This window comes from Sciurus vulgaris (genome assembly GCF_902686455.1).
Source record: "Sciurus vulgaris genome assembly, chromosome: 6".
In the NCBI taxonomy this organism is placed as follows: domain Eukaryota; kingdom Metazoa; phylum Chordata; class Mammalia; order Rodentia; family Sciuridae; genus Sciurus; species Sciurus vulgaris.
In genome coordinates, this window is record NC_136466.1 from 19,964,553 (window position 1) to 20,108,731 (window position 144,179).

Below are 144,179 nucleotides of genomic sequence, written 5' to 3' on the forward strand. Positions count from 1 at the left end.
TTCAAATAAAAAAGTAAAGCTATAAAAAGGGTCTTTCAGATTTACTTCATTCACCTTGAAATGTCTTCTGTGCAAACATTCTTTTCCTGGTTGACTAAGGAAGACCTTAGGGCCTGGGTGGGTCTGGCAGTGGGATGCAAATTTTCTCTTTTTCCTTTGAGTCATTCTAGCAGAAAACTATTTTCAAATCTAATAATAAAAGAAAACACTAAAATAAAATAAAAAAAAAATATGTTATCATGTCAGTGAGACAAACTGCACTGTGCTGTGATGGGGAATAACCTTGCTGTGACAGCAACCTACTACGAATAAAGGTGCTATTTGTTCTGGTTAAAAAAAAAAAAAAAGAAAAAAGAAAACACTAATTAAGCACAATACTATGTGATTTACATTTTCTTACTTAATCTTCCCAATGATTCTATGAACAAGGTTCCATTATTATATTGTTTTCATAGATGGAGAAAGGGAGGCTCAGAGAAGTTAAGTAATTTGTCCAAAGTCACACAGCAAGGAAATAGTAGGACCTGATATCCATGAGTCTGAAACCAGTGCCTAAACCAACGAGCTATTACTATTAATAGTCAACATTACAGTTAAGGCTCACATTCATTTCTGACTCCAAGTTGATCCACTCAGTCACTCTCCAAAGTCCCAGGTTTCTCACTTTAAAAGGGAATTAGAGTGTGGCATGCTGCCCCAGCCTGTAGTCCCAGGGACTCAGGGCTGAGGCAGATGAGTCCATATTCAAAGCCAGTTGGGCAATTTGGCAAAATCCTGTCCCAAAATAAAACAGCGCGCTGGGGTTGGAGTTCGAAGGTAGACTGCTTGCCTAGTGTGGTGAGGGCCCAGGGAGGCATTCCCAGAATGGGGGACGATAATAATGTGGCCTTTGGGGTTACGTTTAGGACTAAATGAGCTAATTTACTTGCGAATCTGTGACCAAAATGGAAGTGGTTGCCTACAGGACTTCCAGTTCAGGAGTTTCAGGGAGGAGCTCACGATTGGACTGCCACACACTTTGGTGACTTTTAGGGACAATCGAGGAAGTGTGAGCCCGGGGCTTATATGACAGCGTCAGGGGGTGAGCCGGGAGCAGCGGTGCACACCTGTAATCCCAGCAGTGCGAAGGATGGGGAGTGCGGAGCCAGCCTCAGCAACTTAGAGGCCCCGTGACTCAGCGAGACCCTGTGTCTAATAATAAAATGTCAAAAAGGACTGGGGACGTGGCTCAGGGGTCAAGCACCCCTGGGTTCAATCCCTGGTACCAAAAAAAAAGTGAGAACACCTGGGCTCAGAGCAGGCCTCGCACACCCACGATCAGCGAGGTCGGTGAGCTCCACGCCAGGAGTAAAGGGGGCTCCTGCTCCCGTCTTGGTCTTGGCTGTCTCTTGACAGGGCTTAGATGCCTTAGCAAATCCCTTCTCCTTTGCAAACTGAGGGGAGAGGACCAGCGCGCGCGCGAGTTCCTGCCCAGCCGTCCACCTGCCCTCTGCCCAGCAGCAGACCACCCCACCCTGGGGACACACACTGTGCCGAGGCTGCAGAGCACGGGCCTGGTGACATCCAGGGCATGCGGCGCTCAGTTCCCCAGTGGGTGGAAAACGCAGGGGTGGCCTTATTATGAATGAATGTCAAGCAATAACCGCAGGGTTGAAGCTTCAGAAAGAAGTCACTATGGTGACCAAAGCGGAACGAAAGCGTGCCGGCTCCAGGGGCCTCCGAGTTCTCTGCCTTTCATTCCAGAACTCTGCCCGGCTCTCTGCACCATGAGCTCTGCTGTTAATGCTTCAAGGTCGAGGGAACAAAGAAAGGACAACTAAATTTTCTTGTCTGTTCCCTTCTTCATCAGACCTGGTGGGAGTGGGCTGAATCTGGAAGGAATAAGGATTTGCATGGAAGAGCCAAATACTGCAGAAAGCGGGGCTGCCTCTGAAGGTTCAGGGGGGCTGCAGCAGGGCCGCCTCCATCACTGGGCCAAGACCCAGGACTTGCTCTGCTGGATGAAAATGCACCTTAGGAATAATTTAGAGTCCTTGAACAACTATCCAGGAACTTGCTTCTCACCTTTACCCACAAACATCCCCCAGCAGAAAATGATGTGCTGTGAACCAAAGAGCACACGGTGGAGCTGGGGGGGAGGGGGTCCCAGCAGCTCAGGATGCTGAGAGAGGAGGATCACAAGTTCCAGGCCAGACTGGGAAATCTAGAAAGATCCAGTCACAAAATAAAATTCACAAATAAAGAAAGGGCAGGGTGCGGTAGTTTATATCCTCTTAACTCAGCTATTTGGGAGGCTGAGGCAGGAGGATTGCAAGTTCGAGGCCAGCCTCAGTAATTGAGCAAGACTTTTATCAAAATAAAAAAATAAGAAGGGCTAGGGATGTAGTTCGGTGGTAGAACACCTCCCTAGCATGCGTGAGGCCCTGTGTACTGCAAGAAAAAACAAAACCCAACAGACAGCCCACCCCCAAACTGAACAGAAACGACAGGCTGTGGAGCCCCTGGCTTCTCAGTTGAGGACTCTTGTCCCCGCTCCATCTCCCTGCCCATTACATCCCCGGGGCAGCCTACCTAGTCACCCCCCTGTGGCTCTGCATCTACCCATCTTCCAAGGAACCCTGGTTTGGGATCCTCCAATTACAAGATGACCACCCTGTTTTATTCACTTTTTATTTTTATCTATTTATTTATTTATTTATTTATTTATTTATTTATTTATTTATTTTGCGGTGCTGGGGCACACCCCTTCTGCTGCTTTTAAAACAAATATAAATAAAACAGAGAATAAAAATTCAGGGGCTGGGGAGATAGCTCAGTTGGTAGAGTGCTTGCCTTGCAAGCACAAAGCCCTGGGTTCGATCCCCAGCACAGAAAAAAAAAAAAAAAAAAAAAAAAAAAAATCAGAAAGAAAATGAACCAAACTAAGTTAGAGCTGAATATTCAAGCCGTCTTAATGTTTGCCCTTGGACGAGCAAGGGCACAGTCAGAGGGACAGCTGGGAGTGAACACTGACTTAGGAGGAAGGGCTGGGAAGTACAGGGCCCATATAAATGAAGTGCCTGGGCCGCTGCTTCTGGCTCACAGTTTGTTTGTTTGTTTATTTATTTATTTATTTATTTTGGTACCAGGGATTGAACTCAGGGTGCTTTACCACTGAGTCACATCCTGAGTCCTTTTTATTTTTTTATTTTGAGAAGGGTCTCACTAAATTGCTTAGGTCCCTCACTAAGTTGCTGAGGCTGGTCTTGAACTTGCTATCCTCCTGCCTCAGCCTCCCTCGTAGCTGGGATTATAGGTGTGTGCCACCGCACCAGGCAATGTATCAGTGTCCACGTATTGGGGGTGCACTTCAGTGGCAGAGCATGTATTTCACACTGGGTTCAATCTCTGGCATCAGAAAGTTTAAATAAAAAACAAAGAGGACTGGAGTTGGGGCTCAGTCTGGAGCACTAGCCCAGCACGTGTGAGGCACTGGGTTCGATCCTCAGCACCACATAAAAATAAATAAATAAAATAAAGGTACTGTGCTCATCTACAACTAAAACACATATTTTTAAAAAACCATAATAAAAAACAAAAAGAAATATTCTGCTGGGCGAGATGGCACATGCCTGTAATCCCAGCTACTCAGGAGACTGAGGCAGGAGGATCGCAGGTTCAAGGCCAGCCTCAGCAATTTGGAGAGACCCTATCTCAAAGTAAAAAGGAGGGGCTAGGGAGATAGCTCAGTCGGTAGAGTGCTTGCCTTGTAAGCACAAGGCCCTGGGTTTGATCCCCAGCACCGCAAAAAAAATAAATAAAAAAATAAAAAGGAAAAAGTGCTGGGGATGTAGCTCCGTGGTAAAGAGCCTACACGGGTTCAATCCCCAGTACTGCAAAACAAACAATAACAACAAATACCATTATGTGTTTATTTGTTTGTATTTTCAGAGATTGAGCATAATCAAAGGTGTTTAGAATCTAAGGTCAGGTTTACACTGTGGGCTTGGAACTAGAAAATTTGACAAACGCACACCCATAAGCCATTAATCCAAGAATCCTGTCCCAAGGCATGGCTATGGAAATTTTAAAAAGTCAAAAATCAAAGTTGCCAAGAGTACATTCTTTGAAGACTGACAGTCCCAGTTTCCCTCCTAATCCCTGTCTACACCTTTGGAAGTTTCCTTTGACCTCTCTGAGGCTCCCTTTACCTGCTGGGTTATTGAGGGATTAGTGTTCATCTTGGCAAAACACACAGCATGAAGCCTGGCTGACTATCTTGGTTTACCCACTTTTGTCCCACTTTTTGGGATAGGACCCGGAGCCTTGGGCATGCTAGGCAAGCACTCTACACTGAGCCCTGTCGCAGTTCCCAAGACGGTTCCACTTCTAATACTGCATCTCAGTCAGACCCTCAGTCCCAGCAAATCAAGATGATCAGCTGAAAATCATTCCTTTTAAGATATTTCCTTTGGGGGTCAATATTTAAGGAATTATGTTAACATGACAATTAGTGTTATTGTTATTATTTGGTACTGGGGTTTGAATCTAGGGGTGCTTAACCACTGAGTCACATCCTCAGCCCTTTTTGCTTTTTATTTTTAGACAGGGTCTTACTAAGTTGACTACAGCCTTGCCAAATTGCTGAAGCTGGTCTTGACCTTCTGATCATCCTGTCTCATTGCTGGGATTACAGGTGTGCACCACAGCACCTGACTGTTGATATGAGAATTATTTTTATTTATTTATTTTTTCGGTACTGGGGATCAAACTCAGGGCCTTGTGCTTGCAAGGCAAGCACTTCACCAGCTGAGCTATCTCCCCAGCCCCATGAGGATTATTAAGAACATACAAAGAAGGAACAGCCAGGTACCATGGTGCACATCTGTAATCTCAGGGACTTGGGAGACTGAGGTAGGAGGAGGATTGCAAGTTTGAGTCCAGTCATGGCAATTTAGCAAGGCCCTGTTTCAAAAATAAATAAATAAATAAATAAACAAACAAATAAACAAACGATGTAGCTCAGTGCTCAGTGGTAGAGCGTCCCTTGGTTCAATCCCCAATATTGGGAGAAAATTATATATGGGAATCAGTGTGAAAACAACACCCCAAGATTGCCAAGGAAGATGTCTCAGAATAGTGCCTACATTTTAGGTGCTTGATTCCTCAAAGTTCACCTCCTTGCTGTCTCCGTCAGGTACCCAGCAGGTACTCAGTGAATTGTTAGATTAGTAACTCTCGATATGAGGCGTGTCCTCAACATTAGGATTTACCCTGTACTGTAGTGTGATGGGCTTTTTTTTTTTTTTTTTTTTTTTTGGTACCAGAGTTTGAACCCAGGGGCCCTTAACTACTGAGCCACATTCCAGCCCTTTTAATATTTTATTTAGAGGGTCTTGCTAAGTTGCTTAGGGCCTTCCTAAATTGCTGACCGACTTTGAACTTGAGATCCTCCTGCCTCAGCCTCCTGAGCTACTGGGATTATAGGCATGGACCGCTGGGCCAGGAAGTAATGGCCTCTTCTACCTGCCAGACTGAGGTGAGGATCTGCTAAAAGAGGGCAGGGGTGGACATCCACATAGAGCAGGAATTTTTAACAGCCCTCAGATGAGGGCGTAGAGCAGGCAACCCCGGGTGAGATTCAGGGAATCACTTGAAATATTTTCCCTTGTCATTTGTTTAAACATTGAAGTTGCGTGGGGATTGAAGTCCACCCACTCTACTACTGAGCTACACCCCAGTGCTGGGTGGAACACAGCAGAAGAGACGGGCTGCCTCTGCTGAGATTCACTATAGAAGAAGGTGGCTTCTCTCTTGCTCACAGCTCTCTCTGGCTCTTACGTGCTTGCCGTGGTGACAGGAGCTGGCCTGTGAAGCAGATCTATGTGGCAATAAGCTGAGGGAAGCTTCTGGCCAGTGGCCACTGGGATCTGAACCCTGTCAGTAATCATGTGAGCGTGCTTAGGAGTGGACTGTATGAGTCAGGGTTCTCAAGAGAAACAGAACTGAAAGGGATTTAACACGAGGGATTGGCTCCTTTAAACATGGAGGCTGAGAAGGGGCACAAGCTGTCTTCTGCAGACTGGAGCCCCAGCAAAGCAGGGCTGTTATTCTAGACTCAGTCCAAAGGCCCAAGAACCAAAGGAGCTGCTGGGGTAAATCCCAGTCTCAGAGCAGAAGACTTATGTCCTAGCTCAGGCAGGTAGACAAGAGGCAAGCGGGGTGAATGCTTCTTTCCTCTGCAGTTTATTTCATTCAGGCCTCCAAAGGACTGAATGATGCCCCACCCCACCGGGGAGGACCATTCACTTTACTGGGTACACCAATTCCCATGCCAATCTCATCTAGAAACATCCTTAGAGATGCATCAGAAATAAGGTTTAATCGGGGTTCCCTGTGGCTCAAACTGACACATCAAATCACTTGGGCCCTTCTCTGGTTAAGCTTTTAGCTGGGACCATGTCTAGATCACAGCCCTGTGAGAGATTCTGAAACAGAGGACCCAGGTAAGCTATGCTGGTTTTCTGGTTCACAAACACTGTCATAAAATATATGCTTGTTGTTTAAGAAAGGAAACACTAGAGTTATAGATAACAAATAAAGATTTACTTACAGAAAAGTACACATAAGCATGCTGCTTGATGTATTTTTTTAAAAATATTTTTTAAATATATGCTTGTTGTAGATGGACACAATGCCTTTATTTTATTTATTTATTTATATGTGGTGCTGAGGATCAAACCCAGTGCCTCACACATGCTAGGCAAGTGCATTACCACTGAGCCACAGTGCCAAACCCTAAAAATGTGTGTTAGTCACACTGTAGATGGACCTTATTTTTTTATTATTTATTTATATGTGGTGCTGAGAATCAAAGCCAGTGCCTCACAAATAGTAAGCAAGTGCTCTACCACTAAGCCACAACCCAACCCCTGATGTATTTTTTTAAACTTTAAATTTTTTGCTGTTCTTGGGACCAAATGCAGGGATTCCCACATACTAGGTAAGCACTCTGCTACTGAGCTACACTCCCCACTCCTTAACTTATTTTATATTTTGGGAGCAGGGATTGAATCCAAGTGTGCTTTTACCACTGAGGTATATCCCCAGTCTTTTTTATTTTTATTTTTAAATTTTTTTTTATTTTTGTGGGTATTGGGGATTGAACTCAGGAGCACTCAACCATGGAGCCACTTCCCAGCCCTAGTTTGTATTTTATTTACAGACAGGATCTCACTGCGTTGCTTAGCGTCTCGCTTTTGCTGATGCTGGCTTTGAACTCTTGATCCTCCTGCCTCAGCTTCCAGAGCTGCTGGGATTACAGGCGTGCACAACCACGCTGGCTATTTTTATTTTTTGAGACACTGGGGATTGATCCCAGGGATGCTTTACCACTGACCTGCAACACTAGGCTTTTCTAATTTTTCCTTTAAGACAGGCTTTCACTAAGTTGCTCAGGCTGGCTTTGAATTTGCAATCCTCTTGTGTCAGTCTCCAGAGTTGCTGGGATTACAGGTGTGTGCCACCATGTCTACCTTCCTTGATGCATATTTAAAAGTTGGACATACCTGTGTAACCAGTACCCAGACCAAGAAACAGAAATTATCAGAATTCAGCAAATCCCATTCATAATGTCTGTTAGTCACTAGCTGCACTGCTCTTCCTCACCCCCTGCCAGGATCCTGATTTCCAACAGCATCAATTTGAAGTCAGGTATGCTTGTGCATGCCTGCAATCCCAGCTGCTCTGGAGGTTGGGGCAGGAGGACTGCAAGTTTGAGGCCAGCCTGGGTGAATTTGCAAGACCCTGTTTCAAAATAAATAAAACCCAAAGGCCTGGGGATGATGTAGCTCAGTGGCAGAGCACTTGCCTAGTAAGCATAAGGTCCTGGGTTCAATTCTCAGTACTATAAAAAAAAAAAAAAAAAAAAAAACCCAAACCCAGCATCGTTTTTTTTTTTTTTTTTTTTGCTTGTTTTTATGAGATCACACCATATGTACAAAATAGCTTTTAAGCTGTTTCTCAGAGAGATCCCCTGATAGATTGAGAACTACTGAGACACAGTGACAGAGCCAATGATTGACACATTTGTCAGCAGTTATCCATCTCCATGTCAGTCTTGGAGCAGAAGAACTGACTCTACAAGAGAAATATTGGTTACCTACATGGAAACAGGCACAGAATTGGAGGAACAACTCATTCAGTCCCTATGGTTTGGCAGTTATGTCCTATGAGAAAATCCATTCCCTTGGTCCTGAATGAGTCTCTGCTCCCCATATTTTCTTCTTTGTATAATTGGATTTCCCACAAAATCCAGGCCCACAAAAATAACCACTAAGCCATATTTAAACATATTTATCCTTCTTTGTGTACCAACATCCTAGTGTTTCAGTTTTTACTTAGTGAAAACAAGTTTGATTATTGGGGGTCAACACCCCTCATGTACAATGAACCCCAGATGCAGTAATAAGACAAAGCTTCTATCCCTTGTTGCTAACAGATATTGAGCTCCTTTTACTCTGATTGAGGGCCTACATTATACCCTTTTTACTTTATATCATTAAAAACAAACCCTTTTGGTAGGTAGTTATTATTAAAATATAAATTTAAAAAATATATATAAATGAGATCACACAATATGTACAAGATAGCTTATAAATGAGCAAACAGGCTAAGCAACTCGCCTAAGATCATCCTCAGATCACGCGGCAAGCCAGAGTCTGACCTGGGAGTCAGACACAGGTGTATTCACTTCCACTCGTGAGTTTTTAGTCACTTAATTGTAGGACCCTGCAGAGCTTGAAATCAAAGTCTGTTTGTGACAGAGAGGATCTGCTGAAGCGACCAGCTGGATTGCTTATCCCTGCCAATCATCTATTCATCCAACCATCCATCCATCTATTCAACCATCTGTCCAATCCTCCAACTATCCACCCAGCCCACTCTCTAGCTAGCCACACACCATGTGGACTCCATGACATAGACATCAAGGGTCTCCTCTGTGCCCATTCTATGCCAGGAGGATGCTGACTGCAGAGTGACTAGGACACCTCAGCAAGTGTAGAAGCCAGGTTCCCCACTAGATCTGGAGTTCCCTGAGGGCAGAATCCCTTCCTTTTGTATCTTTAGTATCTGATGTATGATTTGGGCCTTGTTTTCCTTTCCAACCTCATCTCTTCCACTCATCTTCTTGCTCATTCCTCTTCAACCACGCTGGAACAAATCAAGCTCTCTTTGCTCAGAACTTTAAGCAACTGCTGTTCTTTTTGACCTAAATGTACACCTGGTGATGTCAATAGCTGACTCTTTCTTTTCCTTTGCATCTTAATGAAAATGTCCTGTCCTTAAAGAGACATTTTCTGCCTACCTTCTCTGCCCTCCTCTAGAGGGGACACCGTTTTGCCCCTCCTCAACTGCTGTCCCCTTACCCTGTTTATATCTCTTATAGCATTGCTCACAACTCATCATCATCTTGTTTATTCATTTTTTAAAAAATTTCTTAGCTTTCCAACTACAGAAAAAAGATCCAGGAAGGCAGTTACTAAATCTTTCGTATCTTTTCTGGCATGACTTCTTCCTGCCTAGCCCAGTATGCAACTAATGCACAGTTGGCCTTCAATACTGATTTGCTGAATGAATGAATGAATGAATGGATGGATGGATGAAGGATGCATGGCCAGATATTCCCAGCATTAGAAGGCCTGAGGACTACTGGAGAATAGACCTCGAAAGCTAGGGTGAGAACAGAGAGAGGGCCCTGAAAGTAAAGCAGCAGATGGTTCACTGGAGGTGAACATAGGAGGCCAATGGACTTGTGAGTCACAGAATGAAAATGGCAGTTTAGGAGGGTGACTTACTATGTCACAATATAAATCTGAAATGTAAACTAGACCCAAGTTTTATTTTTCTCCTTGTGGGAGATTATACAATTGGAAACTCAGGCTCTCAGAATTTCATAGCCTATATGTTATGGTTAACACATTATGGAGAACTCTAGACAAGGTGTCATGGAGGAAAGCATCTTGCCTGCAACAGATGATTTCCCCCTGACCCCTGGTGCTGGGCCTGAAAAGCAGGGCTTTATTCATGCTAGGCAAGTGCCAATTCCTTAAACTGACTAAGACTCTGCTTCCTCATTTGTAAGAGAGAGAAGACGTAACATAGGACTTTGAAATGAAAGGTTATGGGAAGATCCCTGATACAGAACGAACACTAAGTACATTCATTTCCTTCTATTATTTTGAAGTAAGATTCTGAAATTTCCCTGTTTGACATCTCCTACTGAACTTTTCCCAAGAGCCACCTAATGTGAAATAAACAGGACACACAATATTTGCTTATTGCCATTTTTGGACTTTTCTATGCAAAATTGGAATTCTGACTGTGCAGTTTACCAGTTGAGTGATCTTGGCAGTCTTTTTATTGTATTTTTAAAATAAAATGAGTATAATAATAGTACTCGTAAGAATCAAATGAGATGGTATATTACAGTATACTAGTACCTGATGTATGGTACTCAAAAAATGTTAGCTGCAATTATTTTTTAGAAATCCATCTTTATTTCCCTCAACACGGGAAACTTTTCTTCCCTCTGTCTTGTAGGCGTACTTACTGTCTATAATGTCTGATCTTCTACAGAAAAGGACTGATTGAGGGCAGTCCGAGAGAAACATGTTCAGATTTATCCAGAGTAACAAAACCAAAAGGTTTAAAATGGAAGTAGAGAAGTAGGTGCATCAGGACACTGAAGAGACACTTTTTATATCCATTAACATAGGACAAGTCAGGAAATAAAAAAAAGCTTGAGCAGGGACCAGGAGTGTCCCATTTTTTGGAGAGAACGAGCAATGTCTCAGGATTGCTCTCACTTTGTCTAGTGTGTAAGGTGTCTACTCTTTCGTTAGCATTTTACTTCTTTGAAATCAGTAAGTTCCTGGAAAGTGGAGATTAGTTCTTTGTTCCTAAAAAGTGAAGGAGACTCCAGTCTCCTTGGTGACAGCCATGAGGTTATGGAGAATGCAGTGTACATCATACTATACCCAGCACCTAGTAAAGTGACTAGCAGAGTAGGCGCTCAAAAAGTGCTTGCAGAATTATTCTCAAACTTTAGTTGTCCTTACCAAAGGCGCCTGTCGTGCCCACACTCAGCCTCAAGCAGGTCCGCCCCTAGAAATAACATTTATTCTAAGGATCTCCGCGCAGAGATTCCTGGGAAGTGGTTCCCCTCCCGCATCCTCCCGTTACTCCCCCTTCTCCGTCACCTTTGAAAGAACAAGCGCACCACGTGATCGCCTCCTTTCGCTGATAATGGGCAGGAGCGTAAGCCAACCGCAAAGCTACATTTTTCCTTCCGACCAATAGAAAGAGGAGATAAATACGGAGCTCGGCTATTGTGATTTCCCCCGCCCCCTTTGAGCCCACCCCGACTCCTCCTCTCAGATGCGACATCTGACAACTCATCTGGCCAATGAGAAGTTCTTATTCTGCGTGGGCGGGAGGGCCTGAGTAGATGACCGACGTCCCAGCCAGGCCAATGGCATAGTACAAGTGCGGGAGGGGTGTAGGATGGAGCCAATGGCGCGGTGCCAATGGCGAGCGTGAGGGAAAGGGCGGGACGAAACTGTTCGCGGGAGGGAGGGGAAGGCCTAGGGAACCAAGCAGCGGTGCCGCCGCCGCCGCAGCCCGAGTTGGAGGAGGGAGAAGCCAGGAAGAAAATGGCGGCCGTGGCTGCAGAGGCGGCAGCGACTGCAGCGTCCCCCGGGGAGGGGGGCGCCGGCGAGGCCGAGCCGGAGATGGAGCCCATACCCGGCAGCGAGGCCGGCACTGACCCCCTCCCGGTCACGGCCACTGAAGCGTCTGTGCCGGACGGCGAGGCCGACGGGCAGCAGTCCGCTCCTCAGGCCGATGAGCCGCCGCTCCCGCCGCCGCCGCCGCCGCCAGGGGAGCTCGCCCGCAGCCCGGAGGCGGCGGGGCCGGAGCTGGAGGCTGAGGAGCAGCTGCCCGACCGGGTGGCGGAGCCTGCGGTCGCCGCGTCTCAAGAAGGGCCGGACCTTCCACCTTCCCCAGCGCCGCTTCGCGAGCAGCCCACGGCTCCCGAGGAGCGCGAGGACACGCCGCTGCCCCAGCCCGCAGCCCCGGCGCTGGTGCCGCCGGCGGGCGGGGACTCCGCGGTGTCGCAATTGATTCCCGGCTCCGAGGTGCGAGTCACTCTGGACCACATCATTGAGGACGCGCTCGTCGTATCGTTCCGCCTCGGAGAGAAGCTCTTCTCCGGGGTCCTCATGGATCTGTCCAAAAGGTACCGCGCCCGTGCCCAGCCCGCTGCCGCCGGCTCGGTCCCCAGGGAGAGAGCGAGCCCCGGCGGCCCCTTCGCCCCCGGCTCCTGCCTCCGGGCGCGCGGGGCCCCGCCGCCTGCACCGCCCTCCAGTTCTGAGCTGCGCGGGGCGCGCGCTCCGCGTGGGGCAGCGCGCGAGGCTGGGAGAGCGCGGTGCCTGCCCCAGGTGGACGCCTGCGCGGGCAGGTGTGCCACGGGTCGCGGGGCACGGGTGCAGATGGGCTCGTGGATCTCGCCTCCCACTCCCAGCCTCCTGCCTCTTGGCTCTGGCTTACCCACCCAGGGGCGGGTGGGTTAATGCAAAATGCAGATGGAGTTTTTCGGGAAACCGGGTACTGGGAGGAGGAGATGCACAGGAGGCACTTGTCTGTCCTCAAATAAACCTTTAACTTTAGCGGGGTTGGAGAAGAGGGTGTGTGCATTGGGGTTCTCAGAAGGTTACCTGTCACTCCTTACTGGGGAAAGAGCGTTTGTTAAGTTAAACCTTTTAACTGTTATTCTTACTACTACTGGCAGTAATTCCCCATAGGTAACTATTAAATAGGGAAGCGCAGTTTGCTAATTTTAATGATAGTTTTTAGCAATATCTAAAGAAGAGATAGGATATATATACTTTCTGATCTTTGTTTACATAACTTCTAATACTATAGTATAGATGCAGTTTAAATTTATGTCGCTTCGTGTCCGCACCCCGGCCCCTCCCTCTCCCGCCCCCACGACCTGGGAATTGCACTCTGGGGCACTTTGTCACTGAGCTACATCGTCGGGCCTTTTCATTTTTTGTTTTGAGACAGGGTCTCACTTAAGTTGCTTATAGCCTCTCTGAATTGCTGAGGGAACTTCAAACCTGCCACCCTCCTGTCTCAGCCTCCCAAGCGGCTGGGATTACCCGCCCCCCATGTTTCTCTTTTGATTTAAAATGTTTATGGGCACTGCTTTAAACAGGTAAAATAGATAATTTGCTTTAAGTTAGAGTTAAGTTAACCTTTTTATTCTCTTCTTTTGCAGATATGAAGTGCAGAGACTCCCATTCACGGCTCTCCATTCTGTTTCCTGCAACAGCACACACTGATGGTGTCTCACCTGTTTGGAAATGACTTATTAGTGTGTTTTACTTTTAATTCCTTGCCCTCCCATCAAGTTTCAGAAATCCTTTTCCATATGGGAAAAAAGAAACATTTAAAATTCTTATGGAAGTATGATGTTCTGGGGAAAAGATGGGAGCAGTTACACTTGCTCCATATGTTATTTAATCTTAATTTTTTAATTTTTTTGGCAGTGCTGGCAAAATGAACCCAGGCTTTATGCATGCTAGGCAAGCACTCTACCACAGTTAGTTACAGTTACACCCATCCCTTTTCTTTTCTTTTTTTCTTTTTGTAGTGGGAATTGAACCTAGGGCTGTTCTACCAACAAGCTACATCCCCAATCCTTTTTATTTTTACTTATTTATTTTTGTGGTGCTAGGGATTGAACCCAGGGCCTTGTGCATGCAAGGCATGCACTCTTAACAACTGAGCTATATGCCCAGCCCTATTTTTATTTTGAGACAAAGTCTTGCTAAGTTGCCCAGGATGGCCTTGAACTTGCTATCCTTTTGCTTCAGCCTTCCAAGTAACTTGGATTACAGGTGTGCACCACCCTGCCCTACAATTAAAAAAATTGGGGCTAGGACTTTTGTTTTCATAGTTAGAAAGCAGAATAAGACAAGTGTCTTCTATTGATGTATTTATTAGTGACAGACACTCTAGTGTGTATGCTATTGAATCAAACAGAAGAGGCCAGTGATTGTGAGAGAATCTGAATTTCAAATCTGCAAAAGAAAGGTGCAACAAGGTAAGTAGTTTTTAGAAATGGAATGGATAGTGCTTTTCTTTCCTATTTTTTGGTGCTCATTCTGTCAGTGTTTTGATTTTTTAAAAATTTTTCTTTGGTAGAGAATTGCAATTTTGAGTTTTGGTCTAGTTTGGTAACAGTGTTTCTTATAAATAGTGATTTCTTCAGTTGGAGGAGCTTTCTTTTTTTTTTTTTTCCTCCTCCTTCTTCTTTTTTTTTTTTTTTTTTTTTTTTTTTAAATGAGACAGGGTCTTGCTATGTTGCCCAGGCTGTCCTCCAACTCTTGGGCTGAAGCAATACTCCTGCGTCAGCTCCTTGAGTAGCAGACTGTAGTAGCTAGAATTGCAGGTGACACATGCCACTGTGTCTGTCCATCTGTCTTCAAAGAGCTGTTCTTAATATGAACCTTTTGCATTTGAATGTTTTAAAGTAAAAAGATCTTATCATTACAGTTTTTAAAAAAGCCATTAAGGGGACCATCTCAATTTGTTTTTCAGTGTGAGGTGGAACCTAGGTCCTTGCATGTATGATAAGCAAATTCTCTGCCATTGAGCTCCAGCTCCAACCCCATATCAAATTTTTTAATGCATGAAAATATTCATTGAACACTGAGGTATGTAATGTGATGTGGTACCCCCCTAGGCATTTTGAGTATAGTATGTGTGATACATACACAGTCCCTTGCCTTCTAAAACCTTTGTGGGAGAGGCCAGTCATGGAAGTGGTGAGGAAATAAAGCACAGTAACTTTACAGTTTAGCTATTCAAGGAGTTATTGTAGGACCAATGATTGACTGGTTTGGAGTTCCTTTTTCATTATAAAGTGGAAGATGGACTTGCCAGTATTATTTAAATCTGCACTTGGCATCCCCCCCCCACACTTTTTTTTGGTTTTTGTTGTTTTTTTCCCCAGTGCTGGGGACCGAATCAAGGTCTTCACCCTTGCTAGGCAAGTGCTCTACTCTGAGCCATGCCCTCAGCCCTGTACTTACCCTCATTGTCCTGGGGTTAACTGATGGATCCAGAAAATTTTCTTCTTTTTCTTTCTTTTTTTAAAAATAAATTCTACCAGGGCCATGACTATACTATATTCATTAGTCACTTTAAAAATAATTTGTATCCTATTTGAATTGGCCATTGAATTGTACCTCTAGGTAAAAATAACAGGAGTTTCCTATTGAGAACCGTTTTTGTAGCAGGCATTGGACCACATGCTTTAGTTTTTATAACTCTGGTGGTATTTTTCATTTATCTAGCAGGAAATTGAGGTTCATTTAATTTGGCCAGTTGGCTTGTAAGTAAAATTAGGATTCAAGCTTAAGTTGAACCAATTCTAAAACCTCCATTTTTTTTTTTTTCTACTTTCATATTAAAGAGTTAGTTGGGCTAGCAACTTTTCTTTCAAGCAGAAAGTAAAAAAAAATATGTATTTCTGAAATTTAGTGCTTGATTTTTCGTGACCGTGTGGGATAAAATAAAGGATGTGGATCTTGGTGCCAAGCAGTTTCTTTAGTCAGTTAGGAGCCATGCTTTTGCTCTGGACACTGTTTCCTTAGCTTGAATATTGGAGTACACAGAGCTCTGAAACTTTGATTCCTGTCTGTCTGAGATAACTGGGAAAAAATTAACGTTTGGGAGACCATATCAATGTACGTGTGCCTTTCTTCAGTCTTCAAAAAGACTAGTTACTGCTTTTTTTTTTTTTTTGGTGCTAGGTATTAAACCCAGGGCTCCACGCATGCTAAGCATGTCCTCTACCACAGCACTTGCCCCTCCAGTCTCTCTCTAGTTCTTCTAAGGCTAATTTATTTGGCTTTGGCCAGTTCCCTTAAGCATAAACAAGCAGGCTTAAGCTTTAGTTTATATACATAATGACATTTTAGAAGGAACAGATGATGTTCTTGAACCATATTTTAGATGGTAGTCCCATAAGATTATATTTACCCAGTAAAGTTATAACTGTCTTTGTTTGTGTAAATACACTGACGTTCTCAACCATGACACATTCTCAGAACATATCCCCACAATTAAGCAACACATGACTGCACATGTAAAGTGAATAGCATGAACAAGTGGCCTGTACCATCCTGGTTTGAGTGTTATTTCTCCTTTCGTCTAGGTATCTTGTTTTGGCTGTAAGTAACATGGTTACCCTAAAAGGAGGGTACTTGAGTATCTGGTTAAAAACATTTCATTTAGTATAGTACTTATTTGAAACTGAATGCCTTAGGTAAAACATACATTCTCTAGTTTACCCTAGGCTCTTTGCCTCTTCCTTTCTTTTTTCTCCCCTTTGGTGCTGGGAATTGAAACCATGGGCACTTTACCACTGTACTACATTCCCAGTGGGCCCTCCCTACCCCCTTATTTTATTTTTAAGGCTGCTAAGACTGGCTTTGAATTTGTGATCCTCCTGCTTCAGCCTCCCAAGACACTAGGATTATACGCATGCACACATAGACCATGCCAGACCTCCCCCGCTTTTTTTTTTTTTTTCCCCCTCTTTGGTTGCATTGCTAGTGATGGTACCCAAGTAGTTCTGGTGCTTGCTCTACCACTGAGCTACATGCCCAGCCCTCTTAATTTCAATTTCCTGCATATTGTCCAAGGTGACAGTGTATAATGAAAACAGTTAGGTGAGACTAATCAACAGTATAAATTCAGTTTGAGTTTTCCTTTTCCCTTTTTCCTTTAATCTTATGTTTTTGTCATTTTCATATGTAACAAGCATTCCTTCAGATTAATGATTGATTAATTATTTAGATAGCATAAGAAATCAGTGATGAGGTGCTTTTTGTTGAACTTTTTTATTATGGGAAGTGAACCTTCATACATACATTGCCCAGCTTCAGCATACATCACCCTTCATCCTTGTTACAGTTGCCTTCAGGGGATTATTTTGAAGCAGATCCCAGGCATAACCATAAATATTTCAGTATAGATCTCTAAAAAGATAAATACTTAAACTACCATTATCACATTTAAAATAATAGCAACAGTTCCTTTATATCATTAAACTTCAGTTAGTGCTAAAATGTTCCAGAGTGTCTCAAAATTAACATGTCAGGATTGTTTAAGTTTTGCTCAAGTTAGGATCCCAAAAAAGTTCTTACTTGGAAGTGGTTGATTTTAATTCCCTTGCAGTTCATTTGTTAAACTGTGGACTTCTCTAAGGCTCTGTGTTATAGAATTTTCTACATTTTGGATTTTTTTTTCCTGATTGCATCCCTTTGGATGCAAATATTGGTACTGGGGATTGAACCCCAGTGCTTTACCACTGAGTTATATCCCCAACCTTTTTTAAATTTTAATTTCGAGACAGGGTCTCACTGAAGTGCTAGGCTGGCCTTCAACTTGTGATCCTCCTGTCTCAGCCTCCTGAATTGCTGGGATTACAAGTGTGCACTGTTGTCTGTGGCCTGGCAATGTAAATGTTCTTGTACCACGTCAGCAAACTGAAGAGGCAGCAATTTCAGTCCTTCTAGCGCCTCTTTTGAAAGACTCTGTTCCCTTGTTTTAGGTCAGTAGAAATGATTATGGATATCTTTTATTTGCCTGAAAAGTTTTAGACTTGTCCCTTATACACAACTGTAACTTTAGTAATTCCAAGCATAGAAATATTTAACCAGTCAAGATTATCTGCAAAAGGCAAAAACCTTCAGGTCTGGTTCTGAAAAGGTAGTATCTCCCCTGCTCAATCCATACCTGAAGCAACATTATTACTGAGATAAATAGCTTCATTCTACACAGATTATTCTGTTTATTAGTCCCTTCTTAGTTAAAAAGTCAATGTGAAACCCTGAAAAATCTAACTGAAACTAATTTTTTTTACCTGACACGAATTAAGGAATCACAAAGTACATGTTTGTGTTTAAAAATGCTTGTGCATTTTAATTTTTTGGCACATGCATATTAAAGGTTGTGTTTCAGAACTGATCATTCTACAAATACCATATTGATTTTGTGTGTGTATGTGTGGGTAATGTTTGCATTAAAAAGAACTGAGAAACTGCAGATTTCACTGTCTAGGTTCTTAAAACAATTTGTAGAAAAATTTCTTTTTAAAGGAAATATAAACCAAGACAATGATTTCTTTTCTTTGCAGAGATCATGAACGTATGGTGCAATAGCTCTACTTTTGGTGGGAAAAATATACAGCCATTCTGGTGAAGCAGTGAGTAGTGGTATCAGTAGTTCATACTAAAGTGTCCAGGTTGAGAATTTAGGACCTCAGGTAGTATGCTTGAATGATTGTGTTGTACATATTTAAAACACTTAAGTATTTTTGCGTGTGATTATTCTGCTTATATCCCAAGATGTCAATAAAGGGCTTCTTCAATAAAATAGTAGAGTCAAGTGTTAGTCACTTTCTGATCCAGACAATTTAGGGTGTCCACTGTGCTTTTTTGAGAGTTCTTCCATTGCATGTTGCACTAATCTGATTTCTTTTGTTTTGGAAGTGATTAGTTGTTGGGCATTAAAAATCTAGCTTAAATCTAAGAAAAAAGAATTCTGGTATCAACAAATAGTTTTTTAAGTACATTTTATATGCCAGTTAACTAAATATATCATATACAAATGATGCCAGACATGTTCTATTGGATTTGATGTTTCTAATGAGGTTAATTTTCTGCCTTTTATGTGTAAATAAGACCATACTTTCCATGTACTGTTTTAAAGTAAAATTGCATGTGATCTTCCTAAGATTGACTTTTCTTTGGGTGCTATTAAAGAATTCATATTATATGCTTATGTTTACTGTTACAGCTAGTTTCCTATTGATAAAAAATATGAAAGATAATATTAGTTATTTGTGCCTGTGAAGTGCATCATTATTTCTTGTTGGCACTGTTTTCCCTAAATTCCCAAATTAATTCAGACTCATGTTACCAGTAGAACAGAAGCTGGCTGGACATATCTTAGAAGAGCATGAGTGTAGGTTAAGTGATATTTGGTGAATTTAATATAAAATGATTTTGCCAAACATGTTTGGGCAGTGGTCCTCAAAACAAATGCGCATAGATTTCTGAGCTCCATTCTACCAATTTGCTTTTTTTTTGGTACTAGGGATTGAACCCAGGGCACTCAATCTCTGAACCACATCCCCAGCTCTTTTTAGTTTTTATTCTGAGATAAATAGGGTCTTGTTAAATTGCCCATGCTGACCTGGAACGTGTGATCCTCCTGAGTAGCTGGAATTAATAGATAAGCGCCACCACACTTGGTGAAAGAGAAACTCTTTGTACCTGTTTTAAGAAGTTACTGGTTAATTTAGAATGGGACATAATTATAAGCCAAGGAATGCATGTGGAGCTGCGCAGACTGGTGGCAGATCCAGGCTCTTACTGTAGAACTGGTTAGTAAGCTTGCAAATGGTTTCTCAAATTTGATTGCCCACTGCAAGTTTAAGTAGTCTATAATTTTTATCTTTTTCCCTGAACTAATTTATAAAATTGCCTTACTATGAAACAGTATTTTTCAACCTGTAAAACTCATACTCTTTATATTCCTACCAGCTAAGAAGTTTACCAAGCTTTACTTTCCATATTTAATAGTAGCTACTGCGTATTTCTCATTTCTATGTCAGACTCTGTGCCCAGTGCTTTGTATACCTTGTTTCCTTTAATCCAAGAAATTTGAATCAGTAAATTTTTTAAATACCTATATTAATATCCATTTCACAGATAAGACAGGTTCAGATTAAGTAAACTTCCTAAAACTGTAAATGGCAGATATTAATAGGAATATCCAGAATTCTCCCCTCTCCCCCTGTTTTGAGGTACTAGGCATTGAACCCAGGGATACTCTTTGAACTATATCCCCATCGCCTCTATTTTTTTTTTTTTTTTTTTTTTTTTATTTCTTGTTTTGAGACAGGTTCTTGTTAAGTTGCCCAGGATGACCTCAAATTTGCAATCTTCCTGCCTCAAACTCCCACCCCAGCCTTCAGGGTTGTTGGGGTTACAGGTGTGTGCCACTGTGCCTGGCCTCATTTCTGTCAAGTTTATCTGCAATTCCATAATACAAAAAGCTTTGAAAACTGAACTTTTTGTTACTTTTTTTTGTGCCAAGGATTGGACACAGAGGCACTTGACCACTGAGTCACATCCCCAGACCTTTTTATTTTTCACTTTGAGATAGGCTCTCACTAGATTGTTTATAGCCTCACTAAGTTGTTGAGACTGGCATCAAACTTGTGATCCTCCTGTCTTAGTCTCTCAAACCACTGGGATTACAGGCTTGTGCCACCATGCCTGGCTTTTTGTTACTTTTTGATGACAAAACCTAACCTGACCTAAGAAGATGTAAGGCTATTTTATCCATTTAGTATGGATAATCATTCCATTTAGTATTTAGTTCTTTTATTTCATTTCACTGCTGAAACATTAAATACTTGTGATGGTGCTTATTATTTTAAAACCTGGCATAGTCTTGAGCTCTGAAGCTTGTTTGCCTCCATTGCATTCAGAAGGGAGCAGCAGACCTGTTAGTGCCTCCACTTCCTTAGTGGAAGAGTGGAGGAGAGAGCCTAAATAACTTGATGCGATGAGAAGCTGACCTTGGGCCTGCTGCCAGAATTCATAACCTAGCTCCAGGGTTCACCAGTGGTGTGATCTTGAGAAGAGTGCTTACTCTCTCTGCTTTGGTTTCCTCAACTATAAAATGGGGGGGGAGGGGGGCAGGGAGCTGGGTATGGTGGGGACACCAGCAGTTCCAGATACTCATGAGGCTGAGGTAGGAGGGTTTCTTGAGCCCAGGAGTTTGAGGCCAATGTGGGCAACATAGCAAGACCCCATCTCTTTAAAAAAAAAAAAAAAAAAAAAAAAAAATGGAAAAGGGAAAAAGAAAAGCTGGGGCATTGCTCTGTAGTAAGACTCATGCTTAGTGTGCTCTGGATTCAATCGTCACCAGCACTTTGCACACATGAATAAAGAAGGGATAGTAATACTTTACTAATGGGGTTGCTGTGAGGATTTAAATCAATTAATGTAAATTAGTATTTATTTAGAATAGTGCCGGACAGTAAGTGCTATACAATTATTAACATTGTTACTTTATGAAGTAGGTACTAAGTAGCAGAACTAGGGTGAACGTGACAAGTCACTTAATAAGGGTTGGCTTGAATGTCTACTCAGCCCAAACCCAGTGATACTGTGGCCTACAGTATAATCTGCATCTTTCAAATGCTTTGAAAGGACTTGAAGCAACTTTGGATAGTATTGGGGAAGCACAGCTTTCCTCTTTTAATAAGGAAAGATATCACTGTGATATGTGAATGCAACACACAATAAGGGGGGTAGGGAAGAATAGAAGTTCATTGGATTAGATGGGGGAAATGAAGGGAAGGGAGGGGGCATGGAAATAGGAAAAACAATAGAATGAATTGGACATCACTTTCCTGCGCTCATATCTGAATACTCGCCCAGTGTAACTCCACATCATGTACAGCCACAAGAATGGGATCCTAATTAGGATTAGTAATACTGCATGTATGTATAGAATGTCATAATATACTCTACTGTCATGTATATCTAAAAAGAACAAATAAAAATAAATTATTGCCACTATAAAAAAATAAGGAGGGATGATGTGTGTTTTATTAGGGATGAGATAACAGTGGCCTTCACAACGGAGGGGGAGGTGTTTCCCAATTTTTTTCCTTCCACTAGCACTTTTGGGCAGATGGTTTATGAGGAAATTACAGGCTTGGTCATGAAGAGAAGGTTACAGCCTCATTAGGGAAATTTAGTCCTTCCTATATACTCTTTAAATATAATTGAAAAAGGCTCACCTTTGAGAAGAATCTATTTCAAAGTAAGGGAAAGCAAGATAGTTTTGAGCACGTCTTTGTACTCAGTAAATAATGGGATCAGATGAGTGTAGATGAGTTTAAAGTTTTTAACAAAGTGATTTTGACAACTTATGGTCATATTACTGTAGAATAGTCAGAAGCCTTCAGTGGCTTCATTTTGTTAAGAAACTAGTTATTTTATTTTTTGGTACTGGGAACTGAACCTGAGAGGTGCTTTACCACTGAGCTACATCCCCAGTCCTTTATTTCATTTTTTTTTTTGAGGTAGGGTCTTGCTGAGTTGCTTAGGGTCCTGTTGAATTACTGAGGCTGGGCTAGAACTTGTGATCCTCCTGCCTCAGCCTCCTGAGTTGCTGGGATTATAGTCACGACTCCCTGTGCATTGCAAGAGACTAGTCATTAATTATTCATCCGCCAGGTACCTAGACCCCTTCCTTGGACACACTCTCACTAGCACCCTCCCCCTTCCTCCAGGAATTCCCTTTATTGCGTGTTTAAGTCTCTGAATCTTTAGCGACATTAAAAAATGGGTAAATAGACTTTACCATTTACCATTCCTTGTTTTACTTTTTTTTTTCCTTGTTTCTCTTTGGTACTAGGAGTTTAACCCAAGGGGTGCTTAACCATTGAGCCACATCCCCAACTCTTTCTTTTTTTATTTTGAGACAGGATCTCACCAAGTTGCCTAGGACGTCACCAAGTTACTGAGACTGGCCTCAAGTTTTCAATCCTTCTGCTTTAGCCTCCTGAATTGCTGGGATTATACACATGTGCTATGGTGCACAGGATGTTTTAATCTGCTTGGGCTTTTCTAGGTCCTGTTGCCTTTAAAACCCATTTCCTGATCATCAATGCACAGTGATTTCTTTCTGTAACTTCATTTGGTAATGACTGTTGCCTCTGGTTTCACCTATAAAGCTGGGTCCTAGGGTTAGGACTGTTTATACTATCAGACTAATTCACATGCAGGTATTTATTTACTTAGCAGGGTGGTGGATTCAACCCAGGTTCTGCAAGCACTCATACATGCTAGGCAAGCGCACTCCCACTACAACTTCAGCCCCAGCAAACCTCTTTTTTTTGAGTGTATATGTGCATTAGTGGTCCATAAGATGAATTTCTGGCATCTACACTTACGTAGGACAAATTGTTTTTTATAGATTTTCTTTGCTTAAAAGTTGGTGGAACTGGCTGACTGTGGGGTTCTTAAAGTACTGTACCCAAAAGGGGGTGCTGAGGATTGAACCCAAGGTCTCATATGCTAGGCATTTGCTCTCATCACTGAGCAGCGCACTTGGGCCCCTCTAATTAAGCCATTCTCATAAACATTTCAATACCAATGATCTATTTTACAGTAAATCTGCCTAAAAATGGTTTCCAAAATCTTGGCAGCTTGCCAAGATTTATACTAAGGTAATAGATATTCAGTATCTGCTTCACCTACACAAAAGATGAATTACTTTTAATGAACTTAAGTTCAAGTCTACATATGACTGACCTCTTATTTTTTTATAGAAGACCAAAGAAACTAGGGCCTGTTAAAAATCCTTTTCTTTCTGCCACATAGAGAATTGTCCTATGAGAAAACACATGCCCAGAGAAACCATGTCTATTTGTCTATTCATTTGCCAGTGGACACTTGGGCTGCTTCTACTTTTGGCTATGGTGAATAATGCTATGACTGTGGATGTGTAAATATCCTTCTTTCAGTTGTTTGGATATATACAGCCAGAAAAGATTGCTGGATTATATATTTATTCTATTTTTAATTTTTAAAGGAATAGGTGTACATTTTTTGGTAAAATTTTGTATTGCATCTAACTGAATATTAATTTCATTTGTTCTGGATTAAGTTTTGGCATGATAGTTTGTCATCACAAGAACAGGAACTAAACCAAGTAAGCTTACTTCATAATTTTTCCTTTTTAATCATTTAACCTATTGCTAATGGTAAGGACAGGTAGTTTCTAAAAACACCTGCTTGAGGCTGGGCACAGCAGCACTCCTGTAATCTCAGCATCTTGGGAGGCTGAGGCAGGAGGATTGCGAGTCCAAAGCCAGCCTCAGCAACTTAGTGAGCTGCTGTCTCTAAATAAAATATGAAAAGGGCTGGGGGTGTGGCTGGGTGATTGAGTGCCCCTGGGTTCAATCCCCAGTACCAAAAAAATACAATAAAAAAAAAATCTGCTTGAAATAAATCTGCATATTATTTTTCAGGTGGTTAATTGCATATAATATTTTCCTACAGCAGAAAGGATTTCATTTTGTCTTCTACTAATCTGCTGGAAGGGAAGTCTCGTCTAGCCAGAGCACTGGGGCCTATCTCAACTAACCCTCCTGAATTTTTTCCTGAGCCTTTAATTCCTTGGGATTTCTCTTCCTTAGTTTTTAATGCCTTTGCCTTTTATTTCTTTATTTTTAGTGTAAAATATTTTTTGAAAATCCCCTCTTACAGTTGGAGCTTGGCAAAAAGGATTGGAGGGAAGAGAATGAGAATGAGTTGTGCACTGTTAAAACTGGTGTAAACAGGAAGGAAAAGAATATAATCCTAGGTCAGAGATGAGTTGATTTGAGTTTGCTGTGAAGTTCATGCTGATGAATCCTGATCAGCTTTAAAAAAAAAAATTTTTTTTTTTTCAAAATAAGGTAAGAATTATAAATATGTCTGACTTAAAATGGGGTAGTTGTTGGTAAACATTTTAGTTATGTTAAAGTACTCCTTTGAAAAAGGAATTTGGATAATGGTTATGAGCATATCCCAAGAAGCATGCAGAATTTAAGTATAGGATTGATTGTTAATCCTAGAAATCTTTTTTTTTTCTTTTTAATTTTTTTTATTAAAAATCATAAATTTACATAGGGCAATGTTGTTTGATTCATTCTGTTATTTTTTCCCTTCCCCCCCACCCCTCCCACCCCAATCCTAGAAATCTTGAGCAAATACAACTATATAAAGTTTATTAGTAGAAGAATAAAGACTTGGAGGGGGGCAAGTATGGAGGAAGGAACTACTGTATAGAGGGTAAAGAGGGGTGGGAGGGGTGGGGGGAAGGGAAAAAATAACAGAATGAATCAAACAACATTACTCTATGTAAATTTATGATTACACAAATGGTATGCCTTTATGCCATGTACAAACAGAGAAACAACATGTATCCCATTTGTTTACAATAAAAAAAAAAAAATGTGCTTTCTATGTTCATCAGTAAAAGCAGCTATTTTAATATTAAGTCATTGTTTCTCAGTAAAAAAAAAAAAGAATAAAGACTTAATTCATTTGATCAAGGCTAAAATAATCAAAACATCCAGACATCTTAACTGGAATCCAAATACTAGAAAATATTTTCATATTTTCTATAATAGTCACATTTTTGGATTTTGACTTACTTAGATCTTCCACATTTACATCATTGATTTTATCATTGCATTAGGCTGAAATTTTTTTTTTTTTTTTTGTACTGAGGATTGAACTCAGGGGTAATTGACCACTGACCTAGGTCCCAGTTTTTTTTTTTTTGTTTTTTTTTTAATGTTAAGGTAAGAGTCTCCCCAGGTTGCCCAGGCTGGCCTCTTGTGATCCTCCTGGCTCGGTCTCCCAGGTTGCTGGGATTATTGGTGAGTACTACCTCACCACACCTAATCTTTTTTTTTTTTTGACTGAGTATTGAACCTGGGGGTGATTACTACTGAGCTATATCTCTAGCCCTTTTTATTTTTTGTTTTGAGACAGGGTCTTACTAAGTTGCTGAGGCTGGCCTCAGATTTTCGATCCTCTTGTCTCAGCCTCCCAAATTGCTGAGATTATAGACATGCGCCGCTGTGCCTGGCACAGCTGAGAATTCTTTGTTTTTGGTACCTGGTATTAAACTCAGGGGTGCTTAACCACTGAGCCATATCCCCAGCCCTTTTTTTTATTATTTATTTTGAGACAGGGTCTTGCTAAGTGTCTTAGGACCTCACCTTGCTAACATGCTGAGGCTGGCCTTGAACTTGTGATCTTCCTGCCCCAGTCTCCTGTGTTGCTGGGATTAGTGTGCCACTATGCCAAGCTCTGAAAATACTTTTTTATAGTGATATCTCTTGCCCTGACACAGAGTAACTATTAAACCCCAGCATTCTCCTCCCTCAAAATTTTGGCACTCATTATTCTTAACTTCTTTGGAAGATAGTTATTTTAAAATTTTTTTTCTAGAATGGGGTCTTCCTTTGTTGCCCAAGATGGTATTGGCCTCCTGGGCTTGAGAAATTCTCCTACCCAGTCTCTTGAGCAGCTGAGACTACAGGCTTGGTAGACCTTTGTACATGTTGGCAAGTGCATTATCTCTCAGCTATGCCCCAGTCCTTTTTTGTTTTCTTTTTGTTATACTGAGAATTGAAACCAGGGCCTTATATAATGCTAGGCAAGTGCTCAGCTACTAATTTTTTTGTTTTGGGGCAGGGTGGGTGGTGCTGGGATTGAATCCATGGCCCTGGGCATGCTAGGGAAGTGCTTTACCAACTGAGCTGCATCCCCAGCCCAGTGCTACACTTGAGATGCGTTCCCAGCCCACTGGGAACATTTTTTATTTTGAGACAGGGTCTCCCTCACTAAGTTGTCCAGGCTGGCTTCAAACTTGTCATCTTCCTGCTGCGGTCTACTGAGTACCCGGAATTACAGATGTGTACCACCACACCTGGCTAGAAGACAACTATTTTTAAAAACTGTATTTTAGCTGGGCTTGATTGCCCATGCCTGTAATCCCAGTGACTTGGGAGGCTGAGACAGGAGGATTGCAAGTTTGAGGCTAGCCTCAGCAACTTAATGGGACTGTGTCTCAAAATGAAAAATGAAAAGCGCTGGGGATGGGCAGGTAGCTTAGTAGTAAAGCACTCCTAGGTTAGATCCCAAGTACCCAAAAACAAAATCAAAAGGAAAAACAACAATGTTATTTTAATTAATTACAGATTCAAAGAAGTTGTGACTGTAGGGTAGAGAGGTCTCTTGCACCTTCACCTAGTCTTCCCCATAAATCATTTTAATTTTTTTTGCAGTGCGTAGGATCAGACCCAGGGCCTTACTCCCATTATGCAAGTGCTCTATCACTGAATGCATCCCTAACCCTTTTTAAAATTTGGGACAAGGTCTTGCTAAGTTGCCCAGGCTGCTCTTGAATTTTTGATCCTCCCAACTTCAGCCCTGCCCACAGAAGCTGGGATTACCAGCTAGAATTATTATTATTATTTTTGGTTCTGGGGATTGTGCGAACCTAGGAGCTTTCATGAGCTAAGTGCACTTTACCACTGAACTTTACCTCCAGCCCAGAATTTTTGGGTAGTAGTTAAAGAAGACTGAGAATGGGTAAGGAATATAATAAGTCACTACTCCATTAGTATGCTGCACTGGGGATTGAACTCGGCGGTTTAGCCACTGAGCCATATTCCAGCCCTTTCTTATATTTTATTTAGAGACAGGGTCTCGCTGAGTTGCTTAGTGCCTCACTAAGTTGCTGAGGCTGGCTTTGAATTTGTGATCCTCCTGCCTCAGCCTCCCAAGCTGCTTGGATTATAGGCCTGCACCACCATGCTGACTGGTTAGTGGTTTTTAAACTTTGTTTAGTGGTAGCAGGCATTAAATCCAGGGCCTCATGCGTGCTTGGCAAGTACTCTTGTCACTAAGCTGCGTCCCCAGCCTTTTCCATTTCTTTTCATTTTTATTTGTGAGACAGGGTCTTGCTAAACTATCCAAGCTGGCCTCAAACGTTCAATCCTTCTGCCTCAGTCTCCAGAGTAGCTGAATCATAGGCCCTCTGACTTTCAAACTTTGGAGCACAGTGACTGATAAAATTTATGTCTGTGTGTGTGTGTATGCACACGAAAACATTCACTGCAGTTAACAGACTTTACTCTTGCTGTTCTTAAATGCTGATTTTATTTTTATTATAGCATGACCCTTGAATTGATATCACAGCCAGTGTCTCCATCCTCACTTTGGTAACACTGCTCTGGCAGTGCTATCCACAGAGGTTGGCAGCCTGATTGCTCATGATCACTGAGATGCAGTGATGATATGTGATTCTACCTTTTTCTCTTTTCTGGTCTTTTTGGGACCTTTTATTATTATTTAAAAATACTTTCCTGCTTTGCTAGTTATTCACTATCCAGAGTTACTGGTAAGTTTGGGTCCTTCTTTTTTCTTTTTAGTGGCCTCTTATTTCCATTCATAATTACATAATTAAGTGCTTCCCTCTATTATTAGAAACACTATGAGGCCTGAGGGTTTAGCTCAGTGGTACAATGCTCATGTGTGAGTACCTGGGTTCAGTCTCTAGCCCTGCATACAAAACCAAACCTAAAACAAAACCCTTAATGTTTGAGTATTATATATGCTTATGGAGGAATGGCAAAGAGAAAACTAACCCAGGTGAGAACTATTAATGTTCCTGTTGAATTCCATAGAATAAATAAATCAGATTCCATGACTTTCTTTTCTTTTCTTTTTTTGTACCTGGGATTGAACCCAGGGGTGCTTAACCACTGAGCCCTTTTTATTTTTTTTTATTTTTTATTTTTTTTCACTTTCAGTGTCTAGGCATTTTATTTATTTATTTATTTTTTCTGATTTGCAAATTTATTTTTTTTGTCTTTTTTTATTGTAAACAAATGGGATACATGTTGTTTCTCTGTTTGTACATGGCGTAAAGGCATACCATTTGTGTAATCATAAATTTACATAGAGTAATGTTGTTTGATTCATTCTGTTATTTTTTTCCCTTCCCCCCACCCCTCCCACCCCCCTTTTTATTTTTTGAGACAGAGTCTCGCTAAGTTGCTTAGAGCCTTGCTAAGTTGCTGAGGCTGACTTTGAATTTGTGATCCTCCTACCTCATCCTCGAGTTGCTGGAATTACAAGTGTGCACCACCATGCCCAGCTTTTGGCTTTCTTGATGTAACCAACTTTAAAGTAATTGGTTGGAGTCATGCTCACATTGAGTGTGTATATATTTCTTTACAAATTTTTACTTATTCTTTTGTAGTGCTGAGGATTAAACTCAGGGCCTTGTACGTGCTAGACAAGAGCTGTACCACCGAAGCTTCACCTTCATCCCCCACGTTGAGAGTATAACTTCAAGACATGAGGAAGGGGCATATTTTTATAATCCTGCTAGGGACACTAAGGCAGGAGGATCAGAAGCTTGAGGCAAGCCTGGGCAACTTGAAATTGTGATCACAAATAAGTAAATCAATTGATTTTTAAAAGGGCTGGGGATAAATCCTGGTGGCACAGTGCCACTAGGTTCAATCCTCAGTATGGGTGGGTGGGGGGCATATGAGGAGGGTCCTAAACTCTACTGTTATAATATAAAATTAAATGAAGTAAATTTTGGCTAAGAAAAATGGCTAACATTTATTGACCTTGAATCCATTTTTTTTTGATCCTGGAAATTGAACCAAGAGGTACTATTACCACTGAGCTACATCCTCACTCCTTTGTTATTTTGAAATAGGGTCTTGCTGAATTGTCCAGGCTAGCTTTTAACTTTCGTTCCTCCTGTCTCAGCCTCCTGAGTCCCTGGGATTACAGGTGTGCACAGCACGCCTATTATCTGTACTGTCATTTAAAAAAAATATATAAGCACATCTGTATATAGAAAAGGTGAACTACTCAATAAGTCAGGAAGCAAGCAGTTTTCAGATGTTATTGCTGGAATAAAAAGCAACTTTCTACAGAATCAAATACAGTGAGGAGAGTGCCTTTCCTTTGGAACTAGCGCGGACCCACACTTGTCATACTATAGGGGAAAAAAATGCTTTCCTTTTTCTTTATGGTTTGTAAGTACTTGCTGTTAATTTGTTGGTTTGTGGTAGCCAAGTGTCTTCTGAAGACTTTAAGAAGAAAAGTATTTAGGTATTAAAATCGGATACCTGCTCTGTGTTGGCTCTTTTTAAATCTCTGCCCTAGTTGTGTTACCCAATCTCAGGAATTTGTTCTCAGCAAAGATTTTCAGAACCTTTCTGGGAGCATGAGAACATTTTTTTAAGATTCTGAGTGCCAGACTTCAGAAAAACAGACATGTACAACATTTGCGTCTAGTTTGAGGGGTTCTAACTCACTACCTGAAGCCAATCTAAGCACCTTTGCCTTATAGGACTGGCATTAGAATTGTATTGTTAGATACTGTTGGATTCAATCAGTGCTCAAATTAACATGTTAACATATATGCTAAAATTCTTGAAGGTGTGATGTGACTTTTAGGTGAAGGCAACTAAAGTATATAACAAGTTTAAAGGTCAGGTTCTTGACATTGAGCCTAGGCAAATTAAACCAGCTACTTCTCGGTCTATGTGAGAAGCAAAGTTATTGACCCCTGTTTTATCTGAAGCTGATCATTTTGAAGATTTTGTATTCTGGACTACTGCTTTGAAAATTGAGTGTCTGGGGGCTGGGGTTGTAGCTCAGTGGTAGAGCACTTGGCTAGCACATGTGAGGCACTGGGTTCGATCTTCAGCACCACAGAAAAATAATTAAATAAAATAAAGGTATTGTGTCTATCTACAGCTAAAAAAAAAAATAAAAAATAAAATTTTTTTTAAAAAAAGAAAACTGGGTGTCTGGATTCATAAGAGTTTTAAAATGAATTTAATGGGTCTAACTCGTGCTAATACAAATGAAATAGACCAGAGCGGAAAAAAAAAAACAAACCCATCGTTATGTATCACATAAGTGTCAGTATTTGCTGAAACTTTTCCCTAAATATGTATATTTATGCATGTATACATACATAAATGATCTTATATTAGGTTACAACTCGAAAATATCTGCCAGAATATGATTTTAAAAACTCGAAAGCCACACAGCTCTGTACCTATCTGCTTTGGAATTCCTTTGAGTATTTGAGTTCTTGGTAGTTTTGTGTTTTGGGGGGTTGGAATGGGAGGCTTAAGAGTTAGGATACAAGAATAAAGGAGCAACTTTTTTTTTTTTTTTTTTTTTTTTTTTTGGACTTTTCGGTGATTTGCCAATAAAGGTGAAACTGGATTTTAATTCTTAAATATTTTTGGGTAGTTAAGAATGAATTTACTGTGTAAAGCTTTCGAAAACTGTTAACCAGAGGAAGATACATGTATGTTGCAAAGTCCTGGTTGTTCACTGAAGATGTCGTACATAGTTCAGTGAATATATCCTGTGATTTTGGATATTGAGTTGTCTGATAGAACATCCTTTTTAATTTGACACTGGAAAGGTCCATTTTAAGTGAAGTCAGCTATTCTGGTGTTGCTTAGGGCAACCATCTGGAGTATTTCTGTTTTTACCTAAAATGTAGGACCAAAGAAATTGAGGCTTTTAGGGTGGGAGGGGAGTAGTCAGTAGATTTTTCGTTTTGTTTTGTTTCAATTTGAAATAGTTATAAGGGATAGTCATGAATAAACATGAAATGCTGTTTACATTTAAGATCTTGAATTATAAGTATCAACTTACTGGCTCGTTTTTTTCTTTCTTTCTTTCAAAGGTTTGGGCCCCATGGGATCCCTGTGACAGTATTTCCTAAAAGGGAATATAAGGACAAACCGGAAGCCAGGCAGCTCCAAAGTAATACATTCCAAGAAGGGACAGAAGTCAAGGGTGAAGTGAATGGTGCTGTTCCCAGTGACCCTTCCGTCCCGCCTCCTGAGCTGGGCTTGGCTGAAAGCCTGTGGACTTCCAAACCTCCACCTCTCTTCCATGAAGGAGCACCTTATCCTCCCCCTTTGTTCATCAGGGACACATATAACCAATCAATACCTCAGCCACCTCCTCGGAAAATTAAGCGACCCAAACGAAAAATGTACCGGGAAGAACCCACTTCAATAATGAATGCTATTAAGCTGCGACCCAGACAAGTCCTCTGCGACAAGTGTAAAAACAGTGTTGTTGCTGAAAAAAAGGAAATTAGAAAAGGTAGTAGTGCAAGTGACTCTTCTAAATATGAAGATAAAAAACGGAGAAATGAAAGTGTAGCTACTGTGAACAAAAAACTGAAAACTGACCATAAAGTGGATGGGAAAAGCCAAAACGAAAGCCAGAGGAGAAATGCCGTGGTGAAGGTCCCGAGCATGGCGCACAGCAGAGGCCGCGTGGTCCGAGTCTCCGCGCAGGCGAACGCGTCCAAGGCTCAGCTGGGTACGAAGAAGGTGCTCCAGAGCAAGAACATGGACCACGCGAAAGCCCGGGAGGTCCTGAAAATCGCCAAAGAGAAGGCACAGAAGAAGCAAAGCGAGACCTCGACTTCCAAAAACGCACATTCGAAAGTCCACTTCACCCGGCGCTACCAGAATCCTAGCTCAGGGTCCCTCCCGCCCCGGGTGCGGTTAAAACCGCAGCGGTACAGGAACGAAGAGAATGACTCTTCCCTGAAGACGGGACTCGAGAAAATGCGGAGTGGCAAGATGGCACCCAAGCCCCAGTCCCGCTGCACCTCCACCCGCTCAGCAGGTGAGGCCCCTTCAGAAAATCAGAGTCCCTCAAAAGGCCCCGAAGAGGCCAGCAGTGGGGTTCAGGACACAAGTGAAGTGCCTGTACCTGGTGAGCAGGATGAACCACAGACATTGGGCAAAAAGGGCAGCAAAAGCAATATCTCTGTTTACATGACCCTAAATCAAAAGAAATCTGACTCTTCCAGTGCTTCAGTGTGTAGCATTGAGAGCACAGATGATTTGAAATCCTCCAACTCTGAGTGTAGCTCTTCTGAAAGCTTTGATTTTCCTCCAGGCAGTATGCATGCACCTTCCACCTCCTCCACTTCCTCCTCTTCAAAGGAAGAGAAAAAGCTCAGTAATTCCTTGAAAATGAAAATCTTTTCCAAAAACGTCTCTAAATGCGTCACACCAGATGGCAGGACCATATGCGTAGGGGACATTGTTTGGGCCAAGATATATGGCTTCCCTTGGTGGCCAGCCCGTATTCTTACTATAACTGTGAGCCGGAAAGATAACGGCCTTTTAGTCCGACAGGAGGCCCGTATTTCATGGTTCGGGTCTCCAACAACATCTTTCCTTGCTCTTTCGCAACTCTCCCCCTTTTTAGAAAACTTCCAGACACGCTTTAATAAGAAGAGAAAGGGCCTGTATCGCAAGGCTATCACAGAGGCGGCCAAGGCTGCCAAGCAGCTGACCCCTGAAGTGCGGGCTCTGTTGACACAGTTTGAAACGTGAACATGGACAGTAAGGTAGGCAAGAACCCTTGGAAGGCACCACAGATTTTCTAGTCTAATTAGGAATAATTTCTACAAAATAGCTTGGCCAAATTGGAGAGAAAAATTGCACTCAGTTGGCTGACTTTTTATACTACCTTATAGCCATTTTTAAACTGAGAAGCTTAAACTGAACATGCAATCAAATTTTGTCTTCAGGAAGTGAGATTTTAGCAGTATTTTCCAATTTTGAAATCTAAAACCATCCCAAGGCATAGAAGCCATAGCCTCAACTGAAACTGAATTTTTGCAGGGACTGTTAATTGCTGTTTGTACTATTACTGTATATATATATCCTCACATATATATAATATTGCCTGTCACTATGTGACATAGGTTGCGTATTTGGGATTTTAGTAAGGGCTGGTGAGCTGGGGGAACATTGTGGATATTTAATGACTACTTTTTTTTTTTTTTTTTTAAACTAAGAAACAGTTAGCCTTTCTATGCTCGTAATGGTGTAAAAGTTTGGGTGTTTGACAAACTGAATGCTTGCTATTCAGTGACATGCTGGGGAAATAGCCCAGCGTTTGGGATTAAAACTGTCAAGACTGGACAGGTTTGAATCGTCATTCTTTGTGCAGCGGGGATGTAACAGACTTCAAGCTTCTGGTTCGGGAGCTTAGATAGGTTTGGTTTTGGATATGTAAATAGTTGATTGCTAAATTTGGTCAGATTTCTTCTGACTGGCTGTTCCTAAATTCTTAGGATACAACCCAGTAAATTACACTTTGTGAATTAATTGTCAAATGTGTAATTGTTGCATTTTGGATGTATCTAATTTGATAATGAAAAAAAATTTTCCATTTAAGGTATCTGTTTGCAGGTCAGAAAATGAGAAAATGTAATTGTGTAATGCTCTGAAATGTAAAAAAAAAAAAAAAGAAAAAAAAGAAAAAAAGAAAAACGAACAAAACAAAAAAAGCTGTAAATAAAATCGACTAAATCCAAATTATTTGTGTGTGTTTCTCAAAAAGCTTTGAAATATTTCAAAATGGTAGAAAATTATTCTTTGTGTTAGTGTTTAGCAAAGATGAAAATCCAACGTTTAGTTTGCTGTTTGCCCTACCAGGGAATACATTGTCTGAGAATAGGTGAAATTCAGATAAGAGGTGAAGCAGTATACTCTTAAAGTGAGGTTTTGTAGTCTGGAGGTCTGATGTGCTTCTAGACTTAGACTCCCCTCCCACCAAGTCTCATAAATGTGTAGGTTTTAATTTTTTCCTTTTTAGCCTTAATGTTTCACCACGTGTTTCATTTTCCTTACATTTGGGGAATTAGACCCAGTTTCTTTTCTGTTTGATCTTCTGCCTCAGGTGTCACTGCTTTTTGGTAACTTAATTAGCTTGCTGTTTTTCTAAATGGTCCATCTGTCCCTGAGATTTGATTTCTTATTTTCCAGTTTTACCTTTGTACTGTTAGTGAAAAATATACCTGATTGCCTGTGACGGCAAGTTTATCCCAACATTTTAAAAGTTGCTTCCAAACTTTTTGTGTATAAATTTTATATTTGATATAATTTCAATTCAACATTTTTGTAAACTTGAACCTTTAAAAGGGCATTTTTTTGGTGTATTTTAAATAATCCAGTTTGAAATGTATTAGTTACTATGAAATTAATAATGAAGATTAATGGAGATTGGAAATCCATAGTCTTCTGTCAGCTTCCTTAAGGTTATGAACATCTTTGATTAAGTACCAATTTCTGCAAAAGCAAGTAGAATTTCTTTTGGGGACTTAGTCAATGCTTTTTGATTATAATAAACACACAATTAAAAAAAAGATGTTTCACTTTAAAAACCATATTCTTTCCTGCAAACAGAAACAAGTTCTATAGGAATTTTTTTTATCATAACAGGTTGAAGGAAGTTCACAGTGTGACGGAAAGGTCATAAGAAGTATCTTTAAATATTTTCTGAGTATCTGTTTCAGATTATTGAACTTGTTCGTTCAGGTATTTTTAAACGTTTGAATATAAAGACATTTAAGCAAGTCACCTAAAATATGTATCTTAAGGCTTTGTATGATGAGCTGGGTGAGTTTTATCATAATAGCGATTTGGAAAGTGGATATTGCTAATACAATCACGTGCTTTGACAAATATGCTTTTGTGGTATAAACCATATTTGGTTTGTTTCAGAAGCCATAGGGAAAGAGATGAAAAAATCATGATTGTAGAGTACAAAACTAACATTCACTTTTGTAGTTAATATCCTTGAGGCATAATCACAAATTTACATGATCTAATTATGTCAAATAATCCCTCCATTTACATTTGCAGTCTGGTTTATTTCACTTGAAGTTTCAGTAGGAAGGGGCGAGTTTTAGAGAATTCCTGTAATCTTAAAATGCACACTCTAAACACTAATAATCCAATAGCCATCTATTAAAAAGTGTTCCATTCAAATAGAAATTTCTCAGATGAATCCAACCAGTATCTATTGCAGAGATAGAGTTGAATCGAATAATTGGAGCCATTTTTACATTTCTCTTAGAAGTGCTAAAAGGTGCTTTTTTTTTAATGGAGATAATTCAACTGGGTATTTTTCCCCTTTGAATAGAGAAAAAACTAGGGTTACACCAAGTTTCTGGTGTCTAAGAGAAGTGGCCAAAACAAAGGATAAGCAAGGGCTGAAACAGTGAAATTAGATCTGTGAAAACTAAGAAATCATCATCAGAAATTGGAAGCATTGGAGTATTTTTTTTTCTTTTTCTTTTTCTGGAACTTATAGACCAGAAAACTTCCTGGTCATTTTGAAGGGACATCTACTCAACTCTCATTTACAGATGTGGAACCAGAGACCTAAAAGATGGCAGGTAGCTGGGGCCACTAGGATTCACTAGTCTGTAGTGTCCTTAGGTGATTTTGATGGGAAAAATTTCTAAGTAGATAGTAATTATAGATCAGTACTAAGTAGAATGGACAGGAATGTAGGAATGAAGACACTGTAGGCAAAGAACATGGGGCCATATTAAAATCAACTAAATATATATTTGTCGGTTTGAGTTTCTAAATTACAAACTCAAATTGAATTTCAGCTGGGTGTGGTGCTGCATGCTGTTATTCCAGCCGCTTGGAAGGGTGAAGTAGGATTACAAGTTTTGAGGCCAGCCTAGGCAATTTAGTGAGACCCTGTTGTGAAAAGGGCTAGAGATGTCACGCATTGGTAAAGCACTTACGCAGCATTTGAAGAAACATGTAGCATCCTGGACCCAGTACCACAAGGAAAAAGAGAAACTGAACCCCTATACACAGAGGGTATACCATTCTGAAATTGAGTATGTTGAAACATACACACTTGAAGATTGCAAGATGGCCAGTTTGCCTTCCTATTGAATAACTGAGTTGGAAATTGGAAATAAAGAAATCTGTAATTTGGTTTAAAATTAGATTTTCCCATTTAAGTTGTGAACATTCTATGATTTGTGCTGTGTTGGTTCACATTTGTTCTTACTTGTAGCTGATTGGCAAATGTCTAGAAAAGTTAGTAATATTTTAACTCAAGGATTTATGTCCAGTGATGGCCCCCAATAGGGAATATGACTGAATGAAGACCCATTTTCTAAGTTGGGAGAAATTCAGTTTTTGCTTTTTGCTTTGGGATTGTACTGATATTATAGCTATTAAGACAATCTCTAATAAAAATGCCTGCTACAGGAACTCAAAGCTAGGCGGAGGCCATGCCAGCTACCAGGAGAAAGGAAAACAACTAGACTGCATTGATTTTACCTGGTTCTAAGTTACGAGGCTCTTCATAGTCTGTTTTTATGTACTTTTAACTGTGTTCCTTCTTTAAGCTTGCATGGAATTGAAAAGTGGAAGCATTTGCAGTTTGCATTTCTGTTGTGTTATTCTGAATAAGAAATAGGAAGTTTAAAGTCAGAGTGATGTAGATGATTTATATTTTAGTTTTGCAAGGTGTCTTGGTATCTTTAGACCATGAATAACTGACACTAAGATCAGAAGAGAAATGATTCTTTGTTTAATTTTCACTCAAGTAAGAAACAATATTATTATTTTACGTTTTGCAGTGCTGGGTATGGAACCCATGGTCTTATCCTGGGCTACACCCCCAGCCAAGACTTAACATTTATAGATCCAAACAGGATTTTCCTTGTGGGATCAAGTAGAAATAATCTTTTCTTTCAATAAAGCATTGCAGTTTTTGTGGTATTTAAAAAATTGTGCTTAAATAGGCATAACCTGAACTTTACCATCTTAAAATCAAGTTTATTTGTACAGTGTCATGGTATTACATATATTCACCTGTGCCACCATCACAGTGTCCATCAGTAATCTGTTGGCTTTTTGTCGTTCTTGTTTTTCTTTTGGTACTGGGGATTGAACCCAGGGGGCACTCTACAACTGAGGTACATCCTTAGCCCTTTTTATTTTTTTATTTTGTGACAGGGTTTCACTGTTGCCCAGGCTGGCCTTGAACTTAATGATCCTTCTGCTTCATCCTCCCAAGTAGCTGGGATCACAGGCATGTGCCACCATGTGTAAGCTTTTGATAGAATCTTTAAATTTGCAGTGGTATTGTTCTAGAAGGCGTTGGAAATTATGTCATAGGACCCACCCCTTTTTTGGGGGGGTGGTCAGCGCTGTAACTGGATTATGCTACTGGTAGTGCCAGCTTTCCAGGATTCGTTCCTAACCCACTTGCAGCCCTATACAGGAAATGCTGCCCACAGTGCTAATGGTGCCCCGTTTTCAAGAACGAGAAGTGCCTGTTGGTAAAATTTCTAGGTGAATTAAATGTGACTGCATCTGCCTATCGAGAGTAGGTTTTAGTTAAAACTATCCCCTTCAAGTAATAAGGACAGTTTTTGAACAATATTTATGAACATGGAAACAAGTTATTATTTTAGTAATAAAATTAGATTATTAGCCCACACTTAAGTTATTTACATACCATCATGCTTTTTGTCATATTTTCATCATCTATGTACTATTTTCTTTGATTCATTCACTCTCCCCCTTTGTATGTGAGTAGTTAATAGAAAACAAATATGCTTTGACATACCTAACATGTATAACTTTAATAAAGTTCTACGATCATCTTTTGTACCACACTTTGGTAGGAAATACTGAATTAATTTTTACATTGCATTTTGAAAACGAGTTTGGGATGGACTAAGTCAAATTTTAATGCTTTTAATTCCTGAAAAACTAATTTCTGCATTTTAATTTTTCATATAGATTGCAGCATTCCTCTGTGGGGAGGTGAAAAGAAGAGATGTTGTAGGCTCATAAGTCAATCAATCATCAAAATACTGAATTTCTGAGTCAGTTTCAGCTGAAAAATTTAGGTGGCTGAAATGGATGTTGTCTAACTTAATGGGTCTTTAACTGAGTTCAAGTTTTCTTTGTAAAACAGTTTCATAAAGCTTTGGTGTTGAAAACACGATTCTTAAAACTTAGTTTAAACATGAATTAAATATTTTTCTTCAAATTCCCAATTGTTTGGTAAGTTCTCGTTTAAATAAAAAGTTGAAAACAGTTGTCATTTAAATGTAGGATTTTCCTCGTATCATAAGAATGTGACAGTTGCCTCTCTATGGCTTAGAAATCTGAGTTTTAACCAGAAACCAAGTCATTGTCATTATATATTGGTATCAGTATCAAAAAGCAAAACCAAGCACTTCATAGCTGAAGTGATCACACTTTTCCCCTTTTTTCTTGAAAATAAAAAACCTTGTAATTTTTAATAATTCATAGCAAGTTTTAGCAAAGATGTCTTTTTTTTATCTATTTAACATAATTTTGTTACACTCGATGTCTCATGCTCAGTTCTCTCAGCACAGAGACTCACTTAAAAATTTGAAAACCCAAGAAGTATAGTTTTTCCCACAGGTAAAATATAACGGAAGTTTTTGGTTGCCTGAGGAGAGTGTTTCTGTAGAAATATGAGAGTGTCATCCAGTTGACTATAATAGATAAAAGTGGGTACTTATGAGTATCCACCTGGCCATCGATGCAGGTGGGCTGGAGCATTATCAGTTGTGCATCACCAGCATGTGGTAGCAGGTTTTTATTGCGCGAAGAAGCATCTCTTTTACTTTTTAGGCACGTGGTTGAAAGTACAAGCTCCTGAGCCTGATAGCCTAGGTTCAGGGCTTGACAAGTTAGGCAGGTTACTTCAGTGTCATCATCTGTGAAGTGGGAGAATAATAGTAGTACCTCTTCATAAGGCAATGGTGAGAATTTAGATATTTAAAGCACTAGAAAAGTGCCCGGCATAAGACCTGTATAAATACTTGGTATCGTTACCACCACCTTTGTGTTTGTGGCAGAGAAATTCATTCTGATGGGTTTTGATAACTGTCTTGTGACATTCATTTTAAATGAAAAAATGTTAGGTTTCAGTAATCAGTATGATTATTCCAGTCATCATAGTAAGATTATTCCCAGCTTTCTAGAAGTAGCATGAACTCACTTATTTTAACTGGCATTTGAGGAGGGTAGCTGGGTTGGAGGTCAGGGAACGACCATGACGGAAACTCATATTCAGCTCACATGGGCATATTTCCACTCCTGACTCATCGTGTGTGTAACACACGTACTCTCTCCCTTTTGCACTCTCAGTGGCAAACACCGGGCCTGGCATGAGTAGGAACGATCATCTACTTAAGAATGAATAAGACATGTACTGACAACTAGTCACCAACTCCCATGACCATACCTCCCAAGTTCTTCCCATGGCAGTGAGAAAACTGAGCTGCAAGCGCGAAGGTCTTGTCAAGGGAGCTTGGCAGTGACAAAGGTGTGAGAACCACAAAGCTGTGCCTGTCAGCTTTCAAATAAACCTGCTGATTTGCACAGATGCCGTGTTCCCTTGGGACCTTGGCATTTTGTTATTTTAATGTTTTGGTGAGCAATAAGCAGTAGACATTAATTCAAAAAAATCTGCATTACTATTGGTAGGACTGAATAGGAAACTTTTCTAAGAGGGACAGACTTGACATTTCAAGGCCTCTATCTGTGTGTCATGGCCCTGTTTTCTAAAGGATGGTCATTTTTACCCCTGGTTCATTTTTGAGATGCTGTTGATTACAAACCGAGGACTTTGCCCAGTTTAGTTTTTAGCGAGGAATTTGGCTGGGAGTGGCACATCTTGGTGTGAGTCCTGGTATGCTGGGGAGAACTATGTGCAGTTTGTCTAAATCTAGAAAAATAACTGGTTAGAAAACCAGCACTAAGGCTAGAAAACCAGAATGTCTTGTAAAACGAGATACTGTAGGCATTTCCGGCTTTTCCATGTTGCATCACATTCTATCAAGAAAATCCACATCCAGCGTTTAGTGAAATAGTAGGTAGATACATGGGTACAGTCTTAATCCTTGAGTTTTAAATTCTGGACTTTGCACTGAGAGCATGGCCTCTTCTACTTCCTTCTTTCACTCCACAAGGGGGACCAACTGTTGATACCCGATTCTGACTTGTGCCTTTAGATCTCTGCTGCCTCCCAGGAGTAGTGCCTTTGTGGTACTAAGGCTTTCTCTTAAAGGACCAAATAAGGAACTTCAAGGAAATGGCCGCCTTTCGTGGGGGTGTCCCTCCTTTCACTGCGTCACAGCTGGGGCTCCCTGGCTCTTCCTAACGCATGTCCTGAATGGTGATGAATGTCTAGAGAGAACATTGAGACCCTGGAAGCCCTGAAGGGGAACCGTGTTAAATGTCAGCACGAGGCTCACAGGCCAGCTCTGTGGGGGGGGCTGGTGTGTTGATATTTCATGTGGCATTCCAGGGGCGTGCCAGAGAGGAACTGTACAGGAAAAGATGAGCTTGCTCATCCTTCGATGTATCTCCGTAGCTCCCTGCTGTAGAATCGAAAAGCAGGTTCTTTCGAATGACTGTTGGAACCTAACAAGTTTTACTTAGGGAGAGTTTCCAAAGATAAGTCCTGTAGTGCCTTCAGATTCCTTTTTTCTTGTGTGATTGTTGCTGGGTTATAGTTATAGTATATTTAAGTTTTCCCACGTAAAATAACCTCATTATTAAACCTCATTTAAAATTTGTCTTCATCTGGATTAGAACTCAGAAGTAATTATGTTTAAAAGAATTTCTCCTTTTCAATGTCAGAGAGCCCTTCTAAAGTTTTTTTTAATATGCGATTGCTTCTGATTTAGATTCTTAAAAGATAATGTTATAAGAACTGAATACTATCTAAATCAGTGACTCCCCATTGAGTACACTGAAGTGACAGGTTTGATTCTTATTTGTACTTAAGCTAGGGAAGAGGAGGTAAGCAAACAAGCAAATATGTTTAAAACCAAGCTTGAAATACCAGTCCTTCATTTGAATTTTTCTTAGTATTTTTAACTCATTATAACTACAATTTCAACCAGTTATCACCGCGTAGATATTAGGTCCTGAATAGTATGCAAGGGTGGTCATCCTGGTGGAAAGAAAAGGGCTTACGGTGGCAGTCGGTCTTCTGGAACCAGGGCCATTGAGTTTGTGAATGACGTGATACTAGAGAGGGCACTGCAGACCTCATTTATGGTCAAGAAGATCAGAACTGCCCCCACAATAGGCTAGTGTTAGATAGCAATTTTGGGGGGGGGGGCCAGGAACATTAAATGTGAGTTAATCCTCCCGTTTTGTTTGTAAGTTTGCTTGGAGGCAGCACAGTGGTGACCCCTGGCATCTTGCTGCTGCTTGGACTTGGGCTGGAGAGTGCCCTCTCCTGGCCGAGGCTGGTGTGTCTGCACAGCTGGCATTCTGTGAAGCCAGCAATTTGTCCAGAATAAATTCATTATGAAAATTCAACTGAATTTTGGTCTTATTTTTAAATTTTTTTTGGTAAAGTAGATTAAAAAGAACTCAAATGACTGCTCTATTTTTGTTAACTTGGTTTTTTCTACCATAGGTCTCAACAAATGGCAGCTATTACATCAGACAGTGACGAGTCCTGCTGCTCCCTTGCAGTGTCTGACAGACCACTGTGGATTCAGACTGGGAGCATTGAAGTTAACAGTGAGACGGGCAGGTCTGTCTGTTCGAAGCCCTGCCACGAAGTGAAGAGGGCATCATGTCATCACTTAATCATTCCTGGAGGAGATTAGGCTAGACTTCAAAGAATTCACTAGTCCCTTCTCTTTAGTTCTCATTGACCTCGATAGCTGGATGTACTTCATGTAGACGATAGCTTTAATGAGTGAAAATAACATTCAATTGATTCTGCCTACTGTGATAAAGAAGTAGAGCTTCCTGTGAGTTTCCGTAATTGAGAGCAGTTTCTTGTAGGACGGTAGAAGTTGGGAGTTGTTTTGTAGAATTATATCAAATAACTGCGTATCCATGAAAATCAAATACTGCGTTTCTTTATTGTTTCCCTATTTCAATCTTTGTCACTTTTGTATTCATTAACTTCCTAGTAGTCATTATGTCTTCCTGTATACATAAGTATAAATATGTATACACACACACACAATCTCAGTGATTTAATCTCAGAACTGTTGTTGTTTATAAGGCAGGAATTCCAGGGGTGGAAAAAGATAATACTGAAATGTAGTTATATTTCTTTAAGCTCATTTTTTATTGATTCCCTGGATGACGCCTGTGGCTTATTTTGAACTCTCATTTGGTAGGAAAAGTTCAGGGATTTTTGTGTTGTTGCTGTGTTCCTTTTGAATTTATGATCTTTCATTATTTTCTTAATAAAAGGAGGAAATATTTAAGCTTTCTTTCTGGGGTAGGGGGCAGGGCTATTACCCTGGTATTTTTGCAGCTACTGAAGAGCTAAATAGTTACAAATGAGCTATAATTTGCAAGCTGGTTCAGAAGGGCACCTTTTAGATCAGAGACTGGCTGAACTTTGGACTCGCCTGTATATGGTGGTAAGCTACCTTATGGTGATCTCGAGGGAACAGTGGTATTGGTTTTCCGCCCCTCTCATAGGAATCCTTGGCTTTCCTGCTCTGATCTTAACTGAACTCGAGGAGGCCTCACTAAGATCAGTCAGGTTTTAAGACTCATAAAAAGAAGGAAATGGAATCATAAGTGGCATTGGCTCTTTTTTTTTCCCTCAGAAGTTCTATGTGAGTCTAAATCTGTTAGGATTATGATCCAATTAGCTGGATATCTTACTTTTAGAAAGTAAAAACAATATGGAATTTAAAAATAGTGTTAATCATTCTTTTTCTTTAGAAGGACTACATCCACCTTTCATATTGATGTGTGCATTATTTACGGCTACAAGTCATTTTTCATTTTTATAAAGAAATATGATAGGATGTCCTGTGGAATTTTTCTTATAGGCCTTGATCCACTAAGCAGATGAAGCATGGCAGCACTGGGAAGTTAACAGGAAACCAAGAGTTGTGTTAAACCACAGGAAGTCCCCTACTTTGAACTGTTCAGAAGTTAAACATTGGGAAGAATGGGGTAGTTCTTCATTTTTCCTTTTTTGCATTCTGTTTGTTTTGTCTATTATTATTCCACCAAAATACCATATCTCTGGTTTAAAAATGCATTTGACACAAGCAAACAAACAAAAACCCTCATGTGTCTTTCCATGGATCACTTCTTCTGTAGTTCAAACTTTTATTGGTGCTCCCAAATTGAGAGACATACCCAGGGATTGTAGAGGGTTTCAGTGGAATTCTTACTGTGTGATATTAGGAGGTTGGCAATGTTGGGCATTGGTCATGCTACTTGGCAGTGATTTTTATAAGCCTTGCTCTCTGTAAACATATGCTTGGAGTCCTGCTTTTTGTTGGAGCTATTGTGAAGTGTGGCTTTGTTGGTAATCAGGTTTGCTGGTGTAATAAGGGACACTGTGTTCTAACCAGTGTACCTGAATTGTCTTCTAGTATCAAAATGGTACTCTTGATGCCTTCTGATGTGCTGTGTCTACCTCTGGGGAGGCACCTTCCACTCCCCTATTATTTGCCGTGTGCACATGTACAAACAGGGTGATCTTCTGCTGATTTTTAGTAGCCTGGTACTGTATATAAATTTGCTTCTTAAGACTGTAGTCTCTCTTGTCTAGAGAAGGCTGGTGTTTCCTTGCAGTACACCAGCTACCTTGACTTCTTATTACCTTGAAATGTCAACATAAAGAACAAAGTTAAAATTTTCCTGTTATTAGGCAAATATTCATAAACATGTATTTAAAAAAAAAAAGACTCAAGTGCAGAATAACTATGTGAAGATGACAACATTTAACTTGTGTTGGAATTTGGCCAGATATACTTCAGAAATAACAACAAATGCTTCTGCTGGTTTAGAATGGCAGTAAGTTGTTTTCTCAAAAAAAAAAAAAAATTTGGTCAAGTTTAATTGATTTAAAAGAAAAAAATCCCATAAATCTATGTAGGGCTTAATTTAAACAAGGACTTCTTTTTTTCTCATATTTTTACCTGTGCTTAACTACATTTTCTTCCTTCTCTTTACTATATTTCAGCACAAAGACATTAGCAGGCTGCTGGTTTCATGGACCTGTACCACAATGACAGAGAACACCAGAGCATCAGGACTGAATGAAATTGGAGATTTTTAAAGCTGCACTAAGAAGTAAATGTTAAGGCAGTGGTTAAACCAACAGTCTATAAAGGGGCACTTACATTATATTAAACTGAAGAAAAGGTATTAGGGAATATTTTCTAAAACTACTGCAATAAATTATGCATGAGATGAGGAGAAAGTGATGTGAATACACATAAGAACTCTCTTGAATTTTACGTATGAAGAATCACTTCCTTAGAATGTGAAGTTCTTAGTAAAATCTGGACAGCCCAAAAGGCATGGGATGATGCAGAAATGCTGAATGATTTTTCATTCTTAAACTTTGTGCTTGCTTCAAGGCGTGTGTTAATCAGTTCAGATATGAGCAAAGGCATTTCTAGAATGGTTCTTATGAAACAGCAATAGTCTCGTGCTAAGGTTAATGTCTCCTTCAGGGTGCCAGTGGAAACAAGAGGAAAGATTATCTAACATCCCGCTGGAGGGATGGCAAAGTGCCCCACTCCACAAACAAATTTGGATCATTTCTTTCTTTAATAAAGCAGGGCTGTATTATCTTTAATACATGTTTGCTTGTTAGAACATATTAAGGTGTATTTATTTGCCACTAGTATTTAACATTTTGTGCACATTTTCATAACTACATGCTTATCTTTCATATTTGACTCCAAGTGGATAGTCTAGTGTTGACCTTGGAGTAAAAATGTATACTCCAAGAGCTAGTTCTTAATTTACTGAGCTGGAAAAATTTTATTCTTGTATCTATCCTTACTGATTTTGTCTTGTTCAGAAGAGGTAACAACATCTGAATTTTGATGTGGACCTCTTCACAGAGAGCCCCTCCATCTAAATGCAAGAAATCCTCACAGGTGCCAGGTAGGACGTGGCCCTGGGGGATGAGTGGAAGGAACAGATCCATAAAGATAGCTGAACTTTCTGTGCATGGAACATGAATTCTTAATAGAGACCATAATTTTTTTTTCTTTGCTAAGTACATATTATGAAAAATCTTAATTTTTCTTTTTTAATGAATGGAGAAAACATGAGAAAACCAGATGGACCTGTTAGTACATTTTTAAGGCATTTTATATTTGATGGTGCCGTACTTTTAATAAAAAAAAAAAAAAACAAGTTTTTTAGTGGCAATACTGAGTTATTTTTTAAACCAGAAAGATAATCCCATATTGATTACTTATTAAAAAAAAAAAAGAAAAAAATGCCAAAAAAAAAAAAACAAAAAAAAAAACCAGCAACTCACAGATTCATTTGAAGCAACGTAACAGGTAACCGAGCACTTGGCTCAGGTATTCACTTTCCATGATCTTTATAGATTTGGAGTTCCTAATAACCACATGCTCAGGATTGATAAAATGTTCTAGGTGAGAGTTTTAGAATATTTAATTTACCTGACTGATTTGTTTTTACAACTCAAGAAGAAAAGACAGGCAGTCTTGAGCCTTGTCAGCTTGATACAAATCCTAATGACATTGCAAGTAATTAAAAGTTTTGACTGCATCCTAAAATTATCTTTTTGGAAGATTCCGTATTATGAAGTCATTATATATCTCATCAAATTGGAAAAAGTCAGCTCAGGAACTATAGCAGCAGGAAATTCTAAAGATGACAGAACCTGTCAGGTACCCTGCACTAGATGGCCTAGGGCGATGGCAGGGTCATCTTGTTCCTTCAGACACCTAACACCAGCAGTGACTTTCAGGCTCACTTCAAGAACCAGGTAACTCCCAAGGCTTCGTGGGATTACGTGTGGATTGTATAATGAGGACTTTAAGCTTTAGGATTCTTTGTGTAGAGTAATGGAAATGACCAAGAAGTAATAATATAAAGCAAAAGAATTGGGAGAGATCGAGTTTTAAGTATCTAAATATTTTTTTCTCATGAAGAATTCTCAAAGATGTTTTGTTACAAACTAGATTTTCATTTTTTAAAAAATGAAACTTGGTGGTATTTAAAATCTAGACCATGTTGTGACATCACTTATATTGCTTTAGTTGCTTAATATTTAAGCTTTGCTTCATGCTACCTTTTGTCTGTATTTCAAATCTTCACAAGCCTATTTCGTTTTGTAGACTTGAATGACAAAAATTGTTTCTCATCTTAAGTATGCTCAGAGTTAAATGTTGAAGAATGTTGTGTAACACTTATCCAATAAAATCTTTGATTTTTTTAAATTTAGTTATTTAAAAACTTTTACTTTGTAGGGTTTTTTTTTTAAAGAATTAGTTTTAAAGGATTATCATTTTTTTTATTGTAAACAAATGGGATACATGTTGTTTGGATTATCATTTTTAACACTGAAATTCAACCACTCTTTGTACTTCAGGAAGCTAGTTAGCAATATTTCTTTTCTTCTTGTTCCTTTTTTTTTTTTTTTTTTTTTGGTACCTGGGGATTGAACCCAGGGGTGCTTTACCACTGACTACCTTCCCAGACCTTTTTGTTTTGAGACAGGCCTCACTGAATTGCTGAGGGACTCGTTAAGTTGCCGAGGCTGGCCTTGAACTTTTGATCCCCCTGCCTCAGTCTCCAAGCCACTGGGAGCACAGGCATGCACCACAGTGCCCAGCATGTAGAGTAGCAATTTCTTAAGAACAGCTTAAGGTTTCTGATCACTAGGAGACTTCATGGAGCTCTATATGACAAAGGATAAGGAAGGGGATAGTTTAATTAGGACCCTGTGTACAACTTAACTAATTTTCTGATGGAAACAACATATCCTTCTGAGTTGGATGTAATTAAACAGCTACTGATAGGTTTGGTTTTGTCATGACATTAAGGTGCCCCACCCCCATGATAAAGGGTTGCTTCTTTGAAAGCTCACCATATCTGGCAGGAGGTCAAGCATTTGACCTGAGAACTTGAAACACTTGGTTGCCAGGGAAGAAGCAGCCTTTTCAAATCTACCAGACAAGTGATATTTTTTCAGGACTGACCCAGAATCTTAGTCAGTGTGCCCTGCCCATCCTTTTCCATTTCTGTAAAACAATCCTTTAGAAGGCTTTTATTCCAGAGTACACATTGCAGACTTGCCTCTCAAACATTCTCCCATTTCAGTTTATCTAAATGAGTTTAAAAAGGAGGCCACTGGAATCTGGCTCTGCTAATACCCTTTTTCTCAAGTTTCTCACTAAAAAATGGAACTGGAGACAACCAGGGAAAGTAAACCAACCAGGTGCTGCTTACCTGGGAAGGCCTGCCTGAGACCATCCCTGACATGGGTACATGTGTGGACGTACAGACAGCTCCTACACGGTACAGGGACAAGTGGGGAGAAACATGGCACAACCTGAAGTATTGATGTTGGTCTTCAGATAAAGAAGTGTAACTTCTGAGCCATATCTTGGAATCACGCGGGCCACACAAGTTCCTCAGCATGCAAATATTTGAGATAAAACTAAGCTGTTTTCTTGTATTTAAACCCACTACCTCATCTTTTCCTGTTCCATTTAAGTGTGTGTTAAGCGTATGTTTATCTCGTGATGAGTGTTCTGCCATTTCTCTGCCTATTCAGAGTGACAGTTCAGGGCCTTAATAACTCCTCCTTTGCTTTGGTATCCAGAAGGTAATGAATCAGGTGTGAAAGAGAGTCTGATTCTGGGACGCTGTGCCGGAGGAAGAACTGGCCAGGTCAGTGGCTAGGTCATTAAGAGTTGAGAGTACTTCTAGGATTAGCCCTTCATTTCCTTGTGAGGCAAGTTTGTAAAAGCAATTTTCTAAGGCAAAGGAGGGGTGGTTCTTCTATCAGTGACCTCCTTGGTCCCAAAGTCACATGACCTCACTGGCCAAAACTGGATGTGGAAATTCAGTCTCACCAAGCAAGCTCTTCAGTTCCTATTCAGCCAAGGCTCAAGATGCTGGGGAGACATCAGGGAATTTTGTCATTATTTGAAATAGCCATGAGCCTTTGTTTCTGGGTTCTAAGCTCAGTACTTAACTCCTAGATCCTGAGTAGACAGCTCAAATCTTCCAAGTAAGGTACATTAACATCAGAGTGAAGTGCCACCAGGAAAAAGGGACATCTGACATGTTATTGCCCCAGAAAAAGGCATATGTGGGCCTTCAGTTAGACGGCGGTGGGCGTGACTCTTCACATGCTTGAACGTTAGACCTGCAGAAACAAGGCGGGCTGAAAAGTTTGGAGGGACTCTGTCTTCTCTGCTGCCAACTTCACCAGGGTAGAAGCCAACTGAAGTGTCCCCACTGCCCAAGGAAACTGTCAGACCTTTTCTTCCAATTAAGTTCATGAGGCAAAGCTGCAAATGGCATATTTTGGGGCAGTCAAACCACCCCTACAAAACAGCTTATGTGCCACAAAATGGCCTCCCACACCTCCAACCTCCAATGTTCACTGCTTTCCTTGCCTTGCCCTGCACCCTCCCTGAGGGCTCCTGTAGCTCCTTTGAACAGTTTCTGGCTTGGGATTTCTGACTGACTGGAAGCTGCATGCTTGTGTGCTGGGGTGACTTGTGGCAGCTGCTGTGTGACCAGGTGGGTGTCTGGTGTGCATATCACTCTGGTACTTCACCCCACAGAGGAACAAAAAGGGTCTAGTATCTTCAGATCCAGCTCTTCACATTTGGAACCCAAAGAGACATGTTCCCTTTGCATCCTTCATATTGACAGGTCACTAAGCCCCAGTGCCTGGTGACAGTTCCGATTTTGTCAGGTCATATTCTTTAGTGAGAACGAGCAGCCGGGACTAATAGGAATGAAGACTAGCTGATGTTGAGTCACCACCACAAATGAGTTCCTGTGGGCCGCCATGGTTGTGAGGCAGCGGGTCCTGCTGTCCCATAAAGGGGAAATGTGAGCTGCTTATTTCCCCAAGAGTGAAAGGAAAAAGAGAGGAAGCCTCGTCTGGCTGGTATAACCTTGTATGATGGATCTTACTCCCAGCTTACAGATTTCAGGGGGTTGGAAAATGGAACATTTTATTTTTTAATTACAGAAAATCTCTGACTGTATTTTAAAAAACCCTGTGTTCCCGAGCTTTGACAATTACCAACGTGTGGCTAAGAAGACTGAATTTTTGTTGTGGCACTGGGGATTGAACCCAGGGGCACTCGCCCACTGAGCTACACCCCCAGCCCTTTTGGAAGCAGATTCTTGCTAAACTTGCAGTCCTCCTGCCTGCCTTCTGAGTTGAAGATTGAAATTTTTGCTGCTTTGAAATATAAAAATATGGGATGTTCTCACTAGTTGTCATATGATAGCTTTCTCTCTAGTTCCTTTGCCCCTTGAAGTTTTTAAGCTGCTTTTCAGCTGCACTAGGCTTAGTTTGGCCCTGCCTCTTGGGCTGGCTGATCCCAGGTAATCCATCTTTTATTATCAGGAGCGTTAACAGACCCATTGTGGTGTGGGCTCACACCAGCTCTACACCCAACGGAAGGAAGTGAGGGGAAGCGCTCGCCTCCTTTCCCTGGGTACCTTGCAACTGTACAGTCCACTAAGGACAGAGCTTCTGGCCACTTCTGCTGGACTGTGCACAAACTTCCCTTTTCAAGGAAAGCCAAGTGGTGGAAGGATTAAGCTTGTCAGGCTGAGCACAGCGGCTGAAAAGGATTGCAGACACCAACTGCAATGACTTCAGATCCTCCGAGGGTCCTGAGGGTGTATATCAAGTGTTGAGTTCACAGCCTTAATACGGGAGGGAAGAGAGGAGGCGGGAATCTGGCTGGCGGTGCCACCAGGCTGCAGACTCAGGGCCGCATCTGAATTGGGACAGCTCCTCTGAGCTCCAGCAGCTTCAAGGGCAGGTTTAAGAGAAAGCCCAGTTAACAAGAAATGGAAAGGGCTGGTCACTGACTTTTCTCTTTCTGTGTGGGGTCTCAGACTGCAGTCTGGCCTCAGGGTTATTGGACTCTTCCTCTTATCTTTCTGAAGGAAGTTAAAGTCACCACTGACTTGCGCAGCTGCCTCAGCAGCCTCCTATCATGGTCTTCCCCTTTAACATTCCGAGTCCTGCTAAGCTGGTTGCAGGGACAAGATTTGCAGGCCTGAGTAGCTCTTAGGACCAGACAACCACAAAAATATCTTTCCATCGGGTTTACATTCAATACCTATTGTCAGCTTTCCATGCCACTGTCTATTCAGACAGTAAGATGCTCTAAAAAGCCTGTCTGGTCGTCTTCAAATCACCCCATATTCCAGCTTGCAAGTGTGTGACATGCTGCTCACCCATGGTTTTGGAGGCCAGCTGAGACCCAGGAGCAGCAGAAACCACCACCAAGCCAGGCAACATTTCCTGAAGCAGTCCCCCACTTCACTGATACCAAATGTAGTAAGGGCCACTTAGCTTTGTGCTTATTGACTATCTGAGCAACTCGGCAGGGTCAGCGTGTGAAATTTGTGTTTTGCAGAATCTCAGATACAGGCCCAATGCTGTGATGTAGCTAAGGTCATTAGCCAAGGAGGCTCAGCCACTCCCCAGCCTCTGCATCTGAATAGGTTCACTTAAAAGCAGAGTTACCTGTAAAGTGAAATGATGTGGCATTGTAGGGAGAGTGGGATAAGGAGCAAAGAGCTAGAAACAACAGACACAACCAATCAAGCCAGCTGTGCTTGTGATGGAAGGGAAGCACATGTGACATGTTACAGAAAAGAGACTGGGATTTTTTTGTTTGTTTGTTCTGGGAATCAAACCCCGGGGTGCATTACCACTGAGGCTGGGCTTGAACTTGAGATCTTCATGCCTCAGCCTTCCCAGTTGCTGGGATTGTAGGTGTGTGCCACTGCGCCCAGTGCAAACAAGGCATTTTAAAGAACAAGCACTAAAGTGCGCAGAATCCAAAGAACTCAGCATAGTGACGGTTGCTTGCACTGAGACCACGTCTCGTTCCAGTTTCAATTGACTAAGCCTCTGGTAGAATGGTAGGTGCTGGAGCCGAGTATGACCATTCCCTTCTAGGAACTCACTGTCTCCTTAGCATGGCAGCAGGCAGGGAAACAACAGGTCACAGTATTTTAAAGAATGTTTTATAGAGTCCTCAAAGCAATTCTAAAAGGATCCAAAATTTGGTTTATTACAACACTGTCTGGTTAAGAATATATACCATGTCGCAGTGTGATTACCTTAGAAGTAAACTCCGGAGGCTGGGGGTGTAGCTCTGTGATAGAGCATATGCTTAGCATGCGAGAGGCCCGGGGTTCAACCCCCAGCTCCAAAGAAGGAAAGGGTTCCATCTGTTTTGGTTGGGCATCAGAATGATAAAATCAGGCAAACAGGCACCTTCCCCCTGACACGTCCTACTTCTGTACCCTTTCACAGCTTTTTTATGGTCAAGCATTTTCTCTTTTCTTCTAGGTTTGGAAGCAGGGAAGTAATAGTGCTAGACAAAGACCGCTTGGGCTTGAGCAAACTCACGTCCCGAGCTCCCTTTTCTCTCCACAGGCACTGCCCGGCCCACTCCCTGGAAGCCTGCAAGGCTGGCTTCGCAGGCACTGGGTTAGGACTTCAGCGTGGTGGTGGAGGGAGCAGGCCTGAGAGCAAAGCCTGCACACCCTCAGGCAATGGAGGCTCTGGCATCTCTTAAGCAAACAATCCACTTCCTGTTCCTGGAGCAGGGATGGTCCTTGACGAGTCTCCACCATCCCGCTCCAAAGCAGTTCTTAAAATGCAGCCCAAGTTTCCCGGGCATTCCCGAGATGCTCTCCATGCCCATGAGGTCAAAATGTCTTGGCAGTGTTAGGGGGTTTCGTGCTGTCTTCACTGCCATTCTGTCCTGACACGAGGTAGACTTCCAGATGTGACAAGTGATAGCTTGACACACTGAGCACAGAAGCAGCCACCAGGCAAGAGGCTCGCACCAATGCAGGAGGTCATCACTTCTTACTAAAACATGTTTTGAAAGATATTTTTAATATTTTTCACTTTAACACGGATTGTTATTTTTAGAGAAATTAAATATCTTTAAATCATTTTAATTTGTGATTGTAGAATTCAGAACACATATCTATAGATAGAACCCACAGATGGGAAGTGCTGTTTGTTTTCCTTTCTTTTGCTGTCCTGGGGGTTGACCTAGTGCATGCTAGAAACACCCTCTACCACTGAGCTAGACCTTAGCCCTTCAGAGTTTCAAGAGTGTGAAGGAGTCCTAAGGTTAAAAAGTGTGAGAAGCATTGCTCTAGCCTGAGAATGGCCACACAGGACGCACCGAATGACACCGAGCTTTCAGCCCAGGTTTCTGTATGACTTGTGCGACTTCACACATACCTTCTTGAGAAAACTGGATGCCATATTTACATAAAGATAGCAAAACAAAATTAACCAGACTTTCCCTGTCCCCTTCCCCTGGTAAATGCCACCAGGAATGCCCTTTCGGTATGGGAGACAGGTGTGGCAAATCAGAGTGAGTACGACCTCATCTCCTGCCCTGTCCACCAACAGCTGGGACCACAGAGTCCTTGCTGCATGCCACTTACAGATTCCCCAAGTGGACCTGCATATCACTGCCTGTGCACTCAAACAAGAACAAGTGAAAACTTTTACCCAGCACCAACAGATGACTAGGAAAATCATCTCTCCTGAAAACCTTTGGCTTCACATGTCTGAAAGAATATGGTTTTGTTCTGGGATCTGCACACACCATTCCTGAACGAAGCTACTTTAAATTGAAATTACAATTAAGGCTTGGTCAAAACCACTGATTTCATAATCATCTGCACAAACCTGGAGGGGCCCAAGACAGTTCCTGAGGTGGAATTTCTGAATTCTAGTACATAGAATGGTCATCTAAACTACAACTAAAACTTCAGGCTGCCAGGTGTGGTGGCACACACCTGTAACCCCAGCGGCTCAGGAGGCTGAGACAGGAGGATCGCAAGTTCAAAGTTAGCCTCAGCAAAAGCGAGGCGCTAAGTAACTCAGTGAGACCCTGTCTCTAAATAAAATACAAAAAAGGGCTGAGGATGTGGTTCAGTGGTCGAGTGTCTGAGTTCAATTCCCAGTACGGTGCCCCACCCCACAAAGAAGCAAATTTCAGGCAGATTTGTGAAATTTGGAATCAGCATCCTGCCTGAAACCAACACTACCACCCAAAGCCACTTGGCTTTAGCTGTTGAGAAGGGGACAAATTCACAATCCAGCCCAGACCATCAAAGAAAGCTTTTATTACCACAGAGGAAACCAGGAAATTCTGGAGACCCTGCACAGCAGCAAAGAGCTGCGCGATCAGGGAGGGGCTGCAGACTTCAGGGATCCTGGGGAGCAGGGGGCTGTCAATCACATCCAGGCAGTTTCCCAGACCATAGGTCTGCTAGGCTAGTGGGTTTGTGTGGCTCAGGGAAGTCAGCCTTGCCAGGCAGACTTCCTCCTGGACAAAGGACAGCGAGAACCAGGGCCAACAGCTGCACAGACACCATCTTAAAATGGAAATCAAATGAGGCTCATTGCATTAGAAGTACCTTCCACTCTGACCATAAAACAGGAGTGTAAAGGTGACACTAGGCTCTACTGGGTAGCCTTTTAGATTAGCTTGGATTAAGATGCTTTTGAAATTTAAACATTGGCAGGGCCTTGCCCCTTGCAAACAGCAAGCAGCACACAATTTCCAAGTCAGGGTTCAAAGCTATTGTTATCTTTGTTATCTATTATTATTTGGATTCTGAACAAAATTGATGGAGTAGGAGCCAGTAGAGGAATCTTGTTTGATCTGGAAATTTTCTGTGGAGAGCCCAAAGGGTCGGAGAACCAAGTTCCCGAGATCTTTTAGTTTACCTGCAATGTAAAAGCAAAAACTCAAATAAATACAGGAACCAAGAGAAGTGGGAAGATATCAACTGACCTTGCCTTCCTGTCCTGTCCGATTACAAAATATAAATAAATAGTATCCCTAAGCAGTTAAAGAAATGCCTGCTTTTAAATAACATGAAAACCTCTAGGACAGTTCTACTCCGAGGGTTATGGCACACATCTGAGCTGAGGGAGTCCCGCTGGTTTCCTCCTGGGAGATCAGAGCTTCATGTCATGCTGGCCAGGACTTCCAAAGGACACAGGCTTCCAGGATGCATGCTGGGAAATCAGCTGCTGCTCCCAGGGGGTGAAAGCACCCCGAGCCTCGCTTGCTTGGCACTGAGGCCAGAGACGCCCCCGCAGGTGTCCTCTCCGAGTGGCGGCAGCCCCTACATTCCGTTCAGCTCGGCACATTTCACTGAGCCTGCATTGGAGCTCAAAGCCCCGCTTTCTAAGTCTATCTGTAGCCTCTGCGAGATCTTGTTCATCTGCACAATGCTCCATGTCCTCTTCCCACCTGGGTGATCTTGTGTCATGAAACCAAAACTGAGACCCATGATTCAACAAATGATTCCTATGCTTTTTTTTTAATGATATAAAAAAAGGACCACGAGGGGCTGGGGGTATAGCTCAGTTGGTAGAGTGCCTGCCTCGCAAGCACAAGGCCCTGGGTTCAATCCCCAGCACCCAAAAAAAAAAAAAAAAAAAAAGAATAGAAGAAGAAAAAAAGGGGGGGGGGGCCTATGTTGCCTGTATGTCAGAAATCAGAATTTTCAGGACACTGAAGAGATTTGTAGGGATTTGTGGAGCAGTGGGATGAGATATTTAAAACTAGGAGTGTTCTTAGAAAATCTTGGCTGGGATGGTGAATAAAAAGTTACAAGGGCTGGAGAGATAGCTCAGTTGGTAGAGTGCTCGCCTCGCAAGCACAAGACCCTGGGTTCAATCCCCAGCACCGAAAAAAAAAAAAAAAAAAAAAAAAAGTTACAACTCTTCCTGAGCTGCTGTGAATTTCCTTGCAGATCTGCTTTTGAAGGTGGTTAGGATGGAGGCAGATGGAAAGAGATGCCCTGCCCTTCAGAGGTACAGGTTCCGCCCCACTCTCCTGTTAGCAGCTTTTGTCAGTCTTTGCACCCACTTCCACCTTAGATTAAAGCCCAGGAAAGGAATTTAAGGATGCATAACCTTTACATTTTATTTATTTTCACGTTTTTCCCCCCACACTGGGGGTTGAACCCAGAGCCTTGTGCATACAGGCTCCACTGAAATAAATCTCATTTCTGGTCTTTAAATTTGAAAGGTCTTCTAGTAACTCATGGTGAGAATTTCTGCTCTCAGTCTTAGGACCTAGTTCACAGAAGCTCGCTCACCAAGTTCAGAGATCAGTCCAATCCTGGAGAAAACTCCTGGAGGCCAGGGTGACCATTTTTAAGCAGGCTTCCCAAACTTAACCCTGTGGCACATGCTCAGTGCTGGTGTTTAGAAGAATCCCAAGGAAAAGCCTGGGGTGGTCTGCAGACAGTAGCGGCAGAGGCCAGGAGCACAGCCTCAGTGGATGGGCAAACAACAAAGATCCTGAGGGAAACCTGTTAGCAACGCAGCCCCAGAACTTGCCAGTCTGGCCAGGCATGGTGGCACACATGGTAATCCTGGCGGTTTAGGAGGCTGAAGCAGGAGGATTGCAAGTTCAAAGCCAGCCTCAGCAACTTAGTGAGGCTCTAAGCAACTTGGCAAGAGGCTAGGGATGTGGCTCTTTGGTAGGCACCCGTGGGCCTAGTTAGGAAAAAAAAAAAAAAAAAATATCCACCCCAAAACCATTTAGAGAAATCTAGTAACCTGGGTGTGATGGCACACATTTTTATTTCCAGCTACTCGGGAGGCTGAGGCAGGAGGATCAAATGTTTGAGGCCAGCATGGGCAATGTGGTGAGACCCTGTCTGAAAGCTGGGATATAACTCAGTTTGAGCATTTGCCTGGCATGTGTGAGGCCCTGGGTTCAGTCCCCAGTGCCACAAAACACAAAACAAAAACCCAACAACAGTAAAATGCCTCCACTGGAACAACCACACTTGGCTCTTTATGACATGGAATGAATGATGCGAGAATAAGTCTCAAAAGTCATTCACAACACACTTCCAAGGAGGGGAGGCTCCATCTTGGAGAAGGCTGTTCGAAGCCCACCTTGGACTGTCTGGGCCATGGGCCATGCCCCCGATGGAGGGGCCACTGCAAGCCCATCTCCCATTCCAGAACAATGACTTAAACCCCACGCCGTCTCACTCGGCACCTTCACTCGGCACCTACTACGTGGGGCAGAGGTACCTAAAGAATAAAAGTAACTGCTGGCTTTCGAGATGCGCCAAGTGCAGTGGGGAGACGGACGAAAACCTGGGGGCGCCCAGAGGAGGCACCCACACAGCCTGCTGCAAAGTGAGGGAGCCCTTCAGGAGAGGCCATGAGCCACATGCCCTGAAGGCTGGTGACCAATCCAGGATGAGGGATCTGCTGGTGCCACCGCAGCGTCCTCTGGCATCAACGGCTTAGCTTAGGCTGGCCTGCACCGAAGGAAGCGTCTTCTTGGAGTATGTGAAGACGTTCCTAGCCAAGAGCACAAGTGTTCAGAGCAGGTGAAGGGAAGATCCTCCTTCCTAGTTCCTCACTCTGCCCAGCTGGCTGAAGGACCTGTCTGCACAAGGAACCTTGCAACTTTCAGTGTGGCTGGCGCTATGGCCTTGCAATCATGGAAACACGGTCTCCAAATGCAGGGGACACAGCGGCTACACTCCCCAATCCATCAGCACCGCATGCAAGGTGGCCTCCCATAGGCTGCCCAGGCATCGTAGGGAGGACCAGGGACTCCTCTGTTGGGCACAATGCCTTCCCTGATGGCTTTGCTGGAAGTGCAGTGGAGACTCTGCCCTTCCTCCTGCGGGGGGCCTGGCAGCTCCCCCAGCGCCTCCCATTGGAGCCTGTCTCCCCTCACCGGTGTGTGGCCAGCAAGGCCCTGGTCTGGAATTCTAACTGACTGGCTTCTGGTTTTCAGAGGATGAAACCTAACACACGCGGTCTCACTCTTTTGCCTTCTAGTCCAGAATTGCTGCCTTTATACTTTCCACAGCAGCTTCACCAACTCTCACCCCCAGAACAGCACATGAAATAGGAAGCTCTGCTCGCTTAATGAGACAAGGTATACGAAGCGCCTGGCCGACAGAGCCACGTACGAGACACATGGGGAAACAGTGTCCACAGGAGAGAAGACCCGAGATCACCTGACTTGGTCTAATCCACCCACCGATAACCAAGTCTGTGTGTGGCTCTGTGCCACGTGTGGTGGGGATGCAAAGATGCCTGCCCTGGCCAACTCACCCCTGAGTTTAGTTTGATGGGGACAAGACTCAGGCACACACGTAAAGTGAGTTCATCCACGGTTCAACTACTAAGTGCTAAGCGAGTTGATAAGAAGACGCCTTCCGGCTTAGGTAGGGAAAGGAGGAGACACAGGAACCTTGTGTAAGAGTTTGGACGGAACCAGGTGCCAAAGGGCAGGTGGGAGGGAAGCCCGACCTGCAGGGCTCTCCCGAGCCAGGCCGAGTGCCTATTGTTCTCACACCAAGGAGGCCATGATGGCTTGAAAACTGAGCTTTCCAAGTTAATAATTCTGAGGTGACAGAATGGGCCAGAAGCGGGGAGCGTGGGGTGGTTCTAGCTGTCACGAAGTTAGGGAAGCATCACGGAAAAGAAGGCATTTATGCACAGAAACAAACATTTCTACCACGCTGGCTGGCAAGGTTCTGAAACCAGAGTACGGCCAAGGGGAACATAAAAGGACAGGACAAAACTATATAGTAGGATTGACAAAGTGTTGATGTCTGAAAAACTCGTGGATCGCCATGACGAAGGGAGGAAGCAGCAGGTATCATGGAGTCCTCGCTCACAGTGATGCACAAAATTTCCTGCCTGCAGTTCAGAGAAGGCAAGTGCTCAGAGACAACAGCAGTTTCCAGGTACCCCAAATAGGGTCATTTACCAAAGCAGCCTATCTGCATGATTCTCACGGGCTGTCGAATTCTGTGCCTCCCCTCTGGACAACCATGAGTGGGTGTCTTTGTTTCTACTTGTAGCAGATCTGGCACATTTACCCAGACTCACCACGTCAGCACGTGCCTATTAGGGTCATCCCTAGCAGACCACAGCTCACGGCAGAGCGAAGGGTCCATAACTATTTGTGCTCAGAAGACTGTTTAGGACCGAGAGCAAAGCTTGCCACTGGATCTGGTTCTGATTAGTACTAATTTCTCTGCCTCCAAACACCATTACACTACAACTGATTCATGGTGTGTCATTTCTTAATGGAGACAGTGACTGTGCACGAGGCAGTTTGCCCAACTGCTTCCATCTCCTTAAGACGATTGGGTTTGGGGACAATGGGACAGTTCCTGTGCAACTTTCTCCTTTTTAAAGAACATACCTGCATTCAAATGAATGCTAACACTGCACTTCCTTTTATAAGGCAGGAAACCATGTCATGCAGCTAACTCCTGCTTTCCTGAGAGCCAAAGGCAAATCAAGAGAACACAGCACAAAGATAGAACTCCCACCCAATTCGAATTCTTTTATTAGCTTAGCTCTAGGGTGTAAGTGGAGGCTGACATAAGCCTTTCCAAGAACTGTCAAAGAAGCAGGAGCTTCTCTTTTGAGAAGAGAAACCTACCAGCAACTAGGGGAAAAAAAAAAAACAAAAAACAGGGCACTGAAAATCTTCCTATTGGGGGAACAAGGACAGCAACCATGAGAAACTGGGAGAGATTCATGTGGCCACAGTGCAAAATACTTCAAGTGTATATATAGTCCATAATGAAGAACACGAGGCTGAGCCCCACGTGGAGAAACAGAAAGGGAAAAAAGCCTGGACTTCCATCCTCACAGGCATGGTTTCAGCAGCTTCAAGAGAGACAGTAACACTTCAGTTTGTCTTGTGATCCTCAGAAAGGGAGCTGATTCTAGGGCCTTCTACTACTCGAGGAGAGGTAGATAAAGCACTGGCACACCCAGAAGGTCTTGTATTCTTGCAATGACAATGAACACGTTATTTCAATCTCTACACGTATTTCTCAAATGTGGCACTCGTACAAGACAATATTTTTTTCCTCCAGTGCTGGGGACTGAGCCCAGTGGTAGACAGGAGCTCTACCACTGAGCCACATCCCAGCTCAAGAGGGTATTTTTTTTTTTTTTTGGTACTGGGGATTGAACTCAGGGGCACTCAACTGCTGAGCCACATCTCCAGCCCTATTTTGTATTTTATTTACAGACAGGGTCTCACTGAGTGGCCTAGCACCTCCCTTTTGCTGAGGCTGGCTTTGAATTCCCAATCCTCCTGCCTCAGTTTCCCAAGCTGTTGGGATTATAGCCATGCGTCACACCCAGCCTCAAGAGGGTATTCTTAATTCAGTTTGTAATATGCCCTCATTAGTTTGCTAGACCAAACAACTGGGCGACTTCAGCAATCAGGAGACCAGAAATATGATCCAAGAAGGTGGAAGGAGGTCACGGCATGAGGGAAAACATGGGCTGGATCATGAACAAGGCCCACATGTATGCCAGCTTAGACAGGGCTGGGAAGCAGTGACATGTGCTAATGAAAGGACAGTGGGATTACCAGCAATGTCCTCCTCGCCTTTGTGTCTTGGAGGGGATAAATGAGTTTCACGTAGCTGCTCTAGGTCTTCAAGGCGGGGACAGGTACCTAGTGGCCCTTAGTTAAGGAAGAAAGGGCAGTATCATGAATTGGCTGAACACAGGTTGTCCATGCTGTTGGGACAGATCACTATGTCAGGCCCTATATCAAGGGAAGCTTAGCACCCTCTACACACTTAGCAAATGGCAATGACCTTCACTGACTTGGCTCTTTTCCTTCAGTGGTGACTGGTCCAAATATACACCAAAACTGAGACCTGGCAGGCAATGGCCTGCAGAGAAAGTCGTCTGAGATGTGAAGTCCAGACAACCAGAAGAACACACCCTCTCTAAAACGTATGCGTTCTGGTTTTCCTCTTCTGCAGTTGTACCACAAAGAAGGGAAGATAAAACGCAGTGACTAACCTGCTTCTACTCAGGGGGTGTCTCTGAGCTGAGCTAGGTGGCCTCCTGGCCTTGTCACTGCTGTGACCACGGCCTACTCCGGCCTTTTATCCCTCACAGGAGCTGCCTCCACAGCATCCCCTCTTACTCATCAGTTACACCCTTAAACAGGGGTCACTAAACTGAGTGTACATTAGAACCCGTGAAGGGTGCCAAAGCAGACTGCTAGGCCCCATCCCCGATTTCTGATTCAGTAGGTCTATGGCAGGCCCCAAATTGTGCTTATCATTATTCTTTTTGTCTCTAAAAGATACTGGGGATTGAACCCAGAGGCCCTCTACCACTGAGCCACATGCCGGTCTTTTTAATTTTGACTCTTTTTTTTTTGGATGTTTTTCCACCCCATGTGCTGGGGATTCGAACCCCAGTCCTTCCACGTGCTAGGCAAGCACCCTACAAGGTAGGCTATATCGTCAGCACGTCTTTTTTATTTTGAGACAGGGTCTTGCTAATTTGTCGAGGCTGCCTCAAACTTTTGATTTTTCTGCCTCAGGCTTCCAAGTAGCTGGAATTACAGGTGTGTCCTCTGCACCTGACAAAATCGTGCATTTTTGACCACTCGGGTGATAATGATCTGGGTACATTCTGGGAACCAGCTTCAAAAGATAACCTGCTTTTGTATTTAGTGACTGGAATCTTGGTGAGAAGTCTGATTGATCTACCTACCTACCTACCTAATTGTAACACCTATTTCTAGTGATTAGATGGATAATTACCTTAGCAGAGCTTCCTTCTTACACTATGTAAAAAGTAAGCCCATGTAGCCTATGTGACTTTTGAGAGAAGGCAGATGATTTACCTTCTATCTTTTTATTTATTTTTTATTTTCTTAGTTGTAGATGGACTTAATACGTTTATTTTATTTATTCATTTTTATGTGGAGGACAGGATGGAACCCAGTGCTTCACACATGCCAGGCAAGCTCTCTACCACTGAGCCACAACCTCAGCCCTTGATGTTCTATCTGTATAAACTCAGGATACAGGAAATCAAGAACCACGAACACATACATATAAATTCTTCACAGTTCTACTTGCTTAAGAGATTTCTTGGTTAGGTCAGCGTAAGGACAAAATCTGCACATGACGATGGCAGTGTCTCTGCCCCACGTACCCAGAGACCTGTGCTGGCTTCATCGCCTGGTCTCCAAGCACGCCACCTACACTGCCAGTGCAGCTGCCAACAAGCATGGCTCCTGCTGCCAGTCCTGTGTGTGGAAATGGCCCCGAGGGGCTCCCCCTCCGGGTTACCCAGGTGTGCTGAGGACACTCTCCAATGTACAGCAGCAGCGCCAGCAGCTCAGCTTCTGTGTCTACAGCTGAACTGATCTGATCAGCTGAAGTATCTGATCGCTTACATTTGACAGTGTTTACTATTTATATATCCATGTGAGTGAGCAACATTTTTCACATTGTAAAATTAACAAATAAATTAGATATAGATACTTTAAAAGGTTGTGCCTGTCATCCCAAACCCTCTGACTTCAAATCTTCAAATCTTTTTGCTTTTCAAACTCACCTAATTGTAAAGGCTACAAAGTATCCCCTCTTATCTGCAGGGGATACCTTTCAAGACCCCCAGTGGATGCCTGAAACCTCAGATATTATATAGTCCTACATAAACTATGTTTTTACTTATATGTATATACCTGTGATAAAGTTTAACTTACAGATTATGCAAAGAAATTAATAGCATAAAACAGTCCTAATAATGTACTGTAATAAAGGTTATATGAAAATAGTCTCTATTTCTGAAATTACCAATTAATATTTTTAGACCTGGGAAACAAAAACTGAGGAGAGCAAAACCTTAGATAAGGGAGGACTACTGTACATTTGAATTTATATGTTCATGCAAATAAAATACCACCTTTTTTTCTATATTGTACTTTCACATAAGCTTTCCTCCCTCCCTCCCTCCCTTCCTTTTTTGAACCCAGGGGCACTCTACCATTGAACCACATTCCCGCCCCCGCTTTTTTTATTTTGAGACAGGGTCTTGCTCAATTGCCCAGCACAGCTTTGAACTTGGGATCCTCCTGCCTCAGCCTCCACAGCAGCTGGGATTGCATGTAAGCACCACTGAGCCTGGCCTTGCTCAGAATGTCTAAGCAAGTGATATTAATTTGTGCTCAGACTGTCTAACCTCCAGGGATTTCACAGCACATGAATCAGTCATCTCTTCTATCACAAGTAGAAAGAACACCAAAAAGATTCTGTAGGTTGAAATTCCACAAATGAGAGTGATTTCTGTCTTCCAGGTTACCTATGGTGGGTTAACAAGTGGAAGCAACATTTTATCCACAATCCTTACTAACAAGGGAGTCTAGTCATTCAAACTATTGATGAGTAACAACGTATTATCAACCAAGTTATGTTGCTTAAGTCTTCATTATAGAAGAAACTGAGTACTGAATTAAATTTGAATATTTGTTTTGTTTGCAGAACTGGGGATTGAACCCAGGGCTTCACACATGCCAGGCAAGCAGTGTTCTATCACTGAACTACAGCCCTAGCCCAATCTGAGTATTTCAAACAGAGGTAATGATATAAGTAAAAGCCTAAGTCATAGGGATAGGAAACTTCTGCTCATTAGAATTTAGAGTGACAATGACAGGTGGGAGTTTTGATTCCATCTGGGATGGACAATAGGTAGAAAAAATGCAGTTTGCATAGTCCCTTTATGGTTTTGGATTGGCTCAGAAAGCTGGACCTAGGGACAAATGCCTAACAGAAATGTCTATTCCAAGTCCACTATAGCCATTTAAAAAGTCGTCTCTTTCAGAAGAGATTCGGTGCGTTCAGGGTGGTGTGGCTAAAAAGTCATCTCTTTCAGCATGAGATTCAGTTCAGTTAAACACATTTTTTTCTAGTTGAAATACAGCATCGTTGTTAAGTTGACTAAGTGAGAAAATATTCTTTTCCTCCTTTGAAAAGAGTACCTCTAAAATATTTTTTTCTGTTTAAACATCGTGTCAAGTTAAAAAAATACATAAATTAGGTAAATAGTCTTATTTGGGGAAACATGGAGAAGGCTCCAGAAATACCCCGAATCTGAAGTAGCTCTCCCTGGGGTCTTGAGTCTACCTGGGAGGGGCCAGAAGGCTCTGGATAGACTAGGTTAACAGCTTCCTCTAATCAATTCTCCTGTTAGAGTGATCCTGTGGGATATCTGTACTTATTCTGGGGATACTGATGCCAACTCATAAATGTCCAGGCTCAGTGTGTTTTAAATTATTTTTCATTTAGGCCCATGTGACAGCAATTCATTAATTATAATTCATGTAAGAGATTTAGAACATATTTATATAAGAACATACAACAGGTCTCACACAGGAAAACATCAGGTAGGCTTAACAGAATGTAAGGTCTCAGTTCGGGAAGTCCCACTCCTCTCAGTCAGGCCAACTGCTCAGGAGAGGTTCTCTGGTTCCAACTATAAATGCTTTGACAAATAGGAGAAGTAACCAAGTAATAGGTCAAATGAGTCCATCTGCCCCTACTCCCTCCTCCGCCCTTTTCCCCTTTACTATTTACGTGTAATTCCTGCCCTCTCATGCCTTCTCAAATGTTAAAGGAACTCTTCACTGCTGTTATTCTGACATCATGGACTGTATTCCAACAAAGGCGTGATTACTCAGTGAAGAAACTTAACTGTTTTTATGAAAGAAATATGGGAAACAGGTTGGTGGTATTCCATGTTGGGAATTAGATTATGTTTGCATTCTTGGATCAAGAAAAACAAAATGGAAACTTTGCTTCTGAAAATGCTGGTATCCCCTCTAAACCATGAAAGCCTTTTTGGAGTCAAAAAAAATGGATAAGAATTCAAAAGAGAGTAAGAGAAGCAAACTTACCTAACATCTCTTCTTTTAGTCTTTCATTACGTTCTTCAATTTGCTTAGGTAATCTCTGAGGGAAAAAAATAAACAAGGGCTTTATTTTGAATTTGGAAAACACTTAAAATCCTAATATGAAAGTGAGATCAGGTTAACTACATATATATGATCCTATACTATATAAAGGAAAAAAACCCAAGTGTTTATGTTTGTGGGTGAGTTACACACAGACAATTTGGTCTGTTTCACGGTTATATTCCTTCTTAGAGTGCCTAGACTAAAGGACTGCAATAAAAATTAGGTGTATATGAATATATATATGTATATATGGCAAAAAACTTCCTAAACCACATTAGATGTCTAATGGAATATAGTCAGTGAAGGGATTGGCATTATAGGTGACAGCTGTATTCCCCCACTCAGTACTGGGGACTGCTTTATCATTAAGCTGTGTTGTGATAGGGTCTTGCTAAGTTGCCCAGGACACCTTGGCACTTGTAATCCTCCTGCCTCAGCCTCCCAAATGGCTAGGATTTATAGGTATGTACTATCACCAGGCTTGCAACTTTCAAAAAAAATTTTTTTCTGATTGTATCTTCTAACTTAAAGTTCCTTCTTTATACAATCACAATCTAATTTGTTAAAAATGTTTGAATCAATCGTAAATGTCCTTAAATCATCACCTACTTCAGGGTTTCTCAATCCTGGCACTATTAACATTTTGGACTGAACAATTCTTCATTATGGAGGGACATTCTGATATTTGTGGGATGTTCAGCAGCATTCCTGGCCACTACCCACCAGATGCCTCCAAGTCATGACAATCAGAATGTCTCCGGATATTGCCAAATGTCCCTTGAAACCCAAAGTGCCTAGCTGAGGACCACTGATCTAGATTAGAACCTCTCTCTCTCTCTCTCTCTCTTTTTTTTTTGTACTGGGGACTGAACCCAGGGCCATTTTACCACTGAGTCACATTCCCAATTCTTTTTACTTTTTTATTTTGAGACAGGGTCTCCCTAAGTTGTTTAGGGCCTCACTAAGTTGCTGAAGCTGGCCTTGAACTTGAGATCCTCTTGCCTCCTGAGCTGCTGGGATTACAGGCATGTGCCACCATGCCTGGCTAGATGAGAATCTTTCATGTCCACTTTTAGTCCTGTAATTGGTCCCAAGTATTCTGGGGTCCAATAACTCATTTACAAAAAATTCAAAATAAATTCCTTCCACATATAACAACTACCATAAAAGGCTTATTGTCACTAAAGGCTTAAAACTAAATTGACAAAGAAAAAGGCTACCATGAACTTGGCTAAATTTTAAGAACTTTATGCCTTTCATTTCACATTTAAATCACTCTTATCATCATCCAGAGATCTGTTAATGAGTCTGAGAAAGTTAGATTAAAATTAGTTCCAAACTGCTTATGTATCCAAACCAGTCTATCTCCTGACAGCCACCTTTACATAAATATTTATTACTCAAAGAATTTACCTCAAATGTTAAACAAAAATATCACCTAAGATATCAATGCATGGATATTCCTGAACGTTTCTTGGGTTTGCTCTGTGGAAGTAAGAGGGGAATTCTGTGCAGCAGTTCAAATGCCCTTGGGGGAGGGGGACAGAGAGGAAATGTAAATGAGAAAGAGGAGGTGCACAGGAGGAAGAGAGGGAAGGCCAGCAGTGGAAAAGGAGAGCAGCTGAGTGTCAACATGTGGGAGGTAAGGGAGAACCAGATGTCCACATCGTCCAATTTAAAAAAAAATTATTTTTAAAATTTGTTCTAAGTGGTTATATATGACAGTAGAATGTATTTTGCACATCTTCCAATTTTTAAAGTCACACCTAGATTTTCTTTTTTTTAAGTTGTTGATGGACCTTTATTTTATTCATCTGTTTATATGCAGTGCTGAGAATTGTACCCAGTGCATCACACATGCTAGGCAAGTGCTTTATCACTAAGCCACAACCCCAGCCATAGATTTTTATACAGTAAAATCTCTCCAAGTTCACAAGTTGGCAAGTGGCTTCAATCCAAAAAATTTCGTGGGTTGTTTTAAATAAAACATGCCTTGCCCACCCCCACAACCCCACCACCACCTGCCTGCTGTCTGCAATTTCTACTGCACAGTGGTGCCCAGGATTCATCCTAATGGCTCTCTGAAAAGCCTGGCACTGAAGATACTATTCAATTTCTCAAAGCCAGTGTTTCTCAAACTTATTTGAACATCCATTATTTCTTGGGTATAACACAAACATCTAACTCTGTAGCACATATTTGATATGGTGCTCTATGAATAAGAGAAAATTCAAAGGCTGGTAATAAAAAATAAAAGCACAAATCTGGAGTTATTTTTAAAGGGGGGGTGCAAATTGATACCATTTAGCTAACATATGACTGAGATAAAAAGAAATATGAACTTTAGAAGCACAAATTGTCAGTGCCAATGACAAGAATAACAGCCATTACAAGAAAGATTAGGAGGTCTGTTTAGGATATATTCACCTGGAAATGTCCTGGGCACATGACAGAATAGAATCTTGGTGACTGAATAAGGAAAAGGCTGGACAGAAAACCAGAAGTTTATCACTTCCAGTACCAAGAATCACTTTGTCCCAATCTGTATAAATACAGTGGACAAGAGTCCCCTAGTGCAACAATGAAATGCATTTCTGGTCAACCCTAGAGATTAACGGTTTACATATGCCACTGTTATAATAGAGATTAAATGGTACATGTTTGCAATGGGTATGTGGCCACCACTTCAAAGATCTAAGTCTCACATACTTTGATCAGCACAGAAATGGAATATAGTCATGTCAGAAAGGATTATTTAGGACTTGTTGAGTGCCAAACAAAAGGAATAGAAGAAAAAGTATTTTAAAATTTTAGGTCTTACCATACAAGCTTCTCTTGCTTGATGTATTGATGGATCTTTTTCCAGTATAGATTTATAGTCTTCCAAGGCTTCATCTAGCTTGTCTGTCTTCTCATACAACTCCGCTCTTCTCAAAAGTGCCCTGATATAGCTGGGGTTTAGCTGAATTGCTGTAAAAAGAGAATGAACTGTTATCACAAAGGAAAAAGGGCCTGGCCCCCTTCTCCCTCCCAGGAGAAGTCTGTATTATTACCTTTAAATAAAATCTGCTTAATATGCTAAAAAGAAAAAAGGACCTAGATGTGTTTGGCTATACGAAACTCATTTGTCAGTCATCCTCTAAGGAATGAAAGAAGTCATTTTGTCAACGCCTATACCTAAAGTGTGCAAATATATTCTGCACAGGACAAAGTTATACAGATTTTAGGTTTTGTGGGCCAAACAGATGATTCTTGTTGCAACTACTTAACTCTGCTACTGTGACACAAAAGCAAGTATAGACAATACGTAAACAGATAAGGGTGGCTGTGTTCCAATACAACTTTACTTACACAGAAATCTGAGTTTTGCATAATTTTCACATATGAAATAATATTTTTCTTTTGATTTAATTAACAATTATTTTAAAATATAGAAGTATGCTTCTATATTTTTAAAATATAGAAATCACTTATATCCAAACCAGGTGACAGGCTGGATTGGCTTATGGCTTTAGTTTGTCAAACCTAGGTCTATACTCCAAGTCCTGTTATTTGCTTATGTCTTTCACATAGTCCAGAACAGGCCAGAACACAGAGCTTAAGTACACAGTGAATGAGTAAGAGATCCAAAGGGGAGCTGAAGGAAAGCAGTCTGGTGGCAGACTATCATTTTATTTTCTTCGAGGCCTTGACTATTTCAGGCTAAACCCTCACTGTTCTTTCAAACTACTTCTCTAGTGTCTTTAGGTCACTGGTGTACAATCTTTCCTCTATGTAGCAACAACTCCCTAACAACCTTTTCCTATTCTGGTTTAAGTATACTGCATTTCTCCTATTCCCTTCTGAGTTGTTTCTTCTTCTTTAGAAAGCAATGTCTTGTCTCTAAAACTTTTCCTCTTCATAAAATGTACCCTTCTCTTTCATTCACTTATGCTCTTAGCAAACATGTACGTAGTATCTAATCTTTGAGACTAATTTAGTGTAACTTGGGGCTATCACAGTAAATAAGACCTTGTTCTTGTGAGGTTTTATGCTGTCCTTGTACAGTAAGAGCAGGCAGCCACACAGGGGAATGATTTCTTGCAGTCACAGTGCTATAATGAAGGATGAAACAGGTAATGGAGACACAAGTGAAGAGGTAACCTCAGAGAGTGGGCAGAGAATATGAAGAGGGAGTTTCTGAGGAAGGTCAACCATTTGAAAGAAGAGCAGGAATGTACCAGTTAGAGGGAGTAACATGAATAAGATTCCTTAAACAAGAATAATACTGGCATGTTAGTGAACAGCGTGGAGGCTGGAGGAGAGAGGAGGTTGAAGACACAGGCAAGGTCCAGACTATGGAGGGCCTTCTGGGCCAGGGAAGAGTTTGGACTTTTTCCTAAGTGTGATAAGAAGTCACTGGAAGGGTTTCTAGTAAGCATAAGACATAATCTAATTTACTTTTTTTGGGGGGCAGGGGGTGGGGTGGGGGTGGGAGGATGATACTGGAAATTGAACCAAGAGGCTCTTTACCACTGAGCCATATCCCCAGTCCTTTTTAATTTATTTATTTTTGAGACAGGGTCTCATCTCAGTAAGTTGCTCAGGCTGGCTTCAAATTTGTGATCCTACTGCCTCAGCCTCCAGAGTGGCTTGAATTTCAGGTGTGCACCTCCAAACCTAGCCTGATATACATTTTTTCAAGGACTGCTTCGCCTATAGAGTGGGGGACAGGAGTGAACGCAGTGTGACCAGCTGGGAGGCTACTGTAGTGACCCAGATGAGGCATGGTGTTGGCGTGTCTGAGTGGACAAGTGGAGCTTGAAGGAAGTAGCCAGGTTAAGTATGTGCTTTTGAATTTGAGCCCACAGGACTCATGGAAGGGAATGAAAGAGAACAATCAGGGCTGATTCCACAAACACTTCAGCTGAAGTAAATGAATGTATGGCAAAGTCATTTATTAGAATGGAAAAGAACTAACTGAAAGTCTTGAAGGATGGGGGGGGGGGGGGGGGGGATGGGCACCTTAAAACTGAAATGCCTACCAGACATCCAAGAAGAGACAAGAGCTTTGCAATGGGATACCGGTCTACAGACTACAAAGAGGTCAGTGCTGAAGGTAGCATACAGATGGTAGATATTTGTTAGTTTCACAGTTTTAATTTATCAATTCTGTTTTTATTTTTATTGACATTTCTTTTGTTTCCCTTAATTCTACTTTTTTGCTCTAATTTGAGTTGAATAATTCATATATTTTAACCATTTTAATTTCATTTTTTAAATTGACAAAATTATATACATTTATGGTGTACATGATGTTTTAAAGTATGCATATACTGTGGAATGGCTATATTGAGTTAATTTACATAGACTAAAGTTTCAGAACTGAATAAGATCAAATAAGGAAAAAATACAGAGAAAAAAAAGGAGGCCTTATCCTGGGTTAAAATTAAGGGTTTCCAAAATGTTGAGGTTAGCAGAGAAGGTAGCAGAGAATAAGCATGAAGAAAAAAAGAAGCAGGAGGAAAAACAAAAAGAACAGAGAATGACTAGATCGCGGTGTCATTGAATTTAGGGATAAAAACTCCCTTAAAAGGCAGGATGCTATGAAGAATGGTACTAAATGCTTCTGGGATGCAGTAATAACTGGTGAGGACAGAGAACTGACTACCAGAATGAGTGACATGAGACTGCTGATGACCTTAAAGGAGCCATGCCTTCAGCGGCATGGATAAAACAGAAGCCTGGTGGCAGTGAGAGAAGGACAGAACAAACAGGAGTCAGGTCGAGATAGCAGGTACAGAGAAGAGTACAGAAGGTAGAGAGGATGCGGGGTCGGCAAGAGGCTTTCAGGAAGAACCCGAATCTCTTAACATGTCAACTCTCCAGGCTGCTGGTCAGCCTCCTCTTATTCTGGTACGCCACAGCCTTTTCTAATACTCCCAGTCACGATGTCATGCTACCCACAGGAAGAACACTCCGACCGACCTATACTGCATCTTCTGTAGAACGGAATCCCGTAATTTACGTTAGGTCAGATACCACAAGCTATGAGACTGGTAGACAGTTTCCAAGTACATACATATGTACTGCAGAGAAGGAATTTTCCCTATTACTACTCTATACCTCTAAAACTAATATTAATCTGATGTGATTTTCCTTGTTAATCTACATAGAGAATAACCTTAAACCTCATTTATGCCAACACTGAAAACCCTAGGGTGACTATTATTAGATACTGTTCCTTATGTAGTAAAGAGATCTAAAAATAAGCTGTTGAATTCTTGCCAAAGTGTATGAATGAGAACGAGGGTGTATACGTATTTGAGGTAAGGGAGGGAATTGAACCCAGAAACCACTCACCCACTTTGCCCACGAATATAATGCATCCATGTCTAGGCACACAAATAAGAATGTACGCAAATCTAAAAGGAAATTTGGAAAACACTTTCCTCCCTTTCCCTCATTTTCTTGGCAAGAGTCCTACATACAGGGATACAGCTGGAAATTAACTGTTTCCCATGGTAAACCTGCTAGTCAAGCTTACAAAGGCATTTTTTTTTTCCCCGCTACCTGGTTTCAGAGAAAGGAGCTCTGGAGATCAACAGCTTGTTGTTATCTTTTTGAATCCAAATATCTCACATAGAGGAAATAGATTAAATACCTTCTTTCAAACAAAATAGTACATTCATAATTAGTTTCAGCTCAAGACAGATCATATGTAGCTTGCTAGATTTTACTGTAGTAATAATTTCATTTAGATACCACAAAACAATCAAAAATTTAAAAAGTGAATAGAGACTGTTGAATTAAAAACAAACAAATAAAAACCAGACAAGGGAATTTATGCTTAGTGTGAAGGGGAAATAGATAATATACAAGTTTCTTTCTGACTGTGATTCCCTCAGAAAATGTTAAAAAAAATTAGTAGAAAAACTGAAAAATACACTATAAGGAAAATTTTGGAAAAACAAAAACCAAATAAACCAACCAAACAACCAAACCCCATACACACAAACAAAACACCCTCAAAATAGCAGTGATCCTATATTTAGAGGTTTTTCTAAAAAAGTTGGGAGAAGTAAAGCCCTTAATGGAACTCAGATATATAGCAAAGGCTTGATTCATTATATAGAAATCTAAAAGAGTAATTGGCAAGTTCTCCTGATTTGTGATGCTTGTGGGGTTTTTAAGACCCCACACGTTCTAGGTAAGTGCTCTAACACTGAGTTACATCCCCAGCCCTGGGGAAGTAGGTTTGGACGAGTGATTACAATAGAAGTCTCTGCCTGCTACTATTAGAAAATGCCCCCTGCAGGGGGCGCACACCTGTAATCCCAGTGACTCCAGAAGCTGAGATAAGAGAATCCCAAATTCAAGGCTAGCTGCAGCAACTTAGCGAGACCTGTCTCAGTTCTCAAAACTAAAAATAAAAAGGACTGGGGATGTAGCTTGGTGATTAATCCTTGGTGCTAGGGTGGGGGTAGGGGGAGAAAGCACCTCACCATAGTTGCATTTCCTCCCTAAACACCCAGATTCATATGTCCTAAGATCTTCAATTTGAACCTCAAAGGAAAGCAATTCAGAGATTACACAAAGTAAAGTGTTTCACAGTTTCACTCTTTCGCCAAGGTACCTTTTAATTTTTCTTCACGTAGTTACTAACATAGAAGAAAGGGAATGAACTACCTATTTGAAAGCATGCTTACTCTATGATGACTACTACTATATAGCACCTCTGAAAATGCTAAACTATGCTGCTTCTTTAAAAGCCCCAGAAGCAGGGTACACAGGCACTAGTACAAACCTGACCAAAAGCCCCGTATCTGTGGGTCTAGCTGAGGTAACGCTCTTGTATACTAACGGGTAGTAAGACAAAAGATGTACCTTTGCTGCAGTCACTGAGGGCCATCTCCTTCTTGTCCTAAAAGGAAATACAATATTAATATGCATTACTCTAGTTTTATCTTAATGGCTCAAAGTCCGTTGGTATGATCTGATCATTACACCTGCTATGGAGATACAGAATGTTTTTCAAAGCAATCTCATGAAAACATGATAAAATTTCAAGATAAAATTCAAAATTAATGTGGGGATGGCTCTGACCTGAAAGCCTCCTGGTAACAAGTGGCCAGGCAGTGTCTTTGCTGACGGATCCTCACAGACTGTCCCAGCTGATCGTCACACTTGTGGAACGCATTATGTATGACAGAGTGGCGACACTGAGAGAACTGTGATCCATTAACTGGGCAATGACCGGTTTATGGATCCTGAATGAGCTACTCTTTTTTGGCTAGCAGTTATACTATCACATTTAAGGAGTATCTTCTAGAGAGTATTCAGATGGTTCATGGTCTGTTATAAAACTTAGATCATCCGTTGATCAAACAAAAACATGAACAATTCATCAAATAAAATATCTACGTGATTTAACTTACTGAAACTAGAAGCAAGGCATAATGGAAGAAACACTGGATGTCAGAAGAACGGGACTCTGGTCCCAGATCCGACACTAACCTACTACTTGACACTGGCCATGCTACCTAGCCTTCCTCCTCTAGGGCTCAGTTTCTCATCTTAAATATGAGCAGGTTGGACTGATTTCTATATAAGATGCCTTCAGCTCTAAAATGTTTATTTTTGCTAATCAGAAGTTTCCAACAATATTACAGAAATGTTAGTTCAAATAAATATTCAACACCCCCAATAATACCTATAGAAATGCTAAATATTTTAGAGCAACATCTACTAAATTGTTTAAGCATTCAATAACAAGCAATTCCAGGATGGTGACTGCTTATCAAGCACAAGGTTTCCCTTTAGGGTCATGGAATTAGATGGCAGTGATGATTGCATGGCCTTGTGAAGGTATTTCATGCAACTGAATCACATACCTCAAAATGGTTACAAGGTCCAATTTTATGTTGTGTGTATTTTACCACGATAAAAACAAAAAGGACCCAGGATTATCTGGGAAACACTATGTCTCTTCCAATGTTCACCATTCACATATTAAATACTGTAAGAAGTTCAGTAGCAAAGAAATCTATAACTTTATGCAAGTTAGTATTTCTCCAAATTATCAGATATCCACAAATCAAAGATATACAACGTCATAAAGTTTCTTTTCATTTTGTTTGGTTTGGTGGTGCTGGAGACTGAACTCAGGGGCACTCTGCTACTGAGCTTCATCTCCAGTTCTTTTTAAGACAGGGTCTCACTAAATTTCTCATGGCTTTGCTAAGTAATTGAGGCTGGCCTTGAACTTAAACTTGTGATCCTCCTATCTTAGCCTCTGAGTAGCTGTGATTAGAGGTATGTGCCACTATGCCCAGGCTCTATTTCATAAAAAAATTTTTAAACAGGAATAAGTAAAACTTTACAATTTAAGTGGACCCCTACTGTGATGGCTTTGTGCCCCCAGAAGTTCTTATGAAGTCATGATGTATCTTCATGGTAAGTTGGCCTCTTAAAATTGAGGAATCATGGCATTTTACTTCAGAATCCTTTGTTTGAGGTGCAGAGCATACTAACAACTCAGGGGTTCCAGGTCCTATCTACTGTTTAAAACGGTAGAGTACAGGGCTGACGGTGTAGCTTAGTGGTAGAACACTTGCCTAGTATGTATGAGGCCCTGGGTTCAAACCTCAGCACACTAAAAAACCCTCATACTTAAAAGTGGTAGTCTATAAAGTGAATGTGTGAAAAAAAAAAATCAGAAACTATCTTTTCATAAATTTCATACACAGATAGAGATATATACCAATCTATATGTAAAATGTACATTAAAACTGAACCAACGACAGTTTGTTTTTTCCCCCCTTCAGATACGCAATATGAAGTTTGGCCAATGGCACACAGACAGGGATGCTAAGACTGCAAACTTGGCTTTCTGAAATTCTTCTTCTTAAAGCAGTTAACCTATCAATGTCTTGAAAAATTCAGAATATGGTTTTTAAATTGTATCAAGGAGCCAGGCATGGAGGTGTACACCTGTAATCCCAGAGACTTGGGAGGCTAAAGTAGGAGGATCACCAGTTTCAGGCCAGCACTGGCAACTTAGTGACACTGTCTTAAAAATAAAAAGGACTGGAGACACTATTTTAGGAGGCATCCTGGGAGCCTGTTTGCCTTTGACTTGAAAGATAAACACTTCTGGATTTCCTTGACTTCTACACTGCTGTCCAGCCCTACAAAAATTTCATGACCACAGAGTGAGCTAATATATATATTATCTTTTTTTTTTTTTTTTTTGTATCTGGAATTGAACCCAGGGGCATTTAACCACTCAGCCATATCTCCAGTCCTTTATTATTTTGAGGTAGGGTCTCACTAAGTTGCCCAGGCTGGCCTTGAACTTGCAACCGTCCTCCTCCCTTAGTCTCCTGAGTCCTGGGGTTACAGGCTTGCACCACCACACCCTACCTGCATAAATTAATTCTTAAATTCAAAACAAGATCACATATGTTAAATGAGAAAGGACAGGGGTCAGGGTAGAGAAAATTCTGGTCTCATGGACCCTACTCTTCTGTGTACCCCTAAATAGGACAGAGGCTGGGGGCACAGAAAGGAAATCTGGTTTCCCCTAGAGGGTGTTTTTATTGGGTACCCTGCTGTGAAACCTAACTCCTACCCTATTCTTTCCATATTCCTAATTTCTAATGGCCAATGTTTTTGACATTAATGTTCCAATTTGGGAAATTTCCAATCCTAGTCCTTTGGCTACAAAGGGAATTCCAGTTTTGTTTTAGTTTAACAAACTTTAGATGTTCTCTAGGTTTCCATGTGACCTCAATTCCTGTTATGACTGGGCCCCCAAAGGGGACTGGGAATGTGGGGACCTGCAGGGGCTTAGCCATTGCCAAGATCTGCATCTGAAAATGGCTCAGTGCATGAGGGGGGTCTCCAGAAGAAGAACGCTGTTAACTCAACCAAGCTGTACAGCTGTCAGGTGTCAGGTCTGGGCTGACGCACGAGTCAATTTCGCCTCCCTTCAGTGGCAGTTAAGTTTTTTATCCTCTTGGAACTGAACCTTGAGAGTTGCCAGAGGTCTGCTTGGTTTTTATTTTTTTGGTACTGGGGATTGAACCCTGGGGTGCTCTACCACTGAGCCACACCCCCAGTCCTTTTTATTTTGGGACAGGGTCTCCCTAAGTTGCTGAGACTGGCCTTGGGATGGCCCTGCCTCAGCCTCCCAAGTCCATGTGATTACAGGGTGTTACCAGCCTGGACATATCTCTCTAGATGAACTTTTCTGTGTGGTGCTTGGAATGAAACCAGCGCCTCATGCATGCAAGGCAAGACCTCTGCTACCAAGTCACACCCCCAGTCTGAACATTTTGTGCAGCACTGCTAGATCAAATCTAAGGGCACTTTACCACTCTCTTATGTCCCCAGCTACTCTTATTTTTCTTTTTTTTTGAAATTGCAGGTGTTGGGGATTGAAGCCAGGACCTCACACATGCTAGGTAAGTGCACTCCATCTGAGCTACACCCCTGGTCCTTTTTATTTTCGATTCAGGGTCATGCCAGGTTGTCCAGGATCTTTGCATTTGCTATCCCATAGCCTCAGTCAAGCAGTTGGTATTACACGTATGCACCACCATCCAGATGAACATTATCTTTAATAAAATGTTTTCTTGAAAAAAAAAAAAAAAAAGAAAAGACCAGGGGTGTAGCTCAGTGATACAGCACCCCTGGGGTCAATCCCCAAGTACCTTCCCCTTGAAAACAAAATTTCATCAAGCTACTAATGCTGGAAGCTCTCAAGTATTCTTAAAATATTAAACGTACAACTTAAAAGAACAAACCCAAAAACTCAGCACTAAAAAAGGCATCTTTTTTGTATAGGAATTGGTCATAGAGTGGATCTTCTGAGTTCTTCTCAGATGCAGACAAAGTCCACAAGACCATACATTTTCCAAACTTACGAACAAATCTATTATGCAAACTCAAACTCAGCACTATTACTAACACAGGAGATTTAACAGCAAAGAACCCCAAGTCCCAGGAGCCAAACAAACGTGTATTTCCTCTGACATTACAGGTATCCTTGATCCCATTTCAAAATGACAATGTCCAGCCTAACAATGTGGCAAGGTGGAAAAGCAAATATAAAAGGTCAGATTGTTTATTTATTTATCTGTTTTTGGTATTGGGAATTGAACCCAGAGGCACTTAACCACTGAGCCACATCCACAGTCCTTTCTATTATTTATTTTGAGAACTGAGGCAGGGTTTTGCTAGGTTGCTTAGGGCCTCACTAAGTTGCTGAGGCTAGGCTCAAACTTGTAATTTTCTGGTCTCAGTCTCCTGAGTCACTGGGATTACAGGTGTTTGCCACTGCACCCAGTTTCTAGCTATGTTTAAAAACTGTTAGATGTGGGTTTTGATCAGTGCAGTGTACCTTAATGAATACTGTTTTAAACTTTAAACAATTGTTTTAGCTAAGGGGATGTAGTTTTGTAGTAGAGCACTTGCCTAACATTTATGAGGCCCTCGTTTAATCCCCAATACTGCCAAAAAAAAGGTCTAATTTTTAATTTTTCTTAATTCAAACTGGTGGTTTGTATATTCTATAAAACAACTTCTCCCATGCCACATATGCCACATGAGACACTTCAAAAGTACTTCACCCTGGAGATGGAATTCATCTATATACATGTTCAGGTTTAAAAAAAAAAAGGTCTTTCTGCAAGTCTAAGCATTTAAGCACATATCCTCTTCCCTACCCTGAGGCCTTTTAAAACAAAATACCAAAAAACCTGGTTACTCAAATTGACTTTGGTGGAGACATTAGAAAATTTCAGGACACATCAAAGAGAAAGTAACAGTAGATACCAGATCTACAGGAAGAAACAAACAAAAAACTACTTTATCCAATCTTGAGTCAGCTTCATGAGTTGTATAAAGGTATGGTAAATAACCTATCAAATGCACTTTGAATATAAGTAGCCATAGTTAAATAAGCAGAATTTTTAAAAAAATTTTCATAATTTTCAATCTAGCTATATTAATTATGTTGACTAAATAAGAAAACCAGACAAAATCAGCACTAAATCTCATTATTAGTACCAACACAGTATAAAACAAATATATTTTTTCTTACGCCACACTAACCCTATTATACCAGGTTCTCAATCCTTTTGAAATACAAAAGCTTTTGAACTTTCTCTGACACATACTTTGGGCATCTGGGTAACTTTCATCCCAACAATCGGACACTTCTCCCAGTGTCCATTCTCTGAACAGAAAAATCAGAGTCTTAGGAATAAGCATCTTTATACCTAGAGGTTTAACCAGTGTTCCCCTGTGCCTTTAAGTTTTTATCTAGAATTCCAGAGGCCAAAAATAAGTAGCCATAGCTATTCTGGGACATGCACTAGTTGGCTCTTTGCTTCATTAACCTGCCCTAGTTTAGTGGAAACTTTGTCAGCCTTTCTTCCATGAAAGTATTCACTTAGCTACTTTAATGAGGAATGTTAATGGTAGTGTGACTCAAGTCCTCTCAAAATATTTTCCGATCTTCCCTGAGCCCTTTACACAAGGGAAATACGTGACAGGAAAAAAGAAATAGCAACTTTAAACCCTTATGTTGCTTTTTTGAGATAAACTACCTTACAAAACACTGCACAACCATGTGCTTCTTAAAAAGAAGAGGTCAAAGATACATACCTGTTTCATCCTTGCAGCAGCTCTATTTGAAAACAGAATAGATCTGTCTTTCTGGAAGCAGGATGGGCACATCTGAAGGGCTCGACTATAAGAACTTTCAGCTTCTATATAATCTGAGGATGATAAGAAAGGGCATTATGATTTTACTCCTAATACTACTGTATTCCATCAGACTTCAAAATGCATAGTTTTCCACTTATAAAAGACAAAGGTTTCAAATAAAAAGATGGTCCAAGTCTATTAAGTTTTGGGGACTAAATTTCATTGCCCCCTTTCCTCTCTCTTTAAAGAAACAGTGCTTCTTTGTGCCAATCTCACAAGGCATGTGCTTGGTGAACTGACAGCTGAATATGCTGTCAGTGAAGAGTGCTCAATGCTCAAGAGTGGTAGCATACCTTGGATGTTCACTTTCATTTGGTTCAGCAACTTAGAAGGGAAAGTTCAAAGGGGGTTAAGGAACTGGACAGACCAAAGAGATTAAAGTCTGGGATCCATGATTTGGGATGAAGAAGAGTTTTATGGCTAGGGTATAGCTCAGTGGTAGAGAGCTTGCCTGGCATGTACAAGGGCCTGAGTTTCATCCCCAGCACCACACCCACACCCACACTCACATCCACATTCCCCCATACACACCATATATATTTTCACTAAAGCTATTGAGCTTCCATAAAGGTAACTTGGCTAAAACTGTTTTTTGTTTTTTTTTTTCATTACTAGGGATTGAACCTGGGGTGCTTAACCACTGAGCCAGTTCCCCAGACTTTTTAAATTGTGAGACATGGCCTCACTAGAGTTTCTGCTCCACCATGCTCAGCTTCATGTGTGGAGAGACTTTTTTTTTTTTTTTTCCCCCCAGTGCTGGGGATCCAACTCAGCCTTGCACGTGCTAGACAAGCACTCTACCACTGCGCTATACCCCAGCCCCTGGAGAGACAGTTTATAAAAGACCTGAAAACAAAAGTATAAAAATCATCATTTAACTCAAAGACTTTAAAAGAGAAATGCTGATTAAATGTATATGTTCACTGTTAAATGCAGAATTAAGAACAAATTATCTATTCATTCCTTTCTCAGGTTTGAAATATTTAATACTAGCAAACAACCTAGGTGTGGTGGTACACGACTATAATCCCAGCTACCTGGCAAGGTGAGGCAGGGGATCACAGGTTTGAGGTCATTCTGGACAAGGTAGCAAGATCCTGTCTCAAGATAAAATTTAAAAAAGGGCCAGGGATAGCTCAGTGGTAGAGAAGCTACCTGCCTGTTTTGCACTAGGCCCTGAGCTCAAGCCCCAGAACTGTCTCCCTGCCACACACAAAAGAAACCATATAAAAATCTATGCTTTCAAAATTAGAACTATTAGTTCTACTAGAAAAAAGTCACAATTGCTAAACCAAGATATAAGAAAATAAATTTAAAATAACTAGGGGAAATTTGTTAACACCCCTAGATTTCTTTTTTTTTTAATTTTAATTAAAAATCATAAATTTACATAGGGCAATGTTGTTTGATTTTGTTATTTTTTTTCCCTTTCCCCCTCCCCTCCCACCCCTCTTTTCCCTCTATACATTCCTTTCTTCCTCCATTCTTACCACCCTCCTTATCCCTAACCCTAAACCTAACCCTAACCCTAACACTAACCCCTCCTACCCCCCCCCCCACCATATGTCCTCATCTGCTTATCGGCGAGATCATTTGTCCTTTAATTTTTTGAGATTGGCTTATCTCACTTAGCATGATATCCTCCGATTTCATCCATTTGCCTGCGAATGCCATAATTTTGTCATTCCTCATGGCGGAGTAATATTCTGTTGTATATATATGCCACAGTTTCTTTATCCATTCATCAACTGAAGGGCATCTGGGTTGGTTCCACAATCTGGCTATGGTGAATTGAGCAGCTATGAACATTGATGTGGCTGTATCTCTGTAGTATGCTGATTTTAAGTCATTTGGGTATAGGCCAAGGAGTGGGATAGCTGGGTCAAATGGTGGTTCCATTCCAAGCTTTCTGAGGAATCTCCATACTGCTTTCCAGAGTGGATGCACTAGTTTGCAACCCCACCAGCAATGTATGAGTGTACCTTTTTCCCCACATCCTCGCCAACACCTATTGTTGCTTATGTTCTTGATAATCGCCATTCTAATTGGGGTGAGATGAAATCTTAGGGTAGTTTTGATTTGCACTTCTCTTATTACTAGAGATGTTGAACATTTTTTCATATATCAGTTGATTGCTTGTACATCTTTTTCTGTGAAGTGTCTGTTCATTTCCTTAGCGCATTTGTTGATTGGATTATTTGTATTCTTGATGTAGAATTTTTTGAGTTCTTTATAGATTCGGGATATTAGTGCTCTATCTGAAGTATAAGTGGCAAAGATATTCTCCCACTCTGTAGGCTCTCTCTTCACATTACTGACAGTTTCCTTTGCTGAGAGAAAGCTTTTTAGTTTGAATCTATACCAGTTGTTGATTCTTGCTTTTATTTCTTGGGCTATGGGAGTCCTGTTAAGGAAGTCTGCTCCTAAGCCAACAAGTTGAAGGTTTGGACCTACTTTTTCTTCTATAAGATGCAGGTCTCTGGTCTGATTCCGAGGTCCTTGATCCATTGTGAGTTGAGTTTTGTGCAGGATGAGAGATAGGGGTTTAATTTCATTCTGTTGCATTTGGTTTTCCAGTTTTCCCAGCACCATTTGTTGAAGAGGCTATCTTTTCTCCATTGCATATTTTTGGCACCTTTGTCTAGTATGAGAAAATTGTATTTATTTGGGTTTGTGTCTGTGTCCTCTATTCTGTACCATTGATCTACCTGTCTATTTTGGTACCAATACCATGCCGTTTTTGTTACTATTGCTTTGTAATAAAGTTGAAGATCTGGTATTGCGATACCCCCTGCTTCGCTCTTTCTACTGAGGATTGCTTTAGCTATTCTGGGTTTCTTATTCTTCCAGATGAATTTCATGATTGCTTGCTCTATTTCTGTAAGGTACATCATTGGGATTTTAATTGGAATTGCATTGAATCTATATAGCACTTTTGGTAGTATGGCCATTTTGACAATATCAATTCTTCCTATCCATGAACATGGGAGATCTTTCCATCTTCTAAGGTTTTCTTTAATTTCTTTCTTTAGTGTTCTGTAGTTCTCATTGTAGAGGTCTTTCACCTCTTTTGTGAGATTGATTCCCAAGTATTTTATTTTTTTTGATGCTATTGTGAATGGGGTAGTTTTCCTAATTTCTCTTTCTGAAGATTCATCACTTATGTATAAAAATGCATTGGATTTATGAGCATTGATCTTGTAACCTGCTACTTTACTGAATTCACTTATGAGTTCTAAGAGTTTTCTGGTGGAATTTCCAGGTTCCTCTAAATATATAATCATGTCCTCAGTGAACAGGGATAGTTTGAGTTCTTCTTTTCCAATTCGTATCCTTTTAATTTCTTTAGTTTGTCTAATTGCTCTGGCTAGAGTCTCAAGAACAATGTTGAATAGAAGTGGTGAAAGAGGGCATCCCTGCCTTGTTCCAGTTTTTAGGGGGAATGCTTTCAGTTTTTCACCATTTAGAATGAAATTGGCCATGGGCTTAGCATAATTGGCCTTCACAATGTTAAGGAATGTTCCCACTATCCCTATTTTTTCTAGTGTTTTGAGAATGAAGGGATGCTGTATTTTATCAAATGCTTTTTCTGCATCTATTGAAATAATCAAGTGATTCTTAACTTTTAGTCTGTTGATATGGTGAATGACATTTATTGATTTCCGGATGTTGAACCAATCTTGCATCCCTGGGATAAAACCCACTTGATCGTGGTGCACTATCTTTTTAATATATTTTTGTATGCGATTTGCTAAAATTTTGTTGAGAATTTTGCGCCAATGTTCATTAAGGATATTGGTCTAAAATTTTCTTTCCTCGATGTATCTCTGTCTGGTTTAGGTATCAGTGTGATATTGGCTTCATAGAATGAGTTTGGGAGGGTTCCCTCCTCTTCTATTTTATGGAATACTTTGAGAAGTATTGGAATGAGCTCTTCTTTAAAGGTTTTGTAGAACTCGGCTGAGAACCCATCTGGCCCCGGACTTTTCTTTGTTGGTAGGCTTTTGATGACCTCTTCTGTTTCATTGCTTGAAATTGATTTATTTAAGTTGTGTAAGTCTTCCTCGTTCAGTTTAGGTAATTCATATGTCTCTAGAAACTTGTTGATGTCTTCGAGGTTTTCTGTTTTGTTGGAGTATAGATTTTCAAAATAGCTTCTAATTATGTTTTGTATTTCACTTGTGTCTGTTGTGATATTTTCTTGTTCATTCCGAATTTTAGTAATTTGAGTTTTCTCCCTCTTTGTCTTTGTTAGCGTGGCTAAGGGTTTATCAATTTTGTTTATTTTTTCAAAGAACCAACTGTTTATTTTGTTAATTTTTCCAATTGTTTCTTTTGTTTCAATTTCGTTGATTTCGGCTCTGATTTTAAATATTTCCTGTCTTCTACTACTTTTGGTGTTGGTCTGCTCTTCTTTTTCTAGGGCTTTGAGCTGTAGTGTTAAGTTGTTTATTTGTTGATTTCTACTTCTTTTGTTGAATGCGCCCCATGAAATAAATCTTCCTCTCAGTACTGCTTTCATAGTGTCCCAGAGATTTTGATATGATGTGTCTTTGTTCTCATTTACTTCTAAAAATTTTTTAATTTCCCTCCTGATGTCTTCTGTTATCCATTCATCGTATAATAGTGTATTATTTAATCTCCAAGTATTGGAGAAGTTTCTGTTTTTTATTCTGTCATTTATTTCTCATTTCAGTCCATTATGATCTGATAGAGTACAAGGTAGTATCTCTATCTTCTTGTATTTGCCAACAGTTGCTTTGTGGCACAAAACATGGTCTATTTTAGAGAAGGATCCATGTGCTGCTGAGAAGAAAGTGTATTCGTTCTTTGTTGGATGGTATATTCTATATAAGTCGGTTAAGTCTAAATTGTTGATTGTGTTATTGAGATCTATGGTTTCTTTATTCAATTTTTGTTTGGACGATCCATCCAGCGGTGAGAGAGGTGTGTTAAAATCACCTAGTATTATTGTGTTGTGGTCTGTTTGATTTCTGGAATTGAGAAGGATTTGTTTGACGTACATGAATGAGCCAATGTTTGGGGCATAGATATTTATGATTGTTATGTCTTGCTGATTTATGCTTCCCTTAAGCAGTATGTAATGTCCTTCTTTATCCCTTCTGACTAGTTTTGGCTTGAAGTCCACATTATCTGAAATGAGGATGGATACTCCAGCTTTTTTGCTGAGTCCATATGCATGGTATGTTTTTTCCCATCCTTTCACCTTTAGTCTATGGGTATCTCTTTCTATGAGATGGGTCTCTTGCAGGCAGCATATTGTTGGATTTTTCTTTTTAATCCAATCTGCCAGTCTATGTCTTTTGATTGATGAGTTCAGGCCATTAACATTCACAGTTATTATTGTGATATGATTTGTATTCCTAGTCATTGGACTCATTTTTGTTTTTTGACATGATTTGGTTTCTCCTTTATTTGGCTATTCCTTTAGGCTAGTTCCTCCCGTTGCTGATTTACATTATTGTTTTTCATCTCTTCCTCATGGAATATTTTGCTGAGAATGTTCTGTAATGCCGGCTTTCTTTTAGTAAATTCCTTTAGCTTTTGTTTATCATGGAAGGATTTTATCTCATCGTCAAATCTGAAAGTAAGTTTTGCTGGGTATAAAATTCTTGGTTGGCATCCATTTTCTTTCAGGGCTTGGTAAATGTTGTTCCAGGCCCTTCTAGCTTTTAGGGTCTAGACTGAAAAATCTGCTGATATTCTTATTGGTTTCCCCCTGAATGTAATCTGATTCTTTTCTCTTGCGGTCTTTAAAATTCTGTCTTTATTTTGAATGTTAGGTATTTTCATAATAATGTGCCTTGGTGTAGGTCTGTTGTAATTTTGCATATCTGGAGTCCTATAAGCCTCTTGTACTTGGTTTTCCATTTCTTTCTTGAGATTTGGGAAATTTTGTGATATTATTTCATTGAATAGATTGTTCATTCCTTTGGTCTGTTTCTCTAAGCCTTCCTCAATCCCAATAATGCTTAAGTTTGGCCTCTTCATGATATCCCATAATTCTTGTAGATTCTGTCATGATTTCTTACCATCTTCTCTGTTTGGTCAACCTTGTTTTCAAGATTAAATATTTTGTCTTCAATATCAGAGGTTCTGTCTTCCAGGTGATCTATCCTATTGTTTATGCTTTCTATGGCGTTTTTAACTTGGTTTATTGTTTCCTTCATTTCAAGGATTTCTGTTTGTTTTTTTTTCAGTATCTCTAACTCTTTATTGAAATGCTCTTTTGCTTCCGTTATTTGCTCTTTTAACTGTTGATTAGTGCGTTCATTTAATGCCTGCATTTGTTCTTTCATCTCCTCGTTTGCTTCCCTGATTGTTTTAATTATGTACATTCTGAACTCCCTTTCGGACATTTCTTCTGCTGTGCTGTCATTGGGTTTTATTGATATAGTATCTAGGTTTGTTTCGGACATTTTCTTCCCTTGTTTTCTCATATTGGTCAGATGTCAATGGGACTCTGTGACATTGAAGATTTACTTTATTGGCTTATAGTGACCCTGCAGATTTCCAGTGTATCACCTACCAGCCTTCAGTAGCCAGAAGTCTTGGATTAATTTGATAATGCAGTGCTTCCGAAGAATGCTGCCCCTAGCCTGCTACTGGTTCCAGGGAGAGAGACCTGGAGAGGTCTCTTATTGCCCAGCCCTGGTCCCAGAGGCTGGTTGTAGGTCAGAGGTCTCCACTGGCTTGGGGACTTGTGGCTGGCTCTGTGTAGACAGGCTCTCACTGGGCGGTTTGCCCCGAGAAGCTAGCCTAGAGAGGCGCTTCCTGCCGGAGGGGGGCTGGGCTGCTTGGGGAAGTCCCTGGCGCCCTGTGCTGGTCACTGAAGCAACCTGTGGGCGGGCCGGAGCTGGCAGTGGGGCGGGTCGGAGCTGGCCGCGCTGCTTCTGTGCAGAAGGGCTCTCACTGGGGGGCCTGATCCAAGAGGCTGGAGGATCTATCCCTGTGGGAGGAGCCCACCGCCAGACTGCACAGAGCTGCCTGGGGGAGACGCTATCTGCCCTGTCCTACTCTAATAAGCCGCTCAAATCCTGGCCTACCACCCAGCTGAGCTTCGCTGGGTGGGGGAGACTCACCCCGTGGTTCTATCTTAGTCCGAGTCTCTCAATGCCTCCCCTTCTTGAATCCTGGGTTCTGGGGCAACTGGAGATGCAGTCACCCTCTAGTCCGCCATCTTGGATCACCCCGTGGAAAAAGCCCGCAGTTGGAGGGGGACAATGCTGCCTGGAGAGGTCTCTGGCTGCCCAGCCCTGGTCCCAGAGGCCACTTGCGTGTCGAATGTCTCCGCTGGCTTGGGGACTTGTGGCTGGCTCTGCTTCGAGAGGCTCTCACTGGGCGGTCTGCCCCGGGAAGCTAGCCTAGAGAGGTGCTTCTCTAGCCGGAGGGGGCTGAGCTGCTTGGGGGAGTCCCTGGCGCCCTGTGCTGGTCTCTGAAGCAACCTGCGGGCGGGCCCCCTAGATTTCTAAAGTATATACACTTTGAGATGGCACAGAAAGTTATTACAAGATCAAATTCACCAAACTATCAGAATGAACCCCAACTTTATTTCTAAGCAAATGGAGACAATGGAAAAGGACATGAAGAACATCTCTCTACTTAAGGCATCTGTTAAGGTTTTAATGCAGTTTGTTCTTTGTGTTGGGAGCTCAGTTTTCAATGTGGTTGAGAACCTTTAAGAGATAGGGTTTACTGCAAGGTCCTCAGGGCACTGGAGGTACCGCCCTGGGAGGGGAATACTGGTCACTTGGACAGAGTTCTTAGGAAAGCAAATCGTTATAAAGGCCCAAGACTTTCCTGAGTCTCTCTCTGGCTTCCTGTTTTGAGATGTAATTCTTTCCTCTTTATATGTTCCTGCCATTTGCAATAGGGTCCTTAACCAAGCAGGCACTATGTTTGTTGGGCTTTCAACTTCCAAAACTGTGAGCTAAATAACCTCTTGTCTTTGTAAAGTGTGCCTGCCTCAGGCATTTTGTTATAGTAACTAAAAACTAACACAGTATCCAAAGAAAAGGGCACATGAAAGAGTAACGAAATACAAGTAAACTAATTTCCTGGGCTAGGCTGGAATGGCCAGACCTCTTTCCCAGCACTGTGGTGAGTAAGAAATGGGGACTCTGCTTTTACAGTAACGCATCAAGTTTAGTGTTCTCCAAAGCAGCAGCTAAGTTTCACCCTTGATTTTAGAATTAACAGATTATTAGACTACAAAAAAGAAAAACTATGCTCATGCCAAAAGATACAGGGTAACTGGGTCATTGTCAAATGAGAGTGACATGGAGCTGTTTGAAAAAAAAAAAAAAAAATTCCAGGTGCTGAGAAGCAACACCACATCGTGAGCAACTCAGACTTGCTAGTTGTTTCCAGATGTTTTTTGGTGTATCTTCATGAACTCTGAAACAGAATGAGTCAAGATGGTCCGACAACACTATTAAAACAGTTATCTTACCTCCTTTCTTAAACTGCTCATTTCCCTCTTCCTTTAGTCTAGTGCTCTCCTCTCTCCTTTTCTGAAAAAGATCAGAGAATTACACAATTTCTCACAATATTATAATGAATAAAAGGTAGGGTTTCTATACATGTAAGTGTATTTAATGGACAGCAAGTTAACTTTTGAGAACTGGGTCAGTTTTACCCAAATCCCAAACAGTGCAAGAGGAAAACACATGACCATCTGGCTAATCATCAATTGCATTTTCATGTTAGAAACAAAACGTAGGTGTTCTTGGCCTGTCTTTTGCTTGGAATGGCAATTCAAGAATCAGTTAATTTTTATTCACTCAAAAATGAAACTAAACCTCCACCCTGGTTTGCGTAGCAGTATAAATTCAAATTCTGGCTCTATACGTAAGTTGCACAACCAGTTTCAGAATCTTTCTGAGGCTTAAGTTTCTTCTTCTAAAACAATAAAGCTTTAATAGTGTTGACTTACTGCTTACTGGGTTAAAGTGACTACGTATGAAAAGCTTCCAAACAGTGGCAATAAGTATAAATTACTATTTTTCTGTAAAATAAGCAATTTACTACCCACTTAGGAACAATCATGGGTTGTGTCATGAAGGCAACAGTATGCAGGAAGAGTACATTATGGACAAATTACGTCTACAGGGTTAGGGCATTAGGCTGTTAGCAGCTGACACAGGAAAATTCAAAGAAACCTAGATAAGTAAATCTCTCTTTTCTTAGCTTGTTTTAACAACTCAGAAACTCATATAGATGGTCCAATACACATCAAATGTAATGCAGAGTCAATGTTACCCTATGGGGCCAGTGTACACTTTTTATCAGGAACATCTTAATGTGGCTGGCACAAGTCAAACTGGCAGAAGCACCTGTAGAACTGCTATCACCTTGGACAATGCTTTTTCTTTTTAAATAAAAAGTCCCCCAAAATCTCTTCCTTCATTCCTAAAACTTCGGACTAAATAAAAAGTCCAAAGGGAAGAAATATAGTTAGCAGGCTATTTTATACATAGAAGCCAAAAATCTGAATAACTGGTATTCAAGATTAGAAGCCAAATCAAAAATATTTTTTTTTCTGGAGATCTGTTAATATGTTTTTTTTGTGTGTGTTTTGGAATTGGCAATTAAGCCCAGGGGCACCTTACCACTGAGCTACATTGCCCATCCCATTTTATGTTGAGACAGGGTATTGCTAAATTGCTGAGGCTGGCCTTGAACTTGTGATCCTCTTGCTTCAGTCTCCTGAGTCACTGGAATTATAGGCCTGTGCTACCACACCTGGTTTGTTAATAGGCTATTGATGAGACCAGGTGCTTCCCAGATTTCTTATTATAATCTGGAGAAAACAGAGGACTTCATGAATCTCAGAAAAGAAACTAAAAAAGGTAGGTATAAACTGAATCAACTTTTTTTGGTATCTACTATATGTCTGACACACAGCAGATATAAAAATCATCTACTTTAAGATATACCTGAAGGGGTTATTTTAAGAGAATATAGAAAAAATAAAATGGGTACTAGTGGTGATAAAAAGTACAACACTATGGCCATATTTACCTAGTACCTGGACTAGAGAGGAACCTGGACTAAAATGTTCTCTATTGCATTGGTTAGTACTTTTGCATGCATGTAAAAGACTATTTTAAGCCGAAAAACTTAGGGGAAAATTTATTGGAAAGTTATATGGGGCTCACAGAACCACTGGGAAGCTTAAAGAACAGGTTCAAGAAGGCAGGTAGAACTTGAGGTAGCTCTGTGAAGTCAAGAAGCAGAAAGCATGTCTTTTCGTGAGTCTAGACAAGATAGTGCTGCCATGTAGCAAATAAATTCTGACCATTCCTTTTGCTTTGCTTCACTTGATCCAGATTCAAGGTTTCAGTCAGAGCGTCCGATAAACCTTATTCAGGTCACATGGCTTGGCTGTTAGGGAATGGATCAAGGGCCCTGGGCTTCTACCACCAACAAGATTACAACTCAGAAGAATTCCTCCAGGTAGGAAGGAGGGGTTGAATGCTGAAGACCCAAGAAAACCTCATAAGAAATGCAATTAAAAGTTATTTTAGGGGAATCCAAGATGGCAGAATAGAGGGAGGCTGCATTCCTTGTTGCTCCGTAACTCCAGTTTCAAGCAGAGGATATCTGTTTCCTGGTGAGGCAGTTTTTGCTGCTTCTTGATCCCCTGCTGTTTACCCCATTTTTCTGCTGTGATCACCTGCAGTCTGCCAGCATATCAACACCTTTTTTGAGTGCAGACTGCTCACTGTCAGGCGCCTATCATCCGCCATTTGCCTGTTTCTCGTCTGTCCATTGCCTGCCTCACACCTATCCATCACCCAACACACGAGGTTCACCTCTCGATTGTCCGACAACAGTCGGAAAACTGATCGCCAACCGCGAGTGGAGTACCAGCTGCCTGCTGTTGCCTGGAAGTTCTCTGTTACATTACCTACAGGTTTGATTACACGTGGCTGCTGCCATTTTCAGACAACAGCCAGACTGACTGAGCCCCGTTTCCAGGATCCCTCAGCCAGACCGATCACTCCCTGCCTCTGGGGCCCTCACATCAACTGACTGCTCCCTGCCACCAGGACCCCCAGACCGACTGATTGCAACTGGCCTCCAGGATCCCACAACCACACCAAACACAACGGACCTCCAGGACCCCTGCCTGACCAACCGCATCCCACCTCCAGGACCTCCAGATGACCACATCCACATCGAGCTGCAGCTCCCCATTTGCCAACACATTTCGAAGCCAGAGCGGCCATCTTGGATTATCCTGGAAGCCAGAGCTCCAATCTTTAGGTGGGACAAATCTCATCCTGAGACCCTGCTGGAGGCTTGAAGCTCATTGTCAGGTACCTCTCATGCATCAGGCTACTGAACAGTGGGAGGTTTCATTACTATATGACTGTTATACTGTAGATTTTCTTTTTTCTCCTTATAGAAAAAATTTAAGTTTTATTTCTTTATTTTTCTTGCTCTCTTTTTCTTTTGTTTACCTGTTCCCTCAGAGTCTCTTTCTCCCTTTTTTGCATACTAACATCCAATTTCTTTTGATTACACTCTCACCTTTTCTATTATCTAGAACTTCTGTATAATCTTTTCTTATCCCATTAACAGCCACATTCTACATCCCTCTGCATCCTCTTTGTCCTCCATTAGAAACTGCAGACATTATTGCAAATCTGTTTGTTTTATTGAAGATAATATTTTAAACCATTCTGTTTATTATGACAATTTTGTTATTGTTCTCATAGGGGCTATTTGGTCTAGGATTCCATAGTGTCTGAATTGGGCACTGCTAACATTGATCTCCCCTTAAAGAAAGAGTTTTGGAAACCTATAGGGCCACTATAAGCCTACAGGGGGAAATCTGCAATACCCCAGATCTGCATTGCTGGAGAGGAAGATACATGAACAACATGAAAAAACAAGGGAAGAAAATGATCCAAACAAATCTAGATTCTATATTAATAGAATGCAATGACAGTATGTTAGAAGAAATGTCAGAAAAGGACTTCAGAATACACATGATTAAGATGATTTGCGAAGCAAAGGATGAGATAAGAGAGCAAACAGAGGCAATGAATGATAATACCAATAAGCTGAAAGAGAACCTGCAGGAAGCAAAAGATCATTTCAACAAAGAGACAGAGATTCTCAAAAAAAACCAAATGGAAATCCTTGAAATGAAGGAGACAATAAACCAAATAAAAAACTCAATGGAAAGCATCACCAAAAGACTAGACTACCCGGAAGACAGAACCTCAGACAATGAAGACAAAATATTTAATCTAGAAAATAAAGTTGCCCAAACAGAGAAGATGGTGAGAAATCATGAACAGAATCTCCAAGAACTATGGGACATCATGAAAAGACCAAATTTAAGAATTACTGGGATTGAGGAAGGCACAGAGATACAAACCAAAGGAATGAACAACCTATTCAATGAAATAATATCAGAAAATTTCCCAAGCCTGAAGAATGAAATGGAAAATCAAATACAAGAGGCTTACAGAACACCAAATGCACAAAATCACAATAGGACCACCCCAAGGCACATTATAATGAAAATGCCTAACATTCAAAATAAAGATAGGATTTTGAAGGCCGCGAGAGAAAAGCATCAGATTACATATAAGGGGAGACCAATATGGATAGCAGCAGACTTCTCAACCCAGACTCTAAAAGCTAGAAGGGCCTGGACCAACATATTTCAACTCTGAAAGAACATGGTTGCCAACCAAGAATCCTATACCCAGCAAAAATAACCTTCAGATTTGAAGATGAAATAAAATCCTCCCATGATAAACAAAAGTTAAAAGAATTTACAAATAGAAAGCCTGCACTACAGAATGTTCTCAACAAAATATTCCATGAGGAGGAAATGAAAAACAACAATGGAGGTGAGCAAAGGGAGGAACTACCTTAGAGAAAAACGACTCAAAGGAGAAACCAAGCCAACTTAAAAACCAAAAATAAGCCAAATGACTGGGAATACAAATCACATCTCAATAATAACCCTGAACGTTAATGGCCTAAACTCATTAATCAAAAGACACAGACTGGCAGAATGGATTAAAAAGAAAGACCCAACAATATGCTGCCTGCAAGAGACTCATCTCATAGAAAAAGACAGCCACAGACTAAAGGTGAAAGGATGTGAAAAAAACCTACCACGCACATGGACTCAGTAAAAAAGCGAGGGTTTCCATCCTTATATCAGATAAAGTGGACTTCAAGCCAAAGTTAGTCAGATAGGATAAAGAAGGACATTTCATACTGCTTAAGAGAACCATAAATCAGGAAGACATAACAATAGTAAACATTTATGCCCCAAACAATGGTGCATCCCTGTACATCAAACAAATCCTTCTCAATTTCAGGAATCACATAGACCACAACACAATAATTCTTCGTGACTTTAATGCACCACTGTCACCACTAGATAGACCTTCCAAACAAAATCCAACCAAAGAAACCACAGAACTCAATAATACAATCAATAACCTAGACTTAATAGACATATATAGAATATTCCATCCATCAAAGAGTGGATTCACTTTCTTCTCAGCAGCACATGGAACCTTCTCAAAAATAGACCATATGTTATGCCATAAAGCAGACCTTAGGAAATGCAAAAAACAGAGATACTGCCTTGTGTTTTACCAGATCATAATGGACTGGATCATAAAGAGTAGAAATCAACGACAAAATAAAAAACAGAAATTACTCCAACACCTGGAGACTAAATAATATGCTATTAAATGAAACATGGATAACAGAAAATATCAGGGAGGAGATGAATGACAATACAACATATCAAAATCTCTGGGGCACTATGAAAGTGGTACTAAGAGGAAAATTCATTGCATGGAGCGCATTCCAGAAAAGAATGAAAAGTCAACAACTAAATGACCTAACATTACAGCTCAAAGCCCTAGAAAAAGAAGAGAATAACAGCAAAAGTAGTAGAAAACAGGAAAGAATTAAAATCAGAGCTGAAATCAAATGAAGTTGAAACAAAAGAAACAATTCAAAAAATTGACAAAACAAAAAGTTGGTTGAGAAAGTAAACAAAATAGACAAAGCCTTAGCCACACTAACAAAGAGTAGGAGAAAGAAAACTCAAATTACTAAAATGCGTGATGAAAAAGGAAATATCACGACAGACACCACTGAGATACATAACATAATGAGAAGCTACTTTGAAAATCTGTATTCCAACAAAATAGAATCTACTGAAGACATTGACAAATTTCTAGAGACATATGCTCCTCCCAAACTGAACCAGGAAGACATACACAATTTAAACAGATCAATATCAAGCAATGAAATAGAAGAAGCCATTAAAAAACTACCATCCAAGAAAAGCCCAGGACCAGACGGATTCTCAGCCGAGTTCTACAAGACCTTCAAAGAAGATCTCATTTCAATCCTTCTCAAAGTATTCCAGGATATAGAAAAAGAGGGTACCCTACCAAACTCATTCTATGAAGCTAATATCACCCTCATATCCAAACCAGGCAAAGACACATCAAGGAAAGAAAATTTTAGACCAATATCCTTGATGAATATAGATGCAAAGATCCTTAACAAAATATTGGCAAACCGTATCCAAAAGCATATTAAGAAAATCGTGCACCACGATCAAGTGGGGTTCATCCCTGGAATGCAAGGATGGTTTAACATCTGTAAGTCAATAAATGTAATCCATCATGTCAATAGACTTAAGGATAAGAATCATATGGTTATTTCAATTGACGCAGAAAAAGCGTTTGACAAAATACAACACCCCCTCATGCTCAAAACACTAGAAAAAATAGGGATAGCAGGAACATACCTGAACATTGTAAAGGCTATTTATGATAAGCCCATGGCCAACATCATTCTCAATGGAGAAAAACTGAAACCACTCCCTTTAAAAATGGGAACAAGACAGGGATGTCCTCTTTCACCACTTCTATTCAACATTGGCCTCAAAACTCTAGCCAGAGCAATTAGGCAGACTAAAGAAATTAAAGGGATACGAATAGGAAAAGAGGAACTTAAGCTGTCACTATTTGCTGATGACATGATTCTATATTTAGAGGATCCAAAAAACTCCTCCAGAAAACTTCTAGACCTCATCAATGAATTCAGCAAAATAGCAGGCTATAAAATCAACACGCATAAATCTAAAGCATTTTTATATGCAAGCGACGGAACAGCTGAAAGGGAAATGAGGAAAACAACTCCATTTGCAATAGCCTCAAAGAAAATAAAATACTTGGACATCAATCTAATCAAAGAGGTAAAAAGATCTCTACAATGAAAACTACAAAACATTGAAGAAAGAAATTGAGGAAGACCTTAGAAGATGGAAAGATCTCCCATGCTCTTAGATAGGAAGAATTAATATTGTCAAAATGGCCATACTACCAAAGTGCTATACAGATTCAATGCAATTCCAATTAAAATCCCAATGATATACCTTACAGAAATAGAGCAAGCAATCATGAAATTCATCTGGAAGAATAAGAAACCCAGAAAAGCTAAAACAATCCTTAGCAGGAAGAATGAAGCAGGGGGTATCGCAATACCAGAGCTTCAACTATACTACAAAGCAATAGTAGTAAAAACGGCATGGTATTGGCACCAAAATAGACAGGCAGATCAATGGTACAAAATAGAGGACATGGACACAAACCCAAATAAATACAATTTTCTCATACTAGACAAAGGTGCCTAAAATATGCAATGGAGAAATGATAGCCTCTTCAACAAATGGTGCTGGGAAAACTGGAAATCCATATGCAACAGAATGAAACTAAACCCCTATCTCTCACCCTGCACAAAACTCAACTCACAGTGGATCAAGGACCTTGAAATCAGACCAGAGACTTTGCATCTTATAGAAGAAAAAGTAGGTCCAAATCTTCACCTTGTTGGCTTAGATCAGACTTCCTTAACAGGACTCCCATAGCACAAGAAATAAAAGCAAGAATCAACAACTGGGATAAAAAAAAAAAAAAACAAAAAAAACAAAAAACAAAACTGGTATAGATTCAAACTAAATAGCTTTCTCTCAGCAAAGGAAACTATCAGCAATGCGAAGAGAGAGCCTACAGAGTGGAAGAATATCTTTGCCACTCATACTTCAGATAGAGCACTAATTTCCAGAATCTATAAAGAACTCAAAAAACTCTACACCAAGAATACAAATAACCCAATCAACAAATGGGCTAAGGATATGAACAGACACTTCACAGAAGAAGATCTACAAGCAATCAACAGATATATGAAAAAATGCTCACCATCTTTAGTAATAAGAGAAATGCAAATCAAAACTACACTAAGATTCCATCTCACCCCAATTAGAATGGATACAAGAATACAAGCAACAACAGGTGTTGGAGAGGATGTGGGGAAAAAGGTGCACTCATACATTGCTGGTGGGGTTGCAAATTAGTGCAGCTACTCTGGAAAGCAGTGTGGAGATTCCTTAGAAAACTTGGAATGGACCTACCATTTGACCCAGCTATCCCACTCCTCGGCCTATACCCAAAGGACTTAAAATCAGCATACTACAGAGATACAGCCACATCAATGTTCATAGCTGCTCAATTCACAATAGCCAGATATATACACACACACACACACACACACACACACACACACACACACACACACACGATGGAATAATACAATTATGGCATTTGCAGGCAAATGGATGAAATTGGAGAATATTATGCTAAGAGAGATAAGCCAGTCTCAAAAATCCAAAAGGTGAATGATCTCACTGATAAGCGGATGATGACACATAATGGGGGGTGGGAGGAGGGCAAGAATGGAGGAAGGAGGGACTGTACAGAGGGAAAAGAGGGGTGGGAGGGGTGGGGGGGAAGGAAAAAATAAGAGAAGGAATCAAACATCATTATCCTATGTAAATGTACGATTACGCAAATGGTATGCTGTTACTCCACATACAGACAGAAACAACATGTATCCCATTTGTTTACAATAAAAATAAATGAAATTTTTTAAAAAAGTTATTTTAAAGCAGGAATTTTTTAGAGAAGGGTAATTCATCAAGTTACTACAGTTTAATGTCCATTGTTAAAAACTTTCAATTTCCTATAAAACTGAATTCTAATCTCAAACTCCTTTCTGTTCTATAATCTGTACTTTAGAGTTAACTCATCAGGAAATGTTTTAAGAGGTAAGATGAATCCTCAGACTGCTAGGTCAGGTTCTTGTGAAGAGAGAAGAGCAAAAGGAGAGCGAGAGGAGGGAGAGAGTATGTTTTAAGAGACCTATCAGCTGGTGTCGTAGCACAGGCCTGTAATCCCAGCTACTCCGATGCAGGAGGGGGACTGAAAGTTCAAGGCCAGCCTGGGAAACTTAGTGAGATCCTGTCTTTCAATAACAAAAGGGCTGGGGGTGTAGCTCAGTGATACAGCACTTGCCTAGCACATGTGAGGCCCTGAGTTTATCCCTGGTAACACACACAAACACAAAGAAAGACACAGACCAATTATTCTTTGATAAATTTACAACATTGAGTTCCCAATTAGCAATGATGAAACCAACGTATACTGAGAAAGGGCTAGCCTGAGCAAAGCTCACATTTCCTTATAATGAGAGCTAAAAGTTGGAAGACGCAAGAGAAGGGCTTTAGAACACAATTTTGAGGTCAATTATTCAAAGGAAGGCATCTTATTGTTTTGGCTGATAAATCACAACCAACGACCTAGTAGGCAGTACACAATAGAAAAGAGCTTCTGCTTCCCTCTCCACAGACTGTGTAAACTGAGGATTAATGCAATTATCAATAACATGCTGCGTATCTCCTTGGAAACAGCTAAAAATAGCACCTTGGAGGAGAAAGCGAACTATCTCCCAGCTGTGCCAAGAGACTGACTTGATCCTAATACAAAGAACGAAGTTTACTCTGCTGCCTGAACGCACATGCTCCAAAGGATAGCATGCACATTGTGTAATGTTACTGAGATCCAGTGACAGATTTTATAAGTGTACACAGGTCTTAGGAGGCTAAGTGCCAGAACCTCACTCACACATTAGCTGGTAGTGCTGATATTCTGCAGCACTATGAGGTACAAATCTTTCTAGATTCTGTTCAATGAACAGAAGCTTCTAATGTGGTTAGGAGCCCTCTCAGATGCTTCCATAATGCCTTTTAACGCACCCCAGAGGGGCCTCATGGGAAAACATCTGCTCTTGAATTATATTTCCATAGAAATTGGAACCAAAGAAATTTTACAAGGCTCTTTACTCAGTATTCCTCCCCTTCCCTGAAAATCTGGGGGGAAACACTGACATTATTCTACATTGTAAAATTATCACAAGAACTGCCAAGGAAAACCCCACACAGACAATGCCCTCACAATGGAGTTTACTTCAACAGTTCAAACTACAGACTTTTCACCTTGGTAGTAGAAATCCAGCACAATCTACACCACTAGATGCTTAACCACTTATAATCTGCTGTCACAAACTTTAGCTCTTTTTTTTTTTTTTTTTTTTTTTTTTGTTGTTGTTGTTTTTCTTTTGCGGTACTGGGGATCGAACTCAGGGCCTTGTGCTTGCGAGGCAAGCACTCTACCAGCTGAGCTATCTCCCCAGCCCGCTCATTTGTTTTTTCAAGACAATTCTACGAGGTGAACACTGAGGTTCTTCTACAATGAGAAAAATCAAGATTCAAAAATCTCTTGTTCTTCCTAGTACATCAAACTTCTATTCCAACTCAACTTTTTTCCCCACTGTGACTCAACAAGCCCCCTCTTCTATACAGTCTGACCTCATCTTATCGCCTCTCAAAACTTAGGCTTTTCCTTTGTAACGTTTGCTTATGCATCTTTTTGGCATGCCCGTCCATGGAACAACTCTTCCATGTTCTTCCACATGCCTGAACCAAACTTTACCAGTTTTCAAAGTCTAGCACAAATCACATCTGCTTCTCAGGGCTACTTTCCCCACATGATCTTTCTTTAAATGAAGAATGTACATATGAACTCTAAATTTGGAATTTAACTCTGCTTAACAGATTATTATTATTATTATTATTGTTTTTAATTTCAGGTGTCGATAGGCCTTTATTTTATTGGTGTATTTATGTGTGGTGCTGAGTCTCGAACCCAGGGTCCCACACATGCCAGGCAAGTGCTCTACTGCTGAGCCACCGCCCCAGCCCTTAACAGTTTATTTTTAAAGAATTATAAAGACAAAGCATTTCAATGCTTTTTCCCCCCAAAGTCTCAAATGTTAACTTGAATGCAAAAACTGTAGGATGTTGTACAGGCACTGGACCTGGGTAAAATGGGCTTTTGTGATGGTCCTCTTTCTGCCCCACCCATTTCCCATGGGCCCTTTTAGATAGCACTCCAGGTACTCAATTCTCCATGGTTTCCTGCCCAAGCTTCCCCCAACCCACTTCTAGGCTCTCCAAGGGCTTTTTACCTGGTCTGTCCTCCTGAAAGTGCATTTTGCTGCAAGTGTACGTTCTACCCCAGGTGTCACATTCTCTATGATACCTGTCTTAGACCAGGAACTGGTCATTCACTCCAAGGAATACTGGATTCTTTTAGTGTGAAATGGTATTTAGAAACAAGAATGTGGGTATAAGGGTGCTGTTACTAGCATGTCACTACTTTTAGGTCCTACAAGAGAATAAACCCAGGAAATATGTCTTTTTTTAAAAATTTAGTTGTAGATGGACACAATAGCTTTATTTTATTTACTTATTTTTATGCAGTGATATGGATTGAACCCAGTGCCTCACACATGTGAGGCAAGTGCTCTACCACTGAGCCACAACCCCAGCCCAGGAAATAGATCATAAAAAAAGAAAACAAACAAAAAAACCATGAATTCAAAGAATATATATAAAAGTGAAATTCAATAACAAAGTATTTTTCTTCATCTTCCCCAACAGTGAAAATTCTGGTATCTAGAATAGCAATACACATGCTCCCCAACTTATAAAGTGGTTGTATCTGCATAAATCCATCGTAAACTGAAAATATCCTACTTGAAAATGCATTTAATACACCTAACCTACCAGACATCACAGCTTAGTGACACACTGCCCTGTACTATTGGTTTACTCCTGTAACTGTGGCGCCTCACTGGGAGCTGCAGTTTGCAGCCACGGTCCAGCATCAAGAGCCTCATACTGCATACTGCTAGCCCAGGAAAAGGTCAAAATTCAAAATTTGAAGTAATATATGTCTCTACTGAATGCATATTACTTTTACACCACTGCAAACTATAAAAACAGTAGACAGACCATTGTAAGTTGGAGAATGTACATTTACTCATTTGCTCTGTCCTACAATAAACAAAGTCTTAAAGTTACTATACAAATATCACTATTAACAATGAACCCACAATGAAGAGTGCAAGATTTCTCTGCATCTTTCTCTAACTAGGGGTGCATGGTCAAAAGAGTGCACTATGTCCAGAGTTACTCTGTTATAGCTGTGCTAATTTGCTTACGTTTGTGACTGATTTTGTGTGTGTGTGTGTCGGGGGAATGTTGGGGTTTGAACCCAGGGACTTGTGCGTGTCAGGCAAGTGCTCTACAGCTGAGCTACATCCTCAGCCCTGGAACTGAATTTAAGACTTCATTTTTTTTCTCATCCTTTCCGATTTTTTGAATATGTAAGATATTTCACATTTCAAAAAAATTCAATGTAAGGGGAACTTCAGATGTAGCTAAACTGAGGAGGTTGCCAAATCCTCTTCCCTAAAAGTAACTAAAAAAAAAAAAAAAAAAAAAAAATTCAATCCTTTTGGTCCCCTGGATATTATTAGCAAAGTAACAGTCATAGAAAATGAGTGATTTCCAGGAAAGCACCATGGAAACCTGTGGTGTATTTGCCTCATCATTCCACAAGGCACCTCTAACAGTAGGGTTGACTACGAATAACCATCAGTGTACCGGCGAAAGGAAGTTGATTCAGAGCAGAAGAAGAAATAATCCATGCCCGAGGGTAAAGTCGGTCTTCAACAGCAATGTGAGTGGCAAGCAAATGGGGAGCTCTAGAGCTTTTACTAGTGTGAGGTTGCTGTCCTGGCTGCAGCAAGCAATGGACCCCCAGGTCCTGGTTAGCAATTTAACAGGGAGATATAGAAGAGATAGTCAGAGGCACTTGACAAATTCTCCAAATATGCCTGACTGACTGGAGATGGAGTGTGTACTTGGGAAGACTAGAGAGTGTCAAATCTACTCACACATTCTTATCCTCTCAGAGAAAGAGCACAGTAGTGACACAAGAGGGTCCACCTAGGACAGCTAAGCAGAAGCTAGGGCACACTTGAAGACTGCCTGAACATACAGATTTGCTGATGGTGGGTGCAACCCTTACCTTAGTGGTTTGGGGTGTTGAACATGATCTCTGAGCAATAATTGGCTGACCACTGGAATAACCCCAAGAAAGTAGGGCATAAAATCAAACTAACAAAAACAAAACCAAAATCCAACTGAGCAAAGTCATCAGTGGGGCCACACAACACAGGGGAAAAGGATTGCAGTTTATTATTAAACACATAAAATAGTAATGAAAATAACTGGGGGCAAGAGGGAAAAGTCAATCCAGACTTGCTGAAATATTACCTAAAATGTTGAGCCTCAACAAAAAATTATAAAACATACAAAGAGGCAAGAAAGCTTAACCCCAAATTAGGAAAAAAACAATCAGTCAATAAAAACTATGTAGGCTCTCTGCATGATGTCGGGTGGCCTCCTGAAGACACTGTACAGCGACTCCCACATGGAGGTGAGCCAGTACTGGGGCTAGTACTTCTGGGTTGACAATTAAGAACAAGAAGAATTACTGAAGAAAAGCTGTACATTGTACATTGTAAATCTTTCCTTTTACTCAACTGAAAAACAAATTTATGAACTCTTCTGCAAAAGTGGTGACATAACGAAGATCATTACGGGTCTGTATAAAGTAAAAAAAACAGCATGTGGATTCTGTTTTGTGGAACACTATTCAAGAGCAGACACAGGAAATGCCATGCAAGAGATAAACAGAACACGTCTGGATGACCGGATCATTCGCACAGACTGGGAAGCAGGTTTTAAAGACGGCAGGTAGTATGAACCAGGGCGATCGGGGGCCAGGTTCTAGACAAGTATCGACAAGCTATGATGCTGGGAAAGGGGGGTATGGAAAACTGGCACAAAAGCAGTGAGTAGTGAGAGCCCCATCAGTGCAAACTGGCCAGCTGATTGAAGTCGCTACTGAGCTGGAAGTGTTTATTTGGTTTCCTCTGAAAATTATTACAGGACAGAATACAAAAGAATGCCTTTAATTCTAGTGTTAGAATATTGGCCATGTGTCAAGTTACCAAATGATTTTCTGTTATCAGGTCTAAAACTGTGTTCTCTGGGGCTGGGGATGTGGCTCAGTGGTACAGCGCCTACTTCACATGTGCAAGGCCCTGGTTCAGAAACACACCCCCTAACCACACAAAGTGTTCCTTAGCAACAGATTTGATCTATAATGTTGATTATTTCCTCAGCAAAAAAGATCACACTTTTAAAAGGAAGATGGAAAAATGTAAAAATTTGTTTAACCAGGTTTGTGTCTTAAGTAGACTCATGATCTACATTGGGGCCTGGAATGATTACTTTTTAAAATTTAAGTTTGCATGTGATGAAGTTTAATAAATGGAATTTTGCTATGTGATATATAGCTTTGTTCTAAATTCCCAACAGGTGTTGGACAACTGAATTTGTTTTCATGTTAAATTCTAATCTCTAAAGGGTCAAAGGACCTTCCTAAATAGCTGGCACAGAAGTAAGTAAACCCGAGATGGTCCTAGGGACATGTCCCATTTCCATTCCTTACATAACAGGAAACTAGGTACGGGGTTTGAAGAATTATACGCATTTTTCAAAAGCTGTTTTACCTAAAGCTAATTACAACAACAAAAAGCAAGGGTCTTTAATACAGAGAACCTTACATATTCTAGAAGGTGGGGAAGACATCATTAATAGGAAATGAAATGAAATCAGGAGGCATGAGTTATGGGACTGCCTTGACATGATGAAGTCGGCTATAAGGCCCATCAGATTTATTCTTTCCATTTTAATTGTCTAATTCTTTCCAGTTCATTTTTAGTCTTGGGAACAGAATGTTTTTTTTTGTTTTTTTTTTTTTTTTTTTTTTAAAGAGCTTGATGATTAAAAGACTGCTTCACAAAAACATAGGAAGGCTTCCTAAAGAAAGTGTCTATTTCAGTTACTTCTCACACTGAAGTCTGTTTTATTTTTCCTAAATTGTGTTTACTATGGTTCCAGCCAGGGGAGTCTAGGGAATTTGTTTTGCATTTGTAAGGCAAGAAGTGATTTCTAATATTATATGTGAGGGTAATTTTCCCTGCTTTGAAAAAAATGTGAATTATTTTTAAAAGTATCTTCCAGTAGTTTGTGAAAGTTGGGGCTGAACATGAACAGCTTTTATGTTACAATAAATGTGGGTTTTCTCGTTAAATTCCAAACTGTTTGAATTTTTAAAAGAGCTCTAACAGTTGTTAAATGCTTAGGAAAAAAACCATCTGCAAACATTTAATAAGGATACATTATTCATTTTTAGAATCTGTTTTATACTGTGGTTTGAACTAATATATTTTGTATTCTTGTGTGGTGAAAAAACTCAGATTCTACAGGTCTTAAAAACAAAGACTGATTCTTTGTTTTTTTTTTTTTTTTTTTTTTTTTTGTGGTGCTGAGGATCAAACCCAGGGCCCTGTATTTGAAGCACTTTACCAACTGAGCTATCTCCCCAGCCCCCAAGACTGTAATTCTTATTTAAAGTGTGTCTTCTATACAGATTTTAATAAAGCTGGTCCAATTTACAAAAAACAAAAACAAAAAAAAAAAAAAAACAACAAAAAAACTCTACCCCAGAATGGGGATATAGTTCAGTGGTAGAGGGCTTGCCTAGTGTGTGTGAGGCCCTGGGTTTGATTGCCAGTACAGCCAAAAAAAGGCCAAGCCAACCCATTCCTCAGGGGCTGGCAGAGTGGTCCTATGACAGAATGCATGCTTATCATGCACAATGCCCCACCTAGGTTTCAGCCCAGTACTAACCAACACAAAAACAGGACTCAGTACCCTCAGATGTTAGATCTAGCAAAGATTTGAAAATAGCTATAATAAAAATGTTCAAAGAATGAAAGAAAATCATTTAAGACTTAAAGTCTTAAAGACTTAGTTAACATGATAATGGCTAATAAAGATAAATTATTATCTTTAATTTTAATTTTTATGGTGCTGGGGATCAAACCTGGGGCCTCGCACACGCTATACATGCACTCTACCACTCCAGCTTGACAATTATTTAAAAAGAAAAAGAAAACAAGTTTTAAAAAAGTTCAATAACTAAAATGGAAAATTCACAGAGGGAATTAATGGAGATCTGAACTTGTATATGGAAGAAAAAGTAAACTTGAATTTAGATCAATAGAAATTTTACAATTTCAAGAACAGAAACAAGAAAAAAAAATTGAGGAAAAGTGAGCAGAGCCCTCACAATATGTGATGGAAGTCGTGAAGCAGAGAAATTCCAGAATATTTAAAGAAATAAAGGCTGAGGGGCTGGGATTGTGGCTCAGTGGTAGAGCACGTGCCGAGCACATGTGAGACACTGCGTTCAAGCCTCAGCAGCACATAAAAAAATAAAATAAAGATATTGTGTCCATCTACAACTAAAAAAATAAAAAATACAAAAAATAAAGGCTTAAACTTCAAAATTCTAATGAAAAACTCTAAAGATCCAGGAAACTCAATGAACCCCAAGTAGGAAAAAGATCCACATTTAGAGACACTAGAGCCAAACTACTGAAAGATAAAAGAAAATGTGAAAGCAAGATGAAAAAAATGGTATAAGGAAACCATAACATGATTAGTTTCTGATTTATTATCAGAAACAATGAAGGCTAAGGCAGTGCAACCAAATATTTAAAATGGTAAAAGAAAAACTTACCAAACCCAAATTTTATTTTGGCAAAACTATACCTCAAAATAAAGGCAAAATAAATATATTCACATATAAACCAAGTCTGAGAGAATTAACGCTACCAAGCCTGCCTCATAAGGCATACTAAATGAGGTCCTTCAAGCTGAATGGAAATGACACCACAGAGTAACTCAAAAATCACAGGAAGGGAGGAAGAGTACCAGAAATGGTAAGGGTTTTCTTTTTCCTTAATTGTCTAAAGGGCAAAGGATAATAAATAATATATGCAAGTAGTAATTGGGTTCATACCATACATTACTATAATGCATATAACAATGGTAGTATAAGGCAGGGAGAAGGAAATGAAGCTATATAGTAAAGCAAAGTTTCTATATTTCACTGTAATCAGGTAGCAGTAAACTAAATTATGCTGTAATAAGATACATTTGAGGGGGTACTGAAGATTGAAAGCAGAGTGCTATACCACTGAGCTACATCCCCAGCCCTTACTATTTTTTATCTTGAGATAGTCTTGCTAAGTTGCTGAGGTAGGCCTTGAACTTGTGATCCTCCTGCCTCAGCCTCCAGAGTTGCTGGCATTACAGGCATACACACCATGTTATCCTCTAAGATACATATCATAATTACTACTGTAAGATACATATTACAATTGCTACAGCAACCCCTGCAAAAATAAGAAGTGGGGCTGGGATTGTAGCTCTGTGGTAGAGCACTTGCCTAGCATGTGTGAGGCACTGGGTTGGATTCTCAGCACCACATAAAAACAAACAAATAAATAAAATAAAGGTATTGTGTTCATCTATAGCTAAAAAAATATCTTAAAAAATAGCTAAGAAGTAAAGTTAGGGTTGGGGTTGTGGCTAGGTGGTGAATGGAAATGCCTCCCATGTGGAAGTCCATAGGTTCAATCAATGGCATGAAACCAAAAACAGATCTAATTATATACTGTCAGTAATAAATATGCTTTAATATATGCTTTTGGCACCTTTGTTTAGGATCAGATGACTGTATCTGTATAGGTTTACCTCTATCTTCTATTCCATTGGTCTTCATATCTGTTTTTATGCCAATATCATGCCATTTTTGTTACTATAGCTTTGTAGTAAAATTTGAGATTGGGTATTAAAATTTCATTTCACCTCAGAGTGGCAAGTAACAGAAATAAAAGTAACAATAAATGTTGGTAAGGTGTGGGAGAAAGGTACACTTAGATGCTGTTGGTGAGACTACAATGCAAATCAGTATAACCACTATAGAAACTGGCATGGAGATTCCATAAAAGACTAGGGATGGAACCACCACACGACTCAGTTATTCCACTTCTTGGTATTTATCCAAAACAACTAAATTCAGCATACTATAACAATTAATGCATTCCAACATATATAGCAGCACAATTCACAACAGCCATGCTATGGAACCAGGTTAGGTGTCCATCAACAGATGAGTGGATAAATAAAACGTAGCATATATACACAATGGGGTTCTACTCAGCTATAAAGAAAAATAAAATTGTCATTTGCTGATAAACAGATGAAACTGGAGAATGTCATGCAAAGTGAAATATGTCAGACTTGGAAAGCCAAAAGCTGAATGTTTTCTCTTATATGTAGAAGCTAGGGAAAAAAAGGAATTTAAAAAAAGAAGTACATGCCCATAATCTCAGCAACTCAGGAAGCTGAGGCAGGAAGATCACAGGAGCTTAGCAAGACCCTGTCTCAAAAAAGAACTGGGGGTGTAGCTTAGCGGTAAAGCACCCTGAGTTTAATCCTCAGTAACCCTCTCCACCAAAAAAGAGAATCTAAGGAATCTCACGAAATTAGAACGGATAACAGTAGAATAGAAGGAAATAGAGAACAAATGGGAGGGAAAGTGGAGGTACTGAAAAATGAAATACACCAAACTAGGCTACTTGCGTATATAAATAAAGCACAGTGAATTTCACTTTTATGTATAAGCATAATGCACCAATTAAAAAATAGATAAAAAGGAGACCAGTAGAGTAAAAAAAGAGGGATGGGAGGAGGAAGGAGGAAGTGGAAAGGGGAAGCACCACAGAATTAAATGGAGCAAATTATGTGCATATATGGATGTCACAACGAACCTCAATATTCTGTATAATCTTAATACACTAATAAAAAACAAAAACAAAAAAATACACACTTCAGGCTCAAAAATAAATATATTGAAAGCAAAAGGATGGAAAAAGATACATTTCTTAAAAGACAAGTAGCTAAAGGAATATCAAATGTTTCAAAAAATATTATTATATATATTACTAGAAACAAAAAAAAAAAAAAAAAAAAGACATTTCATAAAGATAAAAGGTCAAACCAGGAAAATAGCACTTAAAAATGTAAGCTGGGCATGGCGGTGCATGCCTGTAATCCCAGTGGCTTGGGAGGCTGAGGCAGGAGGATCGCCAAGTTTAAAGCCAGCCTCATCAACACAGCAAGGTCCTAAGCAACTTGGTGAGACACTACCACAAAATAAAAAAAAATAATAATAAAAAAAATTACAAAGGGTAGTGGATCTGGCTCAGTGGTCAAGTGCCCTTGGGTTCAATTCCTGGTATAAAAAAAGAGTATACGTAGAGTCATAAAATATATAAAGCAAAAACTAACAATTTAAAGGAGAAAGAGACAAATCAACATTAATTGCTGGAGATTTTATACCCCATGCATAGCATAACATATTGTTTGAAAATATACTTCCATATAACGATTACTCAGATTATGTGAGAAAGAGAACAGTGCCATGATATCAGAAGCTTCCCAGATGCCCCTTTCAAATCCTAATGCCCAACAGCCCTGCCAAGCACTGAATTTTTTCTCATAAATTAACTTGATGGATCTGGATAAGTGACCTGAGGTTGTCATACTTTTAAAAAATTGCAGAATTCACATATACTTGCAATATGCATTTAACAATGACTTTTAAGAGATTTCAGAAGCCCCAAACCCTAATGTGTTTTATGGCCCATGCTCACATTTAATTTTGACTTAATACCTATAGTTAACAGTTTCTGATTGTTTTCATGTGTAGTCACTTAATACTTACAACTTTTTAGACAGGAAATATTATCCCATTTAACACCAAGTTAAATGGTGGGGCTATGACAGACCTGTCTAACATTTTAAAGTTGATGACCTTAAGCACAAGACCACATAATTGCTTTTCACAGGTGTGGAAATAAAGAACTGTTTGCAGGGAGTAGAAACTGAATAAGACATAGAAACTACTTGCAGAAAGTGAACATGGAACTTAAGTGTTTCATAGTCCTAAAGAAAAAGCCATTTCTAACTCTCTTATTGTCAAGAATTAGGTTATTGCTCTCTTCCACTAAATTAGCAAAATGGATTCTCTTTTTACACCTTTGCAGATAGATCAATTCATTTTTAAGTGTTTAAAATCTATTCTTTGCTTTGTGAATTTAGGGATGTCCTGAATTTATTTAATTCTATTTTCCAGGGAATGATTTTCTTAGGTCAGTCAAAGGGTAAGAGAGAATTTTATGCGATGTAGGAAACCACACTTTTCTCCTCCCCACCCTCACTGAAGAGAGAACCCAGATCTGGGGCTGGGGTTCTATCACTGAGTCACATCCTCAGTCCTTTTGGTTTTGAGACAGGATCTGGCTATTTTACACAAACTGGCCTCAAACTTGCAACCCCCCTGTCTCTGGGGTTACAGGGTGTATAAGCCATCAAGTTTGCTGCAAATCATCTGGGTTTTTTATCCCCCATCTGGTATTCAGGGTTGAATCCAAGGTGCTTTACCACTGAGCTATATCCCTAGCCCTTTTTATTTTTTATTTTGAGACAGAATTTCACTAAGTTATTGAAGACCTTGCTAAATTATTGAGGCTGGCCTTGAGCCTGTGATCTTCCTGTCTCCTGAGTTGCTGAGATTACAGGTGTGTGCCACTGCATCCAGCTGCAAAAAACATCTTAACAACAAATGAACCTAACTATAGTACACTGATGTGTGCATGGACCACAGGCGTGTACCGGCCTGCCAGCAATATCAAATTCACACACCATTACCTTATATAAAACGGTCAGTGCATTCAGAGCACTTGCTATATGTCATACGTTGTGCTAAGAGCTCTATGAGAATTCATTAAAATATTAGAAACAGCTTGAAGTTTATTTGCTCTCCTACCCTCTTCTCAAGGAACAACCACTCCCCAATAGGGTCTCTCCATAATGCAGTAGTTGGCTAGACTCTTTATTTTACTTTAAGTCAGTGTTCACAAGATTGACTTGTATTAGGGAGACCTGGAGCTTACAAGTATATAAACCATCTACCATTATTACATAAAGTTACATTAAATGCACTTAAAATAATTTCTGAATTAAGTAATCCTGTGATGAGCATATGTTTAACAGACAACTGGAGAAAACCAAGGGCCTCATACCACCAAGTTCATTTCTGTATTATAAATTTATTGGCAGCTCTCTGCTTCCCCCTGCAGCTTTGTGAAGTAATCGCTACAAAATAAAACAATATAAACTTCGGTGTTTATAGCCAAGTGCCTACCTAGAGATCAATCACATCTGGGTAAAAGGGAGAGTAAAAGCTACATACATACTTGCTCAAGTGCTGGAAAGTGAAGGCACATTCAACGGAACTTCCTGCAAGTCCTGTCTAGGTGAAATGAGAAAACCGCATTTGGAGTGCAATTACTGAAAGGGATAGGGACACCAGTGCTACAAATTATTGTGAAGGGAATTCTTTATCATAAAAGCAAGAGCTTTCAGTTTTGTTTTCTTTGAAACTGGACGTCACGTGCTTTACGCAGAGACACACTTGTTCTTTCCACAAGTCATTTTTACAGGCTCTCTAGGGAGTCACAAGGAGGATCTTTGACTCTAAGCTATAGATAGACCCTTACACTCATTAAGTCTTATCCTTCTGGGAAAGCAAAACAAAACAAAAAACAAATGACTATTCTACGAGGAATTAATATTGGAAATATTTGTTTCTCACTCACAATATTGTATTTTCCAAAACTTGGTTTAATAGAAATAGATTTCCTATTTCAGTACTGCTTAAATTCTGCCCAACAAATCATTTTTAGAACATGAGCCAAATGTGGGCAAAAGGAAAACCAATTTGGTGAGCCGTTCTTCTGATGTGGGGCAGCTTAGTCAGTCCTCTAGATCTACCTGGCTCTCTGTCTTCCAAACAACTCTGGACACAGCCCTCCCAATACAAAATTACCTGGGATGCTTGCTAACAAAGCAAATGTCTGGCTGCCACTTCAGAGGTCTGCAGTGTCAGATACTTCTCAGGGTTTTGCAGAGTAAATCTGTTTCCTGTGATTCTTCGGCACCACAAACTTTGAGAACCACTGACCTACCCAGTCATCTTTCTTAGGAAACAGCAAACACTGACTGCCACTCAAACATTTGTTTATTTATTATTTTTGCACAGTACTGGGATTGAACCTAGGGGTCTCCACCATCAAGCTACATCCCGGCCCTTTTTATTCTTCACTTTGGGTCAGCTGCCCAAGCTTGGCCTCAAATTTGAAATCCTCCTGCCTCAGCTTCCTGAGCTGCTGAGCCAGAGTGCCTGCCACCACTTTTACCTTTCTACCAGCAAATGATGTAAACATATCCTATTAACTTTCAAATAGTTTAGAATGAGCACCTCTTAAGTTTTAAATTCATGTCTAAAATCTAAAGTTTCTTATAGTTCTTAAATTTTAGGGTTTTGTTTGTTTGTTTGTTTTACAGGGGTACTAGAGATTGAACCTAGAGGTGCTCTACCTCAGAGCCACATCCCCAGTCCTTTTTAATTCTTTACTTTTAATCCTCCTGCCTCAATTGCCCGAGGTGCTGGGATTACAGGTGTGCACCACCACCCCTGGCTAAATTTTAGGATTTGATTCAATCACTTGCTGATGGCATTCATCAAACCCAATTAGTGGTTATTTTAGGAAATTAATTAAAATGGTTCACACAGAACCATTTTAGTAGTTCAAAAGGAGGCCCATTAATAAAAGAAAAGGGAAGCATCAAAATCATAAAGGGCTTGCTCATGAGGTTATCAGGAATATGCAGACCACTATGAAAGAAGTTACTGGAAAACATTCTGGAAGTGAGAGTATTCACTGAAGACATGTCCCACAGTTCCAACAACATTGATAAGATTATGAAAATGATGTAATAAACTGATAAAAACATGAATATCAAATGATTAAGTACAGCTGTGCATGCCTGTAATCCCAGCTACTTGAGGCTGATACTGGAGGATCTCTAGTTTGAGTCCAGCCTTGGCAATGTGGAATCTAAGAAAAATGAGAGGAAGGGGGGAAAGGACTAAAATATAATGGTTCTAGTTAAAGACAAAGAATAATCCTTCAAATAAATTTCAGAGTCTAATGAAAATGTTTTAAGATCCCAGATATGCATTGAGTGCACATTTACCAAGCAACAGATTATTTGATTGCTTACTTAAATGGACTGAAGTATGTACTTATGTGTAAATGAACACCACATACCAACAACTGGTGACAGAAAACAAATCCATTCAAATAACTGAAGATACATTTAGGCTTGCAAATAAAACCTTTGGGTGAGGGAGTAGCTCAGTGGTAGAGCACTCGCCTACCATGTGCACAGCCCTGGTTTTGATACCCAGCACTGCAAAATACAAAAAGCTTTTGTGACGGCACGCAAGAATCAAGTCACTTGAACTCCAACGTTCCTTCATTTTCCTATTAATAAAGGTCACTGCAACCCCTACAGTTGCTGAAGCCAAGGAACCATCCAAATTTCTCATTCCACCCTTCCAACTGAATCCCAAAACACTGTCAACTCTACCTCCAAAATACATGCTGAAATCATTCACTTTTCAGATCCACAGTTCAAGCTACCATCATCTTTGCCTAGGGTACCGCATTAGGCCTAAGTGGTCACAAATGCTCCTCTCGTAACCCTTCTTCAATCCTCCATTCTCTGCAGAAGAACAGAATGTTCTTATTAAGTTGGGCACGCTGGTGGGTGCCTGTAGTACTAGCTACTCAGACGGTTGCCTCTCCTCTGGCTTCAAAATTACCCATGTTTCCTACTGCCCCTGGAATGAACTTCAAATTTATCACCATGACTTATGTTCTATAATCAACCCTCGCTAACTCCATTACCCCACTCTCTTCCTTAAATCACTATAATCCAGTCATTGGTCCTTTCTTTCCTTGAATATGCCAAGAGCACACCCAGCTGTTTGCTACCTTAACAGTCTTTATACTAACTGCTACATTTGTCTGGAAGGATCCCTTTCAGATCATTACACACTTGACTCCCTGCCACCCCCCAAGTCTCTGCTGAAATGCCACCTCCCCAGAGGATAATCTGACCAGCCAATGTAAAGCAGTCTTCTCCATCTGTCTTAATCCACTCAGGCTGCTATAACGAAATGCCACAGACTAGGTAATTTATAAGAAATAGTAGTTTATTTTTCACGATTCTAGAGGCTGTGAAGTCTAAGATCAAGACACAAGAAGATGCTTTCCTGCCAAGTTCTCAAATGGATAAAGGGATAAACAAATACCCTCACATGGCAAAAGGGAAGAGGGAGAGTCAAAGTAGTTCCTTGAAGCCCTTTAATAAAGACACTAATCCCATCTATGTGTGAAGTCCTCATATCCTGATCATGATCTAACGGTCCCACCTTTTTTTTTTCCCCTTTCATGAGGTACTGGGGATTGAACCCAGGGGTGCTCCACCACTGCGTTACATCTTCGGCCCCTTTTATCTATGTTATTTTGAGGCAGGGTCTTGCTAAGTTGCTCAGGCTGGCCTAGAACTTGTGGTCCTGCTGCTTGAATCTCCCAAGTAGCTGGGATTACAGACATGTCCGCCACACCTGGCGCTGGCCCCATTGCTTAATACTTAGGAGGATCAAGGGTCAACAAGAATTTTGGAAGGCCACAAATATTCAGACCATAGTCCCATCCTTTCAACCCCCACTCTGGTATCATTTCATCTTAACAATTTTTTTTTTTTTTGTAATTTCCAACTAGAATAAACCTATGAAAGAACTGAAACTCTTTATTTTGTGTACTGCTGCATCCTTAGGACCTCAAATGATGCCTGGCATGTGGAAGAAATGCAAGTCTTTCTTGAATAAATGGGTGAAATAAAATCTCTGCAACTTACAAAGCCAATTATCAGTCCTCATAGGAAATGATGGTATTTATTCAATAGCTATTTAATGAAGACCCCAAAGATAATGGTCCTCAAACTTCATGTGTGCATATGAATTATCCAGGAAATTTATACATGAAGCCTGAGAAACTACATTATTACAAATATCCCATAAAAGGTGATTTTCTTTGATCAATACCACAACACTGCAGTATGCTACAGCCTTTAATACTCTAAGCATCTGCTATGGTCTGAATGTGTCCCTCCAACTGTTGTGTTGAAACCTAATCCCCACTGCAGTGGTATTAAGAGGTGGGGCCACGGAGAAGTGACAGGTGATAGCTCTACCCTCATGAGTGGGATCAATGCCCTTATAAAAAAAGTTTGAAAAGGGTTGCTTTGTCCCTTCTGCAATGTGAGGACAAAGAAGGCACCATTTATGAGGAACAGATCTCACCAGACATGGGATCAGTTTCATCTTGATCTTGGATCTCCATCCTCCAACTGTGAGTAATAAATTTCTATTGTTTATAAAGTAGTCAGTCTTAAGTATTCTGTTACAGCAGCCCAAACAGACTAAGTCAGCGTCTTTATATTATATTATTATAGCAATAGTTTTCATCTGCTGCCAGATCTGTTCTTCACTTTGGCCAATCCTTTCACTATCACTACTATGTTCACATATTTAGTACATTTAAAAATGTTAGCTAAAATCCCATTCCTGTGGAAGTCATGCTAACACTTAAGTTTTCACAGTTAAATTTTTTTTTTTTTTTTGGTACTGGGAATGGAACTCAGGGGCACTCAACCACTAAGCCACATCCCCAGTCCTATTTTGTATTTTATTTAGAGACAGGATCTCACTGAGTTGCTTAGAACCTTGCTTTTGCTGAGGCTGGCTTTGAACTCGTGATCTTCTTGCCTCAGCCTCCCAGGCCACTGGGATTACAGGTGTACACGCTGTGCCCACACAGTTAAGATTTGCTGCAGTAATACATACACTGTTCTTTCTTAAGAGATTTTGCCTGTTTTTTTTTTTTTTTTTTTTTTTTAAACCAAATCTTAACTGCCTTCCTCCTCCATTACTTCTTGATTTATAAGTTCTTCTGAGTAGTCACATTCCACTGGAACCAAGATTATCTTCTTGGTTATAGGACAAGTTAACTTGATTAACAGACTATGGTTACTGATACTTCATTGTGCCTAAAGAGAAACTCTGTATGACAAGCATCACTTATTCAAAATGTCTTGAACCAAAAAGTTTTAATTGTTATTATTTTTTTTTTTGATTTTGGAATATTTACACAGACTTTACTGGTTGAACATTCCTAATCTGAAAATGTGGAATTTTTTGAGCACTGACATGATACTCAAAGTTTCAAATTTTGAGTTTGACTCTGGGGGCACATGCCTATAATCCCAGAAACTGAGGAGGCTGAGGCAGGAGGATTGCCATGTTTCAGGTCAGCCTCACAACTTAGCTAGACCTTCTCTTAAACAGAAAAAGATTTAAAAATGGGCTGAGAATATAACTCAGGGTAAAACACCCCAGGCTCAATCCTCAGTACTGCAAATAAATACAGAAATTAATTATACAATAACCTAAAATAAATTAAAAAGGTTAGAGATGTAGCTCAGTGGTAGAGGCCCTCTGGGATAGATTCCCCAACTCCTCAAAAAAACAGAAAGCCACAGAGTGTGAATTTTCAGATTAAGGATACTCAACCTGTAATTAATATGTATTTCCCATACAGGGCAGCATTTCTTTCACAAAGGACCAAAGAGGTCAATTTACGTGGCTTTGGTAGAACATACACTTTTGTTGTGAACAATCAATTTTTATTTCTTTATAGTCTCAAAATAAAATAACATTTCTTGTTGTTAATGATTATATGTGTAATCTGTACCTACTGTAAAAAAGCAAATATTACAAAATTGCATTAAATGCTGGTGAAAATGTGCTAATCATCACGCCCCTCAAAACTACTTCCTGCTTATACTTTGTTGTATATCCTTCAAGACTTTCATATATAAACATTTTCATATAGGTTTGTAACGGAATGATGATCACTGTGGTATAACCTGCTCAACTCAGCATTACAGGTATTCTTCCAGGTCAATACCTATATTTAGTTTTCTTTCCCCCCCTTTTTTTTTCCCAGTGGGAGGATCAAAACCAGTGCCTCAGGTACAATAGGCAAGAGCTCTACTACTGAGTCATTCCTTATCTTTTTTAAACTCTATAAACATGAAAAAAAAATTTAAATAACACTCTGGGAAAATCAGTTTCTCCCCTACTACATACTTTCATGATACTTCTGACACCAAATGTGAGGGTTCTTCTACACCAAGCAATTTTCTAGCAGACACCAATAGGGTGTTCTATAATTTCTATAATTCAATTCAGAATCCACAGGTTAAAAACTTAGTCCCACCAGACTGCCTTAGTTCAGACACCAAAGAGAAGTTCTAGATTGTAACCTGTGCTTTGAATGACCAGTTCATACTACCTAACTCTAGTGCTTGATTATTTACTAGGATAATTCACAGAACTCAGAAACACTTTACTAACATTTACCGGTTTGTTTTAAAGGATATTATAAAGGATACGGATAAAGTCAGGTGAAGAAATGCATATGGTAAAGTCTGGGAGGAGAGGGGCAGAGCTTCCATTTCCTCTCTAGGCACCTCTTTCCTACTATCTATGGGCTCAGCAACCTGGAAGCTTATCAAATTTCTCATTAAAGAGTTTTTATAAAGCTTAATCTCCAGCACCTGACTCTCTCCTTTTCTGGAGTTCGGTTGTGGAGCTAAAAATGTCCATCCCTCTAATTGCTGTTTTTTGGGTGACTAACCCCATCTTGTGTCAATCATCTAGATATCCCAACCTAAATTACCTAATTAGCTTAAAATCATGTGTTACCAAAAGGCACTTATTATAAATAACCAGTTACTAGAGCACTTAGGAAATTCCAAGGGCTTTAGGGGTCAGTGATGGGAATCAGAAACAAAGACCAAATATAACTATAAATACCCTCTATTCAACGTTTTCTAGCTTTCCAAAGTTATTATGATGCCGCAATACATCTTTATTCCTATATATGCATTTCTGCATGTCTCTAATGATTTCCTTAAAATAAATGTCTAGAAAATAATTAGGGGTTTAAAGCAGTGCTGTTCGGTATGGTATTCACTAGCCATATGACTATGTGAATAAATGTCAAGTAAAGTTAAATTTAGTTTCTCAACTGTGTCGGTGACACAGTAAGTGATAAGCAGCCAGATGTAGCCAGTGGCTACCAGGCTACCATACTGGAGAGTGCAGTTATAAAACACTGCTATCATTTCAGAATGTTCTACTGTCAGTCCTGATCTGAAGAAGTGCTCATATCAAAAAATAAGTAAATATGTGTGTGTGCGTGTGTGTGCGTGTGTGTGTGTGTGTGTGTGTGTATATATATATATATAAAAGGGGTTTCTTTTTTTTTGGTACTGGGAATTGAACTCAGGGGTGCTTTTTACCACTGAGCTACATACCAACCCTTTTTTATTTCGAGACATGGTCTCACTAAGCTGTTCGCCTGACCTCAGCACCACTATGCCTGACTATGTTTATATAAAAATTTGATATCTGCATCTCACAGAATTTATGCTGCAACTTAAATTCCTGAAATTAGTACATGGGTTTCTGTGTCATCTTCTCAACATCAGATCAGTGTTTGATCTGAGAGATGAGACGTTTTAATTTGCATTTTTAAATTATCAGGGAGGCTGAAAGTCCACATTTTTTTGGCCATTTGTTTCTTTTGCTGTTGTTGAACTACATAAACTCTGTAAAATCAAGTATAATATATTCCTATTCCCAATGGCCTATAAAAACCAAACCATATAAGAATTGAAGATATTTCTTCATATTTATCAAACCAGTATAAAAATAGCTCACAGAATGGTACCACAATTAGTTAAAGGCTGTCTTCCATTTCACAGGTTGTTCCTTAGAGTTAGTGGATTATATTTCTAAAAACAGCACACTCTCATTGCAGTAAGTTACTGCTGAGTTCTTACAAATTTTCAGCTTATATACAAAATGTAAAATAGAAAATGTTTCAATCTAAAAAATGAATACATACATACATATTTCACATACACAAACCAAAGTCTAGAACAGGAAAAAAAAAATCACCTATGGAATAAGAATCAGAACAATGGTTCCTGAGTTGGTAGAAGACAAATGACTAAAAAGTCATTTTACATAGGGAGCTTCTGAAATGAAGGAAATATTCTACATCTTGATTGTGTACAGAGATGTACACAGCTGTCAAAATTCATTAAGCTGTACACGTCAGAACTAATAAACTTTTCTACTATATTTAAATTAAACCCTAATGCTTTAATAGGAAGAAATAAAGTTACAACTACTATGGAAATCAGTATGGAGGTTGAAAGTTGAGGAAGGAAACCACCAATGACCCAGCTATATCACTCCTTGGTATTTACCCTAAAGAATTATTAAAGTCATCATAGTATAATGATACATGCATATCATTGTTTATAGCAGCATAATTCACAATAGCCTTAATACACAATGGAGCTGTACTGTCATAAAGAAAATGAAATTTTGCAGGAAAATGTCATTTGCAGAAAAATGGATGGAACTTGAGATCATTAGGTTAAATGGTAAATCAAACTCGGAAGGTCAAGGTCACATATTTTCTCTCATGTGGAAGCTAGAGAGAAAAAAGAAAAAAAGGTAGAGAGGGGTCTTGTGAAAATCAAAGGGAGATTAGTCAAGTAAAGGGACTTGGGAAAGAGGGGAAGGAAGGGAAAGGGGAAATACTGGAGAATGACAGTGGCCAAATTATATTACTATATTGTGTGCATGTATGAATACGTGACAGTATATCCCACCATTATGTACAACTATAAGGCACTGATTTAAAAAAGAAAATGGGAAAAAAAGGAAAAAACAACAAAAAAGAAGGAAAAGTAAAAAGCTGTATGCCACTGTGAATATTAAGCTTATAGGCAATAGAATAATTATCTTACAAATGTTTATAAAGCTGGTGTGGTGGCTCATGCCTGTAATCCCAACTAAGAAGGCTGAGACAGGAGAATCACAAGTTAAAGGCTAGCCTCAGCAACTCAGCAAAACCCTGTCTCAAGATAAAAAATAAAAAGGGCTGGAGTTGTGGCTCAGTGGTAAAGAACCGCTGGGTTAAATTTCCAACAAACAAAGAAGCAAATAAATAAATAAATACAATAAAATTATAGAACTTCAGAGTGAGAGACACTGGAAGCCAACTCACTAAACTGTCAAACTTAGATGGCACTAGAAAATTCACTATAATATCAGTGCAACATATATTAAAGTATTGAAATAACATTGCTAACTTAAAAAAATTTTCCTTGATCAATGCTTCTACAAAGCCTACAAAAATGCTTTCTGGAAAATCCACTTTCTGGAAGCATTTCTCTAATGCTGTGGCTAATTTTATTTTCTGAGAAATATTTGCTGAGGTAGTTTATGAAATTGGTTCATTTTTGCCCTTTAATCCTCCTCTTCTGGTGGCACACATTCACTCAGAAGCTAATACTTCCACACTAAAACTGACTAACTTGATACTGGAAAGTGGCTAAGGAAAGAAAAAGAGAAGAATGCTTCTCCCCATCCAGCGCTGCCCACCCACACCCAGTGTTATAATGCACATTTACTATCTCTACCCATTTCCAACCTGTTCAGTGAGCAGCTCTGAAGCAGCATAAACAGTCTCATTCAAGTTCTTTGTAGACATGCTCAGATATTATGGTACCTTTTCAGACTAGTTTACTTGTGAGATCAGAGAGGAGGACATGTGGAGGACACCAAGACTTCTGTTCCCAAAAGATAAGTCTTGCCCAGAAAAGGATATGGCCCAGGGAAGGAAAGAAGCAGGATCAGGTACACTTAGCTATTGTACCTGCTTTGAAGGAAGATCAGTATTTTTGTTATTAAATTCTATATTATACTTTGGAATTAGAATCAAACAGATCAGGGTTTGAGAATCAGTTCTATCATTTATTAAGCATGTGACTTTGGGGAAGTTATCTTACTACTATAAGTTCTGTTTCCTGTTGGGGAATAGTAATAGTATATACTTCAAAGACATGTGGCAAGGATTATAATTAAAACACAAGTGGCCAGGCATGGCAATACCAGCCTGTAATCCCAGGGACTGAGGAAGCTGAGGTAGGAAGATCACAAGTTTGAGGTCAGCCTCACCAACTTAGCAAGACTCTGCCTCAAAATAAAAAAATAAAAAAGACCAGAGATACAGCTCAGTGGTAAAGCACCCCTGAGCTCAACCTCTAGGACCAAAGTAAAACAAAACAAAAAAAAATTGAGGAACATTCTCAGTTCAATGGCTGGCACACTGCAGGTGTTCAACAAACGCAAGCTACTCTCATAGACAGTGCTAGCCCTTGAGATCCAGGCACTGTCCTCTAGAAACAAAACACTACCCAGATATTCAGGCAGTTCTATTTTGCTAGTGAGGAGACTGATGAGTAAGGATGTCATAAACAAAAAAGGTTCACTATAGAAATGTCAGCAGCCAACCTTAGAAAAGAACATTAAAAAGCTAAAATATATACATATATGCTAGAAAATAATACTGGAAAACAGATTCCTGAAGTAAGAGATAAGGAACTCCAAGTTTGCAGACAAAAGAAAAAAAAAAAAGGAATTTTCTTTGCCAAGCAGACACACACAAGGCATTCTTTTTATGCTACTGATTTATTTCAGATCCATTAGTACTAAAGCGATAAGGACACAAACAGGCAAGTCATAACACACAAGGAGTGGTCTATTTCACAGTAACAACCACATTTACCTTTTTTTTTTTGATACTGGGGATTAAACCAGAGACATTCTACCACTGGGTTACATCCCCAGATTTTTTATTTATTTTGAGGAAAAAAGTGCTGCTATGTTGTTGAGGCTGCCCTCAAACTTGCTATCCTCCTGCCTCAGCCTCCCAAGTTGCTGAGATTAAAGGTGTGTACCATCATGCCCAGCTACATTTACTTATTTTTAAAAGCAATTTGAGGTTGACTCTGTACAATTAACAAATATTTACCTGTTTCTCTTCATCTGGCATGTTTTTTTCCAGTTCTATTAGGTATTCTTCATCTAGTTCAGAGGAATTCACACCATCATCAGCTTTGTTCTCAGCCTTATCCACTCCTGGCTCCTCCTCCTCGAATGAGGCACTGCAGTCATGAAAATACTCCTCTTCTCCCTGGTCATCCTGGAGCTGGGCTTTGTCATCCTTCAGCAGCTTGCTCTGGGAATGCTGATCTTCGGGATCAGGAACTGGAGGGCTGGCACTCTCTGCTTCCTGGGGATCTGTAACCTTCAAACCATTGAACAGATCCTCTGGAACCTTACAGTACTCTGACTTCTCCCCCATGCTGAATTCAGAGAGGGAGGGAGGCTGAAACTCTGGGGAAGAAAAAGCTTCTGTTATGTAATGGTGTTTATTTTAAAAAATAATAATTCTGCCTTTCACACCTCAATAAACTTTTGCATCAAAAGATCAAACACAATACAAAATGCAAAGAACTAGGGATATAGCTCAGTGGTAAACAACCCCCTCCCGCCCCCCCCCCCCCCCCCCAAAAAAAAAAGTCATCATGAACTCAAATAATGCCAAATATCATCTTAACTGATTTTCCTTTCCTGGTCAAATTTGGTATCAGGGCTACTTATAAGCACCAAGAGACCAAACTCCCCACTCCCATCCTGGCAACACACGCTATACTAGGGATCCAACCTAAGACCTCACCAGTACTGAGGACCCTAGGCCCCTTACAAGAGACGGATTTTAAGGTAATGCTCTCACATTCCCTGCTGGCATTTTGCAGGTATAGTTAAATAAAAAAGGAAAGAAAGAAGAAAAAGAACAGAAAGAGAAAATAAAGGAGTCGCTAAAACACTGTCAATGAAAACGAAGGCCCAGGTCCTGGCGCATGCTAGGTAGGCAAGGGCCCCATCACTGAGCTACATCCCTATCCTTTTTAATTTTGAGACAGGGTTTCATTAAGTTGCTGAAACTGGCCCAGAATTTATGCTCTTCTGCCTCAGCATCCCAAGGGGAAGGCGCTCATTTTTACTCAGTGAATGACCACGACATGAATAAGAAACCACGATCTGTCTTTACCAGCAACACTACCAGAATCCCAAAAATAAGCTTCTGGCGGAGCTTAAAATGGAATCCGTGACCAAACCGTGTAAGCAAAATGCACGTGATAAGACCCACTTAGCTAATAGTGGAAAGCGAGTCCGGGAGCCGCAGGTCCCGAAGATGATCCTCGCGGGGAATCAAAATCAGGCGCTTAGAAGGGCAGTCTTCCGTCCTCACTGCGTAATAACACTTGGAATGGTTTAGAAGTATTGTCGTCCAGACCCTGCTTAGGTTTTCATCTATCGGTATGGAGTCGCGCTGGGTATCTGTAGTTAATTTTTTTAAAAAGTATACTGGGGGATTCTAACGTGCAGCCAATGGAGAACTACTGCTCTAGAAGCTGAGTCAGACCGTCAGGAGTCCCGCCCTTCTGGTCGCAGCAAAATCACGCCAATGACCCTTGTGTCGCGACAAGAGTCCGAATTCACCCTAACTCGTTCCAAGAAAAAAACACCACGATAAATAACAGGAAGATTTCCCCTCCAGAGCAATGTCCTGTGTCTCCCCGCTCCCGGGTCAACTAGAAGAACGCAGATTGCAGGGTAATGAAAGTGCTACGCTGCGGTTCCCAGCAGATGATCCCCTAGCCCAGTTCCTCACCGTCACACCGCCAGACCCACCAAGCTACTCACAGCCTCACAGATCCTCCGCTCTCTACCTTGCCAGTCTCCGAGACCTTCTACTTCCGCTCAGTCAGGTGCACTTCCGTCGGCGCCGACCAATGGCGCCGCTCTTGGCAAAGCATCCTGGGAAATGTAGTAGCCACTTCGAGGAGGAAGCGTGTTGTCACTGCGTGACGTCATTGTACGGACCAAAAGTATGAAAGGCGGCTACCACCTTGAGTTACGGCAAAACTCCGCGTTATTCTTAGCAGGAAAGAGGAACTGGCATGATGCTAGGTTGTAATTTGCCTTTTTACATGCATTTTCTTGAGAATGTACAGTGTAGCTTTCCAGAGGCTGTGTGTAATGTGATAGTGCAGCCGACTAAATGCAAATGAGACATGAGATTCCGGCTGTCTTCTATTAGCTAGAGATTTTCCAGAATTTCAAACAATGCCACTCTTCTCACTGGATTAAAAAAAAAAAAAAAGTCATTATTTAAAATATAAACATTACCTATAAAATATTATTTATATTAGCACATAATTGGTGTATTGTTACGGTACATGGATGAATAAAAATTTAAAAATTTCAATTCTAATTTCTAATATGATAAATATTAATAGGTATAACCCACATAAACAAAAGTTTTTTGTGGTCTTCAATAATTTTAAAGGGTGTATTCTGGTCCTGATACCAAAAGGGAGTTGTTGTCCTACATATTCATTCAACAAATGTTTACTGAATGTTTATTATACTCTGGATTTTATGTTGGGAATATAAAATGGAAATATATTGACTACCCTCAAGGTAACTAGACAGATACAAAGCAATAATAGATAAACATTAGTTTTCTTTAGTTCTCAGAAATAGAGATTGCTGGGAGAAACTTTCAGGAAGGACATTGAACTTGCTTTTTGAATTTATATTTAAATGAGGTTATACATACAGTTGTATTTTTGTGTAACTGGAAACTTTAATATAAAGAAATAAACATCAAAAGTATATCATATTTTTGGAAACTTTAAAATATTTCTTAATTTTTTAAAAAAGAGTACCAGGAACTAAAAAAAATGTAAATAGTCCTCTTTAAGAGGTTCTGTTAATTATTTTCTGATATAATGGAAAGATTGTAATTTTTATATTTTATTAGTTTTGGTTTGGTTTGGTTTGGATTACAGGTGTGTATCACCACACCCAGCTACATAAGACTGAATTTTGGAGGAAAATAAACAAAACAAACTTGAATTACAATGTCAATTCTTTTACTTAATTAGCTGTCCAATTTTGAACAAAAATTGTAGTTACTAATGTTCATCAACTATGTGCTTAAGTGCCACATGCTATAGGTGGATTATTTGATTATATGAGTTCTAATTCTGGCTCTGGTACCAGGCTAACTATGTGATTTGGGGTCCAGTTATTCAGTGCTTCTAAACTTTAATACATAAATTTATCTCATATGTAAAAATTGGAATGATACCTACTACATAGTTTGTTGGGAGAAAGAAATGCTATGATCTAGCCTGGCATGGTGGCGCATGGCTATAATCCTTGTGACTCAGGAGGCTGAGGCAGGAGGATCACAAGTTTAAAGTCAGTCTCAGCAACTTAGCAAGACCCTGTTTCAAAACAGAAAAATAAAAAGGGCTGGGTATGTGGCTCAGTGGTAAAGCACCTTTGGGTTCCGTTTCTGGTACAAAAAGAAAAAAAATTGAGGTCAGCCTCAGCAACTTAGATCATGTCTCAACATAAAATATAAAAAGGGCTGGGGACACAGCTCAAAAAGAAATCATATGATCTATAAGACAAGTAGCACAGGGCTTGGCACTTAGTGCTTAATGAATGTTAGGGACAATATTATTATACAGCAAGGCTCGTGTCAGTAGCTGGGGACAGGAAGCCTAATAGGACATAGTTCCTGTCTTCCCCTGAGGAAGATAGAAGGAATAGAAACTGGTGAAAGGAGACATAAAGGAAGGACAAGGAAAATATATTTTATTTTTATTTTTTTTAGGAAGATATTTTAATTCAGAAGTTCTGCATACTTTTCCAGGTTGGTTATTCCTCAAACCAGTCTCTCTTCCAAGCTCATTACTCCCAAGTTCCTGGGAAATCTGTAAATGTACCTGTACACTGTTCATTAACCTCACAAGGGGTAGATTAAGGAGAGAGAGAGAGAGAGAGAGAGAGAGAGAGAGAGAGAGAGAGAGAGAGATGATATCTTTAGGAATTTTTAACTCAGGGGACTTTGCATGACTATATATTGATCAGATAATGAAGACCACGTCAGACTAAGATCCGGATATTGGCCAGACCACCAGAACCCATCTCCAGATCCCTGGACTCATATTCCCACATACCTTTCCCTACCTACTCCTCACCAAGTTTCCTTTAAAATAAAAACTGGAAACCCCCTAAATGTCTCTCTCACTTCCAAAATGGTCTGCATTCTCCCTTGAATGTGTGTTCCTTGCTTTACTTCCAAGGCAGGTCTCTCTTGAATAGGAGAGGACATATTCTCCCATGAATGTTTCTTCTTTCCTCAATAAACCTGTCTATGCCTCTGACTGGTATGTGCTGAAATTCCTTTCCGTCATGTATGCCAAGAACCTGGGTTGAGTTCCCTTTTCTCTCTAGTAACTCCTCCAACCTTACTTCAGAGACGTCTCTTCTCCTGTGACAGGAACGTACAGGGTAGTGGAGGAGTGGAGGAGGTTGGGGATAATGGGGCTTCAGAACCCAAGGAAGAAGCCGTCTGCACACCAAGAAGAACCTGAGTTCAATTGCCCAGTTTTGTTGGTCTTCACTAATGAGACATGTGAGTTAGTTTCTTGAAGGAGGAATGGTTCATTCCATGGAAAAAACCATGAGAGGCTAAGAACATGAAATCAGGAACATGAAGATAGCAGTGGTGTTTGGGGAATAATAAATAGTTGCCTATTGCTAAACTGCATCGCATTAAATAAAAAAAACACTTTTTTCAGGGGAAGTACTGGGGATTGAACCCAGAGATGCTCTACCACTGAGCATTACATCCCCGGCTCTTTTTATTTTTTATTTTGAAACAGGGTCTTGCATAGTTGCCAAAGCTGACCTCAAACTTGTGATCCTCCTGTCTCAGCCTCCAAAGTCACTGGGATCACAGGCATACACCACCATACCCAGCTAAGAAACATATTTTCAGTGATGGAAGCCCACAGGCTAGTTCCTGGAACCACAAAGATTTTCTTAGTCCTTGTAATCAACCTGTAAAAGGAAAAGAGATGTTTTCCATTTACAGGGTGATTCTATTGTCATTTCCCCAAGCAGAGACTGTCTGCCTTTTTTACAGCTGCAAAGGGTCAGTGAACGTCCTCTTATCAAATGGGCACTTGATACTCTTTCAGGAATTTATGACCAAAACACTGGGTACTCAGCTCTGAGTTGAGTAAACAGATATAGAAGCTTTTAGATTGTTCTCAGAATTAAATGGTGCCATGTATTTTCTAAAACACAGACTATGATGGAAAAAAGATACTTTAATATTAATAGCACTTAGTTCGGTAAGTACTCAAATGTTTGCTGTTGTTATAATCACTATTATTAATGAAGGTGTCACAGATATTACCACTTTCATGATTAGTTAGACATAGTAATTTTATTATTCTGTTACTAATGATTCTTTTTTTTTTCTTTTTTTTTTTTATTGTAAACAAATGGGATACATGTTGTTTCTCTGTTTGTACATGGCGTAAAGGCAACTAATGATTCTTAATAATATTTTTTATAGTGGTAATATTTGTGAAGCTTTCATTCACACCCCTCCCCTAGAAAGGGACTTGAGCACCGATGTTTGTTGAAAGAATGGATAATGAACTTGAATAAATGTATAATGAATGTGTGCCAGGGTCATACTGGGACTAGTGGTGGGTATAGCAATTAGTCAAGAGAGTAGCGAAGAAACCAGGTTTCCCTCTGCTTTACTTTCTCAGGGAAGTGTGCTGCTGGGAGGTTTCTTGATGACATATGTCCATCCTCCCTCAATCAGTAAAGAATTTCCCACTTTATCTGTTACCAGCTCTGTGCTAGGAATAGGGCAGGGACTAGGGAGAAATGAGCCAATCTCAGGTGCTGATAATGATGGAGGATATAACAGGAGTGCCCCCTGTTGGTGTGTGTGTGTGTGTGTGTGTGTGTGTGTGTGTGTGTGTGTGTTACTATGGATGAACCCAAGGGCACTCTACCACTGAACTACAACCCGCCTTTTTTTATTTTTTAAATTTGAGACAGGACTTTGCTAAATTGCTAAGGCTGGCCTTGAACTTGTGACCCTCCTGCCTCTGCCTCCTGAGTATTGGTATTATAGGCATGTTCCAGCACACCCAGCTAGAGGAGATCCTTTTCAAGGATAATCCTTAAGAGTCATTTGCAGGTTTGGGTGCGGGGGGTGGAGACTGAGAGAAGAATGAGGGAACTTTAGATTATGTAGAAGGAAATGAGAGGGAGGCGGGTATGAAAAATGGTGGAATGAGACAGACATCATTACCCTATGTACGTGTATGATTACACGAATCTACATCACGTACAACCATAGACATGAAATGATGTACCCCATTTGTGTACAATGAGTCAAAATGCAGTCTGTAAAAAATTAAAAGATAAATAAAAATAATAATGAAAATAAGAGTCATTAGCATGACATCTGGATGGCTGTCTGGTATAACGGTGAAGAGTACAGATTCCGGAGTCAGACTGCCTTGGTTTGAAGCCCTGTTCTGCTTCTTACTAGCTATGTAATCTCAGACATGTTACTGAACCTTGACAACATAACATGGATGTAAAAACAGTTCTGATCTCATAAGGTTTTGTGATTGTTATGGGCTAGACTATATGGGCGATGACCAAACGGACTCCATTTTACTCTGAGACTCCATGCCATGTAGGAAATGCTTCTCCCGTGGGAACACCCGCCTGTGTACCCATCGGCAGTTGCTTAGCATAGCATGTTTGGCAACACAAAATGGCAATTCTTATATAATGTAAAATTGTTCTCTTTTTGGTTCCTGTTTTTCTTGGACGGTGTACCCTGTCAGAGAATGATTGTCTTGATGTTAGTAATCATTCTTTAACTTGTACCCGACTAAGGTCGTTTTGACCCACTTCCCCTTCTGCTTATGATTTTAGATCTCCTGATGTTAGTTTGTAGTTTTGATTCATAGCAATAACCACTTATGATTAATGTACTGACATGCTTTACATAAAAACCCCTGCGCTCAGGGCTGTTCTCCCAATAGCCATTCTGGGCGTTGTGTGAGACAGTCAGCCAGCTGGCTGATAAAGACTCTCAGTTTTTGCCTTCTCAGTGGTGATTGGTCTGTTCTTAAGTTGCGCCCCACAACAGTGATGCTTAAATAAGATAATGAAACTAAAGCACTTAGTACAGACCTTGACAGATACCATTAGCCTAAAATAAATTGCTTTGTGGACAAGACAGAGACAGAAATCACTCCTTCCTACCCTGGTGCCTTATTATGCACAGACTGTGCTAAACTTTTGGGAAGATCTGTGCATCTCTACTACTTGGAGGGAATGATTAAGTCTATGCTAGACTGATTCAGTCTCTTCCATGGTCAAAGTAGGTATACACACGCTACAAGGCCAAACAGAATCTTACACTGTGGATCCTCTCATTCCTGGGTTCCATTCTTTCCCTTACCCCCAGGATTGGGGTTCCTGAATTTGCCAAAGCAGTGTTAAATATCCAGGGACAGTCAGGGATGCCAAATAATTCCTTGAGAATGATTCTATCTATCTATCTATCTATCTATCTATCTATCTATCTATCTATCTATCTATCTATCTATCTATCCATCTATCTACCTACCTACCTATCTATCTATCTATGTTCATGACCCACAAATGACAGAGGCAGGAGACAGGAAGCAAACCTCAGATCAGCAAGCTTTCCTTTATTCTGCACCAAAGTCCATTGATCAGGCATGGGAGGGCCCATTTTCTGGATATGGAGCTGGCCCCCAGTTACAGAGGAGTCTGGGTCTTATAGGGTAGGACTAATTTGCCATGGGGAAGCTCAAGGTTTAGGTATCCGCCCCTTTCCCCCAAGGCCCATCATTATCAGAACAGGATCTGCAGGGAGGTTAATCCTTGGCTACTTTCCCCTCCCTCCTCTGGAGCCTCACCTGCTTCATTTTGCTTTGGGGACTATCTTGCAGGAATACGATTTTCCATAACCCTTCAATCTATCTATCACATAATTAAGATGTGTATCCTGCATTCCTATAATGTTTCCAAAAGATACCATTGCTTTTTGGGACTCAAAAAGATGGCAGTGTTGAGGGTGCTGGAGTCAGATATGCTAAGTGTTGGGATGCTTTTGAAAAACCTGCAGGAGCAGGTGTAACTGTCCAAGTGCAAACACTGACCAAAAAAGTTCTCACTGGAGCTTACCCTACGGGAAAGGGTCTCAGTTTCCTGGAAGTGAAGGACCAGCAGCTGCTCATGTATCTTACAGATTTGAGTCACCTGATCCTGAACAAAGTGTCAGGAGGATCTCTTCAGGGACACGCTGCAGTTTTGAGATTGTTAGAGAAGTGCGCAGTTTTGGAAAAACTTCATCCCTTGAACCCAAAAGGAAAGTATCAAATTGGCAAACTGGTCAAGAGCACAGTGACAGGCAGCCTCAGTGAGAAGGACCCACTTTGTTTTACCTTATCTCAGCAACATGATGAGCAAGTTGAGCTCTGAGGACAGAGAGGAAGATGAAAACAGAGTCCGGGGCTTCAGGGAAGAAATCTACAAAAGGAGTCTCTAAAACATATGTCCCACCACGCTTTGTTCAAGTACATCAGGATGAAACAGAAGCTAAGCAGGAGAAAAAGCACCTGGAATGAGCCAAGAGATGGGCGTTGAGCAGGAGTCAGTCGTGAACTTAAAGAGTAGTACTCAGATGCTCCGGAGGAAATCCAAGATGCTCACTGTCCTCACGTCACTTGTCAGTCAAAAGGACCAACATAGGATTAGCTATGAGGAGCGCATGACGGTGCCTTTAAATGTCAGTAAGCAAGAGAAAGGACCTTAAAAACAAGCAACAGGAGCTCACAGCTTCATTCCTTCACGCACTCAGGGACATCAGCATGTTGAGAGGAGGATCACTCAGCTTGATCAGGACCAGAATCCTCCTAAAGTGGAAGAAGATACCTAAGAAGAAAGGTCAGAGGAAGAAAGTCTTTTGGAGGTGGCAATGATTATGGGGGGACATTTTTTTTTTTTTTTTTTTTTTTTTTTGCATTGAAAACAAGTTTTATTTAAAAGAAATAACAGAGATAGTAAACTCCTCAAGAGAGGAGCTGGGACCCCGAGCTGGTGCTCCTGGGTGTGGGAATGTTTTGCTTTTTGATAGACCCCCACCTCCTTTATTTCATATGGATGTTCCCAAAGGCAGGAAAGGGAAATCTCAGGAGGTAATTACTTGTGTTGGAACTTGTGATCCTTCTAACCTGGAGGTATTAGCAATCAGTTGAGCTTGAATTGGGAAGAACTATCCAGAGGTTAGCTGTTAGCAACTCATTTTCTTTTCTTTGATAGACATTTAAAGGTCCTTTGCTCCTGTCCTTTAGCAGTTCAGCCTAAGTCACACTAGGGTTCAGGTTGTGTTCCCAGAAGTGGGCCCCTGACCAGCATCTGTTTTACCAGAGAAATTGATATCAATGCAGATTTTCAGGCCACACCCCAGACCTGCAGTGTCTGACTCAGGGTAGCTCAGGAACCCTAATTTTCATGATCCCTCCAGGTGCACACTTGGGGCTAAATACCTATGCCTTGCTTTGATCTCTCCTCCAAAACAGGATCTTTTTCACCACTTTGCAGGAAGACTCTTTATGATAACCTCACTCACTGACTCCTGGCAGACAGGCATCCAGTTTTAGCCAGTTATAACCAAGGTGCACAGACCCTGAGATACAAGGAGCTAGGCTCATGTTTCCTTAGTGCTCAGGAGTCCAGGGAATATTGTTCCAGTGTTCCCTTTAAGACCTTCAAACACAGGGGCTGGGGAGATAGCTCACTTGGTAGAGTGCTTGCCTTGTAAGCACAAGGCCCTGGGTTCAATCCCCAGCACCCAAAAAAAAAAAAAAAAAAAAAAAAAAAAAAAAGACCTTCAAACATAGCTAAGCCTAATAGTCAAAACCCTGTAAACATTTTGACTTTCACTCCTCTGGAGGTGAAAGCAAAATCCAATTCGTTGTTTAATAAGTTCTGGAAATCATGTTGCTGCTCTGTTACCACTATTGAGAGGATCATGTCTTTTTTTCTTTTATTTTTATTGTAAACAAATGGAATACATGTTGTTTCTGTTTGTACATGGAGTAACAGCATACCATTTGAGTAATCATACATTTATATAGGGTAATGATGTTTGATTCATTCTGTTATTTTTTCCTCCCCCCACCCCTCCCACCCCTCTTTTCCCTCTATACAGTCCTTCCTTCCTCCATTCTTGCCCCCCCAACCCCCCATTATGTGTCATCATCCGCTTATCAGCGAGATCATTTGTCCTTTGGTTTTTTGAGATTGGCTTATCCCACTTAGCATGATATTCTCCAATTTCATCCATTTGCCTGCAAATGCCATAATTTTATTATTCTTTATGGCTGAGTAATATTCCATTGTGTATATATACCACAGATTCTTTATCCATTCATCAGTTGAAGAACATCTAGGTTGGTTCCACAATCTGGCTATTGTGAATTGAGCAGCTATGAACATTGATGTGGCTGTATCTCTGTAGTTTGCTGATTTTAAGTCCTTTGGGTATAGACTGAGGAGTGGGATAGCTGGGTCAAATGGTGGTTCCATTCCAAGTTTTCTAGGGAATCTCCACACTGCTTTCCAGAGTGGCTGCACTAATTTGCATCCCCTCCAGCAATGTATGAGTGTACCTTTTTGGGGGGACATTTTTAATGTATTCTTTTGTCATCCTGGGATACTTCTAATTTCATCGTATGAAGGTTTTTTTCCCTTGGAATACATTGTTTGCTTTGACATGTGGAAAGATCTTTAATAAAATTGATTTTATTTTTGAAAAAAAAAATACTATTGCTTTTAATTTTCCCCCAGTTCCAATCTTCAAATTGAGATTTCAGATAGGAGACATAATCAAGAGTTAATATTCTATAAATTTAAGTTTCTAATTTTCTCTTTTCCCTCAGATCGTCATGCCCAGTAAAATATAACACGAGCTACGTAGATAATTAAAAAATTTCTAGTAGCAGCATTAAAAATAGTAAAAAAAAGTTAAAATTAACTTAATAACATTATTTAATAACCTTATTAAATAAAATTAGTAACAATTTATTTAAACACATGTCCAAAATATTATTCTTTGACCATGTAAATAATATAAAATTATTATTACTATTAGTACTATTTTTGGTACTGGGGGTTCAACCCAGAGGTGGTTTACCACTGAGTATAGTCTTTCTTATGATGTATTTAAGACAGTGTGTCTCTAAGCTGCTGAGGCTGGCCTCGAACTTGCGATCCTCCTTTCTCAGTCAGCCAGGTAGCTGGAATTACAGGCAGATGTCACCATGCCTGGCACTGTTACACAAATTATTAACAAGTTTTTTTGTGTTTTCTCACTTATACTAAGTCCTTGAGATAACATATTTTACTGTTACAGTATATCTAAATTTGAATATAAAATTTTCATTAAAAATACTTGAATCTGTAGTCATACTTCATGAAATTTGCAGTTATAAAAGTAGATTCATGGAATCAAATTTTTTTCCAATTATACTTCCCAAGTACTTAATTAAGCATTGGCTTTTAAATTTAATGAATTAAAATTAAGTAAAATGAGAAACTTAAGTCCTTGGTTGTACTAAGTAAATTTCAAATGTGCAGTTGTCACACATGGTTATTGGCTCCGCCTAACTCCTTCAAGACAGGTTTAGACTTTCCAAAACAACTAATATTCATAGACATATATATATATATATTTTTTTCCAATACTGGGGACTGAGCCCAGGGACTCTTTAGCAGTTAACTACATTTTCAACTTTTTCTATTTTATTTGGACACAGGTTCTCCGTAAATTGCCGAGGCTGGCCATGAACTTGTGACCCTCTTTGAAATGCCTCCCAAGTTGCTGGAATTACAGGCAGGTGCCACCACATTTGGCTCATAGAGAACCTAAACATGGCAGGGGCTGTGCTCATTATTTTACTTTTTTAATCATAGCTAATACTTACAATAACTTTAGCCTCTCTCTTTCTATTTATTTATTTAGTACTGGGGATTGAACCTCGGGGTGCTTTACCATTGAGCTAAATCCATAGTTGTTTTTCTTTTTCTTTTTAAATTTTGAGATCTAAGTTGCTGAGGGCCTTATTAAATTGCTGAGACTGACCTCAAACCTTTGAACCTCCTGCCTCAGCCTCCCAAGTTGCTGAGATTACAGGGGTACACCACTGCACCTGGCATGATTCATATTTTTTTTTTTAGAGATTTTGAAAGTTGAATGAGAAATTAAAATAAGAATACAAATAGAAGTCTACTTTCATATTGTACAAAAAAGTATGAGTAGAACCAAAAGTGAATGAAGACTATCACATTTGTTTACACCACTCTCTAGTTCCTCTTATGAACTTTACAATTCTAACAATAGAAAGTAGGCCACAATTTAGGAATTGGGAAAGGGATAAAACCAAAAAAACGTTACTCAGACGTTTATTCTTCTACACTGTGTATAGCTGTGCTCGCAGAGACAGCTTCTTTTACTTTTCCTCTGCTGCAGGTATTCAGTTGTATATGAAATTGAACTAGCTCAACAGCGAGGAAGACTGAAAGAATTTCACCCGGGTCAAAGCTAAGCACCGGAGTAGTTCCGCTTTATGCAGAAAGGAGGGTGTTTATATAGAGCCGGGTGTGGGCTGATTGGTTGGGGCATGAGACGGGTGAGAGCTGATAGGGCGAGTTCCGGAAGCCTTGAGTTTCAGGTTGGAGGTGTTGAATGCTGATTGGGTGTGGCATGGCGGGGCGGGGTGAACAGCCATGGGAGGTAGAATCCGGAAGAGACGGCTGACTAGCGCCATGTTGGGAAAAGTAAGAGCGGTGACCTTATAGAGACTAGAAATGATGGGTTCACATCCTGGTGCATATAATTCACACAATGGTGCAGCTACCAGCTTATAATTTTTAGGGACTGCAAACTAAGAAACCCACGAAAACCACGCCAGACACGGGAAATCACATAAGGGAGTTTATTAAGCAAACAAAGTGTTTCCCTGCAGGGTAAGAGAGAAAATGAGAGGGAAAGAGAAAGGGCTTGAGCTAGAGAGAGTGGAAAAGGGAGGAGGAGAGAGAAAGAGAGTAGGAGAGAGAGAAACATGAGAAAAGAGGGCAGGGTAGCTACCCTTAAGCAGTTGAACTCGGCCCAGCTAACAGGAGACCAATAAGGGAGAAGGACACTTGCAAGCTGACTGATGAACCAATAGCTAGCTAAGATGTTCACAGACTGACAAGTAGTTGGGAGGCGGGGAAATGGCTGCAGCGGAAAGGGCGGGGAGAACAGCTTTTAGACTGACAAGCTAAACTGTATCGCAGGGTAAAGGGTGGGGGAGCAGCTTTGTATTACACAAACAATGCTTTCTCTTTTAGTTGAACCAGAAACAACTTCTTATGTCCCTTAGGCTTTGTAATGTGTGCTGGAATAATATATGGATACAGAGGAGGTTAAAAATTTGGTTTCCACCAGTTACCATTGCAGTCATCAATGACCCAATGGTGCAGGACTCCATCTTGAGGACTCAGTATCTCTGTCATTAAGCGTTTTAGTCCTTCAACTTCATGTTCTCCTGGGTTAAGTTCACCACCAGGTAATTTGAAGAAAGTTGTCCCCAGCTGTGGCAGTAACACATGGGGTAGCTGGTCCTCATGTACAGTCAAAACCCCTTCTTAAGTCCTTCTCATTTCAATTTTATCAGATTCCTCCCTCATGCGCTGAAATCTGGCTACAACAGAGCTGTCCTTCTCCTAGAGGGGCTCTTTTGTACCAAAAGTAAAATTGGTAAGAGGGTTACAGGTTGATGGTGCGCTCCAGGGTGAGGGGCTTGGTCTGCTGGATATGCTTGTGGCCCACCTGGGTGACACCCCCCCCCCAGCCCAGCTGCCAATGGGTGGAACCACCGACATGCTGGCGAAAGTGGGAGTCAGGGGAGACATTCCCCTTGAAGGCCGCCATCCGCCATTAACAGGAGAGCGCAATAGAAGCATGATTCATGTTTTTAAAGATCAGTTTGATTATGGTGTGGTGAAAGGATGATAAGAAAACAAGAGTGAGGGCTGGGGCTGGGGCTCAGTGGTAGAGCCCTTGCCTCCCCCGTGTAAGGCACTGGGTTCAATCCTCAGCACGACATAAAGATAAAGTTACTATGCCCATCTACATCTAAAAGTTTTAAAAAATTAAAATTTAAAAAAAACGGTGAAAGTAAAGAAGCCACACCTGGGTGTGGTGGGTACACGGCTGTGGTGGGTACACGGCTGTGAGCCCAGCTGCTCAGAAGGCTCAGCAGGAAAAGCCCCAGGTCAAGGCCAGCCTGGGCAATCTATGGAGACTATGTCTCAAATAAAAAATAAAAGAGGCTGGGGAGGTAGCTCAGCAGTAGAGCACCCCTGGGTTCAATTCCCTGTACCACGGAAAAGGAAAAAAACCCAAAAAACAAAAAAACATGATTCGTGAATAATTCTTAATCATTTTTATTGACTCCCCTCACCTATTAAAATGAAACCTGGAACTCCTTTCCCGAGCCATAGGCCCGTGGATCTGGTCCCACCTCCTTCTCTAACGTCACCTGGTACCACTTTCCCCCTGGAACATTGTGCTGCTCTCTGATCCTAAAACACAGCAATTCTTCTCCCATGGCCAGGCCTTTCCGCTCAGTGTTCCCCTGCTGGATGCCATTAACAATCCTCCACCGCTTGCTCATTATCATTCCTCAGCCCTTCCCTGACGCCACTTCAGGAGCTGACTCTATTAAGTCACCCCCTGTATCGCCTTTGTATCATGTATCACCATCTGGAACAGTTTCCACTAACTATTTACTTGATGATTATCACTCCCTCTACTAGACTGTAACATTTCACAAGGACAGAGATCTTATCTGTCTTATTTGCTGTGAAATCTCTGGATTTCTAGATTTTTACATGCGTGGCCTACAATAGGCACGCAAATATTTGTTTTATAAATGGATAAAAAAAATTAATGGATGAGATTGGGAGGCACTGTTAGGACAAATGATAAGACTGAGGCTCAGAAAGGTTAAAAACTTTCTACCCAGGGTCACACAGCTAGAAGAATGGAGCAGGGAATTAAAACCTGGTCTACCCACAGAGTGTATATTCTAAAGGACAAAGAGGCTGTGCAGATATAGTAACCTTAATTGCAAGGAGAAGTGGCTTTGAAGGTGATTTAGATCTATAAAATATATATGACTGTATATCTGGCAGGAAACCCCTGCAGTTTTTAGGGTCAGGAAAATGACTCAGACCCTGCTTAAAGATAAGGTCTTTATTGCTAATGATGGATGGACAAAGGTACCATATGTAATGGAGATGGACAGTCTTGCAGGGAATCATCCAGAAGGATGCCAGAACAGGCATCCCCTTTCCCACCTGCCCACTTGTCCGATCCCCACTCTGCCCTCAACCTTTTTTATTTGGCCAAGAAAGGATTCAGTGCCTCAGCCAAAAATGGAAGGCCTGAGCTAGTCTGTTCCCTTCCCTGGGACTCCTCCACAGGACCAAACAAGTTATTCTAAGTTATATTTCCAACCCTCTCTTTATTATATTAATCACTGATGCTCATTTTCAAGCACAAAGCATTGTGTTCATGATGTACAAACCCTTACAAATCCAGGCAGAAGGTCAATTTGGGCCCAGTGAGTGACAAGGTCATGAGTTGGAAGAAGAGGACTTTTGCTGAGCACCAACTGGATGCCAGGCACAGTGTTGAACACTTGCAACTGTCCTTGTCCTTGCTGAATCCTTCCACCTTCCTTGCAAGGGGGAGGAAACCATTTCAACCCAGAAAGGAGACTGGTCATCCTCTATTCAGGTCAGAGCAGAGGCAGGGGACAGCTGGGGAGCTGAGCAGTCTACAGATTTCTCAGCAGGAAGCTGAGTCCAGGACTGAGATTTTAGATTGAACTTCTATTTTACTCAGGTTTACATTTTTTAAAGAGGATGCCTGTGACTTCCCCTGTCCCCAACCCCTGTTACTCTCTTTCATGGAACTCCATGACATGAATCATGGTACCTTTAAGTATTTTCAATTACTTCTTTTGCTCCTCCTCCTCTACCTCCTCCTCCTCTTTTGGTGCTGGGGATGGAACCCAGGCCCTTGAGCATGCTAGGCAAGACTCTACCACCAAGCTGCATCCCCTGTTCTTTTACTTATCTCTTGTGTGACTTTTCTGGTACAGAGAAAGTATAACAGAATTTTAGAGGAAGTGCTGGAAAACCTTTCCTGTGAAGAGCCAGAAACAGAATTTTGGGGGTTGGGGGGTTGGGGGACATATGGTTTCTGATACAACTGCTCATCTGCTGTTGGTCATGAGAAAGTAGCCTAGGTACCACAAAAATGAATGAGAACACCTTTGTGCCAATAAAACTTTATTTACAAAAAACAGGCATCAGGTTGGATTTGGCCTGTGAGCTATAGTTTGTTGACCCCTGTTTTAGGGTATGATTATGGCATCAGACTGGCCAAGATTGAGTCTCAGTTAACCCTAACTAGTCCTATCACTTTGACAAATTCCTTAGCTTTAATATGCTTTAGATTCCATCTCTGTAGCACAGAGATAATAACCATGCTTTCCTCCTAGGGCTATAAGGGACACGTGTGAGATACATAGAACCTATCTTTCAAAAATTGTAATATTTGCAACATTATCCTTCACATGCATGAGGTAGGGCCACATCAGCTGTCTACTTCAGCACAGTGCCTTGAAAAGAACAGGCAGTCGGGGCTGGGTGTGGTGGTACATAGCTGTCACACTATCTACTACAGAGGCTGAGGCAGGAGAGTCAATTGAGCTCAGAAGTTGGAGGTCAGCCAGGGCAACATAGTGAGGCCCTGTGTCAAAAAAAAAAAAAAAAAAAAAAAAAAAAAAAAAGTAAGTAGTCAAAAACATTGTCAACAAATCAGTGCATAAATGCATCATTTCCTTTTAGCCCCCAAATAAGAAAATACGGTTTTTCTGTTGATTTAAAAGAAGATGTATATTCAGGCTTTTCTTTTTTTAGATGCATAGAAATTTCCCCAAACCTAACTTTTAGCTGGATTATTTATATGACTCAGACTTCAACTGTGTGAGCTAGCTTTCAATTAATGTAACAAAATTCCTTAGATAATCAACTTAAAAAGTCTGGCTCACAGTGAAAAAGGTTTCAGTTCCTGGTTGGTTGGCTCGTGGCTTTTGGACCTGTGGTGAGGCAGCACTTCATGGCAGGAATGTAGGGTGGAGAAAGCCGCTCACCGTATGGCATTTGGGAAGCAAAGACAGAGAGAAAGGGCTGAGATTCACTGTCCCCTTTAAGGGCACCCCCCCACAATGACCCAACTTCCTCCCACTAGGCCCAACCTCTTCAGGATTCTAACACCCCCTAATAACACCATGTACTCCAGACCAAGTCTTTACCATACCGTCCTCTGGGGAACATTTCAGACCCAACATCGACATCAAAATAGCATCAACATCAGACTAAAACTCTCTTGAAGCCAGAAAAAAGGGCAGCTTTCATTGTGAAAATCAAACATATTCCTCAATATAAACATCCCTATTTCTGTACATCACTGGGGAAGCTGATCAAAACACCACCTTCTTTAAGAACCATCTGTTTGTCCAAACAAACTACTTCACAGTACCCTGTCTTTAAGTTCAAGACCATGAAAGTAGTCAACTGCACCCCTAAGATAATTTGAGGCCATCCCTTAAATATAATTTAGCACATAAAATATTTGTAAGAGTTTCTCTTTGCATTTACAACACTAGTTATGTCCACTTTAGCAGACTTCTTGGATGAGTGAATATTTAATAAGTAGTCACAGATATTTTAAAGGCACAAATTAGGAAGGAGAAAATCAAACTTTGTTAAGTTTACTGTCCTATGTTCAATTATCCCTATGTTTAGAGATTATAGACAAGGTGACTATGATTGATATGTGATTTTTTTTTTTTTTTTTTTTTTTTTTTTTGTTAAACCATGGTACATTGACTCAAGTTTTCCAAGGAGGCTAAGATCTAAGATCTTTGGAACTCTGTGACCCACTGGTGAAATCTCCATTTACCTCCTTGTGTTCTTTAGAAGTTCGAGCTAAGTCACTGCTGTAGTTTGGATCTCAATCATTCCCCAGAGGTCCACGTGATAGATGTTTGCTCCCTAGTGTGGTGCTATTGGGAGGTGGTGGAGCCTTTAAGAGGTGGGATCTAGAGTGAGGGGGTCTTCAGGTCAGGGGGGCATTCCTTGAAGAGGATAGTGGGATCTTAAGCCCTGCCTCTTTCTCTCTTTCACTTCCTGTCCACGTGGTGAGTGGCTTTGTTCCACTGTGCACCCCGCAAGTGTGCTGCCTTGCTACAGGTCCAAAAGAAAAGACCATGTAATCAAAAACTGAAACCCCTAAAGCTATGATCCAAAGTAAACCTTTCTTTATAAGTCGATTATCTCGGGTATTCTTTATAGGAACGGAAAACTAACAAATGCACTTATGGTACATTTCGCCCTCTATTATTGAATTTTATACTAGTTTGATCCCAATGTGGCACTAGAAAACATGGCTGGAGCAGGATCACTTATGTGGACATGATAGAAAATCATCAGCATCTCTGGTCAACACATCTAGAGTTGAATCATTTAATAAGACTCAGTCTTTCCTTAGTGCTTCTGGGACGGACCCTGTGAAATGAATATGCATCAGCTCTGCATCTGCATGTGCTTATGTGTAGATTACTTTGCTTCCCCTCTCAGTCCCTGAGCTAGACAAAACAAGTATTATTAGCCATATCACAAAAGGAATAAGACTGAGGAACTCAAGAGCTGAAGGGACTTGTTCTGGATGATAGCTAGTGGGAGAGTTTCATTAATAGTTAGAGAGGCAAAGAGACATCAGACCAAGAATTCTTCATCTCATCTGCTCCATGGATTCCATTGGCAGTTGCTGAAATGTGTGGATCCCTTCTCAGAAAAATGCTTTTAAATGCATACAACAAAATACATAGGGTTATGAAGGAGATAAATTATATCAAAATACAGTTACTGAAATTTTAACACTAAAATTTGGAACATACACATATCTTTTTATTAAGACATTAAATATAGCCTTGTCTAATGACTATTCTAAGGTGTGATACATGTAAAAGCTGTCTGGCGCAACTGTAATATGCTGTGAAATACCTGAGATTCTTTTGTTGAAAAAGTCATAGGCTCTGCTAAGATGACTGTGGTCTGTTGCCTACAGTCATAGTAGAAAGAAATGCTAAATTTAAATTAGAGGTGAGTGAAAATTAAAAAAAAAAAAAGTTTTCCTATCCAACTTCCTGATCCTTCTTCCTGAATTCTATCCATGGTCCCTGAAGGGTCTGGAGACCTCAAGTTGAGAACTCTTTATTGAGTCCAATCCCTGGTAAAACTGATGAGGGATAGGGAGGAACATGATTTGCCTTAGACTCCTTAGCTATGTAATAGCAGGGACTGAGCTAGAGCCCAGGGCTTGATAATACCTTCCCAGCAGGACTAAATGAAGAATGAATATAATCACACAAGTAAATGCTCAGCACAGTACCAGTGACAGAGTGGTCACGACAGAACACAGTAGCCACGTGACACAGCAGAGAGAGACGAGACATGCTGGAAGTCTCCATGAAAGGGCCAGACTCAGATCAAAGTGCCTCTACCCTGACCCTTTCCTTTTCCTCCCCGGAGGAGGGACACGAAGGCCACATTTTGAAGAAGGTGCAGGCAAATACTAGAAGGGACTTAGGCCTCTCCTGACAAAATGGATTAGCCATCGCTAAGGTCTGAATGTGGTGGAAACTTAGTCCCCAAACTCATATGTCAATGGTATTGGGAGGCGAGGCCTTGGGGAGGTAATTAGGGTTAGGTGAGGTCATGAATTGTGTGTCTGTGGCATCAATGGCTCTTTGAGAAGAAGACAGACGTGAACTAGCACACTTGCCCTGTCTCCCCACGTGGTGCTCTCTGCCGTGTTACATGCAGCATGGAGTCCTCACCGGATGCTGAGCAGGTGCTGGCACCCTGTTCTTGGACTTCTCAGCCTCCAGAGCCATAAGCCAAATACACTTCTATTCTTTATAAATTACCCATTCTCAGGTATTTTGTTTATAGCAACAAAAAACAAACCAAGACACTCTATCCTGGACTGCCCACCTGTAGAATTTTCATAGGAATGAGAGAAAAAAAAAGTCTCCGGACTTGTTCTCTCTACTTTACTTGTGTTCTGCTATGTGCAGACAAACTCACTTCCTGACACACAGCTCTTCCTAGCTGGGTGACTTCCCCTCTCTGAGCCATGGGTTCCTCATCTGTTAGAACTCTGTTAAAGATTTTCCTGAGAAGATTAGAGGATACAGAGGACTTCATGGAGTGCCTGACACAGTAAAAGGCACATGTTATTATTACTGTTTTGCTGAATTGTAGTTAGTTCAGCCCTTTTCCTACCATATTGACTATCGCTTGAAAATTACACAGACAGACTCACAATCCCATCAGGCCCTCCCCAAGCTCAGCACCTCTCACTTCAGCTCTGGTACACAAGCCTCAAATTCAGCCTTGATTAAATGCTTATCATGTCCCACAGAAAGGAAGAGTTTATGAAAACGCTGACAGAGACCAAATACCTAATAATTAGTGGCTAGCAACCACAGGCATGGAGGCAATTAGAAGGTTTATATAAATTCACGGACAAATGCAACTTCTCATTTATTCCTCAAATTTCTTGCAAAAGCTCCAAAGATATTATTTCTGCCAGGAGTGCTGACTTTACAGGAAAAATGTGGGCTAAGAAGTGGTGGAGAGGCTGTGCAGGACTGTGAGAAACCTTCAAACCGCAAACACCTTCCTATTGCAGTGGCCACTCTGCTGGGTCTTCTCCCAGCAGAGCAGAATTCACATGGGTCACACAGGACATGCATAAGGCCACAGCCTTAGTAGGGATTAAAGGGTGTGCTGGTCAGGTTTTAATTACTGTAACAAAATACCGGAGATGATGAACTTAAACAGAGGAAAGGCTTATTATGGCTTATAGTTTTGGAATTTCAGTCCCTGGTTGGTTGGCCTCATTGCTTTGGGCCTATGGCAAGGCAGCACATCATGGCGGGAACTCACAGTGAAGAAAAGTGCTCACTGCATGGCGTTGGGAAGCAGAAAGAGAAAACACAGGGCAGGGGCCCAATGTCCCCTTCAAAGATATGCTCCAATAACCTAACTTCCTTCCACTAGACCCACCTAGTGACCAGGCCTTTAGCATAAGGGCATATGGGGACACTTATCCAAACCAGAGCAAAGGGTAAAGATAGCACTAGTTTCCCGAAGACACACCTAACCTACAGTCATGTCCAAGGGTGGAGCCATCTCTCTACCTGGTCCTTTTCTTTCCTCAACACCACTTCCTTTATTGCTGATGGTTTTGGGACCACTTTAGGATGCTAATGCTGCCAAAAGAGGCTTTCACGGACTGGGACCCCAGAAAGGAGGCACACAGCTCTCTGTGCACAGACCTGCTTGGGTCCCTGGTAGCATACTGGGCAGGTGAAAGTTTGACAACCTTTCTAATTAACATCCTTTTATCATCATCCTCTTTATTAAAATAATACCATTTTTAAAATTCAAAAACAGGACTAGCTTGGAGCCCCAGTATCACATTAACAGGCAAGGAACCAGTTAACGGGAAAGGACTTACCAGGAACGAGACCAACGAACTTTTCCACTAATTTGGCTGGGGATGTCTTAGTGTTTCTTACAGAAACTCTGTGTACCCGCTCCCCACCTGAGGTATCTTTGGTTCGCTACTTAATCCAGCTCTAAGGACATCTGGAACATTTGAAAGACATTTGGAACACCCTCAAAATTTTTACTTTCTTATCTGAGGTTTCTCCAAGGGCTAAAGCACAGTGAATTGCTTTTGTCATTCCTCATTATGAACAGCCCTTTAGATCTTTAGCTCTTAAAGTTGGAAATGGTTTTCTCAGTAATCGGGGCTTCTGGAATACGATGAGAAGAAATCTGAGAGCTTTAGTTGATCTCTTTTTGGGAGGATAACTAGGACCTCCAATGTGAGCAGAGTTCATGAAGGCTAATTTCTAGAAGATTCCTTCACCCTGGAAGATGAGGCGTGATTTGGGAGACTGTGAAATTGACTGGGCATTCTCATCTCTATCTGTCCCTTCTCATCTCAGGGCTTCGGGGATGGAGTCACATTCGAGTGTCCAGTTACTTTCAGGGTCAGTACAAAAGGTCTTGGACCAGAAGCTTCTCCTGTCTCCTCAGTTTTAACACCCAAACCACAGTCCTGCCTGGACGACGCCTGTTGCTCTGCTGCAGTGACACAGTGTCAGGGCTGGCAATGGATGGGCCTGGACAATCTGAGCCTTAGCCAAAACTTTGCCCACGGCCTATAATTTCTAGAGGTTTGATGGCTAAAGCTCCTTCCAGTTCCCCCAAAGGACATCGGGTACTGTTTCCCAAACATCAGTAATTAGTGTATCCACATCATGCTTTTTGCCATTTCTGCAGTCTTCTATTATTTAAATTTTAAAATAATTGCATCACCTTTTCACTCAATAAAATTTAAGAGGAAAATTTTACGTCATCTGCACAGTTGAAATACTGGTGCCACTTGCTCTAAAGCCATCTTTTCAGCAAAAGGAAATAAAATGAAAACAAAACCACTATTAAATTTGTACTCGGAGGTTGCCTGCCTCAATTTCTGAGCCTGAGATTTGGTTATCTGTTTACTTATCAGAAAAGGAAAAAAAAAAGAAAGAAGGAAAGAGAGAAAGAAAGAAAGAAAGAAAGAAAGAAAGAAAGAAAGAAAGAAAGAAAGAAAGAAAGAAAGAAAGAATAGAAAAAAAGAAAAGACCAGGAGTTGGAGGGGTGTTAGGTATCTCTGAGCTGCAGGACAAGTGTCCTTGGGCGCCCCCCGCCACCGGTCCTTCCTCTTTTCTCACTTGTAGTTCTCAAGAACAACTTCAGAGTGTGCCAGGAACGCGGCATCCCAAGATAAGGAGGAACTAGCCAGAACATCCCGGGCTCTGTTTCAGTCTTTCCTAGAAACAGAGTGTCCTTCAACACTGCAGCCCAGTTTGTCATGTACAGCCCACCCACCCCTGTCCCCAGGTATAGCATTCAGGGTGGGCTGCTTTGGAGGGGTCTCTCTGCTGCGGTGCAAGTGGAGCATGCAGTTTGGTCTCAGCAGTTTCCTGAGCCTGCGCTCATTGCGAATCTTGGACTTCTGTGTCCTTTGCTGCCTACCTGTAAGCAGTAAACCCACTTCCTGTAACTCAGTACACATGTGAGTATTCTGTTGGAGCAAGTAATCAGTGCAGGGTGAACCTGCATAGATGTGGGAACTCAGGTCCCGTAATGGTTTAGATATGAGGTGTTCTCCAGAAACGCATGCGTGAGACAATGCAAGAATGATCAGCGGTGAAATGATTAGGTTGGGAGAGACACAGACTAATCAGTAGATTGATCTAACTGGGTGGTACTGGAGGCAGGGTGTGGCTGGAGGAGGTAGATCACTGGGGGTGAACTTTTGGGGTTTATATTTTGTCCCTGGGAAGCAGAGCCCTCTCTCTCTCTCTCTCTCTCTCTCTCTCTCTCTCTCTCTCTCTCTCTGCTTCCTGAGGCCATGGCTTGAGCTGCTCTCCTCGGCCATGATGTCCTGCCTCACCCTCACCCTGGGCCCAGATGGAGTGGGCCATCTATGGACTGAGACCTCTGAAACCATGAACTTCAAATAAACTTTCCCTCCTCTACAATTGTTCTTGTCAGGTCTTTTGGTCCTAGCAACAACGACAACAATAACAATTAAAAAAAAAAAAAAACAAAAAAACAAAAACACCCGACTAAAATAGATTCTGAGGGGGAGGTGGGGACAGATTAACTTTAAAATTTTGTATAATACTAAAATACACGACATCATATTTACCATTAGTGACATCTAGCACATTTATGATATTGTGCAATCATCACCATTTTCAAATTCCAGAACATTCCATCACCTCCACAGGAAACCCTGTGCTTTTAGACAGTCATTTCCCATTTCCCTCTTTCTCCCTAACTCTGGCAACCACTAATCTTTCTGTCTCTATGAATTTGCTCTGGCGATGTCACATAAATGGGATCTTTCCCAGTTTGTGTGTGCCACCTTCTTTCAAGATTCACCTATGTGGTAGCATGAATCACTACTTTATTATGCTTTATGGCTGAATGATATTCCATTTGATGGATGTACTGGATTTTGTTTACTTATTTTCAGACTGATAGCCGTTTTGAGTTGTTTCTACCTTTCAGCTCTTCTGAATACTGTGGCTATGAACATTTGCATGCCAATTATTGTTTGAGTACCTGTTTTCAGTTCTTTTCAGTATTTACCTAGAACTGGGATTGCTGGGTCCAATGGTTATTATGTGTTTAAATTATTGAGGAACTGCCAAAATTTTCCATAGTGGCTGCACCATTCAACATACCCACCAGTAGTGCACAAGGGTTCCAAATTCTTTGTATCATTGTGAACCCTTGATGTTATTTTAAAAAACCATCACCATTCTCATGAGAACAACAAACTAACTTCTAATTCCTCTCATCTGCTCCCCAACCAGCAACCAGATGGATGTTTCTAAAATGCCCATCTGATCACATTACTCACCTTTTTAATTCCAATTTTTTCGGATGAAGACAAAATACACCATTTGCTTTTGCTGTGTGTACAGGTCAGCGAGTGCGTGAGGGCTCAGAAATTGTTTCCACCTAGAATGATCTCCTCCCTTCTTTGTTGAGTCCTTCCAATGAAAACCCACTTTAATTTCTTCCTTCTCTGTATTTCTTAGCTTGAAAACTTAGTTCTCTGTGTTTCTGAGCCTCAAATGCAGGATAATCTCCTGAAGTTTTTTTTTTTTCTTTTTCTTTTTTCTTTTTTTTTTTTTTGTGCTTGGGATTGAACCCAGGGCCTGCGCATGCTAAGCACACTCTGTACCAATGAGTTACATCCCCAGCCCCTGGGTTTGCTTTCTTTTTAAATTAAAACATTACTTATAGGGTCATAAAAAAGCAGAAACCATAAAATAAAATAATAATAAGTTACACTTTATCAAAATTAAATATGCCTACATTTCAAAGAACACTATTAAGGAAATAAAAAAAAAAAAAACAAGGCAAAACTGGGAGAAAAATATTTGCAGAACACATATATGTTAAAGAGTTGCGTTTAATTTAAAAAAAAAAAAACTCTTGTAGCTAAATAAGAAGATAGAACTATCCAATAGAAATGAGCCAAAGATTTGCCAGGTATGGGGGTATGTGCCTGTAATCTCAGTAACTTGGGAGACTGAGGAAGGAGGATCAAAAGTTTGAGGCCAGCCTCAGCAACTTAGCAAGGGCCTGTCCCACTTAGAAAGACCCTGTCTCAAAATAAAAAATTAAAAAGGGCTGGGGATGTAGCTTAGTGGTTAAGTGCCCCTGGGTTCAATCCCCAATGTCAAAATAAATAAATAAGCAAAAGACTTGAACAGATACATCACCAACACCAAAAATGTACAGAGGGCAAATAACCACATAAAAAGATATTTTGCATTCTTAGTCATTAGGAAAATGCAAATTTAAGCCTCAGGAGGGCACCACCAACCTATTAGAATGATTAAAATTAAAACAGACTAATTTACCAGGGGTTGGTGAGGGTGCAGAGCAACTAGAAACCTCACACCTTGGTAGGAA

General features: G+C 40.6%; 2 protein-coding genes and 3 pseudogenes across 12 annotated transcripts; 3 read left to right on the forward strand and 2 right to left on the reverse strand.

The window, feature by feature from the left end:
• The first annotated feature begins 11,623 nt into the window (after nt 1–11,623).
• PWWP2A (PWWP domain containing 2A) lies at nt 11,624–46,834 on the forward strand. Of its 7 annotated transcripts, XM_079144972.1 has the most exons (4): nt 11,624–12,277; nt 31,450–32,411; nt 42,045–42,164; nt 44,583–46,834. In XM_079144972.1, exons 1-4 carry the CDS (start codon nt 11,694–11,696, stop codon nt 44,594–44,596), a joined length of 1,680 nt encoding a protein of 559 aa, XP_079001098.1. In that variant the 5' UTR covers nt 11,624–11,693; the 3' UTR covers nt 44,597–46,834. The 7 variants fall into 7 exon arrangements, with proteins under 7 accessions (XP_079001098.1, XP_079001094.1, XP_079001099.1 ...); XM_079144968.1 differs by lacking the exon at nt 42,045–42,164 and having other exon boundaries at nt 31,450–33,144; XM_079144973.1 differs by lacking the exon at nt 42,045–42,164.
• Nucleotides 46,835–53,750: 6,916 nt separating this feature from the next.
• TTC1 (tetratricopeptide repeat domain 1) lies at nt 53,751–118,954 on the reverse strand. Of its 2 annotated transcripts, XM_079145784.1 has the most exons (8): nt 118,459–118,954; nt 86,678–86,738; nt 78,103–78,215; nt 72,316–72,352; nt 67,271–67,419; nt 64,390–64,444; nt 60,052–60,147; nt 53,751–54,377 (listed from the first exon to the last, which is right to left on the reverse strand). In XM_079145784.1, the coding sequence occupies exons 1-8, from the start codon at nt 118,789–118,791 to the stop codon at nt 54,244–54,246; spliced, it is 978 nt and encodes a 325-aa protein (XP_079001910.1). In that variant the 5' UTR covers nt 118,792–118,954; the 3' UTR covers nt 53,751–54,243. The 2 variants fall into 2 exon arrangements, with proteins under 2 accessions (XP_079001910.1, XP_079001911.1); XM_079145785.1 differs by lacking the exon at nt 60,052–60,147 and having other exon boundaries at nt 118,459–118,934.
• Nucleotides 97,915–100,395, forward strand: LOC306663515 (nuclear cap-binding protein subunit 2-like; annotated as a pseudogene). Its single transcript has one exon. The product of its transcript is annotated as a nuclear cap-binding protein subunit 2-like (transcript).
• Nucleotides 118,955–126,414: 7,460 nt separating the features above from the next.
• LOC306664262 (neuroguidin-like) lies at nt 126,415–127,414 on the forward strand (annotated as a pseudogene). The gene has a single exon. The product of its transcript is annotated as a neuroguidin-like (transcript).
• A 4,003-nt stretch (nt 127,415–131,417) lies between these two features.
• On the reverse strand, nt 131,418–132,469 carry LOC306664953 (cleavage and polyadenylation specificity factor subunit 5-like; annotated as a pseudogene). Its single transcript has one exon. The product of its transcript is annotated as a cleavage and polyadenylation specificity factor subunit 5-like (transcript).
• Nucleotides 132,470–144,179: the final 11,710 nt, after the last annotated feature.

Excerpts from the sequence above, each read along its gene's own strand:
- TTC1 (XM_079145784.1), bottom strand. The coding sequence starts at position 118,791 with ATGGGGGAGAAGTCAGAGTACTGTAAGGTTCCAGAGGATCTGTTCAAT. Across the intron at positions 86,739-118,458 it reads TGCCAGATGAAGAGAAACAG|AAAAGGAGAGAGGAGAGCAC; the intron begins GTAAATATTTGT and ends GATCTTTTTCAG. Across the intron at positions 67,420-72,315 it reads CCTCAGTGACTGCAGCAAAG|CAATTCAGCTAAACCCCAGC; the intron begins GTACATCTTTTG and ends CTCTTTTTACAG.
- PWWP2A (XM_079144968.1), top strand. The coding sequence starts at position 11,694 with ATGGCGGCCGTGGCTGCAGAGGCGGCAGCGACTGCAGCGTCCCCCGGG. Across the intron at positions 12,278-31,449 it reads CTCATGGATCTGTCCAAAAG|GTTTGGGCCCCATGGGATCC; the intron begins GTACCGCGCCCG and ends TTTCTTTCAAAG.